A 132,633-nucleotide genomic window follows, 5' to 3' on the forward strand; every position below is an offset into this window, starting at 1 on the left:
CTCTCAGGTTTGAGCGATTCTCCTGCCTCAGTCTCCTGAGTCACTGGGATTATAGGCACGCGTGACTACGCCCAGCTTATTTTTATATTTTTAGTAGAGACTAGGTTTCATCATGTCTGCCAGGCAGACTCACTCACCTTGGTCCCACAGAGTGCTGCAATTACAGGTGTGAGCCCCCACACCGAGCCTGAATTTTTTTTTTTTTTTTTTTTTTTTGAGACGGAGTCTCGCTCTTTCGCCCAGGCTGGAGTGCAGTGGCGTGATCTCGGCTCACTGCAAGCTCCGCCTCCCGGGTTCACGCCATTCTCCTGCCTCAGCCTCCCGAGTAGCTGGGACTACAGGCGCCCACCACCACGCCCGGCTAATTTTTTGTATTTTTAGTAGAGACGGGGTTTGACTGTGTTAGCCAGGATGGTCTCGATCTCCTGACCTCGTGATCCGCCTGTCTCGGCCTCCCAAAGTGCTGGGATTACAGGCGTGAGCCACCGCGCCCAGCCCCGAAAGCTTTTTTAAAAACCGTAATTTATTTGGTCTTTTACTAAAACCATTTTTGGAGGCTGTGGATGAAGCTGAATAAATATTAGGATTTTTTGTTTGATACATTAATTGCATTTGGTCCAAACCTAGGCAGCAGATATACTTTGTGGCTCCAAAATATGGAATGAGTGAATCCCCATCTTGATCCTATGTGGCTCATATCTATCACTTTGTAATTGCTGGCAATTTTAGAGAATTTAGGTGCATTATGTGGCTTTGAAGCCATATACAGTCTTTTGCTATATTCACTAGGTGATGGTAGTTTATGAAATACTGTGTAAGATAATGTGCCGGGTTTCCATTTCTAAATGAAATACCGTTTATTTTTATTTAAATTAAAAAAGTTTTCACTTGAGTGAGGAATTTTTTAGTTTTATTGAGGTTAGCATACATATAATAAAGTCCAAAAAATCTTAAATGTGGAGCTCAATGACATTTAATACACACATGTACAAATACGTGTATATTATACACAACAGTGTACCACCAACCAAATCAAGATATGGAATATTTCCAGGACCCCTGAAGATTCTCTCATGCTTCTTCCCAGGCAACACCCCCACCCTACCAGAGGCAGCCCCCAGCTGCCTCCAGAGGTAATCACTATTCTGTTGTCTATTTTTGAACTTCATATAAAATGGAAACATATAGTTATGCTCTTTTGGATGTAGCACCATTTATTGAAGACACATTACTTTAGCCTTTGTGAAATACACACACACAAAGATACACACCGGATGACTATACGTGTGAACCTGTTTCTGGACTTTGTTTAGTTCCACTGGTCAGCTTGCCTTTCCTTGCATCGATACCACATATCTTTATAAGAGATCTTGATATCTGGAGGGATAATGTCTTCCAGATCTGTTCTTCTTGGCTACTTTTGGCCCTTGAGTTCCTCTTTAGACTCTATTCTGTTCCATTCTTCTATTTGTCTATCTTCACACTAAGAACACGCTGTTTTAATTATCGTAGCTTTAGAGTAAATCTTATTATCTGGTGAGGTAAAACTTTCATTTTCTTCTTCCTTAAGATTATTTTGGCTATTCTTGGCCCCTTGCATTTTTATTTGTAAATGGTAGCATCAGCTTGTCAATTTCCACTACAAAAATATGGTGAGATTTTGATTGAGATTGCACTGAATTCATACATGACTTTGAGAAGCATTGGCGACTTTACAATACTAAAGTTTCCAAGACATTACATCGTATATCCTTCCATTTATTTAGCTCTTCTTTCATTCCTCTGAGTGATATGTTGTGGTTTTCAGACTAGAGGTTTTGCTAATCTTTTGTTAAGAATTTTTCGGAGTAGTTTATATTCCAATGTTTAAAAATTTTCTAGTTGCTGTTGCTATGTAGAAATACAACTGCTTTTTCTGCCGGGCGCAGTGGCTCACACCTGTAATCCCAGCACTTTGGGAGGCCAAGGTGGGCGGATCACGAGGTCAGGAGATCAAGACTATACTGGCTAACACGGTGAAACTCCGTCTCTACTAAAAAATTAGCCAGGCGTGGTGGCGGGCACCTGTATTCCCAGCTACTTGGGAGGCTGAGGCGGGAGAATGGCGTGAACCCAGGAGGCGGAGGTTGCAATGAGCTGAGATTGCACCGCTGCACTCCAGCCTGGGTGACAGAGTGACTCCATCAAAAAAAACAAAAAAACAAAAAAACAACTGCTTTTTCTTATATTGACTTTGTTTTCAAAGACATTGCTAAATTCAATTTTTTTTTTCTAATTTTTTTATTTTTAGAGATGGAGTCTCACTATGTTACCCAGGCTGGTCTCCAACTACTGGCCTCAAGTGATCCTCCCACTTTGACTTCCCAAAGTGCTCGGATTACAGGTGTAAGCCACTGCACCTAGCCTAAATTCACTTATTAATCTAATAGTTGACCTGTAGATTACTTTGGATTTTCTATGTGTACAATATATTGGCTATAATATCAACTTTGTTCATCCTTTCCAATCATTATACCACTTCTTAATTTTCCTCACTTGTTGCTATAACTATACAGTATAGAACAGAAGTGATGATAGTGGCCATCCTTATCCTGTGTCCAAGCTCAAGTGCGGGTGCAATCACTCAGAAAACTGTTCAGCAGTGTATGATGAACATATAGATACACTGCAATCCAGCAATCCCACTCCTAGACATATGCCCACAAGAAATGAGTGTATGTCTACCAAAAGACAAGAACAAACATGTCCTTAATGGTTCTCTTCATGATAAGGCCATACTGGAAACAACCAAATTCAGAACAAATAAATGGTAGTAGACTCAAACAATCATATGCTATTTAGCAGCAAGAATGAACAAACTATTCCTACAACGTGGATGACTCTTACTAACTTGAGCAAAAGCAGTCAGACATTAAAAAGCACATACTATATAATTAAACAAAGTTCAAAAAAGGCAAAACTAATCTACGGTGTTAGAGGGCATGGGGCTGGTTACTCAAGGGGGAGGATTTAGGATGGTGCTCCAGGGGCTTTCTGGAGGACAGATAAAGTACCTGTTCTTGGCCTGAGTATTGATAGACAGCTATACTCACTCTGTAAAAACTCCCTGAGCTATGCACTTGTGATTTGTGTGCATTTTTGTGTATATTTCAATTAAAAGTTTATTAAAAACTACACATATTTAACTGAAGTTCATTCTCACTGTAATCTATACAATCTGAATTTGTATAACAAATGTCTGCCCAGCTCTATAAATGTACAGCTCTTGTAGACACTAGGCTTTTAGGCTGTATTTTGATATGCTTGTGCCTCTGAAGTTCTAGCTATAAGGGTAGTCTGTTTGTGCTGCTATAATGAAATAGCTGCAACTGCGTCATTTGCAAATAACAGAAATTTATTTCTCACAGTTCTGAAGGCTGAGAAGTCCAAGGTCAAGGCACCAGCAGGTTTGGTGTCTGCTGAAGGCCCATTCCTCATGGTGCCACCTAGGGGCCTTCACATGGCAGGACAGAAGGGCAAAAACGGCCCAAGCTAATTCCCTCCAGTCCTTTTATGAGGCACTAATCAAATTCATGACAGCAGAACCCTCATAACTTAATCACTTCCCAAAATGCCAACCTCTTAATACTGCCACCATGAGGATAAAGTTTCAACCTGAATTTTGGAGGGGACACCATTATTCAAACCACAGGAGGGGCTATGGGTAGTAAGTAGAGTTTTCTCTGAAAGGGGTATAAATTATACATTGAGGGGAGAGAGCCTCTTAAACAGTATACTAAAGTGCAGAAGGCAGGCCTTGTTCCAGTGAAAGAAGGGACTCCAAACTCTCGCTATGCTTCATTTCCTTTGGTCTAGAGCAGTGGTTCCCAAACAGGGATTGAAGGGGCCAAGGAGTAAGTTGAAGACATTGCTATGAATCCAAATATGTAATCCACCAAGCATTATCTGTAAAATGAGTATCTCATACATATATGTACTATTATTTAAAAATACACATGGCTACTTAATTTCATAATTCTTTTAAATGAATTTGTAATTTTTTAAATTAATAGACTTTGTTCATTATGTATTTCCTCAAATATATAAACAGTATGCACATAAAAGTATGCCTACTATCAAAGGAATTTGAACAATTTGGGGGCAATAGGGAAGCTTGACATTTTAAAATCCTGAGAACTTCTGATCTTGACTTTAAAAGGGGCAAAAGTGTACATTTGGGGTCCTTCAGAAACAGCAAGCTAGGAACCAGTTGGGTTGGGAGTCACATATGTCGGAGAGACCAAGTCATATCTTGTCTGCAGGATATCTCGAAGCAAGTTAACCTCTGTTTTCTTTTTACCCCCGGGCTTCAGTGCAGCCCTGTATAGGTATTCTTCTGGAGCAATCGTTCTCAAACTCTGGGGGGGGGGGGGGGGGGCACAGGCATCCCCAGGAGAGCTTGCTTAAGTAGTCTCCCGGGGCCCCAACACCAGAGATTCTGATTCAGTAGTTTGGGGTGAGGCCTTCAAATTTGCATTTCAAAGAAGCTCACACTGGATGCAAATGATGCTGGTGTGAGAACCACTGTTCTAGATTCTTCGCTGCACTCAGCAAACTAAGATAGGCAAATACAGCTCCCGGAACCAGAGAGGCTGACAAATGAATTCCAAAGAGATGCTGAATACTTGGCGATAAGAACTGCTGCTTTGAGATAAAGATGCCCCTCCTTTGTAGAACACAGTATTTTTTGGTTGGAAAGCAATCTGATGAGCAGACTAATGCGAACATTCACAGGATATTCTGGGAGATACCATGCCTTTAATCAAAATAATCAGATTCAATGACAGAATTTCAGAACCAAGGACCATTAGACATTGTGGGGTCTTTCGGGGGAAGCTTTCCTGTATCTCTAAATCACACTATGTAAGTAGAAAGCTTGCTGACTGCTTTTTTGTTAATACGATTTCTTCTAGCTTCCGTAGCCAACTTTTTTTTTTTTTTCTGGCTAGGGTTTTCATTATTTTATATGATTAAGGACATTTTTCTGCCCCAAGTATTGTAATCCTCTCGGCCGGCTCTGTCCAAAAGAACTGTCTTCGATGATAGAAACGTTCTACATATGTACTTTGCCACATAGCAGCCACTAGCCATACATGGTTATGGCACACCTGAAATGTGGCTGGTGCCACTGAGGAATTAAGTTAATATTTAAAATTTAAATCCCAATACTGGACAGCACGGCTAAACCTTTCCTAACCCTTCACGTTTCTTATGAAGATTATACAGCAGGATATTACAAGCACTAAAAAAGAACTATCTTAAATCTGAAGCAAGATGATTTCCCTAACTAGTACGTTTGTTTGGTAAAAGAGGACGTGCTATTTTTTACAGTTAAATCTAATTCGTAAGTTGTAGAACGTTTTCTTAACAAGGTATCCCTCTCCCAAATTCCGGGAGAGGCTGGCTGCCTTTCCTTTTGCTCCAGCGGTTTATTTGGCATAAAATCTGCAGGCTTACACGAGCTGACACCAGGGCAGAAAAGAATGAGGAATTTGTTTCCAAGTTGGTCACAGGCCGCTAAACTGACCTAGATGATGTTTAAAGTAATATTCAAATACAGCACTTTAAAAAACTATGAAGGCTGAGAACAAAACGAGAAATGGGAAGCAAGAAGGAAGGCGGAGCGTGCCGGCGACTTCTCAGGGGACTTCCTCAGGGAGTCCCATTCCAGTAACCCCGCGCTACCCACACCACCGCCTCTCTCTTGTCGGAAGACGCAAGCCCAAGGGGCGGCTCACCTCGTGCCGCGCGCCGGGACCACGGCCGCCGGGTGGTCCCCTGGCCCCGCCCCCTCCCACCTGGGCGCCCCGCCCCGCCCCGCCCCGCCCCGCCCCGCCGCCGACTCCGCGCCGCGCTCGGGCGCCGAGTCTGCGCGCTGACGTCCGACGCTCCAGGTACTTTCCCCACGGCCGACCAGGCTTGGCGTGGGGGCGGGGCGCGGCGCGCAGCGCGCATGCGCCGCAGCGCCAGCGCTCTCCCCGGATCGTGCGGGGCCTGAGCCTCTCCGCCGGCGCAGGCTCTGCTCGCGCCAGCTCGCTCCCGCAGCCATGCCCACCACCATCGAGCGGGAGTTCGAAGAGTTGGATACTCAGCGTCGCTGGCAGCCGCTGTACTTGGTGAGTCGCGGACCCACGCGGCAGTCGCCGACCTCCTCCGAGACCCGGACTCGTGCCCTGTCCGCAGGGTCCCTCCCGCCTCCCCCGCCTCTCGCCTCTAGCCTCTCGCTCGGGGCGGAAGTGGCGGCGCGGGCCGCGTCAGGGGCGCGCCTGCGCTGACCGCTCTCTTGCTCCTTTTGGTTTTAAAAAAAAAAAAAAAAAGGCATACTTGAGCTGAGCAGCTCATGGTTAGCGCAAGCGCAGTTAGTTCTGGAGGGCGGTGCCACAGCGGCTTCTTGGGGAGCGCGTGGATGCGCCACCAGCGTTGCGCGGCCGGGTCTGGGGGTCCTTGGGAAAGCCGTGGGGGCGCTCGGGCGCGCGCCTCCGGGCCGCAGCTTCGCCGTAGCTCCGCCGTAGCTCCCACGCCGCTGTGCTTGGTTCTTGCTCGCGGACAGCTCTTTCTCTGGCCGGGTGGGCAGCTAGCGTCCCCGGGAGCGGTGAGGGCGGGGGCGGGCGAGCCGGGCCGCGGCGTCCGGGTCCAGCTGGCGCCCGCGCAGGACCTGTGGGAGCAGGCCGCTCTGGGCGCCGGGCCGGCCGCCGCAGCCCTCTGCGAGGCGAAGCTCGCTCTCCTGGCGGAGCCGCGGTGGTTGGGGGTGGCTCGTGGCCTCTGGCGAGGGCAGCGCTCTCGGGACCCTCCGTCTTCATTTTCCCCCGTGGCCCAGCAGCGCCCAGCGTGGGTTCGGCCCCCATAGAACCTTCCCGGAACGAAAGAGGCTTTGCTTGTGTTCGTCCAGTGATAGCGTGTCATTCTCTTTATAGTTTTCCTTACTGAGGTATACTTTCCCTACAGTGAAACGCAGCTTTCATGTGTGCTCCCAGACGGGTGTCACAAATGAATCCCCTCTTGCAAGCCCCCTCAAATCAAAATAGCCTTTCCTTGCCCTGAGAAAGTGCCCTCATCCCCTCCCCGGGGGCACGGTGTTCCGATGCCTATCGCCCTAATCGTGCCTGTTCAGCTCACACAGATGCAATATGTAGTATAAACACCTGTGATTCGCTTTTTTTATGTCAACTAGACTGCCTTTTAATTCAAACAAAACTTTATCTCTTTTAAAATGATGTAACTGCTTTCCCCTTCGTTTAATCCTTGTCGTATTATTCCCAAGATTGAATTTGGTGATGGTTAAGTTAATGCTGCTTCTGATGTTTGGTTCTCTCTGTGTAAAGTAAAAGAAAAGACGGGCTTTCCTGTAAATGTGGATGATCCTGGGTTTTTCCCCTTTCCATTTAATTAGATGACAGTGAAAAATGTGTTCAGAAAGTAACGTTTTCTTCTTGAACACAGTGGGAAGTATAAATATTCTGATTCCCATGATACAGAGTATGTTAGAATAGGGCTCTAAGTTTTAAAGAATGCTGGTAAGGACTCTTCCAATTATAGACAATCTGAAACGCAAATTCTGGTAGGAATCTTCATGTGAGAGAGCCTGCCAGCTGCATCTTCTCCAGTTACATTTGTTTTAGCAGAGGCTGCTGTCTCTCTAAGGGATAGGTTATATATCGAAATAGATTTGAAAAGAGAAAAGTGAATATAACTTAATTCAGCTTAACATTTTGGTTTAAGAAATTTAATTTTCTTTGGTATCATTAATATCCTTGAAAATTCAATGAGAATTGTGATTCCTCTTTCCAGAAAAATGAACTTAACTCGCATCCACTGGAGATTTCACATCCATTTTCAAAAAGATAAGGAAATCCTTCTATGGATTCTTACCGAGGAATCCTGTAGTTTCCTTGGTTGGTCAATGCTCTTATTATTTTTTCCTAGTTGAAAACAAGACCATTAGTTTGGTCAGTAGAAACCATGGCATGCACACTGGTGTTACAGTAAAAGTAGGTCACAAACCAAGCAAGTTAGTAATGGAAAGCAAGTCAGGAAGTTTGGGCTATGTGTTTTCCTGTGGCCTTAGAACGTCCATTCAGCCATTCCACAAATATGCCCGGACCCCCAGTGGAGTTGCAGCTTTTGCTCCTGGCCTTGGGGATTCAGCAGAGAATGCTCCTGGCAAGGTTCCTGCCCTCGAGGTGCTCACTCTAGGGCTTATTCTTTTGGGGCCTCATTGTAGTTCCATATTTTCATTCATTCGTTCATAACATGCTTGTTATGTGCTAGTGTTAGACACTGAGGATTCTTGTTAAAAGACAGGAGTCCCAGTTTTTAAGGATGCAGCCCTGTAAATAGGTAAGCTGATGAAAACGTTAAAGTGATACATGTAAAGCTAGCTTGAAGCACAGGGTCTTGTGGAGTTGGGTACCTAGGAGTCCTGTATTTCCCAAAAAGGGGTGCACATGGGAGTTCTGATGAAGCTTCTCGGGGGAGGGAGGACCTCACCTAAGTCTTGAAAGACATTGGCCAGGGGAAGAGGACGAGGGAGGTGAAGAGAATTACTGTTCCAGCAAGGAGGGAGTGCACAAAGGCACTGAGGGAATGCTGAGAGAACCACCCACAGTTTAGCCTGGAGACTGGTGTGAAGTTGAGATGCTGGAGAGTAAGGCAGAGCCTAGATCAGACTAAGGAATTTGAGCTGTTTAATAGGAACTCACTGTGGAATTGTAAGTCTGCAAATACCATGATCATATTTGCTTCTTTTTTTTTTTTTGACAGAGTCCCGCTCTGTCACCCAGGCTGGAGTGCAGTGGTGCGATGTCAGCTCACTGCAACCTCTGCCTCCCGGGTTCAAGTGATTCACTTACCTCAGCCTCCTGCGTAGTTGAAATTACAGGCACACACCACCATGCCCGGTTGATTTTTTTGTACTTTTAGTAGAGACAGGGTTTCACCATGTTGGCCAGGCTGGTCTCGAACTCCTGACCTCAGGTGATCCGCCTGCCTCGGCCTCTCAAAGTGCTGGGATTACAGGCATGAGCCACTGCTCGGGGCTGATCATATTTACTTGTTAGCAAGATCGTTCTGACTGCTAGCAGACTGGATGAGGAAAGTGTAGGCACGCAGCACAGGGCAGTAGTCGGTTGGAGTAAACCTGAAGAGACCTGATGAACTTCTGTTAGGCAGTGGCAGGAGGGATGGAGGGGAGATACAGATTTGAAATGAAATGGTAAAGGGGTATACGTTATGTACAAGTTTGGTTTTGAAACTTTAATTCTGTTTGAGGTACCTGCGAGACACTGAAATGAAGCTAGTTGAATGTATAAATTTGGAGTTTGGGAGAGAGGGTCTGAGTAAATGTGATTTTGGAAATCATGAACACATGGGTGATATTTGAGGTCTTAGACATTGATGGGATCATCTAGGGAAGATACAGAGCGTTTGGAAATATCAAAGGCCAAGGACAGAATCTTGACAGACATCATTTAAAGGATGGGTGGAGAAAGAGGAACTTGCAAAAAAGACTGGTGAGGAACAACCACAGAAGTGGGGAGGAAAGCAGTGGAGGGAGTTGAGGGTGAGCAGGGCCACCTGACAGGTAAGGGCCAGCCTGAGAGGGCCATGACATTGAGCAGCTAGATTAACAGATACCTTAAAGGGAGTCGTGTCAGCGGACTACACAAGACAGATACCCGGAGTTCAGGAGAGAAGGTAGGAGGAAATGCAAACTACCAAGTGTACACTGCTCTTTTTAGAAGCCCAACTTGAAGAAGTGGGGAGAGGTAGCTAAAATGAAGCAAGATTGTGTGACTTCTCACTTAAACCCTTGAACGGCTTCCCGTTGCTCACAGTGTAAATTCAGCCCCTCCTCCGGCTCACAAGACCTCATGGCCTGTGTCTCTTGCTTGATTTCCCCTATCACTTTCCTCCCTCTTTTCCACTGTGTTGTATTCTTGGAAGTGTGTGTGTCCATTCTCCCCTTAGGGCGTTTGTAAATGTCGTTCTCTTTGCCTTGGCACAACTTTCCCCCCTTCTCTTTCCTTTCTTGCTTAAACTGCCTCCTACTCATCCCTGAAGTCTCACTTCCTTGGCAGGCCTTCTTGACCTGCCCATGCTGGGTATGAGCCCCTGTTGCGTACTTCTTTAGCATCCCAAGACTTCCCCTTTCATAGCGGGAATTGGATGTCATACAGCAGCAAATGATTTCGGGAACACAATTTGCATTAAGCAAACCACTATCTTGAAAGTAACACAGCTTGAGTAGGAAAAGTGTTTAAGGTGGCTTTCTGCTTTGTGTAGCACAACAGTGGGTGATGTTTCTGATAATGTTTTTGAAGAGTTGTGCTTTTTTTGGTAATGCTCATGGAGCTGGGAAAAGAAAGGCTTTGCTCTTGAGCAAAAACTGAGTACAACTAAAAGCTGGACTTGCTTAGTGGTAGGAGAACTTGATACCTTGTTGAAATTCTTGCGGGAAAAATGAATTTAGTATTTTGAGTCTGGAACTCTGGTCCCTTATTCCTTTTTGCTCCTTTTGAAAAGTGTCTTTTATTTCATGAGTTTGATAATAGGAGGTTTCTTAGAAATGAATTATTGGGTTGGAGCAGAACAGACTCTGTTAATCTGAGTTTATATTTTTTATTACTTCTTCAGAGTTTCATGAAGGCACTGCCAGTGCTTTGCACAGTACCAGGTGCTTAGTAAGCACTTGAAAATATGTGCTGAATGAATGACTTTTTACGAGGAAAGGGCAACTTGATATATTTATGTGATTGCAGGGATGAACCTAAAGAGAGAGGTGGAGGTTGAAATAGAAGGGATGATTGTTGGAGCCAGAAATCTTAGAAAGCAAGAGTCAGTGGGACCAAGAGCACACAGGTGGAAGAATTGATCGTGAAAGAGTGCTGGCCAGGCGGTGGCTCATCCCTGTAATCCCAGCGCTTTGGGAGGCTGAGGTGGGAGGATCACTTGAGGTCAGGAGGTTAGGACTGCAGTGAGCCATAATTGTGCCACTGTACTATAGACTAGGTGACAGAGTGAGATCCTGTCTCTAAAACAAGAACAGCAAAACAAAGGGTGCAGTTGGAAGAGTTTAATTTGGTCTGATTGTGTGAGGTTAATTCTGACTTTTTGAGTAATGTTCATGATCCCTTTTTGGCTTTTCCTTTTGTCACTGCTGATTGCTGTTTTCATCAGGCTGAGCTTTGAGAAAGGCAGAGAGAAGGAATGGAGTCTGTGTGCCTACTGAGGAAAAGACTAAAACTGGGGAATCGCAAAAGCTATGTTATGGGTTGTTTCTAAGAAGTGATGGCTCAGAAGGAATTTGGCTTATTTATTTTTAAATTCCTTTCTTTTTTAAAGAGTTCTCACTCTGTTGCCCAGTCTGGAGTACAAGTGCAGTGGTGCGATCATAGCTCACTGCAACCTTAAACTCCTGGGCTCAGGTGAGCCTCTCACCTCAGCCTCTTGGAAATTGGTTGATTAATTAGGGTTTATAAACAATGGAACTCCTGACTGACTTCATTTTTCTTTTTTTGAAACCAAGTCTTGCTCTGTCCCCCAGGCTGGAGTGCAGTAGTGTGATCTCAGCTCACTGCAACCTCCGCTCCCCCCGGGTTCAAGCAGTTCTCCTGCCTCAGCCTCCCGAGTAGCTGGGATTACAGGTGCCCACCAGCATGCCCAGCTAATTTTTGTATTTTTAGTAGAAACGGGGTTTCACCATGTTTGTCAGGCTGGTCTTGAACTCCTGACCTCAGGTGATCCACCTGCCTCGGCCTCCCAAAGTGCTGCTGGGATTACAGGTGTGAGCCACCACGCCCAGCCACATTTTTCTTTTTCTTTCTTTTTTTCCTTTTTCTTTCTTTTCTTTTTGAGACTGGGTCTCACTTTGTCACCCAGTCTGGAGTGCAGTGGCGTGATCTCAGCTCACTGCAGTCTCGACCTCTTGGGCTTTAGACATCCTCCTGCCTCAGTCCCCCACGTAGCTGGGCCTGGCTAATTTTTTTGTATTTTTTGTAGAGACAGGGTTTAACTATCTTGCCCAGGCTGGTCTTCAACTCGTGAGTTCAAGTAATCCGTCCACCTCAGCCTTCCAAAGGCTTAGGATTACAAGCATGAGCCACTGTGCCTGGCCATTTTTCTTTTTTCTTTTTCTTTTTTTGAGACAGTCTTGCTCTGTTGCCCAGGCTGGAGTGCAGTGGCGTCATCTCGGCTCGCTGCAAGCTCTGCCTCCCGGGTTCACGCCATTCTCCTGCCTCAGCCTTCTGAGTAGCTGGGACTACAGGCGCCCGCCAGCACTACAGGCGCCCGCCACCACGCCAGGCTAATTTTTTATATTTTTAGTAGAGACGGGGTTTGACCGTGTTAGCCAGGATGGTCTTGATCTCCTGATTTTGTGATCCACCCGCCTTGGCCTCCCAAAGTGCTAGGATTATAGGCATGAGCCACTGTACCTGGCCGCCATTTTTCTTTATTAGAAATTTGTAGTTCAAATATTGTTAGAGAACAATTTTTAGCATTTGTGAGTCAGCTAATTTTTAGAAGTCAGATATCAAGTGCACACTGTTCTTCTCATACTTACAGTGGGGCAGCCAGTTAGGCAGGTGAATCAAAGCTGTCTTATTCTAAAACACTTACCTTGCCTACTAGTTACACATTCTCCTGCCTGCTGTCTAATCTCAGTGCTTTTACGTGGTTGCACAAACTCTGAATTCCCTTGAAGATTGGCTACTCTCTCTCACCTTGGAGTCTTCATGTGTTGGATATACTCCATGCCTGCGATATCTGTTTGGGAAACATCTTCAAGACTAGACTGTAGTCTCCTTGGGCAAAGTTAAATGCTCCCCCTTCTCTCATTTCTTAGTTCTCTATATTCTTGTATTAGAATATAAACCACATTGTTTTGTAACTGTCTACTTGTCTGTTCTGTGTAGCTCCTTGAGGGTGGTCTTTTTTTTTCTTCGTTTTCCCACCACCTACCTATGGGACCTGAAACATGTTAGATGCTCAGTAAATATTCAGTAAACACAGGAAAACTGTTCGCTTTTAAAATGTCAGCACCTTAGTTTATTCCAAACCCCTCATTTATGGCTGAGGAAACACTGGGCCAATACAGTGTTGTGACTTACCGGATGTTACAATATCTGCTAGTGTCATAACTGGGACTCAAATCCAGTCCTTCTGATTCTCGTTTCAGCACTGCCCTAATTTACCCATGTGACTACCTGTAGTGCTTTCTTCTTATGATCTATTTGAGATCAGTGGCACAGAGGGAATCGTCTTAATTTTGATGGCTAGGAGGGAGTGGATGTGTTATAATAGGTAGGGTCATTTTGGGACTTGAGGCCTTTAAAACAGTGTCTGGGATCCAGGGATCAGACTTGAAAGGTATTTGCAAATCTCCTGAAACTGCTAAATTTTATGTACGTGTGTTCCCAGGTATTTCGTTTCTAGGTGATTCTGTAGCTTTTGTCAGTTTCTTAGTGGATTTGTCTGTGATCCCTCAAAAGGTAAAGACCACTGCTTGAAGGGAAAGCAGCCTTGGGATGGGTGCCCCAATGGGGAATGTATACCTAGAAATCATATTGTTTTGCCTTTGACATGTGTTTATAGATTACTGATATCTATAATTACGGAAATCCAGATAGTTGCGTTTGTCTCCTAGCTTTTCTAGTTGCCTTTTTGATTTCTTGATTTTAACCAGAATCTTCTTTTTTTCTTGAGAAGGGGTCTCATTCTGTCACCCAGGCTGGAGTGCAGTGGCACGATCGTAGGTCACTGCAGACTCCAACTCCTGGCTCAAGTGATCCTTTGCCTCAGCCTCCCGAGAAGCTGGGACTACAGGCACACACCACCACGCCTGACACATTTCTTCTTCTTCTTCTTTTTTTTGTTGTTGTTGTTCTCGTTGGCCAGGCTGGTCTGGTCTTGAACTCCCGGCCTCAAGTGATCTGCTCACCTTGGCTTCCAGAAGTGGCGAGATTACAGGCATGAGCCACCATGCCCAGCCCTTAACCAGAATTTTGTTTTGTTTTGTTTTTTGAGACAGGTTCTCACTCTGTCACCTAGACTGGAGTGCAGTGATGAGATCACGGCTCACTGCACAGATGCACGCCACCATGCTTGGCTAATTTTTTATGTTTTGTAGAGACGGGTTCTCACCATGTTGTCCAGACTGGTCTCGAACTCCTGGGCTAAAGCGATCTTCCCGCCTCACCCTTCCATAATGCTGGGGAGCCACAGTGCTTGGCCAACCAGATTCTTAAAAGGCCTTTTTACTTTTTCCAGATTGTTACTCCACAGAGAATTTCTGATTCCCAGTTGGAGAACTGTTATAGCTCTCTCAGTCCCCTGCTGTTCTTTTAGCTGCCTTGTCTTTGTCCTCTTACCTGTCCACTCTCTACTCCCATTCTTCCCTTTGGTCCTCAAATAGTCCAGATAAACCAGAGAGATGGACAGATAAGGTCTGGGTATGCGAAATTAAAATTAGCATAGTGTGCTCTTCACTTTCTTGAATAAACGTTACGTATGATTTGTTTCCCTTGGAAATCCTCATCTAGATTCTCTACTCTCTATTCCTTAACTTAATGCCCCATTAAGGTAGTTTTTTCTTAATGGAAAGCTGTTGAGAGTCAGAGGATATTTAAACCAACTAATAAACTGGAACTTTTAATAATACCACTCTTACTTTGGATAAGAGTGATTAGCCATATACTAAATCCTCAATCAGTTTAGCATGTAAAATTTAAGACATAGCAGCTGATAACTGAGGAAGAGATACAGTTCCACAGGCTAACTTTAAAGAATATAAGCTCTCACTTTCCTGAGTAGAAGAAAACTAAACTTTTCTGTTATATACTTTTTTTTTTTTTTCTTGAGACGGAGTCTTACTCTGTCACTCAGGCTGGAGTGCAGTGGCACGATCTTGGCTCACTGCAACCTCCACCTCCCTGGTTCAAGTGATTCTCCTGCCTCAGCCTCCCAAGTAGCTGGGACTACAGGCATGCGCCACCACACCCGGCTAATTTTTGTATTTTTAGTAGAGATGGGGTTTCGCTGTGTTGGCTGGGCCAGTCTTGAACTCCTGACCTCAGGTGATCCACCCACCTTGGCCTCCCAAATTGCTGGGATTACAGGCGTGAGCCACCGCGTCCAGCCTGTTACATTCTTAATTGGAATAGCATTGCCCTGCAGTGCCATTATCTGAAATAGCTTTTAAAAATGAACGTAATGCCATTTTAAATGTATTTAAATGTAGTGCCGATTTAATGTTCTATGTATGGTACAGTACTACTAATGGTTCAAGAAGTTGTTTTGACTTAACAGTGAAATCCTTGCTTTTAAAGATCATGGATACCTTTAGACACCTTTAAGATGAAACATGTTTATGAGAGGAAATGTCCGCACAAATACAATCCCCCACAAACTTAGCATGTGGTTTTAGTAGGTTCATAGGCCAGCCTGGTGATCCCTAGGATAAGAAATTGTGGTCAAGAAACTGATTTCAGGGGCCGGGCTGGTGGCTTACACCTGTAATCCCAGCACTGTTTGTCTCAAAACAAAGAAACTGGCTCAAGGTTGGATACTTTTCAAACGAAAGGAATGGAGGAAGGGAATGCAATGAATAACTTTTCAAATCCAGTACGTCTGATTTAATATGCCGTTTGCTCTGTCAGTTTCATTTGGTTCGTGTCACTGATCATTTATAACCTTTTTTCAAACTGCTTTCATTCCCCTAAGGAAAATCTGATACTGAATTATTTTATTTCTTCTTTCACTATATTTGAACAGTTTTATAGTCTGAAAGCTATCAATTTCTCATTACAGTTTACTTTATAGTACTTCTAGGAATTCTTCCTGTGGTTTGAGGTAAGGCTACAGGATTCCTAGAGTTTGTACCCCTCTAGTCCCAGTAAAGGACCTGGTACATCAGGGTAGCCCTAGAAAGTTGGAGTAACTTCGTAACAGTGGGAACTGCTTCTGTTCTATGTTTTTTGTGGGTTTTTTATTTGTTTTTGTTTTTTTGTTTGTTTTGTTTTGTTTTGTTTTGTTTGAGACAGAGTCTTGCTCTGTGGCCCAGGCTGGAATGCTACGGCACGATCTCGGCTTACTGCAACCTCTGCATGCTGAGTTCAAGCGATTCTCCTGCCTCAGCCTCCTCAGTAGCTGGGATTACAGGTGTGCACCACCACGCCCAGCTAATTGTTGTATTTTTAGTAGAGACAGGGTTTCCCCATGTTGGCCAGGCTGGTCTTGAACTCCTGACTTCAAGTGATCAGCCCACCTCCCTCTCAGAGAGCTGGGATTATACATCTGAGCCAACATGCCTGGCCTGCCTCATTCTTTATACTACAGTAAAGTCCCGGTTGGGCAATAATCTAAACATAAAAGAAATGAAACCATAAAATTATATAAGAAAACAATGGAGCAAATTTTTTGTAATCAACAGAGTGAAAAAGGATTTTTTAATGCCATGTCACAGAAACCTAGAAAAAAAAGGTTTAAGTTTGATTTCATAAAAATTTAAATTTTTGACATAAAAAAATATCATAAAGGTCAAAAGATAAAAAATTTTAAATATTTTCAATATGTGACAAAAATTGAACTTTCTTAATATGTAAAGAACTCCTACATATCAAAAAGAGAATGGAAATACAAATGGCTTTTAAAAACAGGAAAAGCTGTTCACCTTCGCAATAATAACAATTTCAAATTATGACTATAATAATACCATTTTTCACCTATCAGACAAAGATGAAAAAGTTTGTTAATATAATTGTGTAGGTGAAGCTCAGGCAGTTTCTTATATTATTGGTGACAGTATACATTGATATAGCTTCTTTGAAAGGTTATTCATAGCAGCATTATTTATAATAGCTAAAACCTAGAAATAACCTATGTGTCCTATTATAGATGACTGGCTAAGTGATGAATACTATTAAATTGTTAAAAAGAACTCATCATCTATATGGAAGTACTTTTAAGATATACCAAGTGAAAAAGCAAAGTGCAAAACAGTATGCTAATATCTGTTTTGTGAGGGTGGGATGGATACTTGGATGGAGGAAGACAGACAGGCAGTCTGGCTTATATATGGATAGAATGTCTCTTGGAAAATATACAAGGCACTGGTTACAGTTATCACCTAAGGGAAAGGATTGAGGGAGAGGAGAATGTGACTTAACTTTTTCACTATATACCCTTTTGTACAGTTTAATTTTTGCCAAGTCCATGTAATCCATATATACATAGGGAGCATATGTATATAAATATATGTAAATATGAGTAAAACAATATGTATGTGCTGCCGGGTGCGATGGCTCACTCCTGTAATCTCAGCACTTTGGGAGGCTGAGGTGGGCGGATCATGAGGTCAGGAGATCGAGACCATCCTGGCTAACACGGTGAAACCCCATCTGTACTAAAAACACAAAAAATTAGCCGGGCGTGGTCACTGGCGCCTGTAGTCCCAGCTACTCGGGAGGCTGAGGCAGGAGAATGGCGTGAACCTGGGAGGCGGAGCTTGCAGTAAGCCAAGATCGCGCCACTGCACTCCAGCCTGGGCAACAGAGCGAAACTCTGTCTCAAAAAAAAAAAACAAACAACAAACAACACGCTTTTCTCTCTCTCTCTCTTTCTATATGTACATATATGCTAAAGTTAAGTACTGGATTCCTATCTGTATCTGCTACCTAACTGCAGTATAATCTTGGAAGTCGAGTCTGTTTTCTCATTTGTAACCACCTCTTAGATAACACACATAAAAGCACATAGCACATGCCTGACACACAGTAGGGTTCAGTGACAGTGAGCTGTTTTAGTCTCTCAACTCTCTTCCTCAAAGAGAGCTTCTCAAAGAAAAAAAAAATGTAATGAAGAAAAGAACTTACTCCACCAGGGATCTTCTCTCCCCAACCAGTGGCAGGCATATTAAGGGCTATAAGTAAGTGGTTATTTTACCATCCTAAAGTAATGGTGTTTCAAAGTATGCAAGATTCTTCATACTTCACTGTGTCCTTTTCTGAGCATCTTTGTAGAGAGTATATGCACAAACATCTGACTAACAAAGGGAACACTTTTCATCATATAATTTAGGATTCACTTAGAGACCTAAAGTATAAAGAAAGAAATGTAGGTATGTTAGCCCATAAGGAGAAACTCATTATCAATTTGGGATTATCTTAAGGTCCTGCCTTATAAAATTAAAATTTAACAGAAGATTATTCTTTTTCAATTTCTTAAGTTCTTATTTGCTACTACATCGTAGCAGTTCGAGGGAGAATATGGTCTAACGATGTAATGTTTTCTGTATGCCATACATAGAACAAAGCTATGTACGAAATACTAAAAATATTATTTGACATTATTTAATAAAATATTATAACTATTTCATCCCAATAATGATGGAAATTAAGTTGCAGTAATATAGATTTTTAAAATAAAAACTTCAAAACCAGGCGCCATGGCTCACGCCTGTAATACCAACGCTTTGGAAGGCCGAGGCAGGCAGATTGCTTGAGACCAGGAGTTTGAGACCAGTCTGAGCAACATAGCAAATAAAAATAAAAAATTAGCCAGGCATGGTGGTGTGCCTGCAGTCCCACCTACTTGGGAGGCTGAGGTGGGGGGATCACTTGAGCCTCTGAAGTCAAAGCTGCAGTGAGCTGTGATCACACCACTGCATTCCAGCCTGAGCGACAAGGCAAGACTTTGTCTCAAAAATATAAGTAAAATAAAATTAAAATTTTACTTATTTATTTTTTTGAGACGGCGTCTCTCTGTTGCCCAGGCTGGGGTGTAGTGGCGTGTTCTCGGCTCACCGTAACCTCCGCCTCCGGAGTTCAAGCGATTCTCCTGCCTCAGCCTCCCGAGTAGCTGGGATTACAGGTACGTGCCACTGTGCCCGGCTAGTTTTTGTACTTTTAGTAAAGACAGGGTTTTGCCGTGTTGGCAAGGCTGGTCTCAAACTCCTAATGTCAAGTGATTCGCCTGCCTGGGCCCCGCAAAGTGTTGGGATTACAGGCGTGAGCCACCACGCCCAGCCTTAAAACTTTAAAATTCAGAATATGAGCCTTTGTTTTATAGCTTCACTTGTTAAAACAAATCAGGAGCTGGGTGTGGTGGCTCACGCCTGTAATCCCAGCACTTGGGGAGGCTGAAGCGGGCAGATCACCTGGTCTCAATCTCCCTGACCTCGTGATCCGCCCACCTCAGCCTCCCAAAGTGCTGGAATTACAAACGTGAGCCACCACGCCCGGCCTGAAGTTTGAAGTTTTTAAAAAGAAAGAGTTGTTAGGCATAATTGTGTAAATAGAGGTAAAAATTGACAGCAAGAAAGGCAGAAAACTATGACAAATGAAAGTGATGGCTCACGTCTGTAATCCCAGCACTTTGGGAGGCCGAGGCGGGCGGATCACCTGAGGTCAGTAGTTCAAGACCAGCCTGGCTAACATGGTGAGACCCTGTCTCTACTAAAAATACAAAAATTAGCCAGGCATGGTGGTATGCACCTGTTATCCCAGCCACTTGGGAGGCTGAGGCAGGAGAATTCGCTTGAACCCGGGAGGCGGAGGTTACAGTGAGCTGAGATGGCGCCGCTTCACTCCAGTCTCTCCAGTCAGTCCAGACAGAGTGAGACTCAGTCTCAAAAAAAAAAAAAAAAAAAAAAAAAAAAAAACTATGACAAATAAGTATAATTTCCCAGGACTATTAAGGTCTTGTAATCCCATGCACTGGAAGCTTTTGTTTTTGTTTTCTGATTTATCATTGAAGTGACCAAAGTGCAGTGGTAAGAACAAGCCTTTGTGATTACTTCACACTAGAGAAGGGTCTTTCCCACATATTTGAGACTTAAGGAATTGATAGTGAACAGTGTAAGCAGCCACACAGGTGTGGGTTAAGAACTGATGTGTGTATTCACTTTCTGTAAAGATGACCAAACATATGTTGTTAGACAAACGAAAAATTCACCCCAAGATCATTGAGGGCATGCAAAATAGTATGAGGTAGAGGCAGCTGTAATTCAGGTGTCCAAATACAAGAGCAGGTGGAGAAAAGAAAAGAAACTGAGAACAGTAAAGAGTTTTTAAAGTTATAACACACAATTGTTAAAATAGAATGTTCAGTACCAACTAGCAGAGTAGATAATGCAGAACACTGAGGTGGCTTGAGAAAAATCTCTCAGAACTCAGGAAAGAGGTGTGCGAAATGAGCGTTAGGAGAGAGCACTTCCCCAAGTCTGTGATAGAAATTCCTGAAAGGGAACAGAGGAGACTGAAGCGAAACTCTATTAAGCGACAAGGAAGACTCAAATGGAGAAGCTAACCCAGTTCTGATGAAGACTTGGCACGTATCTATAATGTATTTTTTTTGAAGTCAGCCAAAAGAAAGTTTAAATTTGAGGTACATCTGAAAGAGTAAGCAATACAGAAAAATCTTGACAACATCTGAGGACCAAAAAAAAAGTACTGATAATGTTGAGTGTGAGGCAAAACCTCACTTTCAGTCTTTCTTGAGAAATATTGGCAAAATATGCCCTTGATACAGGAGTTCCATTTTTATTTCATTCATTTATTTATTTATTTATTTATTAAGACAGGGTCTCACTTTGTCACCCAGGCTGGAGTGCAGTGGTACAGTCACTGCTCACTGCAGCCTTGACCTCCTGGGCTCAAGTGATCCTCCCAGCTTTGCCTCCCAAGTAGCTGGGACTGCAGGCACACACCACTACGCTTGGCTTTATTTTTATTTATTATTTGTTTATTTTTATTTTTATTTTTTGTAGATACGTGGTTTCACCATGTTGCCCAGGCTGGTCTTGAACTCCTGGCCTCAAACGATCCTCCTGCCTTGGCCCAGAGTGTTTTTGTTTTTTTGTTTTGTTTTGTTTTTTGTTTTTTGGAGACAATCTTGCTCTGTCACCCAGCCTGGAATGCAGTGAGTGGCGCGATCTTGGCTCACTGCAACCACCGCCTCCTGGGTTCAAGCAATTCTCCTGCCTCAGTGTCCCGAGTAGCTGGGACTACAGGTGCCCACCACCATGGCCAGCTAATTTTTTGTATTTTTTAGTAGAGATGGAGTTTCACCATGTTAGCCAGGATGGTCTCGATCTCCTGACCTCGTGATCTGCCTCAGCCTCCCAAAGTGCTGGGATTACAGGCATGAGCCACCACGCCCGGCCGAGATATATTTCACATACCATAAAATTCACCTAAAAGGTACAGTTTAGTGGTTTTTAGTATATTCACAGCTGTGGAACTAAATCTTAATTTCAGAATATTTTCAACACCCCAAGGAGAGACTGGGTACATACAGTTATTCTCCATTCTCACCCACGTCCCAACCCCTGACAACCACTAATCTACTTTCTGTCTCCAGATTTCCCTGTCCTGGTCTCATACCATGTGTAGTCTTTTGTATCTGTTTTTTTGTTTTGTTTTGTTTTGTTTTTGAGACGAATCTGGCTCTGTCGCCTAGGCTGGAGTGCAGTGGTGCGATCTTGGCTCACTGCAAGCCCCGCCTCCTGGGTTCACGCCATTCTCCTGCCTCAGCCTCCCCAGTAGCTGGGACTACAGGCGCCCGCCACCACACCTGGCTAATTTTTTGTATTTTTAGTAGAGACGGGGTTTCACCGTGTTAGCCAGGATGGTCTCGATCTCCTGACCTCGTGATCCACCTGCGTCGGCCTCCCAAAGTGCTAGGGTTACAGGCGTGAGCCACCGTGCCCGGCTGGTTTCTTTAACTTAGCATAATGTTTTAAAGTTTCATCTGTGTTGTATGTATCATTACTTTGTTTCTTCTTCTAAGTTAGTAAGATTCCATTATATAGATATATACCATTTTGTTTATCCATTCACCAGTTGATGGACAAGTGATTGTTTTACTTTTAGCTATTATTAAAAGCGCTACCATGAACATATGTGTCCAAGTTTTTGTGTGAACGTATGTATTCGTTTCTCTTGGGTATGTGCCTTGGAGTAGAATAGCTAGTTCATATGTTAACTCTTTGTTCAGCATTTGTTTTTCTAAAGTGGCTACGTCATTTTAACCTTTAGTTTTTTGTTTTTTCTTTTTTTGGGGGGGGGGAGTGGGGTGGGGCTGGAGTGCAGTGGCGTGATCTCGGCTCACTGCAACCTCTGCCTCCTGCGTTCAAGCAATTCTCGTTCCTCAGCCTTCCGAGGAGCTGGGACTACAGGCACATGCCATGACGCCCAGCTCACTCTTTTTATTTTAGTAGAGACAGGGTTTCACCATGTTGCCCAGGCTGGTCTCAAACTCCTGAGCTCAGGCAATCTGCCCGCCTCAGCAGGGTTTCACCGTGTTGACCAGGCTGGTCTCAAACTCTTGACCTCGGGCGATCCACCCACCTCAGCTTTCCAAAGTGCTAGGATTACAGGCATGAGCCACTGTGCCCGGCCTCTTTTTTTTTTTTTTTTTGTAAAGACAGAGTCTTGCTCTGTTGTCCAGGCTGGCATGCAGTGGCGTGATCACAGCTTACTGCAGCTTTGACCTCCTGAGCTCAAGTGATCCTCCCACTTCTGCCTCCCAAGTAGCTGGGACCACAGATGTGTACCACCATGCCTTGCTAATTTTAAAATTTTTAAATAGAGATAGGGGTCTGTCTGTGTTGCCCAGACTGGTCTCAAGTGATTCTCCCGCCTCAGCCTCCCAAAGTATTGGGATTACAGGCATGACTCACAGCGCCTGGCCTCAGTTTCTCTCAAGACCATCCTATAACACCAAGTTAGTTTGAGGATTCTGTGAATGTCTGCTTAAAGATATCCTTCTGAATTCTGTGATTCTCTTGAAAGGCTTGTTGCAATGAAAAACAAAGTATAATGATGACTTTATGTGAAGTATACTTTTGGAATTTCTTAAGCAGAAGTCCTGAGACTTTTGAGAGTCCCTGTATTTAAACAGTACCATTTAGGCATAATTACTGCTTATGAAATGAAGAGTAGCTAGATGAATATAAAAAATCTTACTCTTACATTTCAACCCAGCATTATTTGAACCCAGCAAAATTATTTCTATAGTAGAATCAGTTTAGTTCCTTATTTTAAGCCATGCATATATATCTCAAAGCAAATTTCAAGAGGGATTAAATGTTATTATGTGAAAATATTAGGAGGTGAAATAATAGGAGAAAGTAAACACACTGAAAGTAGGTATGTTCAGGCCAGGCGTGGTGGCTCACGCCTGTAATCCCAGCACTTTGGGAGGCTGAGGCGGGCAGATCACGAGGTCAGGAGATCGAGACCATCCTGGCTAACACGGTGAAACCCCGTCTCTACTAAAAATACAAAAAAAAATTAGCCGGGCGTGGTGGCGGGCACTTGTGGTCCCAGCTACTTGGGAGGCTGAGGCAGGAGAATCGATTTAACCCAGGAGGCTGAGGTTGCAGTGAGCTGAGATTGCACCACTGCACCCTAGCCTGGCAACACAGCAAGACTCTGTCTCAAAAAAAAAAAAAGGAAAGTAGGTATGTTTACAATTTAAAATCTTTGGGCATGGAGATAAGCTATAAGGCCATTGATCAGAATGGACCATTTCATAATGTTCCAAAAATTAGACTACTTTGGAAAAAGGTGGTGTGTGGTCTTAATGTAGGCAATGCACATGTGTGTTTAAGTTTCAAATACAGCTAAGGAGCTAAGTGGAATTTTTTTTTTTTTTTTTTTTTTACCAAATAGCGTGTATTAATAATGGCTCAGTTCCATTTACTGATTTGTTTTTCCTTTGTTTATGTCATATATTATCTTTCCAAGAGATTGTGAGTTTATGCTACTGCCAATTTGGTATGAGGGCCTGTTTTTAAAAGAGCTGCGTGATACTCAGTTGGATGTACCATGATTTATTCAACCAGTCTTTTCTTTGTCATTAGACATTTAGTTTATTTAAAGCCTTTCAACATTATAAGTAACTGTGAAAGATATCTTTGTGCTATGAGTTGCCTACATTTTGGATCATTGCCACTAAGAAAGAAATTAACTAGTGACTCAATTATTCCTTGCTTTTTTTGAGCAAAAATCATATTAAAAATAATTAGATTTAAAATTTTTGGTTAAATTATACTTTAAAGCAAAGATCCTTGCCATTTAGATCTAGTTTTGATTAAAGGTGTGGTTTGGTATTAAATGAGAACGGTGGTTCTCTACTGTGTTGGTGGGGGATATGTTCATGATGGATTTTGCTGTCGAAGACATTTGGCAATGCCTGGAGAGAGTTTTGGTTGTTTCAGATGCAGGGAGGGGTGCCACTGACATCTAATGGGTACAGGCCAGGGATGCTGCTGCTAAACATCCTGCAATACACAAGACAGTCCCCACTTGCCCGCCCCCCCCCCAAAAAAAAATTAGCCAGCCTAAAATGTCAGTAGTGCTGAGGCTGAGAAACCTTGGATTAACAGGTTTCACTGCTGATGGGAAACTTTTTTTTTTTAACAGGGCCTTACTCTGTTGCCCAGGCTAGAGTGCAGTAGCAGGATCCTAGCTCACTGCAGTCTTGAACTCCTGGGTTCAAGCAATCCTCCTGCCTCTGCCTCCCAAGAAGCTGGAACTACACATGCACACCACCATCCCCAGCTAATTAGAACAATTTTTTTGGCAGAGCTGGTGTCTTACTGTGTTGCCCAGGCTGGTCTCAAACTCCTACCCTCAAGTGATCCTTCCAGCTGGGCCTCCCAGAGCACCAGGATTGCAGGTGTGAGCCACTGTGCCCAGAGGAAACATTCGGAATCTGTGATAGAAGGGGAAAGTTTTAGCTCCAGAACACAAGTAGAGCTGGCTTTGCCTTATGTGATAGACCTAGTGAATAGCTCAGCTGTCTGCTTTCCTAATGCCATTTAGACAGACACTGTATATTTTATTGCTTATGCAGTGTGCTTATAAAATTGTTTATTTTTGTGTCTTGGGTATTCCTGAAAATGCCTCATCAATGTCAGATCTAGTTGTTGTTGAGATTTGGTTTTGCTGCGTATATTAGTTACAGACCTGATTTAGCTACATGGGAAAGAAAATTAATCAATAGCTGATTTAACTACTAGGAGTTTATGTTTCTCATGTGATATGAATTCTGGAGAGAGACTTAAGGGCTGTTACTGTGGCTTCTTGATGTCACCCATGACTCAATGCTGGTATTTCTGCTTACCTTTCTTAGGAATGTGCATTTTACCTTGTTGTCACAGGATGGCTCCTGCCTGTTCCCACCCCTCACCCCCGACAGCAAAACCTATGTTCCAGGCAGGCAGCAATGAGGACAAAGGTACCTGGAGCCAGTCCTCTTTGTCAGCGTTTTCCTGCAGCCCAACCCAGTGGTTTCTGCTTATTCCCATTGGCCAGACTGTCGCAGGACCTTAGAGGCTGGGACAAATAGTTTTCAGCTGGGCTCCTTGTGGTCTGAAAACAAAAGCAGTTACCTTTAGTAAGAAAGAAAGGATATTGGGGCTGGGTGCAGTGGCTCACGCCTGTAATTCCAGCACTTTGGGAGGCTGAGGCGGGCGGATCACTTAAGGTCAGGAGTTCAAGACCAGCCTGGCCAACATAGTGAAACTCTGTCCCTACTAGAAATACAAAAATTAGCCAGGCATGGTGGCGCACGTCTGTAATCCCAGCTACTCAAGAGGCTGAGACAGGAGAATCTCTTGAACCCGGGAGGTGGAGGTTGCAGTGAGCTGAGATTGCACCACTGCACTCCAGCCTGGGCAACAGAGTAAGACTCTGCCTCAAAAAACAAAAACAAAAAAAAAGAAAAAGAGGATATTGGAATAAACAGCTAATATGCACCTTTGGGAGCTGCTTTTTGAAATATTGGTTCTTGTAAGTTCACTGAAATTTTTTTTATAAAGTAGAACAATATTGGAGATTTGAAAGAATGGACTCAATGCAAGAGATCTTATTAGCTGAGAAAATGTATTTATGTTATGAATGTATTTCTTAACCCCAAGAACTTGGCTGTTGTATTGTGTTTTGTAAATTTTAAATCTCCCTACTACTATACTGGGGGCCTTACCCTCTTTTGTATAGTGCACACAAAGAAGTGTGTTTCTCTGGGCTAAAAATAGAAATCTGCACCTGACAGATGGCCTTAAGTGTGGAAAATGGGTGTGTGTGTATCACAGAAGTGGAAGAAGTGGAGGGAGTCCTGCTCTGCCTGTTGTTTTAAGCCTCCCCTCCCTGCAAATCTATATCTTTCCTATACACTAGTAATGGTCAATAGGTTTTTGTTGTTGTTGTTGTTTTAATCCCATTTACAGTAGCGACAAAACCTATCAGGTATCTAAGAATAAACCTTTATTATACATTTATGCTAACCTTTAGCATACCTTTATGAAGAAAACTACAAAATTAATTAAAATATCATGAACTGCAATGCAAATGGGGAGAATAAATAGGGGACAACTTGCCTTCCAGATGCATTGATTACAAAGCTGTAGTAACTAAAATTTGATACTGTCTCAAGGGCAAGCAAATGCTTCTGTGAAGTAGAATGAGGATCTAGAAACAGACTCCTGTGTGTGCTGAAACTTGGTTTATGATAGAGCAGGTGTTACTGATAAATGCAGAAACCAATAAATGGTATTAAGTCAATTAACTTTCCATTTGGAAGGGATAAAATTAAATTTCTCTTCCACGTTGCAGGCTAATAACAGTGTCTTATATCTTGCAAAAGTACTCTTACCAGTCCATTCACTTCCAGAAAAATGGAGAAGTTTTGTATTAGAAATTTGTGCATCATGTTTCATAAATAAAAACTTCAGATACTCGGCTGATGGTGTTGGCTCAAACCTGTAATCGTAGCACTTTGGGAGGCTGAGGCAGGTAGATGACTTGAGCCCAGGTGTTCGAGAACAGCCTGGGCAAAAAGTGAGACCCTGTCTCTATAAAAACAAATAAACAAAATGGCACCTAACTTTTAAAATGCCTTTTCTTACATGTGATAATGTGAGCAAAAGCATAATTTAATTTTTGCTATTAAAATGCTTTTTTTTTTGGTTTCTATTACATTTCTGTATTTACTTGAATTCTTAGAACACTGTTTCCTGGGAGATCAAACCTGGCCATTCTGGATACATCAGTAGTGAGAGCTTAGTGTGGACATAGCCTTACAGAATGTCTTCTACGTTGAAATGCAGAGAACCCGAAGGCACCTAGGATGAGCCTCAGGCCTGCTGGTTGTTGCAGTGGCGCAATCTCAGCTCACTGCAGCCTCCGCCTCCTGGGTTTAAGCGCTTCTCATGCCTCAGCCTCCTGAGTAGCTGGGATTACAGGCGCTCGTCACCAGGCCTGGCTAATTTTTGTTCTGTTTTGCTTTTTCCGCCTCACTCTGTCACCCAGGCTAGAGTACAGTGGTACGACCTCGGCTCACTGCAACCTCAGCCACCCGGTTTCAAGCGATTCTCCTGCCTCAGCCTCCCGAGTAGCTGGGATTACAGGTGCCTGCCATCGCGCCTGGCTAATTTTTGTAGTTTCAGTAGAGATGAGGTTTCACCATCTTGGCCAGGCTGGTCTTGAACTCCTGACCTCATGATCCACCCACCTCGGCCTCCCAAAGTGCTGGGATTACAGGCATGAGCCACCGCGCACAGCCTAATTTTTGTATTTTTTGGGTTTTTTTTTGATAGAGTCTCGCTCTGTCGCCCAGACTGGAGTGCAATGGCACGATCTTGGCTCACTGCAACCTCCACCTCCTGGGTTCAAGCAATTCTTCTGCCTCAGCCTCCCGAATAGCTGGGATTACATGCACCCATCACCACGCCTAGCTGATTTTTTGTATATTTAGTAGAGACGGGGTTTCGCTTTGTTGGCCAGGTTGGTCTCAAACTCCTGACCTCAGGTGATTCCCCGCCTCGGCCTCCCAAAGCGCTGGTATTACAGGTGTGAGCCACCACACCGGGCCCAATTTTTGTATTTTTAATAGAGCTGGGGTTTCACAATGTTGGCCAGGCTGGTCTCAAACTCCTGACCTCAGGGAATCCGCCTGCCTCGGCCTCCCAGAGTGTTGGGATTACAGGCGTGAGCCACCGCACCAGGCTTGTTGCTGAACATTTATGGCTCTAGAAATAATTTTTTTTTTTAAGGAGAAGTAATGACAAACGTGATAGAAATAAAATTTGAGGATATTTCTGGGTTCAAAATAAAGTAACAGTTAAATAGCATGAACATGAAGAAATAAATATTTTCAGGTAGAAACTCCAAAATTTAGGTAGATGCTGTGAGTTTTAGTCAGAATTTGAATATGATGTGGCTGACCATAGATACCTCCCTTGCATTAATTCTGCTTCATAAAGTGTTTGATGCTTGCTTGTAGGTGTTGAATAGAGCCTAATTAGCAGTAAGTAAACAGATCTAGAGCACAGACTTTGGCATCTGAAGGACCTTGGTTCAATCCTGGGACTGCCACTTACTAGCTATGGGATCTTTGGTGGATTTTTAACCTTTGAAAGCCTTTCATCCCTCACAAATAAAATGGGGAAGAAAATCGTTTCCATTAGTATTGTGAGGATTAAATGATTAATTGATGTAAACAATGTGCTTTCCATAGTACTTGGCATATCATAAGTGCTTCATGTTATTTTACACTGGCTGGGAAGATAAGTTTTGCTGTGGAGAATTTAAGAGGGATATTAAAACATATTTTTGTTATTTTAAGGAAATTCGAAATGAGTCCCATGACTATCCTCATAGAGTGGCCAAGTTTCCAGAAAACAGAAATCGAAACAGATACAGAGATGTAAGCCCATGTAAGTACTTATGGGTTTGTGTGCATGTGTATTTTTTGGTTTGTTTTAGGAGGCAGGATGTAGTGAAAAGGAGGGCTTGGGGGTCAGTGTTGATAAATACAGTAATTTTTTTCCTATTTACGTAAGACACATTCTTTAAGAATTTAAAGGTGTAGAATAGTAGAAGGAAAAATAATTACCCATAATTATTTCATCCTTCAAACATAGGCACCATTATTTTGGTGTATTTCCCACAACGTGTTTTTCTTATGCACAGTTTTTCTTTCTTTAAAATAATTGTAATTATAGATGTCTATATAATATCCATATGTATTTCCTTTTCATATCATTCCATGGCCTTTGTAAGTTTTGCATAAAATAGTTATTGGTGTAGTTTGGTTTTTTTCCTTCCCCAAGTTATAAGAGTAGTATGTACTCGCTGTAGAAAACTTAGAAAACAGAGAAAAGTATAAGGAACAAACTTATTTAAAAATAAATAATAACTTGGGTTTATATTCTTTGGAGTTTTTAAAAATAAACATATATTTTAAACGGAAAATTAGAATCTTGCCACATACTCATTTGTAGCTCTTTTCTTAGCAGTACATTGTAAACTTTTTTTTTAATTATAAACACAATTTTTAATTGCTTTGACAGTGGCTTTGGATATACCACTCTTTTGCATAAGTTCCCCGTTGTTGGACATTTAGATTATGATGTATACACACACACATGCACACAATTGTGTGAACAATTATAATACTAGAGTTCTTTGGTGTATTCATCATGCAGTGATTTTATTTTTTGTTCTGATTCATGCAGCTTATTCAGATATTAAATTGGGCCTCCTTCCTGCTTCAGCATGTTTCCCTATGTTTGACTTTAGTGGGCTAAACATAGGTTTTCTCTTTAGGGCTCCTTGTTGGTAGGGACTTGAAAAACAGTATCAGATTGATCACGTTCTGGTTTTTGCTTGTTACTGGTTGTTCGCCTGTTAACTAGGGTATGGTGCTGCCTGCTAAGATCTCCTGTGTAGGTTGAACCATTTCACTCTGTTCAAGGACACAGACTGTATACCTTTATATACATTGTAGTCATTGGTTATACATAAGATATTTAGGGTCTGGATGTACCACTGAAAAATCCATCAGTTACTGGAAAAAAATCCTTATTTTTATTCTTACATGAATAGAATGTTTTTCTTATGTTGACCAAATACATTTCCAAGAAGGGTGTATTGGCTGATTTTGGGCAAATCAAATGAGAAGCAGTCTCTGAAAATCTTTCATGTTTGTTATAAATTACTATTAAATACTATGTTTCTCTTACATGCTTTTTTCTTTACTACCAGTTAGAAGTTTTCTTAAAGACAAGTAGCTAGAAGAGTGGTTTTCCATTTTCTTCAGTTGCAGCACACTTGAAGATTTGACCCACTTCCTCCGAAACAGGTGGCTCATCACGGTGGCAGTTCCAGTGTGGGTGTGCGTTCAGGGAATAGCGGGTGTGGGCAGTAATTCTGATACTTAGGTGCCCTTCCCCTGCCTCCAAATCTCTGATTGAGAATCACTGAGCTACAGAGAATAATTCTCTAATGTTACCATGAGTTTTGAAGACAGTATTTTCCAGTTGTACACCTTGCTTTGATGCGTTTAATTTTTTAAAAACTTCTGATTTTGAAAATTGTAGATTTGGATGCAGTTGTGAGAAATAATACAGAAAGATCGAGTATACCCCTCACCTAGTTTCCCCCAGTGGTAACATCTTGCATAACTACAGTCCAATATCACATCTGGGAACCTGAAACAATACAGTCCATCCAGGTTTCACCAGTTTTACATGCACTTGTTTGTGTGTGTGTGTAAGTTCTGTGCAGTTTTATCACGTGTAGATTCCTGGGATCACCACCACAGTCTAGATGCAAACCAGTGGAGCATTCCCATCACAGGGTCACTTGCACTGCCTTTCTGGGGCCACAGTCTCCTTGCTTGCATCCTCCTTCCCTAACCTGGTGTTGCCTTTAATTTTTATATATTTGTTGTAATTGCAATTATTGGATGCACTACACTACATTTGAGTCCCCTAATTAGTTTTATCGAATTGATCTAAATGGGATTTTTTTTTTTTTTTTTTTTTTGAGAGGGTGTCTCACTCTGTTACACAGGCTGGAGTGCAGTGGCATGATCTTGGCTCACTGCAAACCCCTGCCTCCTGGATTCAAGCGATTCTCCTGCCTCAGCCTCCCGAGTAGCTGGGATTACAGGTGTGCACCACCACGCCCAGCTTATTTTTGTATTTTTAGTAGAGATGGAGTTTCACCATGTTGGCCAGGCTGGTCTTGAACTCCTTACCTCAAGTGATCCGCCTGCTTCAGTCTCCCAAAGTGCTGGGATTACAGTCATGAGCCACCATGCCCAGCTGATAATTTTATTTTAACTGGAATTGAGATATTTTATTTTAAAGTAAAAACATTTGCAACTTAAGTTATCCTCAAGTATATACATCAATAAAACTCTTATGATTTGTCTCCTCAACTTTTAGACTTACGTTGTATACCTGCAGTTGAAGGCTGCAGGGAGACTCTTTAAAATGTGCGTTATCAGGCCTCCCTCCGTCATCATTGGGACCAGGCTCTTCCTGTATGCCTTCTCATTGAAAAGCACTTAGCCTTGAGAGAACCAAGCTTCCCTCCTGCGGACCATGCAGTTGTTGTCCTCTGGAGCTGTGCTCTGCTGGGAGCAGCCCCCAGTGCATGTTCTCCTTACTCTTCTTCTTCTTTGCCCCCTCCCTCCCCACACATGCCTCCCTAGTAAGCCATGTTCTCCTGATCTCTCAGAAAGAGACTGCTCATTCTTGCTTCTCACGTAGCCACAGGATTTTCTAGTCTGAGCCAATACGCTTCAGCCTGCAAATGGAAATGATCTCTTCCAAGGCTTGTGCTGGCCAGCACATCCCCACACCGCCTTGGCACCTCTCCTCTCCTGACTTCAGTCATTGACTGTCTTTCTCCTTACCCTCTCCTTCCCACCTTCCTCATCCTGGGTGACTTCATGTCTCTGGGAAAGAACTACGGCTCATTGCGCTAGAGTTCCTAGACCTGTTCAGCTCCGCTGACATTGACCTTTAGTCATCTTCACCTCTGAAATCTGAAACTCTGCTGCCTTGAGGGCTACTTTCTGTCATTCCAGCTTTCACTTGCTTACTCCCACTGTACCTGCTCTTTGACTTCAGCAGGATCTTTAGTTGACTTTTTCATGTATTGTGAAGTTGGAAATGTATTGAATTGAAATTTCGATTAAAAAATGTAGTGAAGCATATTACTTTGTCCTCTAACCTAACTATTAATAACTTTCTTGTTGTTTTTATATTTAAAAAATAACTCTGGATTTTTTAATTCCACCATTTTGTGAAGCTCCAACTTAGGAAAAATCAGTCATTCGTCCTCTCTGCCCTTTGGGCAAATGAGTGTGTGCCTTGGGTGGACTCCAGTGTTAGGTGGGCTTGGGGTTGCCTTGCTGTCCTCATGCCCTCGTCTGCCCCACTGCCACCCTGCTCCAGCTCTGCACCGAGTAAATCATCTCTCAGAGCTCCTCACCATGCTCAGGATATTGTCCTGCTTTCAATTCTACAGATAAAAATTGTAAAAATCAGGAAACACCACCTTAGCTTCATGTTCTATCACCTGGAAACTCACTTTCTTTTGCACCTATCCTTCCCTAAAGTCCCAGGAGAGAAGCCTCCCCTCCCACTGTCCTAGCCGAATCCTTCGTCCCCATCCTCCTCATGGACCCTGCTCTTCGTCATCACTGCTTTTTGTGTGTTTTCAGCCTCTTTCTATCTCATAACTTCTTCTCTTTAGTATAAATGTGGTTCGCTGTCTTTTGTCTCAACCCTTATATCCTACCCCAGCCCCTACTTCCTTTCTTACCTACATGGATGGACATTTCTTACCTGTAAACAGGCTTAAAAGAATCAATGTGCCATTTGTCTCTCCACCCTCCCCACCATGCACACTTCAGCCTATGCTTCTTCTCCAGCCTCCCCACTGAAACTTATTCTAAAAGCAGTGTAGCTGTAGTTGTCAAATGCAATGAGAGACTTTCCACTGGTTTCCTTCTCTGTGACTTTTGACATTATTCTCCTGCTTCAGCCTCCCGAGTAGCTGGGAGCCACGACGCCTGGCTAATTTTTGTAATTTTAGTAGAAACAGGGTTTCACCATGTTGGCCGGGCTGGTCTCGAACTCCTGATCTCAAGTGATTGGCCCACCTCGGCCTCTCAAAGTACTAGGATTACAAGTGTGAGCCACTGTGCCCAGCCGACCGTGCCTTTTTTCCTAACCCCGTAATTTTTCTGATTTTCCTCTTTGGCCCCTCCCCTATTTTCAGGGTGTCTCCTCCTCACTTTGCCTTTATTTCTTCAGGAGTCTGTTTCTCTCTCCTTCTCACTGTAACACTTGGATGAATGATCTCATCTGCTGTGGGCCTAGTTTCCATCTCTGCTTATAACCCCGAATCTCATCTGCAGTCTTGGAGTTTTCTGTCTACAGGTCTGTGTATCCAAGTCATCATCTCTGTCTGGGTGTCCTGTAGCCACCTCAGACTCAGTATACAGTGAGTGAGTGTTCCTCCCTGACACACTTCACTGGCCTTAGTCCCACACCTGCCTTTTCTCCTTTTCCCCATGTTTATAAGTGGTGCCATTATTTACACATTTTCTGAAGCCAGAAACAGATTCTTCCCTCATTGATTTCCCACGTCACTGAGTAATACTAATTTCCATTTCCATGATGTATTTCTGTTTCTTTTTCTTTTTTCTTTTTTTTTTTTTTTTTTTCAAGACAGGGTCTGGCTCTGTCACTCAGGCTGGAGTGCAGTGGCACCGTCTCGGCTCACTGCAACCTCCACCTCCCAGGCTCAGGTGATCCTCCCACCTCAGCCTCCTGAGTAGCTGGGACTACAGGTGCATGCCACCATGCTGAGCTAGTTTTTTAGATTTTTTGTAGAGATGGGGTTTCGTCATGTTGCCCAGGCTAGTCTCAAACTCCTGGACTCATGTAGTCCACCTGCCCCGACCTCCTGATGTGTTGGGATTACAGGTGTGAGGCACCGTTCTCAGCCTCCATAATGTATTTCAAATCTGTTTTCTTCTCTGTTCACATTGGCTTGGTTCAGGCCCTACTACGCTTTTCCTCGTCGTTACAGTAGCCTCCAAACCCATCTCCTTGTTTCCCTTCTGTTCCCACTTCAGTCCATTTTCATGGTATCTGGAGTAATCTTTGTATAATGCAAGTGTGTTTTCCACTCTCCTCTCTAATAGTGCTGCACAATTTTTATGAAAATGTTAAACTTCTTTAGCATTATCATACTGGGCTTTTTGGAGATTGACCCTTTTACACACCTCTCTAAATCTTTTCTACCCATTTTCCTAGAAATTATTCATTTCAGTAAAACTGAATCACTTGGAGTTCTTCTAGTGTGACTGGTTTTTAATACCTCAGTGGCTTCAAATATGTCATTCCCTTTTTGAAATATTCTTCCCCTCCTCTCTCTGACCCATCTCAATCAAAGTTCTCCTTCTGCAAATACCAGCTCAACAACCTCTTTCCCGTGAGTGGTATTCTCATCCAGTGGAGGTGGTGGTTCTCGTTCACTAAGTCCAGAGGGGCTCAGGAATGTGTATTTTTTAAAAGCTGGGATGGTGTTGATGTACCTTTTCCAACTGATAGTCATTATGTCATTTAAAAATGTGTTTCTGGCTGGGTGCTGTGGCTCATGCTTATAATCCCAACACTTTGGAAAGCTGAGGTAGGAGGATTGCTTAAGGCCAGGAGTTTGAGACCAGCCTGGGCAACATAGTGAGACCCCATCTCTACACAGAACTTTTTTAAAATTAGCTGGGACGTGGTGATGCATGCCTGTAGTCCCAGCTATTTGGGAGGCTGGGGCAGGAGGATCACTTGAGACCACTAATTCGAAGCTGCAGTGAGTTGCAATGGCACCAGTGCACTCCAGCTTGGGTGACAGAGTAAGACTGTCTCTAAAAATTTTTTTAAATGCATTTCTATACATAGTACTTGACAGTTGTTGATTTGGTTCAGAAAACATTTGTTGAAAACCAGCTACATGTTTGATACTATGCTACATATCGAGTAATTTATGGTATACTTGAGGAGATTAACACATAAGCATGTTACAGATATTGTAAGATACGACAGTGCGTTGATGGAGCTGAGAAGAGGCTCTGCCCAAGGAGGCAGGGATGGCTTTTAAGAAAAAGAATGGTAGCCTGAACGAGGTAAATAAAGGGGAATGGAAAAAGAATTTTTTAAAAATTCAGAGTCCCAGATCTTTCTTTTCTAGATTTGGATTCAGCCAGTCTGGAAATGTTTATTTTTAAACAATCTTAACATGATTCTTTTACACTCACTATGGCACCACTCCTCAGACTGACATATGGAAACTACATTTGGAGTTCTGAATCCGAGAAACATAAAGGAAAAAGGATATTTTAAATTAGAAAGAATTTGGGCTGGGTGCAGCAGCTCATGCTTGTAGTCCCAACGCTTTGGGAGGCCGAGGAGGGAGGATCGCTTGAGCCCAGGAATTCGAGGCTACAGTGAGCTGTGATTGTGCCACTGCACTCCAGCCTGAGCAATGTGAGACCTTGTCTCAAAAAAGGAAGAAAATTGAAAGGATTTGAAGAGGTCCATAATCTTCGTTTAATCGCTACAACCTAGAGATGCCTCAGTTGTCTCAGTTAACTGTGAGACATTGTAGAAGAGATGGACAAGAACTTGGTTGTTTGAAAAGAGAGTAGCTTGTAATGGTTACTTTGGGAAATGTCTTTATACTATTAGAGACTACCACCAAATTTTGAGATCTTCCTATTTGCAGTACAGGTAGAAATCCCAGTTTACTATTTGGTCTAAAAGGGAGTGCCAGCAATTGAGTCAACTGTCATGTCTTTTCACTGGCCATGAAACAATCTGTGTGTGTGTGTGTGTGTGTGTGTGTGTGTGTGTGTGTGTGTGTGTGTGTGTTAAAAACCCATACCATAAATTTCTTGTAGGTGTATATTAACAGTATTGTTAACTGTATGCACATTGTTGTACAATAGATTTCTGGAACTTTTCCATCTTGTATAACTGAAACTCTAAATCCATTGAAAAACTCCCTATCTTCCTCTTCCCCCAGCCCCTGGCAGCCAGCATTCTGCTTTCTATGAGTTTGATTACTTTAGACACTGAATATATGTGTAATCATGCAGTATTTGTCTTTCTGCGACTGGTTTATTTCATTTGACATACTGTCCTCAAGGTTCATCCATGTGAAACAGTCAGATTTTAAAGGAAATTAACACAGAGACTCATGATTCTGGTAGTGTCAGGTTACATAGTCCATGGTTTGTTGCTCTACAAAACAAAAAGATTCTCAAATAAACATACTTTTTAAATGAGTTACTAGAGGGGGAAGAAGGAAGGGAAAACTTCTATGCTTTCGGCATGCTCCCTGCATGATCTTAGCAAATGGCATAACTACTTTGAATGCAGATGTCAGTATCAGCTCTGAGATTTGTATGCAGCTAATAAAGTAGCCCCAAGATGTATTAAGCAAAAATGAATAGAATTTTGGGGAGAAATTGACAAATCCATCTTCATGGGCTTCTTAATAAGACAAGATATTTGTAAAGAAATAGATTTATATAATATTATTAACCTTAATATAAGAAGAAAAATACATAGAACCCTATATCCAGCAATTAGAAAATGCACATTTTTCTAGGACTGACATGGTCTGTTTGTAAAAAATGGACCATTGACTAGGCTGTCAAGTAAATCTTAAAATTTAAGAATGCCTGGCTGGGTGCTGTGGCTCACGCCTATAATCCCAGCACTTTGGGAGGCCTAGGCAGGTGGATCACCTGAGGTTGGGAGTTTGAGACCAGCCTGACCAACATGGAGAAACCTCGTCTCTACTAAAAATACAAAGATTAGCCAGGCATAGTGGTGCATGCCTGTAATCTCAGCTACTCAGGAGGCTGAGGCAGGAGAATTGCTTGAATCCGGGAGGCAGAGGTTGCGGTGAGCCAAGATTGTGCCACTGCACTCCAGCCTGGGCAACGAGAGCGAAACTCTGTCTCAAAAAAAAAAAATTCCTACCTTATAGCTGATAATTTTTTATCTTAATGCAATTAAAGTATAGGTTATTAATAAAAAGATAAACATTTCCATAAATTTGGAAGTTTTAACATTTCTAAATCATGGGTCAAGACAAAATTATAATGGAAACTTAAAAATAAACAATATATAAAATACTGCTTATCAAAACTTGCGTAAAGCAGCTAAAATAGTACTGCAATGAAAATATATTGTCTTAAATATTTATATTTTATTTATTATTTTTTAGATGGAGTCTTGCTCTGTTGCCTAGGCTGGAGTGCAGGGGTGTGATCTCAGCTCACTGCAGCCTCTGCCTCTCGAGTTCAAGCAATTCTCCTGCCTCAGCCCCTCGAGTAGCTGGGAGTACAGGCACGTGCCACCAGGCCTGGCTAATTTGGTGTTTTTTAGTAGAGACAGGGTTTCGCTATGTTGGCCAGGCTGGTCTCAAACTCCTGACCTTAAGTGATCTGCCTGCCTCGGCCTTCCAAAGTGCTAGGATTACAGGCATGAGCCACTGTGCCTGGCCCAGTATTTTAAGATGAAAGTTAAAATTAATGTGCTGTCTAACCTAATTTAGAGTAAAAATAAGAGAATGAGAAAAAAAAAGCAGAAAGAAGTAACAACAACAAAGGAGCAGAAATAGAAATCACAGTTACAGCACAAGGGACCAACCAAACTAAATGTTAGCCTCGGTAAGACTGATCAACTCTGTCAAGATCGAGCACGATCAATCAAACAAGAAAGAAAGAAGGTGCATATAAACAATATCAGGAGAAAGAGTGGGCACATAAATACAGGTATACAAAGAAAGCGTGAATTGAATACTGCCAACAATTTTATGGCAGTAAATATGATTATTTAGAAAAAATGGAACAGATTCCTAGAAAAACATAATTTACCAAAACTGACTCAAGCAGAAGTAGAGTCTGAAGAGTCCACTTACAGTTAAAGACATTAATAAACAAAATCCACAAAGAAAACACTGGGCCAGCTGGTTTTACAGGTATGTTTCATAATAATGCAAGTGAATATAGATGTAGAAATCCTAACAAAGGATTAGCAAACTGAATATAGCAATGTATTAAAAAGATAATACATCATGTTCACATTAAATTTATTTCAGGAATGTAAGAGTAGCTAACATTAGAATATCTTTTTTATTTATTTATTTTTTGAGACAGGGTTTCGCTCTTGTTGCCTAGGCTGGAGTGTGGTGGCATGATCTCGGCTCACTGCAACCTCCACCTCCCGGGTTCAAGCAATTCTCCTGCCTCAGCCTCCCAAGTAGTTTGTATTACAGGCGTTAGCCGCCATGCCCGGCTAATTTTTGTATTTTCAGTAGAGATGGGATTTCACCATGTTTGTCAGGCTCGTCTCGAGCTCCTGACCTCAGGTGATCCATCTGCCTCGGCCTCCCAAAGTGCTGGGATTACAGGCGTGAGCTTCTGCACCCGGCCTAGATTATCTTATAATTCACCACAGTAACAAAGGAGAAAGAGCCATATGATTATCTCAATAAGTGTGGAAAGATTATTTAAAGTCCTTGCTGAGGATTAAAAATGACACATAGCAAGCTAGAAATAGAAGGGAACTTCTAAGATTTCTAAGAGATAACTGCAACAACATCACTCATGATGACATGATGAAAGCATTGTTTTAAAAAAATATCGGGAACAAGATAAGTGTGTTCATTCTTACCACTTCTACTTAACATTATACTTCTGTCTCCCTGACCTTATACTCTAGGTCCTAGTTAGTACAGTAAGCAAGAATGAGAAATAAAAGGCATAAGGATTGGAAAGAAATAAATTAACTGTCTTTTAATCTGTTTATGAGGCCACTATAGAACTTTCATAGCCAAACCAGGAAGGTTCAGTAAGAGGAATAAAAGTTTTATCTGTTGCTATATAACAAACCACCCGAAAACAGTGGCTTAAAACAATAGGAGACATTTATTATGTTCACAAATCTAGGGGTTGACTAACCCCAAATAGGTGATTCTTGCTCAAGGTCTTTTGTGTAATTGCATTTCAAATGGGGGCTGGGGCTGGAGTCACCTTGAAGAAGCAACTTCTTTACTCTTGTTGACTGTGACCTCAACTGGGCTGTCACCAGGAACACCTACACAAGGCATCTCTATGAGACCTGGACTTTATCACAAGGCAGCTGAGTTTCAAGAGTGAGCATTCTTAGAGAGCAAGGCAGAAGCTTCATTGCCTTTTGTGACCTAGCCTTAGAAGTCACATACAACTTGCACAACATTCCGTTTGAGAAGTAACTCACTAAGGCCATGCATGTTCAAGGAGAGGGTACTTAATACTCTTTATTAGTTTGATGGAGGAAGTATCAGTGAATTGTGGACGTATTTTAACACCATCACCACTATAGATGATACGAATTGCTTCGTAGATAACCCCTCTAGAAATGTGCAGACAAGTCAAAGAATTATTAAGAAACATTTTGATAGTCTTAGAATTATAAGATGATAGACCTTCAAATCATTAAAAAGAAACCTTTAAACTTACCAGAAAGTGCTTGTCATCTTTCTTAGTAATAGCAGATTTAGATAAATACTCAGTTCTATAATAATAATCCGAATAAGTATAGATTTAAGTTAAATTTTATGGTAACTATTATGTAAATATTTGCTAACATTTTTTCTTATCCCATTAAAGTTTGAAAATAAAGACCAGATGTCAGTGTAGTGCTTTACCTTCTCAAAATCCGTTGTTGACAGCTTTTTTACTTAAAGATTTTCTCACTCACTGTTAGGGTCTTTAGTTCTATCTTCAATTTTTTTTTTTTTTTTTTTTTAATACTCAGTTTTGGCCTAGTGCAGTGGCTTATGCCTGTAATCCCAGCACTTTGGGAGGCCGAGGTGGGTGGATCACCTGAGGTCAACATGGTGAAACCCCATCTCTACTAAAAATACAAACTTAGTTGGGCGTGGTGGCTGGCATCTGTAATCCCAGCTACTTGGGAGGCTGAGGCAGGAGAATTGTTTGAACCTGGGAGGTGGAGGTGACAGTGAGCCGAGATTGCGCCATTGCATTCCAGCCTGGGCAACAAGAGCGAAAAAAAACTTCCTCTCAAAAAAAAAAAAAACTTTAATTTTAATCAAAGCCAAATCAAAGCTATTTATGATGTTAATAATTTATTCCTGCAGGCTATTGTTGCACTGGAGTGGTTCCAAGGAAGAAGAACTAGAACTCTTAGAGAAGAAGCTAGCATTGATTAGACAGGGAAAGAGAAAACCTAAACAGAGCAGCATGATAGCTGACTTTAGATACCTGAACTTTTACATGGAAAAAAGAGTTCTTTATCCTGTGTTAAGCCCAAAATATAGAACTAGGTTTCATCAGCAAATAATAGCACTGGTGAATATCAGGTTAGCATTAGCTCTTAAGAGCTGTTTTAAACCTACAAATGAACCCTCTGAACTAGTACACTTGTTATTGGAGGTATTCACGCAGAGGGTGGATCTTCTCACTGTCAGATCTTCTAGAGAATATTTGTGAATGAATTATAGAGGGTTGCATTAGATTACTTTGATCTATTTCTTGTATGCTTCATTTCTTGCCCCATTCATCGCTTTCTCACCAATTTCCCGCATTCACCTTTCTGTCCTATTACGTTGTGAATTCCTTAACAGATGCAACTCTTTTTTTTTTTTGGACTGACAAAAATTTTGTACATAGTTTTGTCATAGGGTAGTAAAGGGAGTATTAAAGATATCATTAAGTTTCTCTTTCTCTGTCCCTGAATAATTAAATCTATAAAGCACTTGGGGTTGGGCCCACATGTGGAAGGCATGTGAGCAAAGATGGTAATGTCCTTGAAAAAGAAGCCTGTAATATTGGGTTAGCATTGGTGTATCCAGGTATGAATGCATGGTTTTCAGTGAGTATAGATACACAGATAAATATGAACATAGGTATGTGTATATACATATATTTCTTATCCCTGTCCACTGGGAAATCTTGAGAGCAGCAATAGCTGATTAGCCATTGGGCATGCTTAGCTTTTGATACCAAATTTTATTCTCCACTAGGAGGAGAATAGAGCTTTGGAGAAATGGCTGGTTCCACGTCTGGGACAGGGAAAGTGTAAGAATAGCCTGGAATGTCTTGTAGTGACAGAACATAAAGACATGCTCAAAAAATGATGAAGACATATCAGAAGGATGTAGAAGCCAAGTTGAGTCCACTGGCCAAACCTGGGATAATCTGAGCATGAAAATAAATAATGATTACAACCTATTGAATAAAATAGGAATTAATGTGTCTATACTGATGTAAAGAAACAAATGAATACATAAATGAGGGATAGGGAAAGTTCTACCTTTGTATAGGTTGCCAACTAATAAATATTGAAATCGATACTAAAGTTGGTGGGTGAAAATTTGGTGAAGAACAAGGTATTTACATAATCTTGAAGTATCCCTTTACAAAATACTTATTAAATATAAGAAGAGGAATAGTACCTCTACACTGGAGAAGTCTGGCCAACACCAGCCTTAAATATGTGGTCATGACCAGTCATGAGATATACCGTGTCAGAATCCTGAACCACCCGATAAGATGCAGTGAATACGTAGCATCTTTCTGAGATGAACATGCCAAAAATATACAAACTGAACTCATCTATAGGGAAATAGATATCTGACAACTCAAATGGAGGAACACTATAAAACAACTGACTTACAGTTTCAAAAGGTTAAAAAATACCATGAAAGAACAGATTGTATCCTTTTGTTTAAAGGACATTATTGGGACAGTTGGTAGAACTCGAATGGTGTCTGGGTTAGTAAAGTGTCACTGTTAATTTTATAATTTTGATGGCTATACTATGAGTAAGTAGGATTATGTCATTGTAGAAGATAAAAAATGGAATAACCAGGTATGTTTGCAACTTGCTGTCATGACTTGGGAAGAAAATTCTTTGTACTTGGAATTTTTCTGTAAGTTTGAAAATTATTTAAACATACAAATTAAAAATATATATAAACTTGAGGTACTGAATCCTAGCCAGTACATGAAGTCAAGAAAAGGAAATAAAAGGCATACAGATTGGAAGGGAAGAAATAAAAATGACCTTATTAGCAGATGACATGTAGAAGATCGCAAAGAATCTACCCAACAATGTCCTAGAACTAATAAGTGAGTTAAACGAGGTTGTGGGATACAAGGTCAGCATACAGAAGCCAATTGTATTCCTGTATATTAGCAACAAACACGTGGAAACCAAGATTAAAAACACATTGTTGTTTACAGTTGCTCTAAGAAAATGGAATATGTTGAAATAAATCTAACAAAATATGTATAGGACCTGTATGTTGAAAGCACCAAACACACGGATAAAAGAAATGAAAAGATGACCTAAATAAATGAAAAAGGCCTACCATGTTCATGGATTGGAAGACTTAGCATAGTGAGTCAGTCCTCCCCAAATTGTTCTATAGATCTATAGTGACTCATAGTGTCAAATTGTTCCCAAAGATCTAACACAATTTCTGTCAGAATTTCAGGAAGATTTTTTTGTAGATAAAAACAAGCTTATTATTTTATGTGGAAAGGCAAAGGAACTAAAATAAAATGGCTAAAATGATCTTGGAAAATAAAAACTAGAAGAATCACTCTACCTAGTTTTAAAACTTAATGCATAACCACAGTAATCAAAACAATGTGGTAGTGGCAGAGGGATAAATACATAAGTCAGTGGAGCATAATCTAGAAATAGACTTGTAAAAATATGGTGAACTGATTTTTTGACAAAGGTGCAAAGCAATTTAAAATGAAATCTCACACCTTACACAAAAGTTAACTGAAGATAGATCATAGATGGATCATAATGTAAAAGCTTTCATAAGAAAATGGGGGAAAATTCAGGATGTAAGGCTAGATGAAGAGTTCTTAGCTATGACACCTAGAGCACAATTCATTTAAAATATCAATAATTTATACTAAATCAAAATAAAAAACTTTTGCTCCTCAAAACACCCTGTTAAGAGGACAAAAAGATGAGTACAGACTTGGAGAAAATGTAAACCACATATCTGACAAAGAACTTAGATCTGGACTATATATAGAACTCTCAAAATGTAACAGTAAAAAGAAACAAAAACCCCAGTTAGGAAATGGGCAAAAGATACGACACAGATGGCAGATAAGCCTATGAACATATAAAAAACTTCATTAGCCATTAGGAAAATGCAAATTAAAATCATGGTGGTGGGATGTCACTAGACACCTACTAAAACAGCTAAAGTAAAGAGATCACAATACCCTAAAAATGCAGAGAAGCTGGATCTCATATATGGGTGGTGGGAATGTAAACTGGTATAGCCACTCTGGAAAATAGTTTGACAGTTTCTTAAAAAGCTGAACGTATACTTAGCTTATATGACCCAGCACTTGCACTCCTGGGCATTTATCCCAGAGAAATGCAGTCATAATGTCCACACAAAAGTGTGTGCATGAATATTCACAGCAGCTTTATTTGTAGTAGCCCCAGATTCGAAACAACCCACATGTCCTTCAGTGGGTAAGTGGTTAACTATGGTATATTCATAACACAGAATACTACTCAGCAATAAAAAGGAAGAAACTTGACGTAACAACATGGGTAGCTCTCAGAGGACTTACGCTGGGTGAAAACAATCCAGTTTCCAATGATGACATAGTACATGATTCCATTTATATAACATTCTTGAAATGATGAGAATTCTCGAGAGGGAGAGCAGATCGCTGGTTAGGGGTGGAATGGGGAAGAGTGTGCCGCCAAGGGGCACACACAACCTTTGTGCTGATGGAATAGGTATGTGTTGTGGTGGTCATGTGAATTTGTTTGTGGTAAAATGGCATAGAACTGAGCACACACAAATGAGTGCCTGTAGAACTGGAGAAATCAAAATAAGGTCTGTGGATTGTAGCAGTGTCTTTTCATGCTTCTGAGTTTGATGGCCTTCTGGAACTAGGCCCTGGACAGCGCATTGCTAGGAGTGGGGCTGGGGCTCTGTGGTGAGCCTGACAGTGTCCCTGGCTGCAAAGAGCTTAACTGTGGCAAGAAGGCTGCTACTGGGTGCCTGGGTGCTCCTGCTGCCCTCCGCCAGCAGGAGCTGATCAGAATCTTGCCCTAAGAGGCCCCTCTTAAAAGCCACAGCACCTTGGGTGGGCTGGTCTGCCCTAGAGCACTTACACTGGGTGGAGGGAGCTGTGGAAACGTGCAGTGGGGGAGTGCTTGGAGTCCAGGACAGTCAGCTGTACTCGGGATTGGGGTGAGGGTGTGGTTGTTTCTAAATTAAAATACAGATACATGATCAAATAGAATTTTGAAATTCCTTTAAATGTTTAAGGTAAAATAGGAATTACCAAGGAATTTTGTACTTTAATACCCTCTTAGGGTATTAAGGAGGGTTTGTCAGTGAAAATAATCGAGAAGGACTGGTCCATTCGAGCCACTGATTTTGACAGACAAGAAAACAGACCCCAGAGTGCCCCTTATCATAGGACTGTCGGCGACTGGGATGCTGATAGTGTTTCTCAAGTAGTAGTCACCCTTTTCTGGGAAATCATGACTACGTCTGAAATCATGTAGGTTGGTAGAGCCAAAAGAGAGATCAGAATCCACATCTTTAGATCCCTCAAACTCCCCTCACCCATGTTTTTCATCTGCGTCGCAAAATTCCAGGTACCTGTACTAAGAAGTCCTGAAGGTTTCTGTGCTTTTCCTTTCTGCCGAATTAGTTTACGCTTAAGAAAGTCAGTTAATGTCATTTCATTTCCTGCTTATGGTTCAGAATGGGTTGATAGTGATTTGTTATTCTAACAGAATTCTAGCAGGTGTAGGAATTTGAATATGTGAAAATCTTCTGGAATTCATCATATAAACAATGTTTGAATACTTGCTGACTTAAATTGTTATCACACTCTACTAGGTAGGCCCGCTGAGAAAATGGAAGTAGCAGTCCTTTTTCCCTGACAGTCAAATTTAGGAGAAATGAATCAGTACAGGATTTCTTGACTCTCCAAACCTAAACTGCAGACTGCTTCTCTCCCCTTTGTCCCCGTGGCTCCAGCCACATTCTTCATGTCCCTCAGACATGTTAGGTATGTACCACCTTAAGTCATTTGCCGTTCTCTGTGCTTGGAACACTGTTAACTAAAATATCCGTGAGACTGACCCCTTCCACATCTGTGCTTACATGTGACCCACCTGGGTGGTCAGCCACAAGGCCCATCCTGACCACCCTGTTTAGAATTGCAACCTGCCCCTCTCCCCAGCGCTGTGAGTCCCGTTACTCTATCTTTTTTCTTAGCATTTATTACTCATATACTTTACTTAGTTATGCTTATTGCTATATCACCAATATAGATATTTGGTCCGCATTGTTTGCATGGTGTCTCATGGGCCTTTGGATGTGATGAAAGTTAAATCTTTTCCCCTAAGTCCCTCCAGCTTCCATTTGTTTAGGCTCTAACTCTCCTAGAAGCGGAGAGTCTGAGTTTCAAAGAAAATGGTGCAATACTGCTGAGCGCCGTGGCTCACTCCTGTAATCCCAACACTTTGGGAGGCCGAGTCAGGTGGATCACCTGAGGTCGAGAGTTCAAGACCAGCCTGACCAACATGGAGAAACCCCGTCTCTGCTAAAAATACAAAATTAGCTGGGCGTGGTGGCACATGCCTGTAATCCCAGCTACTCAGGAGGCTGAGGCAGGAGAATTGCTTGAACCCAGGAGGTGGAGGTTGTGGTGAACTGAGATCGCACCATTGCACTCCAGCCTGGGCAACAAGAGTGAAACTCCGTCTCAAAAAAAAAAAAAAAATGGTGAGATACTTACTGATTATTTTAAAGTGAAGATTAGTATGTCTTATTTTATACAGGTTACCAAAGAGGAAGAATGTCTGTTTTCCAAACTAATGAATTTTACCTATTTTGTAAAGACATTTCTCAGGTATTCTTTTCATTGCAGACTCTTGGGGACAGATTAAAGAGGACTTTTTCAATTAGGAGATTTGTGGAATCAGAATTTAATTAGTGACATTGTCCTGTCAAGTTTAGGATGTTGAAATCATGATGGGTTGAAAGACACTGATGATTTCAAGGACAGTAAACTATTGTTTGGAAAAGGTTGAACTTACCAAATGTTTCCTAAACAATGTATACTCTATTAGCAAAGTTGTGATGGTGCTACCTTGGAAATACTCTTTTCATTCCCACCGCCACTACTTGATTCAGGCCTCATCACCTCTTGATTAAGCTTTCAGTGTATTGGTGTATGAAGTTGCCTTCTTCTTTGTTCAGTCCATCTTATATGCTGCTGAGAGTTATTTTCATGAAAATCAAATGTGTTTATACCAGTCCTTTAAAGAACTTCATTGGGGCCCTGTCCAGAGCCTGTGCCTATAGCACAGCCCACATGCCCTTCAGGGTCTGCCCTTAATGTGTTTGGGGAGCCCTCTCTAGCTAGCTCGTCAGCCTTTCTGAATTTGCCAGTCCTGCACGCTACACCATTCCCTTTCATTCCTCTTTATGATGTGCCCTCTGCTGGAATTTCCCCTTCCTGCTGAACTCACTAGGCCTATTCAGGTAGCAACTACTCAAGCTCCTTCCCACAATATTTTATGCAATAAAGTATCAGTACTCAGAGTCACAGTTTAATATAATTTCTTTTTTCCTTTTTAAAAGCTTCAAACAAATAATGTCTTACCTTTAGATCCCTATAGGTTAAAATGTTTGTTGACTAAAAATTGTGTATGATTGCTGAAAGTATTCAGTGCAGGGAACAGACCAGTTCATCATGGAGGCATTCCATCAAAGCGTCTAGTTAGAGAAGATATGTCATGGACTGCATCGTCACAGAAGTGGGGTTTATGTGAGAGAGGAGTTGGAAATCACACCCGAGTGGAGAGCAACGTGAAAGGTGATGTCAGCAAGAATTTAGGATGTATGGAAAGGATGGTAAAGGCACCAACTGGATGGATCAGGGAGACATGGAATGCAGAATGCAGGAAATAGGTAATCTCTTAAATTGCACAAGTCTAGGTTTCATTTTTGTGCTCTAGTGTGTTACACTTGTGATGACTTGACTTCCCTGAGTGACAGTGCGATGGGTGTGATCCATATTCATATGCACTTCATAGGGCTGTGAGGACTGAGAGAGGTGACCCAATGATGAGTGTCACACAAACCTGACATGTCGTAGGCACCAAATGGTTCTAGACAGTGGTTCTGGTTGGTTTTGTGGTCAATTGGAAACCTTTCATCAAGTAGAATTTTCTTTGCAGAGCAAACAATTGAAATGTTAATATTCTATGTGTACTAAAGTTTGTATTCTCCATTAATATGGGGGAGTATATGGTGACCTGGTGTTCAGTGCCAGCTTTGTTTTTGGTTCATTCCTCGATTTATGAGAGAGAATGCATAATATTTGTTGTTCGACTATTTTACTTGCAGGATTGAAGAGAGTTGACAAATCTAGAAAATGCTTTGAGTTCTTGGACATCACTGTTTGAAAACGTACTGATTACCCTTAGTTGAGAATGGGAAAATCTAAAGGGGAAAAGTCGCTGGTTCACGCTGTACTATTAGAATTGGTCATCTTCTTGCCTGACTTGTAAGTTAAGGATGCTTGATCTTTGCTGTGATTTAACCTGTTCAGGATGAATTGTAACCAGTTACAATGAATACGAATTCTCCTTTCTGTTTGACCTGGAAAACTTTCCAAAAGGAGATGTCTTTACAATAATGATATATTTGGTGAAACCTGTGGGTTGTTTTTTTTTTTTTTTAAGGCTTATGATGACAGTATTGAAAGAGGAAACTAATCTGTATTGTCAGCACAGCCACAGCTAGCACTAGTCATTTCTTGAGAGGTGGAGCTGTTTCTCAGAAAACATGCTGTTTGAGGGTAGGAGGTGAAGGGACTCCTTGTCAGAAATTGGCTTAATTTTAATCCAAGTTATAAACCACAGTTCTGTTTGGGTATTACATTTCTTCATTTACTCAGTGACAAGAATTAAGGCAGATGATGCCTGTAGAAAAAAAAGTGTATGTTCTTGATAGTTCTGCTACTAGTGCTAGTAGAGGTTGAGAAATAAGATTTCCTGTGAAGTGTGGTTTGGTTGCTTTTGTGGTATCCCATGCAAAAGAGTTTGAACTATCTTCATTTTTCTCCCTTTACTGGATCCTTTAAAAGAGGAAAGGGTGAGATAACCAGACTTATAAGGATGGTAAAGTATAGTGGGCTTTGGGACTTACTTATACAGCCCAAAGGTTATGGGATGCTGCTGTTATGATAATCTCATTTCAGAGGTTCCTATGGAAGAGGAGAAAGGATGTACCTTTCTGTGTGTTCTCATTCAGAAGTCAAAAGTTTGTTTCTTAATGATTAGTTTACAGATTTGGGGCTGACTGATAGTATCTGGGCCAGGAAAAGAGACCTGTGACTCAGGTTGTTAAGGGAACCTGTGTATGCTCTCACAAACTCGAGACCGTGTGTTGTGATCCTTAATTGGAGAAGAGGCAGTGCCCTTCTTTGTTATCATCACTAAAGAGTATAAATTATAAAGTCACAGTTTCTCATAAAGAGGCTTTGATAGTTTCACTTCCTGAAATGTGTATATTCACAATCTTTTGCAATAGTTATTTTAAGGTGATGTGTTTTAGTTATTTTTTTCTCTACTGCCTCTTCAAAATCAAAAAGTTATATATACTTTTTATTTTATATTAATCTTTTTCAATTTTTGTTTTTATAATTTTAATGTATTTTAAATTTATTTTAAAGTTTTATTTCTCCTTTTTGCTTTAATATTTCTTCCTTTTTAAATTGTTTTTCATTTTTCCTTCGTATGTGTTTTTCTTTTTTTTTTTTTATTATACTTTAAGTTTTAGGGTACATGTGCACATTGTGCAGGTTAGTTACATATGTATACATGTGCCATGCTGGTGCGCTGCACCCACTAACTCATCATCTAGCATTAGGTATATCTCCCAATGCTATCCCTCCCCCCTCCCCCCCGTATGTGTTTTTCTTAAAAGAACAGAAGAATTAAAATAATATCTAGTGATGTAGGTATTTGAGTTTTGTTTTTAATCAGCCTTGAGAAGAAAATACAGGCTCAAATAACATTTGTAGTCAGTTCTAAATAGCTATAGAGTTTTCCCAAGGATTACCTTTCTTTTTTAGTATTATCTGATAACAAAATAAAAAAAAAATTTCCTGAGAAAATTCACTGTTCCTTTGCTTTTGTTGACTCTGTATATTAATGTTAAACAGGAAGCGAGGCCACTGCCAGGGGCTGAGCCCTGCAGACGCAGTGCCCTGCAGGTAGTGCCCTCCTCCCTGCTGCCTCCCAGGACTGGATCTGGGTTTTTCTGGTGTGTGGTTACTGTGCTTATAGAGCATTGAGGTAACACCTGGTGCATATTTTACAGATAGAAGGAAAATAGCAGTGAATTTTAGTTCAGAGTCCTGAGGGTGAGGTATCAAATACTCTGGCTGAAGGTCTTTCTCTAGGTTTACTTCCTGCATAGCTGGGCAAGGGTGTGGGGTGGTGCCATGTGGGGTAACCAGATTCCCAGCACCCTGTGAGGTGGACCTTCCCGGGTTTTATGGATTCCTACCGCATGTTAGCTAAATGGCTGTTTTCAGTTGTGCAATAGATGTGAGTAGCCTTTGGTTAGTGTTCTTTCTGTGATTACAACATGAGGAAATACATTCCTTTGGTGTGATATTTTAGTGGAACTTTAATTTTAAAATCATGTAGTTTTCTAAAACCAGGCTTTCTTTTTTTGGTATGTTGTCTAGGAGATGTGTGGTCTTTATTTTAATTAGGTTGCTGACCTTTTTACTATTTTACATAATATAACAGTTAAAGGGTGATTAAACTGTTTTAAAAAAAGTGATTTTTAAAAAAAGTGCTTGTTGACATCATCTTTCCGAGAACACTAGTATATGTGATTTACTATAACAAGATCTTAGTTTTTCCTGTTGGCAAATGACATGTCATATTTACAGAGGTCTTGGGTTCAGTCCAGCAGAAACATCTCAGATAAATTGATGTGTGAAACTAAAGCCATTTTACATTTTCTTTCATATGGAGATAATATAAACAGTTTTTTCATTTAAAAGTAAGGAGAGACTGGCTATTTAGTATGGATTTCTTTGAGAGGGACAACTTGTAATAGTATGCATTCTCTAGAGTTAAACATCAAACACCATGTTTTTAGTTTTATAATTCAGTGATATGCATCTGGCAGTTGTGTGTTGAGGATTCTGAGTTAATTCTTGGGCTTTTTCTCCTGGTGTCATGCTTCTCTTGCTTTCCCATCTAAATGTATAAGGTCACATTTTGTATTTCACATATTTAAATTAGCATAAATTCTCAATCTATGAGATTTTTACTTTTAAAAACTAGAAATATCTCTAAACTGTTAACAGAGTCTAAGTAGTGAAGTATCTTCAGTGGTCTTTTAAAGAATACAGTTGGAATATTCCAACTGTCTTTAAATATTTTCAGCATTTAACCTAAACACAGTTCAGTGCTAAAATTTATTTAAATATAGTGGAATTCTTATCTGTTGAGAAATGAAGAGGTTGAAATATAGTAACCTTGGAAATCTAGTCTCATCTATTTGAGACCAGTTATCGTTTTGTAGGTAGACCAATCAATTCTTAGGTACCAAGAATCTGAATGATCCTTTTACTTTTAGGAAGGTAAGTACTTTATTCATTTAACTATGTTTACTTGTGGTTGATTTTTCAAGTCACAATGGCTAATGTGCTACAAACAGAAGTGCTTCCTTTCCAGCACTATAGTAATAAACAAGATTGCATTTTATACTCCTTACAAAAAAAGTAGAGAATAGTTTAGGATTTGTCTCAACTCTCTTATGATGCTAATTCATTTTTCTTATTTCTTCTGTCTTTTTATAAATACCTAGAATATTAATATGAAGATAAAAACAGTAATTTTGAAATGACAGTTGTGGTTTATCATTCTCTATTTTCAGATGATCACAGTCGTGTTAAACTGCAAAATGCTGAGAATGATTATATTAATGCCAGTTTAGTTGACATAGAAGAGGCACAAAGGAGTTACATCTTAACACAGGCAAGTAGTACGATACCATGCAAATGTCTGAAAATGATGTGTTTGTGCTTGTTCTGCTTTAAATCATAGGTAAAAGTATATCTTGACTTCTTTTGGAAATGAAATGGTATTTCAGTTTTTTTTTGACGATGTAATGAATTATGGACATTATAAGGTTTTGAAGCTTTGAGTATTTAAGATAAAAGGCAAGTTATTTTTGATATTACACGTTCTGTGAAGGAAAATTCTTATGAAATGGCTTAGGCCAGTTCTTTGGCAGATTGTGTTCCTTACATTATATCTGACACAGAGCGCTGCTTATGCTTCTTAGCGTCTTCTTTTCTCTTCCCATACCCTGTGGCAAAACCAGAGGCCCTGGACAGCTCTTCTGTGGCTCCCCCTGCCTCGCATATATCTTCAGAGAGTACACTAAGCCCTGGATGGTGTCTGGTCGTCTTCAAGGACCTGAGCGGGTGCTGAGACCAGGTGCTCTAGAGGCCCAGCCGCAAGGCCTTGTGCTCCCTGTGGCCTTCTGCCCAGGTGCCTCTGAGCGCATCAGCCACACCTGTGTGCAAGCATGATTCTTCCTTCCATTCTGAGATAGTAGGAGAGATTTTTGTGTATCCACAGCTACTCTTTATTCATCATTCATCAAGTAATAAAGACTTGATTATCAACAGGGCTGTCTTTCCCCCTAAAGATTTTTAAATATTCAAAAGATATACCATAATATTTGAGATTTTTGAAAACATAACTTAAATCAGAGTGACTTATTTGAAAGAGAAAAATATTTGATAAGTAAAAAGATATGCAGATTAATGTAACTATGAGCTATTATACTACATCAATTCACAGGAAACTAAAATGCATTTTTTACTTGAGGTAGTACAGCTCCTGCAAGTCAAAAAGAAAAAAAACAGCCCATGGAAAAAACTGGCAAAGGACATAAACTCCTAGTTCAAAGAATCAAAGGTGGACACTTTGCACATGAAGAAATGCTCCATTCATTCAGTAACCAGGGAATGGGCCTTTCACCTGTCAGAACAGGAGAGATTTCAAAGTGTATAATACTCAGTGTTCAAATACTCTGACCGACCAAGAAAGTCTACTTAGAGAAATACAGTCAGACATAAAGATATATGTGATCGGCCAGGCGCGGTGGCTCACACCTGTTGTAATCCCAGCACTTTGGGAGGCTGAGGCAGATGGATCACCTGAGATCAGGAGTTTGAGACCAGCCTGGCCAACACGGCGAAACCCCATCTCTACTAAAAATACAAAAATTAGCTGGGCATGGTGGCGGGTACCTATAATCCCAGCTACCCAGGAGTCTGAGGCAGGAGAATCACTTGAACCCGGGAGGTGGAGGTGGCAGTGAGGCAAGATAGTGCCACTGCACTCCAGCCTGAGCGAAAGAGCAAAACTGTCCAAAAAAAAAAAAAAATAAGTGATCATGTTCATTGCGGTCTTATTTTAACGCATCAGACTCAAGCAATCTGTAAGGGACTGGTTAAATAAGTTAATCATACATATACCATTAGTAATAATTTTTGGAGCTTGGGAATAGAGACTTTAATTTTCCATTTTCTTCCTTTCTGTAATATTGGAAGTTTTTTTTTATGTGCATTTGTATTTTAAACTACTATTTAGAGTTAAAATTTTTATTTTCTGTTTGAAATACCTACAGTTGACCCTTGAACCATACAGGGTTGAACTGTACTAGTCCACTTACAGGCAAATTTTTTTCAACCAAAAACGGGTTGGAAATACGGTATTCATGGGATGTGAAATCCATGCATACAGAGGGCTGACTCTTTGTATCTGCAGGTTCTACAGGGCCACCAGTGGGGCTTGGACATGTGTGGATTTTGGTATACTGCAGTGGGTGGGGGGCAGGTTGGGTCCTGGAGCCAGTCCCTTGTGTATATTGAGGGACAACTAATTACATTTAAAAACAGAAGAATTACCACCCTAGATCCCTTATCACAACCCTTTCTCCCTCTGTACTGTTCTTCTCCATTATCACTTACTGGTTTTTTGTTCTCTTCTTAGTTCTTAAAAACATAGGTCTTAAGATTCTAAATTAGCTTTTTTTTTTTTTCCTCCAGTCTGCACTACAGCCCTTTAAGACCATGGTTTTCAACCTTTGTAACCTGAGATAGGGTAGACTACTGTCATGGTACCCGTGCTGGAATCTTGGTGCCAGCATTTCACTGGGTATTCACTCACCCAGCAAAGACTTACTGAGACCTACTCTGTGGCAGGCATTGTTTAAATAAAACAGACTTTCATAAAAACCCTATTATGAATTTTATGAATTTTACATTATAGTAGGAAATAATAACAGTTAAAAATTTTGTAATGGTGTTTTTACATGCTTTGTATAATTTAAACCTTAGGACAACCCTCTGTGGTAAATAGTATTACCTTTATTTTGTACACGAGGAATCTAAGGAGATCCAGAGACATTAAATAACTTTCTTTTTTTTTTTTTTTTTTTTTTTTTGAGATGGAGTCTCACTCTGTTGCCCAGCCTGGAGTGCAGTGATGCGATCTCAGCTCACTACAACCTCCGCCTCCTGGGTTCAAGTGATTCTCGTGCTTCAGCCTCCCAAGTAGCTGGGATTACAGGTGCTCACCACCACTCCCAGCTAATTTCTGTATTTTTAGTAGAGACAAGGTTTCACCATGTTGCTCAGGCTGGTCTCAAACTCCTGGCCTCAGATGATCCACCTGTCTTGGCCTCCCAAAGTGCTGGGATTACAGGGGTGAGCCACCGTGCCCAGCCTCCTAGTAATTGTTTTTGAACTTCTTGTCGCTGTGCGTGTCCTGAAGGAGCCCTGCGCATTTAATGAGAGAACTCAGAAGCCTGTGTCTGGCTTTTTCTTCTCTCCTGAATTCCTCTCTATGTTTTTCAGGTCTCTATTGGATATTTTTACTGGATTTCAAAGCCTGCATGTTCTCTATCTTTTTTACCAAGGTAGCTGCCTCCCTATTTTTCTCATTGGGATTGAAACTGTCCTCATTGTCTGCCAAGTTCTTTCTGATCTTCTGTTGCCCCTCCCTTTTTTCAGAGCTCTCTTCAATTACACCTGTCCTGTTGCAGCAGCTTTTTAAGGTCTCCCCTTGGCACCATCCCTGTCACTCTAGTGGTGTAGTCACCAACTACATCCCTCCACTTCTACCTCACTGATCTATTTGTCTTTTCCCAAATATGCCCTAAACTTTCATGCACTTTGCCTTATGCTTGGGGGGCCTGGATGGACCCTAACTCCCTCCCATTCTTCTGCATTCCCTCTCTGTATTAGGACCTTTTTCGAGGCTCTTCTGTAGTTTCCTTCCCAGCCTTTCCTGCTCCCTAAGACCTGATGGTTTAATTTACCCATACTCTTGTGCTACTTAACTGTGTCCATTAGTCATACAAGTACTTCTCCTTGCCACCTTTGCAAGCTCTTAAAGAGCCAAGACTGCATCTCAGTCTAGCTCTTGGCCTTGCATCTAGCAGGTTGTTTGGAATGGAGGATACAGAAAACTAGAGATGCAATAACCCAGCTCTTCTGATTGTCCTTTGTAGATTATTACTTCAGTCATCTTTTTCTTCTGAGTTTTATGAATTAGTATTTTTTTAAAAGTCACCTCCTTGGTGTATTATGTCTGTTTTGCAGATGAAGAACATTGGTAGCATTGCTGGTAAATGGAAGAGCTGAGATGTGAATCTCTGTTCCTCTGATTTAAAAACCTATGGCTGGGCGTAGTGGCTCAACGCCTGTAATCCCAGCACTTGGGGAGGCTGAGGCAGGTGGATCACCTGAGGTCAGGAGTTTGAGACCAGCCTGGCCAACATGGTAAAACCCCGTCTCTACTAAAAATACAAAAATTAGCCGGGCATGGTGGTGCACGCCTGTAATCCCAACTACTCAGGAGGCCGAGGGAGGGAGAATTGCTTGAATCCAGGAGGCAGAGGTTGCAGTGAGCCAAGGTCGTGCCATTGCACTCCAGCCTGGGCAACAGAGCAAGACTCCAGCTGTGTTCCTGTTTATTATTTAGTCTTTAGAATCACCAGTGGAATGGCATGGGTTGTGATTGTGTATATACACTAAGGAGTAACCTCACTGGCAAGTTGCTACATCCATTTTTTTTTTTTCCCTAATTAAAGAAAAAGGTATTCATTTTACTGGGGATTTCCTCATTGCTGTTTTTACCTTTAGACTATGTTTTGTTTTGGAAGTAGATCAAGTAATAGAAAAATAAGTTGAGTGAGGAAAACGCTACTCTCAAATATTAGGTTGTAGTTTGTCAGGATCCTCAGTAGACTTCTAGCATTTTTACAACTTAACCTTGGTTTATTCATTTAAGTAATATTTATTGAGTATCTGCTACATACCAAGGAGTACACCAGGCCTAAAGATGCTTTTAGTCAGCTGGGCACCATGGCTGACACCTGTAATCCCAGCACTTTGGGAGGCTGAGGCAGGTGGATCACTTGAGGTCAGGAGTTCGAGACCAACCTGGCCAACATGGTGAAACCCTGTCTCTACTAAAAATCCAAAATTTAGCCAGGTGTGGTGGCAGGTGCCTATAATTCCAGCTCCGTGGGAGGCTTAGGCAGGAGAATCTCTTGAACCTGGGAAGTGGAGGTTGCAGTGAGCTGAGATCGTGACACTGCACTCTAGCCCGGGTGACAGAGACACCATCTCAAAAAATAAAAAATGCTTTTAGTCTAGAACCACTTTAACCCCTTTGTTGTATGTGGGTCTGAAGCTCTGGGCAGCCCTAGCCCCCACTCCTGACTCTGCCCCTAACTCATACCACTCTGCTACATTCCATGTGAGTTGAATGCATGTTCAGAGTTATTTTAGGTGTAGCAAAACTACATCTCATTTTAACCTTCTCATTTAAAACTCGTTAAAATTTGTACATAGGCTTTTCATCTCTTATTAGTTCTTCCTTTTACCCTATGCTATCATTAAAATGTGAAAGCAATTGGAAATACAGGAAATATTTTGCTTTTATCCCCATGGCATTGTTGTAACATGGACTGTTGCCCCTTTTTAACTCTGCCCAATACTCTTCCATTGAGGCCGTACATACTGTGCATTTGTAGATTAACAGTTTCATTGTGGTTCAGGTACTTTAATGATTCCTACTTTTTCTAGAAATCTTTTTGTAGTTGACTTGAGTTGGTTGGCTGGCCAGTGATGGTACAGACTTTTTTCTCATGGATTTTCTATGATGTGTGGGAGGCACATCCTCTTGGCTGCAGAAGATGAAGAGGACAGAAATTTCCTTGGTCTACCTTCTTTGCAGCTAGAACATGATCAGTCAGATACTCCTACTCGTGATTTTGTCTCTGATTTGCCTATAGATTGTACATGAATACTATAGCCACCTTCATATGGCAGTGCCAGCAAAAGCAAGGGGATAGTAGTGACGGTATCAAGAGCAGCATCCCAGGTTGACTTTCTTTGGGGCAGGACCTTGCTTGTGCCTTAACCCTTGGTTCCTACCCAAGTTTGGCTCTCTAGTCCTCAACTCTGAAAGCCACTTGATATCTTACACAATTCCTTTTTTGCCTGAGAAAATAAAAGTCAGTTTTGATCATTTACAACCAAAAATCCTAACTAACACAGACCTGTTTTTGAAATCAGGTAGATTGGAAGTCTTGGTTTACTTCTTATAAGCCCGTCCACTGTCTGTCTTGTAACATCCCAGGAGCAGACTTAACAAGGCCTTCCTGGAGCCTTGCTCTTTCTGTCTGCTTCCCTCATCTGCTCTCTCTCCTCTCTCTTCACAGGGTCCACTTCCTAACACATGCTGCCATTTCTGGCTTATGGTTTGGCAGCAGAAGACCAAAGCAGTTGTCATGCTGAACCGCATTGTGGAGAAAGAATCGGTGAGTAATATTTAATATTTACAACTTAGTATACTGTATGTGATCATTAGCATATAAAGATTTTCATTTTGGGGCCAATATTCATTCCTTAGTTTTGGCCTTTAATTGCTAAAGGCTAGTGGTCAAAGTGTTTCTGTCCGGAAAAACTCATGTATCCTTTTCCTTTCTTAAGTATTTTTATAACAATTACAGACCTTTCATCTCCAAGATAGAAATACAATGGAATAAATATGGACTAGCAGTGATATATAGATCTTTGGAATCCCTAGGAATCCTTATTGACCTATTGTCAATAAGTCCTCTTCCAGCTTTAAGATCTTGTACTGTTCTACTTCAGATTTCTTACTTTATTCTACATTTCATAATTGCTGGTTTTTAATGATGATGAAAATTTCCTAATCCACTTCTAATTAGATGTGGCAATGACATGCCAGAATTTCCAGCAGTATCAGCATAGTCATTTACCGTGGTTTTTCCTGATCTTCAATATCATTTAAAAATTAAGGATTAGGCCAGGCACGGTGCCTCAAACCTGTAATCCCAGCACTTTGGGAGGCCGAGGCAGGCAGATCACTTGAGGTCAGGAGTTTGAGACCAGCCTGGCCAACATGGTGAAACCCCGTCTCTACTAAAAATACAAAATTAGCCAGGTGTAATCCTAGCTACTTGGGAGGCTGAGGCAGGAGAACCGCTTGAACCTAGGAGGTGGAGGTTGCAGTGAGCCGAGATTGTGCCACTGCACCTCAACCTGGATGGTAGAATGAGACTCCATCTCAAAACCCACTGCACTGCAGCCTGGGCGGTAGAGTGAGACTCCATCTCAAAAAAAAAAAAAAAAAAAAATCAAGGATTATGACGTTGTCATTTTGAGCACCATTGCAGACTACATGATTTGCAAATTTTATTTCTCTCATTTTGGAGTATAATTACTGTATTAATAACACTGCCACCAGAATTTAGAAATCATGTTTATGGTGGTTGAACCTAGATGGTTAACAAGAGTCAGGTTTAATTATTTTGGGGAAGATTACTTCAGAGGTGGTGGGTAATGTGTTATTCATCAAGAGACCCATAATATCTGATTATTGTTCTTTTTATTTCATTAATAGCCATTATTGGTCAGTGTTCAGCTTCTTAATTCATTATGGGTTACAAATGATGATAATCCAATTCTGTCATTACTTCTCTTAAAAGCAGTTTTCCAAAAAAAAAGTTGATTCCCTATTGAGGTCATCTGTTCTCAACAGATGACCAATTAGGAGTTTTTCTGGTGGAGAGTGGCAGGAGAGGTTGAATTATTATGGGTTTGGACATACTGGATTAATTTTACTCCTTTGCAGTTATTTTCCTTATTTTTGATCAAATTACCCTGTCATTGGCTAGCAGCAATGTCTTTAGGTTGGGTCCTGAGTCCTCTTTTTTTTTTTTTTTTTTTTTTTTTGGAGACAGAGTCTCGCCTGTTGCCCAGGCTGGAGTGCAGTGGCATGATTTCAGCTCACTGCAGCCTCCACTTCCCAGGTTCAAGAGATTCTCCCGTCTCAGCCTCCCGAGCAACTGGGATTACAAGCACCCACCACCATGCCCAGCTAGTTTTTGTAGAGATGGTTTTACCATATTGGCCAGGCTGGTCTCAAGTTCCTGACCTCAAGTGATCCGCCCACCTCGGCCTCCCAGAGTGCTGGGATTACAGGCGTGAGCCACCTCACCCAGCCCTGAGTCCTTTTTAACAAACCTTTAATAGTTTCCTTGGCTGGGTGCAGTGGCTCACACCTGTAATCTCAGCACTTTGGGGAGCTGAGTTGGGTGGATCGCTTGAGCCCAGGAGTTTGAGACCAGCCTGGGCAACATGGTGAAACTCTGTCTCTACAAAAAATACAAAAATTAGCTGGGCGTGGTGGCGCATGCCTGTAGTCCCAGCTACCTGGGGGACTGAGGCAGGAGGATCGCTTGAGGCCAGGAAGTCAAGGCTACAGTTAGCTATGGTCGTGCCACTGCACTCCAGCCTGAGGACAGAGCGAGACCCTGTCTCAAAAAAAAAAAAAAAATTAAAAAAAATTTTTTTTTTTTTTGCTGTCTGTAATGACTGCATCTCAGGCTCATCTCAAACTCTTGCTGCCCAGACCTGGAACCAGCCATTTCTCTAAGGAGTTTTGGTTTCTTTTAATGGGCAGCAATATTTCAAGATCACAGCAAAAATAAGGATATATATTGCTACTGGACTGGTCATTGTTTTTAGGGCTTTTCAGTGGACAAAAGCTAAGGAACAATATGTGTATGTTAAGATAACATACTTCAAGAGTTCATAATGATATTCCCAATTCAAGTTTGGAACTGTAAGTGTTGCTTAGCCCCTTCCATCTTAGATCTGCTATTTCCTTTTTCATACCAAGAATCCTGGTTCTCAAAGATATGAAAGATGTAAACTATCTTGTAATGACTCATTTCCTTCTTCCCATATATATAATATATAACCATAATCATGATATCATCTGCTACCAAAATAATTCTGAAAATGGTTTACAATTTTTAATATTTTTTTCATTCTCTTCCTGGTGTTTCTGAGTTGTACTTTACAAACTGTAGTCTCTCCCTTACATCCCTTGTAGACTCTTAGTTCTACAAGCAAGCATTATTTAATATTCATCAACAGTCTTTGCTGATGTCTCTCCAGTCATTCTGACTAAAGCTCATTCTCTAGTGGCTCCTAAGGAGGGACTTGTGAGCATTATAGTCTGATTTTTTTACATGTCAGTGATGGTTCATCTGCTGTCTTAATATCTGAAAGTCAGTTTGGCGGGATATAAAATCCTTGGCTCATGTGCTATTCTTTGAACAACTTTTTTTTTCCATTTCCTTCTGGTATTCCACCAAAGTCTAATGGACATCTTATTTCCTTTATAAGTCTCTTGTTCTTTTTATCTGCACTACCCAAATAATTCTTTTTTTCTTCAGATATTATTAGTTTTACCAAAAATATGTCTTAGTAATTGGCCATTCTGGGTCAGTTTTTACAGGTACATGATGTGTTCTTGAGAGTTTGACTTCAAGTACTTTAAAAAAATTTTTTTAATACTTTTTGTTAAAGAAATATTTGTTGAATTACAATCCTTAGTATTTGTTCTGCTCCCTTGCTTGCTTTAATGTTCTTCTTTGGGTCTTCCTATTATACATATGTTGGATTTTCTTTGCCTATCTTTTTTATTTGTCACATTCTCTTTAATCCTGTTTATCTCTTTATTTCTATTTTACTTAAAAAAATTTTTTTTTTTTTCTGGCCAGGTTGGAGGGCTTACACCTATAATCCCAGCACTTTGGGAGGCTGAGGCAGGAGGGTCACTTGAGCCCAGGAATTCAAAACCAGCCTCGACAACAAAGTGAGACCCTGCCTCTACAAAAAATACAAAAAGTAGCCAGGTGTGGTGGCACGTACCTGGAGTCCCAGCTGGGGTTGGGGGATTGCTTGAGCCCAGAAGATTGAGGCTGAAGTGAGCCAAGTTCACCCCAGTGCACTCCAACCTGGGCTACTACAGAGCAAGACACTGTCTCTTAAAAAAATATATATATATATTTATTTTCCTCTTAAGGCATTGTTATTATTATTATTATTATTATTTTTTTTTTGAGACGGAGTCTCGCTCTGTCGCCCAGGCTGGAGTGCAGTGGTGCTATCTCGACTCACTGCAAGCTCCGCCTCCCAGGTTCACACCATTCTCCTGCCTCAGCCTCCCAAGTAGCTGAGACTACAGGCGTCCACCACCACACCCGGCTAATTTTTTGTATTTTTATTAGAGACGGGGTTTCACTGTGTTAGCCAGGATGGTCTCGATCTCCTGACCTTGTGATCCGCCTGCCTCAGCCTCCCAAAGTGCTGGGATCACAGGCGTGAGCCACCACACCCAGCCAAGGCATTATTACCTATTGTGTTTATGCCTCTTTTCCTTCTGGTTTAATCCTCATTTCTGAAATGATGTGTTCTATTATTTGAACTTTTCTGTCTTCTGTCATCTTGTTTCTGAGTTACTCTAATTCTTATTTATACTCTTTTACTTCTTCTATCTTTTTTTGTTTGTCTTTTAGCACCTTTTAAAGTATTAATTCATAATATTTATTGGTTTGGGAGGCATTTTTATTGTTAATAGCTGTTATTTGGAAAAGGAGAAATGATCATTTTTAAAAAAAATTTTTTCTGGTATTTTTTTCCTACTGAAATGATTATTTCACCTTGCTTCAGTCTGCTGGCTTCATACTTTGGCATTTGGGAAGATGTGTTTATTGTTACAGATTTGAATTTCATATCAGTAGTTCTGCCAAACTCTAGGTAAAAGGGGCTTATCTTCTCATTCTCTCCCCCAGTTTAATTTTAGTAAGCAAATATACAGTGTTATTTCTAAATGTCATTTGTTTGTTTGTTTTGAGACTGGGTCTCACTTTTGTCATCCAGGCTGGAGGGCAGTGGCGCAGCCTCACTGCAGCCTCAACTGCCCATGCTCAGGTCATCCTACCACTTCAGACTCCTGAGTAGCTGGGACTATAGGGGTGCACCACCGCACCCGGCTAATTTTTTGAATTTTTTGTATTTTTTGTAGAGACAGGACTTCGCCATGTTGTCCAGGATGAATTTCGTCCTGTTGCTCAGGCTGAACTCCTGGGCTCAAGTGATGCACCCACCTAAGCCTCCCAAAGTGCTAGGATTACAGGTGTGAGTCATATATGCCTGGCCCTAGATGAAATATTGAGTAGCAGATTCATAGGCGTTTGTGGAAAATACTTGTAAAATAAAGCCTCTTCAGCAACTTTTTTTTTTTTTTTTCTGAGACGGAGTCTTGCTGTGTTGCCAAGGCTGGAGTGCAGTGGCACAATCTCAGCTCACTGCAAGCTCCGCCTCTCAGGTTCACGCCATTCTCCTGCCTCAGCCTCCTGAGTAGCTGGGACTACAAGCGCCCGTCACCACACCCAGCTAATTTTTTGTATTTTTAGTAGAGATGGGGTTTCACCGTGTTAGCCAGGATGGTCTCGATCTCCTGACCTCATGATCCGCCTGCCTCGGCCTCCCAAAGTGCTGGGATTACAGGCGTGAGCCACCGCGCTTGGCCAGCAACGTTTATTTTGAAGATAAAATTATTACAAGAGTTTGATAATTTTAGAAACATAAAGTGAATGTCCTATGACGTTAAAATATAGGTAATCATGCTTTAAGAATGATAAATTTATTTTTATTTTATGAATATGATACCTATGGCTTTTTTAGTTTATAAGTTACAGGAACACTTAAAAAATACCTTATAAGACCGGACATGGTGGCTCACGCCTGTAATCCCAGCACTTTGGGAGGCTGAGGTTGGTGGCTCACTTGAGGTCAGGAGTTCAAGACCAGCCTGGCCAACATGGCAAAACCCTGTCTCTACTAAAAATACAAAAATTAGCTGGGTGTGGTGGCAGACGCCTGTAATCCCAGCTGCTCAGAAGGCTGAGGCAGGAGAATTGCTTGAACCCAGGAGGCAGAGGTTGCAGTGAGCCAACATCACGCCACTGCATTCCAGCCTGGGCGACAGAGCAAGACTCCAGCTCAAAAGAAAAGAAAAGCCTATGGAAACAGAAAATGGATCAGCGCTTGCCTGCGGCTTGGAGTGGGAATAGGACACAAGGGGATTTCTGAGTTTGAGAGAAATGTTCTAAAACTGGCTTACAGTGATGACTGCACACACATAAAAAAATGCTTTATAAAATTTCAATCTCTACCCGCCCCGCTCCCTGAGATGGAGTCTAGCTTTGTCACCCAGACTGGAGTGCAGTGGAATGATCTTGGCTCACTGCAACCTCCACCTCCTGGGTTCAAGCAATTCTCCTGCCTCACTCTCACAAGTAGCTGGGATTACAGGCGCCCACCACCACGCCTAGCTAGTTTTTGTATTTTTAGTAGAGACAGGGTTTCACCATATTAACCAGGTTGGTCTCGAACTCCTGATCTCAGGTGATCCTCCCGCCTCAGCCTCCCAAATTGTTGGGATTACAGGCGTGAGTCACCGCGCCCGGCTATAAAATTTCAATCTTACTAAAATACATTAAGCGTAGAATATAGTAGTGACTTCTTAGTTTTGGGTACTTGAAAAAATATAGCATGTACATATCTGGTTTGTTTTCATTTTTTAACTTTATGGTTTCATGATGTCTATAAACTAAAAAAAAATCATATACATATTTCTAAATTTAGGTTAAATGTGCACAGTACTGGCCAACAGATGACCAAGAGATGCTGTTTAAAGAAACAGGATTCAGTGTGAAGCTCTTGTCAGAAGATGTGAAGTCGTATTATACAGTACATCTACTACAATTAGAAAATATCAATGTAAGACCTTTCTTGCCCGAAAGTGTGGACTTTATATGATGGTTTAAAGAATTATTCTTTATTATTAGATTTGAAGTTTGATAAGCACATGCATTTGGGTAATACCTATAGTATCTAGTCATAATCACATGTTTTTAGATTGTGTGTCTGCATCTAGTAGCTTTCTGAGGACTCTGAAGAAACAGTAGAAACTAAGAATTTCAAAGTTCAGTTTGATATTTGGGGATTAAAAATTAATTAATAGAAATACATGAGGATTAATAGAGAGGGCTTTAGAATCAGGCAAACCTGGATTCAGATCCAGCTCTGCTGCTTAGTAGAGCTGTACTTTAGACTTGTTCCCCACCCTCACTGATCCCTTCCTCGTCTGTAAAATGGAGGTTACCACGCCTTCCCTCCGGGGCTGTCCTGAAGGTCAAATGAGGATGTGTATGCAGAGCACCTGACCTTAGTAAATGCCCAGGAAGCAATAGCTCCCAGGACCTGTGACTGCCAAGAATAGCAAAATAGTCAAGAAAATAACTTACAAAGCTATTGTTAAGTGATTCACAACACAAAAATTTGTCCCTATTGAGTTGGAAAAAAAATGGTGTTTTATATATATATGTAACACGCACACATACATACATACATACACACACATGTATAAATGTGGCATGTGGTCTCAAGAACATTTACTTGGGTGTTTGGTTGGTTGGTTGATTGGTTTTTTGAGACAGTCTTGCTTTGCCACCCAGGCTGGAATACAGTGGCATAATCACAGCTCTCAATGAGGCCTCCAACTCCTGGCCTCAAGAAATCCTCCCACTTCAGCCTCCTGAGTATCTGGGATTACAGGCATGAGCCACCATACCTAATTTTCTTATTTTTTTTAAATAGAGATGGGGTCTTGCCTTGTTATCCAGGCTGGTCTCAAACTCCTGAGCTCAAGTGATCCTCCCACCTTGGCCTCCCAAAGTGTTGAGATTACAGTCATGAGCCACCATGCCAGGCCTTACTTGCATTTTTCTTCCCCAGAAACATATGAACTGTTCCTTGGGCCTTGGTTGAGATACATACACATAGTGGGTTATGAACCTGCTGTTGCCAGGGTGATGATTGAGGCATTTCTCCCCCTTTTGCCATTTACCTCTTTTGCCCTCTTTGTGTTGTAATTAGAATAAACTAGAAAATAATGAAATGAGAGTAATTCTGAGATGCTAATAGAAACTGTGATAGCTTGAAAATAGGAGAATGTTTAGCCTCATATGACTTTAGGAATGTATGTAGTCTATAAGTGTAATACTGTTTTAGTTAACCATTAAGTAAATTAAGTGATCACTAACAATACAAAAAAACCTTAAAGAGAAGGGAGATATATACATGCTTTTTAGATGTGTGGCAGTCCCTTTTATGGTGGATCCCTTGAAACACTTGTGTTTTTTGCTGCATTGAGTAAGCACAGGTGCATGCTCTGTGCGTGAGGCCTAGGTTCTGGTTTTCCTTCTGTCCAGCTTCCCGTGACATCCATACTAAGCTTATTATACAGTCTCTTGAGTCACCTAAAAAAGCTCAAAATTACGAATGATAATGCTTAGATTTATTTATAAATTCCCATTACTGTATTTATTTTGTCCCAACTCTTTCCATTTACATGTGTCTTAAACTGCATTGAGATACATCAATAACTCTTTGATACTGGACTGAGCTGTACATTGTTCATTCCCAGAAACAGAACTGTATTTCCACAAGGTTCTGAAAGTTCTCTGAATCATCTTCTCTTGGTATTTATCCCAGGTAATTACTCATTTGCTTATGGCATTAAAATTGATTTAGATGAAGGGCATAGATGTGTTTCCCTGTTTCTGAAACAGTCCTTATTGAGAATTGATTATACCTTAAGTAACAATAAAATAGAATGATTTTTGTGTTTTGTTTATCAGATTCCAAAATGCTTTCACATATATATCATTTGACCAGTAGTCTTCAGTTAGTGTAGATAGTGTAAATATTCTTATTATCCCCGTATTTTATATTATAAAAAATAATAGTTATGTTAAAATCCATTAGGTTATAGGAATTTTTCCATCGATTACTTAGCTAATAAGTGACAGACTGATCTCATTAGTTCTCCTGGTCCCCTATTTTTTAAGACAAAGTCTCATTCTGTTGCCCAGGCTGGAGTGCAGTGGCATGATCTTGGCTCATTGCAGCCTCCACCTCCTGGATTCAAGTGATTCTCCTGTCCTAGCCTCCCGAGTAGCTGGGAATACAGGTGTGCACCACCACGCCTGGCTAATTTTTTGTATTTTTAGTAGAGATGGGGTTTCGCCATGTTGGCCAGACTGATCTTGAACTCCTGACTTCAGGTGATCTGCCCGCCTCAGCCTCCCAAAGTGCTGGGATTACAGGTGTGAGCCACCACGCCCGGCCATCTCCTAACTTTTGACATGGGGATAAGTCCTTTTGAAAAGATGCTAATTGTTGTAAAGAGAGATTATTGATTCTGAAGCATCTTTCTGGAGTTGAGGCCGTCATGTGAGTTGGCCAGCCACTCTGTTTTAGTTGCTAGCAACTGTGTGGTATAATGACATGATCACTGGATTTTTTTTTGGCCTGGGTTTAGAACATACCACAATATAATAGCAAGCATTTGTTTGTGTTCTACTTTATAATTTTTAATTAGAACTAGGGATTCTTTATTCTTCAGAAGGATAAAGTAGCATTTCAGTATGAGAGGCAGAATTACATTTGCCTAAGTAGATAAACTCTAGAATCAGATAGCCTAACTTTAAATCCTGACTCTGCCGTTCTTGCTGAGTGACTTGGGTCACATTACTTTACTATAGATGATAAACAGTACCTGTTTTATCATCTATAAAATGAGGGTGATAACGTACCTACTTCATAGGATTGCTCTAAAGATCAAGTGAGTAAATACCATGACGGTGTCTAAGACATAATGCGGGAGCCACGATTACCTTTTTAGTTGATCAGTTTCCTTTTTGTAATAGTAATGAATTGGAAGGGACAACAGGAACGGGGAGTAGTTGAAAAGGTTACTAGCGAGAAAGAAAGAACCAATGGGAGTGAGAAAAAGTGATGATGGAGTAGGGGGCTGGTAGCCAATCTCAACACACAGATCTCTGTCTTTATTGGGGCCGCTGGGGTGCAGAGATCCAGTTTGCATCTAAGGGAGTCTGACACGTATCTATTAACAAGTCCAAAGGTAAAGCTGTTGTCTAAGCAAGCCCTGCGCCTCCGCCAGTCTAATGGAACAGCAAAATGACATACCAGGAGCCCTTTAGTGACTTACTTAAAGCTAAAAGTTTGAGCTCTTGCCCCTGAAGAAGAGATTGCATCTCGGCTTTCAGTGTGGCCTGTGGCTTAAGCTATGGAGATAATTTTGAGGGATTTTAAAAATATGAGGTCATCTAGAGTACTTGTCTTTCAGTTTTTTCTTTTTAGTTGCCCTTCACTATTTCTGTAATGTTGGCCAGCTTTATGTTTAGTGAGTTCCGGGAATACTGTTATAATGCTGACTGTCTTCTATTTCCCTGTCCCTAAAGATTTAGCAAGATGAGAGTCTCTAATTATTATGATGCTTAGCTGGGATTTGGTTCAAAATAGTTTAAACAGTTTATTCTACCTAGAATGTCCTCTCTCTTCTCTGCCTGTTTATATTCTGCACGTCCTTAGTAACCCCTGTGGCCCACTTCTTACTTAGGTCTCTCCTAACATGTATCTATGACACATTGATCCCTAACAGCTATGATTCTTCTTATACTTTTTCAGTAATTTAAATTTTATCATTCTACTGCTTGTTCAATACTTCTCTCTATGTAAATCTTGACTCCATAATGAGGTTTTTAACTTCCAAGGGGTTGGAAGTTATCTGCTGCCTTGGTACCCCCCCGCCATTACACAGAGTACATTTTAAGCACATTACACCTGAGTGATTGTTGTAAAACACAGATGCAATCTTTCCACCATCCTCTAAGAATTCTTCTGTGGCTTCCATTGGTTACCAAAAAAAGTCTGTGTCCAGTGCACAAGACCATGACCCAGCTCAGCCTGGTCCTTGCCTCCTTGTCTAACTCCCTCTCCTTCGGGTATCCAGGATTTGTTCGTGCTAACAGACAGACTTCTCTAATAGGTGAATTCCTTGGTGGGGGTGGGTGGCATGCCTTTGCATATTGCTTTCTCTCTGCTGAGAATGCAAGCCTGTCCCTAGCCGTTTCTGCCACTCCTCCTGATCTGGTGAGTTTGATCTGCCTTTCACAGTGAATCCCAGTCAGTAAATATTTATCACTGACATGCTGACCCTGGCAAAAATTGATGAGAGACTCAACTAAGGCAGTGATAGTGAAGGTACAGATTTGACATCTGGTTAGGACATAGGGTTGACAAACTTTGTCACTCTTTAGGTGTAGAGGAAATACCCAATGAAGAGGTTGAAAATGTGTTGAGTTTTACAATTGACTGGAGCTTTCTAGGGGCCACAATAAAGGCAATTGGTGAGTATAGTTGTTTTAAAAATATCCAGTATCTGTTAAGCATTTACCATGTGCAGGGATATGGCAGGCACTTCACATTAATTGTTTTATTTATTCCTTACAACAGTTTTGTAAGGTAAGTAGTATTATTAACCCTATTTACAGAACTGGGGCTTAGTGAAAGTCTTTTAGAAACAAAATCTTGGTACCTTCCATATATACCTAAAGTGTGAAAGTAATTGGGCCTGGGGTCATAGAGCTGTATAGATTTTTTATGATAATTGGAAAATGTATAATCTTATTATATATTTATGATGATTATTAACTTGCATTTGAAGGCTGTGAACGGGGCATACACTTAAATTGCTGTGGCCTAACAATTCCTGTTGTTACACTTGCTCAACTCACAGGTTATTTTCCTGGCTTCATATATGCAAGTTTGACATTCCTATTCAAAGACTTTAAATTTAGAATTCTCTTTTAAAAATGTAAATGGGATTTTGCCTTAGAACAGCAAGCCACTGACATTTTGTGCAGAATGTAGTATACATAATGCAGAGTTTTACACAGAAAACTTGGCAGGCATGTGTGGAACGGCTGCAGACAGGGACAGCCTATAATTGTGGGTGCAACCGGGGTGTGTGTAGGGAGGGGGGTGAAGCAGCGAGAAGGGTGGAGGGCAGCAGCTGGGGACCAGAGGAGAAGTAGTGTGACTCGGTGACCAAGGAGAAGAAAAGGGTGCTTCCACAGTTTTGAAAATAAGGAGTTTGCCAAAAATTTTAAAGTCTAAATGCAGACCTTGTTTGGAATAAAGATGAATTTTGTTTTAGCTCTGTATCCTTTGGCAACCCTTTTTTTTTCCCCTCTCATTTTTTTTCCTGCGTGAAAAAGAGGGAAAGGGGTCCATCCAGTCATGCATATGAATGTTTCTATACCAGAGTAGTAAATATATGCATCTTATGCCTTCGTGTGGTCCTTTGTAACTGTGAATTATGATTTTGGAAAGCTGTGTTTTTTTAATCTTGTTTCTGTACGGATAAATTAATCAAAGTTAACCTCTCAAAAAAAGTCCTGGTTCTGTAGGGGGAAAAAAACAACAACTGATTTTCAAAAATCTATTAGTGGGGAAGACTATATTATACAAATAGTCATGAGCATTTCTGGGAACTGGCTTCCAATATCCCAGACAGCGTGACCTGAATTTGAAAAAAATTGAGACCACTAGTTTTGAGCCAAAATCATACAAGCAAAGAGAAAGCAAGCTGTTGCCCAAGATTGTGGGGTAACCATATGTTTGAGCCAGGACTTGATGAAGTAATTGTGCGCAGGACCCCGTAGGGGTACTGGGCCATAGCCCACAGAGCACTGCAGGCCCCTGCTCAAAGCAGACCACATGAAGGCCCACACAGACTGAGTCTGGTCCTGCTGGTGGCCGCAGCAAGTAAGAAACAAAGTGGGTTATTAACATCCACTGGAATCTTAACCTCATTTAAAGGAAAACTTGACTTTGAGTTAACTGTATCCCCCCCGCCCCGCGCCCCCCGCTGTCAAGAACCCGCCTCTCTAGCTCATTCCTGTGTCAGTGTTGCCGTATTAACTGCCCACCTGCTGCTTTGTAAAAGGAGACTAGAGTTTACCCTTCTTATTTTAGAATGTTTTGAATTCTCTTTTTTAATGCAATGAATATAATTTACCTTTTTTTTTAACCTACAATAAGAGTGACTCCTTTTGGTGTACAGTCGTGTTGTGACTTTTGACAGTGCATTCAGTCGTGTAACCACTGCCCATAACAGAAACATAGATCGGTTCTGTCACCTCTCCCCTGCCCCAGATGTTCTTGTGTTGCTTGTGTACAGTCAGTCCTGTCCTCTACCCCCAGCCAGAAACCAGTAATCTGGTTTCTGTTTCTGTTTTTCTGCCTTTTCCAGAATGTCATAAAAATGGAATAGTATAGTATATAGCCTTTAGTCTGGCTTTGTTCACTTACCATAATTAATTTAAAAATAAATGTCTTAAAGCGTAGAAACCATGATCATTTTAATTCGTAATGGAGAAATTTTTTATTGCTTTTAGTATATTGAGAACTTGTGGATCACACTGTATTTGAAATTATTAATGCTGGATGTTAAAAGGTCACTAAAAGTATGTACTTTTTAAAAAATTTATTTCACTGTATTTTATTAGTATTATACCTTATATACTGAGTCTGGGACATAGAAGTCTTAATTTCTACTGCAAAATGGATTTTTTTTTTTTTTTTTTTTTGAGATGGAGTTTCGCTCTCATTGCCCAGGCTGGAGTGCAATGGCGTGATCTCGGCTCACCACAACCTCCGCCTCCCGGGTTCAAGCGATTCTCCCACCTCAGCCTCCCAAGTAGCTGGGATTACAGGCATGCACCTCTATGCCCAGATAAGGTTTGTATTTTTAGTGGAGACGGGGTTTCTCTATGTTGGTCAGGTTGGTCTCGAACTCCTGACCTCAGGTGATCCACCCGCCTCGGCCTCCCAAAGTGCTGGGATTATAGGTGTGAGCCACTGCACCCGGCCGAAAATTTATATTTTTAAAGTGAAAGCTAACTTCTAATTTTGAAAATTTTTATTGGGAGCAGGATATTATAATAATAATCTTTAGTTGTTAAACCATTAAACGTCAAGGTTTTTTACATTGTTTCTATGCCTCCTCCCTCAAAAAAAAAAACCTCCTACAATAAAACTGAAAAATTGCACAAAGACATATTAGTGGAAGACCACTGCTTCGTTTACACAAATGAAGAGTATAAAGCAGAGAGGTGCTCCTTGGGGCAAAAGGCAATTGGCAAAAAGCTAAGGAACATTTTCGTAATGAGTTAGAATTACAGATCATCAGGAATATCCAGGAAGCGATAGTGAATACCAGGCAGGCTTAAGAGACAGGAAACATTTAGCATGTTGGTAAACCACTTTAGCACATCAGCAAAAGCATATAAACAGCTTTAGGATTGGAAATTATTGCCATAGGGAAAGGCAACAATTTAGAGGAGCAATTCCAATTAAAAATATAAAGATCGTTTCTTTAGATTAATTCTTGAGTTGCTCCCCTATATAGGCCTGTGTAGCAGAATCTAAAAGATAATCATGTGAACGGGAGATTATATTTAAAAAATAAACTTTGAAATTCATAAAAAGGAAAATGTTAAAGAATGTAAAATTATACTGGTAGAAAATTTTTTTTTTGAAGATGGAGTTTCACTCTTGTTGCCCAAGCTGGCGTGCAATGGCATGATCTCTGCTCACTGCAACCTCCACCTCCCAGGTTCAAGAGATTCTCCTGCCTCAGCCTCCCAAGTAGCTGAGATTACAGGCACGTGCCACCACGCCCGGCTAATTTTTTGTATTTTTAGTAGAAACGGGGTTTCACCATGTTGGCCAGGTTGGTCTCGAACTTCTGACCTCAAGTGATCTGCCCACCTCGGCCTCCCAAAGTGCTGGGATTACAGGCATGAGCCATTGCACCCGGCAGAAATTTTTTAAAATAGAAAAAAATAGCCCATTCATGATACATGAATTAAAGAAAATATTGGTAACATGTATGGTAACAGATTAGTAGCTGAGAACCCAAAGGCTGCCCCAGGTTGCTTCAAATCCTGGTTCTGCCATGTTCCAGCTGTGTGACCTTGGGCAAACTATCTTACCCTTTGTTTCAGTTTCCTCATCAGGAAAATGGGCTTTAATAGGATTATTGTGTGGATTGAGTTAATAAGTAAAGTGCTTAGAACAGGCCTCCAAAATAGTAAGTGTTGTATGTGTTAGCTATTATTAATACATCCCAAATTTCCACTAAAGAAAATCTTCCCTAGTTTGTATATGGGATTGTCAGAAAACAAATGGAAAAATCATAGTATAAACAGCCTATATGGCTTTAAAGAATTATATAAAACACATGATCTTTCTGAAGTAGTTTTTTAAAAGAAAAAAATTAGAACTAACTTCTCCCTTGATTTTCACTTTTTAGAGTGGTGAAACCAGAACAATATCTCACTTTCATTATACTACCTGGCCAGATTTTGGAGTCCCTGAATCACCAGCTTCATTTCTCAATTTCTTGTTTAAAGTGAGAGAATCTGGCTCCTTGAACCCTGACCATGGGCCTGCGGTGATCCACTGTAGCGCAGGCATTGGGCGCTCTGGCACCTTCTCTCTGGTAGACACTTGTCTTGTTTTGGTAAGTGCTTCTTACGATCTCATTTTAATCTCATTGATTTTTTTTTTTAAATTGCTTCCACTGGCAATGAATAAACTCTGATGCTGTATCCCAGAACTGAGGTTTTTCAACTTAAACTTCTACTTTTGGAAAAACCTAAAAATCTCATTTCCACCCTTGCAACTGCCTCTTATTCATGACTGGTAGGAATGTATGTATCCATGATGATTTTAGAGATCCCTAAGAAGGTGTTTTTCTTCCTGGTAGCTTTATATTACAGAAATAATAGGTCTCTCCCCCACATTTTTTCAAATATAAATTCATATGTAATATTGAATTCCTTCCTCCTCAGACAGATACTTTATCTCACTTTTTAAATTTAAAAACTAGGGATAATGATAGACATACTTCACAGGGTTGCTGTGAGAATTCAATGAATTAATACATTAAGGACACTTAGAAGAGTCCCTGATGTTTTCTGAGCATTCCATAAATGTCAGTATTACTGTTACTCCCCTGAGGTTCCTGTCTGTGCCCCCAACGGCTAATTCTTTCTCCACCAGTCATTCCCAGTCCCAGCCTGTATACAGCCTAGATCTTTTCTTCTCTTTTTAGGACCTTTATTTTTTCGTTACTTGGGATACATGGAACTTCTGTTTGCCCTTATACTTCTCCTAACTTCTGTCTTTACTTCTTCCTCTTATTATAGGATCAAACCCATCAATAATACTGTCTGCTTTGATTTCCATGCCATCTACTCCTTCAGTAGTCCCTGCAGCTTAGTTTCTGCTTTCTGAGCGTGTTCTAAGATTATCAATCACCTAAGCAGTTTAGCTTGTCCTGGTATTCAGTCTGGTGGGGATTTTGTTTTTGTCTTTGTTTAGACAGAGTCTTGCCCTGTCACCCAGGCTGGAGTACAATGGTGCAATCACTGCTCACTGCAGCCTCAACCTCCTGGACTCAAGTGATCCTCCCACCTCAGCCTCCCAAGTAGCTGCCTGCACCACCACACCCAACTAGTTTTTGCTTTTTTATTTTTAGTAGAGACAAGGCCTCACTATGTTGGCCAGGCTAGTCTCAAATTCCTGGGCTCAGGTGATCCTCTTGCCTCAGCCTGCCAAAATGCTGGGATTACGGGTTTGAGCCACCACGCTTGACACAAGACTGGTGTTCTTAACCTTGACTTTAAGGCCCTGTATTAGTCTCTTCGATGTTTCTGTAAAACGTAGCTATGCTTCATTGCAGTTATGTCAGCATTCTTATGCTTTCCACCATGACTGCCAGCACAAAGTAGATTCCCAGGTGAATTAATATGATGATGCTTTTCATTGTAAACACAAACACAAGGAGCTTGATCAATGGAGTGATACTCTTGGAAGAACATTTCAGATGTTGCATCTCTAATGAAAGCTAGGAATTGGGAACGATTGAGTCTTAACTAAACATCTGTATTACTTTACCACTCTGCGTATATATAGTATACTTCAATCAAAATTAGATTGTTACATTAAAGTTTTAAAACTCTGGTGATTATTTTGTTAATGACACCTGTTCCCTGCCAACTATAAGTTCAACAATTTTTTTTCTTTTATTTTTGGTGAGCCTGGGTGTGGGGATTCTAACACTAGGTCAGTAGTCCAGAGCAGTGCTGTAGCTCAGCAGTGTTATCGTGGATCTGGGCTTTTGCTGTCTTTTCCACCGTCTTTCTTCATTTTATTTTATTATTCTATTTATTTATTTATTTATTTATTTATTTGAGACGAAGTTTCGCTCTGTTGCCAGGGTGGAGTGCAGTGGCGCAATCTCAGCTCACTGCAACCTCCGCCTCCCGGGTTCAAGAGATTCTCCTGCCTCAGCCTCCCGAGTAGCTGGGACTACAAGTGCGTACCACCATGCCCAGCTAATTTTTGTATTTTTAGTAGAGACGGGGTTTTACCATGTTGTCCAGGAAGGTCTCAATCTCTTGACCTCATAATCTGCCCGCCTTGGCCTCCCAAAGTGCTGGGATTACAGGTGTGACCCACCACATTATTTATTTATTTATTTATTTATTTATTTATTTATTTATTTTTGAGATGGAGTCTCGCTCTGCCGCCCAGGCTGGAGTGCAGTGGCGCTATCTGACCTCACTGCAACTTCCTCCTCCTGGGTTCAGGCGATTCTCCAGCCTCAGCCTCCAATGTAGCTGGGATTACAGACATGCGCCGCCACACCCAGCTAATTTTTGTATTTTTAGTAGAGATGGCATTTCGCGATGTTGGCCAGGCTGGTCTCTAGCTCCTGGCCTCAAGTGATTTGGCCTCCCAAAGTGTTGGGATTACAGGCATGAGCCATCATGCCTGGCCTCTTTTCCACCATCTTTAGATGGGTGCTGTATATCCAGACATCGTGTCTGTAGTGCAGACATGAAGGAGGCGGAAGGGGAATGAGCAGAAAAGTTGACTCCTGCCATGACCTTAAAAAAAAAATAGTCCTTATACTAGCCAGAACTGATTATAAATCCTTCCTTTAACCAATGACTGGCCAGAAGGAATGAGATTACTATGATTGGTTTGGAATCAGTTGTGAATCAGCTAAAGAATCAAAGTCCTCCAACTACTTGAGGGGTTGAGATGTGGGGAGGGATGAGTAGGCTGGGATAGTTGTTGTGTACGTAACAGTTATAGCTGGAGGGTTAAATTATCGTTGTTCTTTCAGAGGAGAAAATGCATAGCAAAAATCTTAGCAATGATCTTGCATTGATTCTGTTTCCTGGGTTCCAATAACAAAAGACTTGTCTCATTTTTTGCCTTTCTTGCAGATGGAAAAAGGAGATGATATTAACATTAAACAAGTGTTACTGAACATGAGAAAATACCGAATGGGTCTTATTCAGACCCCAGATCAACTGAGATTCTCATACATGGCTATAATAGAAGGAGCAAAATGTATAAAGGGAGATTCTAGTATACAGGTAAACTTCATACAGGTTTTAAATCATATCTATTTGTTAAATACACATAGCATCAAATAACTGCACTCCACTTGAGCCCTTGTCTTTGTTTCAAAGAGTGTATTTGAATTTTTGTGGTAAATCCAGCTGGCTGTCTTAAAATTGTAAAATTTTAACTAGCTTCCTCATATATACTCAGCCTCAGGTTAAATCCTGTGTGTTACTTAAAAGCCCTTGTAGAAACAAGATTTCATTAAAGAAACTGAATTTTTCATTTTGGGGGTGGTTAATCTTTTAATTATTAAAGTAACTGGAAACTTGAGATACTTTTGCCCTCATTAAACACTGATACTTGGTTTATGTAATATTTGACTTTATAACAACAAGCAACTTGAATATTTATGGCAGATATAATGAAATTCCAGCAAAATGTTATATTCTTCTGTTTGGTGGCTTTATTCTCATGAAGCTATTTTTACTGCATATTTGTAGAACCTAAGTTCAAAGACTGATCAGAAACTTGTGTTATGTACTAAGTTAAAATGTAAAATAGAAACAACCACAGACTCCATTTTTTGTCTGATTTAATCACATAGTATTGGACATAAGCAGATACTGTAAGTTGATGCATAATATAAGAAGATCGACTGTCTTTTCATTATGTTTCTCATGTGTGAACATATTTACTAGCACTTTCATTTCTGTGATTACTAGCCAATACAAGAATGTAAGTTAGATCGGACCATTGGTGTCAGAATAAAGGTTTATTTAAAAAGATTTTTTCCAAATCTTTAAATAGCATTAAAATATTCTTAATGCACAGAAACATTAGGGCACTCAGAGCCAAAATACGCAATGTGTGGGAAACTCAGCCCATTAGAACATGTCCTGCTTCAGACGCCAGACTTTGGGAACACTGGATTTGCCAGGGTCACTTTGGCAGTGATCAGTGATTTAGGTGAAGTAAAAGTTATTTCAGATGTTTAAGATGAGGAAAATTTCCCTTTCTAATCACAGTGAGCTTTCACCAACTTAAATCTGGAGTTCAAAAAGAAAAGTAGTTCAATCAGATTTCCCCATGCCTTCACAGCCTGCATGCTGCCTTCCCTGCCTGCTTCTTGGCTGTGATGAGACGGGTAACTGGGAGGGAAATGTATTGTCCTTTGGATTGTGTCTTTCCTACCACTGCTTTTTTTTTTTTTTTAAGTTTTGTGTTTTTAGTTTTAGAATACATACTTTATCTGAGGATGGATCTTTTTTTTATCACAGAGATGAGTTTTTCTGGACACACTTTTTTGTGGAGTCTTTGACAGTGCAGTTTGTGGCTAGGAAGGATTTTTTTTCTGTTAATTTATCTGGTGTGGTATAGTCCTCAGACTCTCAATTCTAAGGCATTTTCTGCCCCTATTCCAGATAGGATATTGGAAACATCTTTATCCTTCAGGTACTCAGGATCAGAAAAGCATGCTGCCCATTCCAAGGGGTTAATTTCTGCAGAAATGGTCTTGGCATTCTGAGAATCTCTCTTTTAATTGGTGCATTTAGACCATCGGCATATGAAGTGACTACTGATAAAGTTGGATTAATAAATACATACCACACATGCTACTGGTTTTTTTTTTCTTTTTTTGAGACGCAGTTTTGCTCTTTTTGCCCAGACTGGAGTGCAATGGCACAATCTCGGTTCACTGCAGCCTCTGCCTCCCAGGTTCAAGTGATTCTCCCCACTCAGCCTTCCGAGTAGCTGGGATTACAGGCGCCCGCCACCACTCCTGGCTAATTTTGCATTTTTAGTAGAGATGGGGTTTCACAGTGTTGGCCAGGCTGGTCTCGAACTCCTGACCTCAAGTGATCACCCACCTCGGCGTACCAAAGTGCTGAGATTACAGGCGTGAGCCACCGCACCCAGCCCAAAGTGATTGTATCTTAAGTCTGTAAATATGTGTAATTATAATCTTAAAGCATGTATTCATTTACAGAAAACTTCCAATGACTTTGACATTCCTATAGACATATAGGCTATTTGCAATTGCCTTTCAGCACAAGGTCAGGCATAAATACTTAAGCTGGTTGCTGGTATTACCACATATTTATTAGCATATTCCCAGTATTGATGATGACAGTTAACCCCCCAGAGTAAATATCTAGTTTGGCAATTCAGAACTAATGTTGTAAGATCTCTAGCTGGTAATTTGATATTACTAATAAAGTATTAAATGTAAATGATAAACTTTTAACAAATTACAGAGGATTTGAAGTTTAATTGCATTGCTTAAAACTTTCTTCAGTGAGAGAAATGGGTAGAGCTAGGGTTCTAGGCATTGTGTGGGGGGCATGGCTCCTAGTGGCAGTGACTCATGGGTTGGTGCAACGTGAGCACAGAATTAGAAAGAAAGATGAAACAGTACCAGGCCTCAAAATGAGAGCTCCTTTGAGGTTATAGTTTAGTGAAATGTAATTCCTTGGCTTTACCAGTCAGCATTGATGACCTGAGGCAGGTGACTCAGGAGTGCTGGCTCCCTTGTGTGTCACAAGGAGGACAGAGACGAGTGAGTTTGCTGAACCTATATAGGCATGAGTGAGTTTGCTGAACATAGGCACGAGTGAGTCTGCTGAACATAGCCATGAGTGAGTCTGCTGAACATAGCCATGAGTGAGTTTGCTGAACATAGCCATGGCAAAATGACATTGTTGGGTTTGTGGGTTTTTTTTAATTCACTAGCATTAAATATCTCTTTTATTTCTCTCTCTGCCGAGTGCTTTCCTTGTTGATGTATTCTGAATTTGTTGCATATTCTGGGAAGTGGTCCAGTGAGACTTGATTTTTGGTGTCATCTTATTTGTTGGCATTGTTGAGTGTTGTCCAGCTATAAGGCCAAGTTACATAACTAGGTCTCAGTCAAGAGTGGAAACTTCAAAAATTGACCAGTATAAATTCTGGACACAATTTAACATTTTTGTGGGGTACTTTCTTGAACACACATCTTTATGAGGGGTCACAGCATAGTCAACCCAGACTTGCCTAGGTTAAAATTCTGTCTCTACTATTTGTTAGGTGCATATCCTTGGGCAAGTTACCTAATTATTCTCCCCACATCTTCGGTAAAAAGGGTGTAATAATGGTAATATTAGTATTAGTGCTTATCTCCTAAGGTTATTGTGAGGATTAAGAGCTAGCACATTTGAAGTGTTAGAATATGGCATGGGTAGTAGCAAGTACTCCATGTCTTCACTATAAAAGATTTGGACTGAGTAACAAAACAAACAAGGGAACAAAGAAAATAGACATAGTCATCTAAGTGAAGACATCCTTAATTACTCTTATGTTCCATTATATTGTAGTTTCTTGATTGTTGGCACAATATTCTTTCGGGACATGGTTTGCGCCCTCTTAGGGCTCAGGATTTTCAGTTCTACCCCACTACTCATGAAGTCCAGAGACCTCTTTCCCGGAGGTCTATTTCCTTTCCAGCCTCATCTCTCCTACTCAAGCTTTGCGTGTTTTCCATCCTCTAGACAAATTGTACCAAACTGTACTACTCACTGTTCTCCAAACACAACAAACTGTAGAATTTCACATTTTCTAAATCTTCTGTAAATCAACTATTATAAAACAAAAAAGCCAGCCGTGGTAGTTCTCTCCTATAGTCCCAGCTACTCAGGAATCTGAGACAGGAGGACTGCTTGAGCCCAGGAGTTTGAGGCTACAGTGAGCTATGATCACACCATTGCATTCTGGCCTGGGCAACAGAGTAAGACCCCATCTCTAAAAAAATTAAAAACATAAAAAGAGGTACATTGATTATGCAGCTAAGTAAAGTAGCCATATCTGGGAACGGTGAAGTGTGGAAAATACTTTTTTTTTGAAACAGAGTTTCACTGTTGTTGCCCAGGCTGGATTGCAGTGGCGTGATCTCGGCTCACTGCAACCTCCGCCTCCCAGGTTCATGCAATTCTCCTGCCTCAGCCTCCCAAGTAGCTGGGATTACAGGCTTGCACCACCATGCCTGGCTAATTTTGTATTTTTAGTAGAGACAGGGTTTCTCCATGACACCGAGTCTCATCTTTCACCCAGGCTAGAGTACAGTGGCGCAATCTCAGCTCACTACAACCTCGGCCTCCCGGGTTCAAGCAATTCATCTACCTCAGCCTCCCAAGTAACTGGGATTACAGGCATGTGCCACCACGCCCAGCTAATTTTTGTATTTTTGGTAGAGATGGGGTTTCACCATGTTGCCCAGGCTGGTCTCAAACTCCTGACCTCAAGTGATCTGCCCGCCTCAGCCTCCCTAAGTGCTGAGATTACAGGCATGAGCCACTGTGCCAGGCGTGCCTTTTTCTTTTTAATACCTCTGGTACATGATGACAATGAGACAAATTAGAAACTAGTTTATCCATTGTATGAATGGATTTCCCAGAGATTTTTTAAAGATCTGAATACAAGCATTGCTTTTAACAGTACCATATTGCACAAGAGTAACTCCAGGGAATGAATATTCCATAAGTTCCAAAAAACTTTAAGTTGCAATGTTACATCTCTGTCCAAAATCATTAAACTCCTCGGGCAATAAGTAGAGTATTCCTTATTTATTAGATCCAAGACTTCTTGCGTCCTTGATAGGATCTTCAAAGAAGGCCATCCCTGTCCATACCAAGTCATTTGGGCCAGTGTCAGTCATAGGTAATCAAAACCATTGGCTCCCACTGCTTCTGCCTCTACCACTTGCCACTGGCAGATACATAGATGGGGATCATGTTTCATCCTTTCAAGGACCTGAGAGACTATAGTCCCAGTGCATAGGTTATATATGCGTTTTTCTTCTCTGGCATGTACAATTGTCACTGCTTTCATCTGCAGGGGCCCAGATACACTCTTCTTCCTCTACCTTTGTCCCTAGGAATGGTGACAAGTGAGAGCACAGGAAACATATTTTCTAGACATGATGCTGGGCTCTTCACATGCCATCTCATTAATCACAACTGTCTCCCAGGGTAGATGATGACATCCTCTTTCATAGAAGAAACTGAAATTTCTCTTCATCTTGGTCCGAATCCTGGTTTGTGTTGCCATCTACTCCTGAAGTCCATGCTAGAGGCATGCTGGAGGGTGTTTCTCTAGCCCAGTGGTGGGCTAGCCAGCTGCCTGGAGCTGCTAGTGTACCTGATAGACACAACCAAATTAAAGTCCTTTAGCATCATAAGGACCAGCTTGGAGATCTCACTGTTAGTTCTCCCCTAGACTGAACAGTGGTAAGGAGCAAGAAGGTTCCAGATCACATTCAAGCACCACTGTGGTGACTACTCCAGTGTTACATACCTCTGGATTAGAAGTGGATTAAGATTCAAGCAAAATCTACCTTGGCTGAAATCTTTTTAAAAATTTTTGTGTTTTTTGTGCAGTGCTACTTTATTTTTTATTTTGTTTTTTTGTCTGTTGGTTGGTTGGTTTTTTTTGAGACGGAGTCTCGCTCTGTCGCCCAGGAGTGCAGTGGTGTGATCTCGGCTCACTGCAACCTCTGCCTCCTGGGGTCAAGTGATTCTCCTACCTCAGCCTCCCGAGTAGCTGGGACTATAGGCGCGTGCCACCACACCCAGCTAATTATTTTGTATTTTTAGTAGAGATGGGGTTTCACCATGTTAGCTAGGATGGTCTCGATCTCCTGACCTCTTGATCCACCTGCCTCGGCCTCCCAAAGTGTTGGAATTACAGGCGTGAGCCACCGCATGCCCCGGCCTTTGTTTTTAATTGACACTTAGTAATTGTACATATTTATGGGGTTCAGTGTGATATTTTGATACATTTATGTAATGACCAAATTAGACTAGCACATCTATCACCTCATACATTTATCTTTTCTTTGTGGTGAAAACGTTCAAAATCCTCTCTTCCAGCTATTTTGAAATCTCTATTTAATTATATATTATTATGTGCTAATATATTTCATAGTACTTGAAATATATATAAGTATATATAAGTATTTTGAAATAGCCAGAAGAGAGGATTTTATGTGTATATAAAATGTGTATGTATATAAATTTTTTTTGAGATAGGGTCTCATTCTCTTGTTCATGCTGGTGTACAGTGGCACGATCATGGCTCGCTCACTGTAGCCTCCGCCTCCTGGGCTCATGTGATCCTCCTGCCCTAGTCTCTTAAGTAATTGGGACTGCAGGCGCGTGCCACCACATGTGGCTAATTTTTAAATTTTTGTAGAGACTGGGTCTCACCATGTTGCCCAGGCTGATCTCAAACTCCTGGGCTCAAGCGATCTGCCCGCCCTAGCCTCCCAAACTGCTAGAATTGCAGGCATGAGCCACCACACCCTGTCTGAAATATTAAATATTATTAACCATAGTCATTCTGTGCAGTAAAACACCAGAACTCATCCCCCTGTTGAACTGTTGTTCAGTTTCTCACTATGCCCCCTCTTCCCTACTCTCCAAAGCCTCCAGTAGGTACTATTCTACTCTCTGCTTCTATGAGATTAACATTTTTAGATTCCACATATGAGTGAGAACATACAAGTATTTGTCTTTGTGTACTTGGCTTAATGTCCTCCAGTTTCATCCATTTTGCCACAGAAGACAGGATTTTTTTTTTTTTTTAATGGCCAAGTAGTATTATATTTTATATATATATTATAATATATAATATATATTATATATTATAATATATATAATATATATTATATATAATATATAATATATATTATATATATTATAATATATATTATATATATTATAATATATATTATATATTATATATTATATATATAATATATATAATATATAATATATATTATATAATATATATATAATATATATTATATATAATATAATATATATAATATATATATAATATATATTATATATAATATAATATATATAATATATAATATATATATAAAATATATATTATATAATAATATATATAATATATAATATATAATAATATATATAATATATAATATATAATAATATATATAATATATAATATATAATAATATATATAATATATAATATATATTAATATATATAATATATAATATATATATTAATATATATAATATATAATATAATATATTATAATATATATTATATATTATATATATTATAATATATATTATATATTATATATATTATAATATATATTATATATTATATATATTATAATATATATTATATATTATATATATATTATAATATATATTATATATTATATATATATTATAATATATATTATATATTATATATATATTATAATATATATTATATATTATATATATATTATATATATATATTTTTTTTCCCACATTTTCTTTCTCCCTCCATTCATTGATAGTTGATTCCGTATCTTGACTACTGTGAATAGTGCTGCAGTAAGCACAGGAGTGCCGATATGCCTTTGAAATCCTAATTTCATTTCCTTTGGATAAATACCCAGTAGTGGGATTACTGGATCATATGATAGTTCTATTTTTAATCTTTTAAGGAACCTTTATGCTGTTTTCCAAGATGGCTGTACTAATTTACATTCCACCAGCCGTGTACAAGAGTTCCCGTTTCTCCACATTCATGCCAGCATTTATTTTTTGTCTTTTTGATAATAGTCATTCTAAGTGGGGTGTGGTAATATCTCAGTGTGGTATTGATTTGCATTATTCTGATGATTAGTGATATTGACCATTTTCTCATGTATCTGTTGGCTCTTTGTATGTCTTTTAAGAAATGGCTATTCAGGTCTTTTACCTATTTTTAATTGGATTACTTGTGTTTTCTGCTATTGAATTTTGTTTGTTTCTTATATATTCTGGATATTAATCCCTGTCAAATGTATAGTTTGCAGATATTTTCTTCCATTCTGTAGATTGTCTCTTCAGTCTATTGATTGCTTCCTTTGCTATACAGAAGCTTTTTAGTTTGATGTAATCCCATTTGTCTGTTTTTGCTTTTGAGGTCTTATACAAAAGACCCTTCCCTTGCCCAGACCAATGTCCTAAAGTGTTTCCCTATCTTTTCTTCTAGTATTTGTATTTGTTTGGGGTCTTATATTTAAGTCTTTAGTCCATTTTGAGTTGATTTTTTAATATGGTGAGATATAGGGGTCTAGTTTCATTCTTGGGCATCTAGATATCCAGTGTTCCCAACACCATTTATCAAAGAGACTGTCCTTCACCAGTGTATATTCTTGGCGTCTTTGTCAAAAATAAATTGGCTGTAAATACGTAGATTTATTTCCATGCTCTGTCTTCTGTTTTATTGGTCTTTATATCTCTTCTTATGATAGTAGCATGCTATTTTGGTTACTATAGCTTTGTAGTATATTTTGAGGTCGTGTAGTGTGATGCCCCCAGCTTTGTTCTTTTTGCTCAAAATTGCTTTGGCTTTTGGGGTCTTTTATGATTTCATACAAATTTTAGGATTATTTATTCTGTTTCTATGAAGAATATCATTGGTATTTTCATTGAATTGCATTGAATCTGTAGATCACTTTATGTAGTATGGACATTTTAACAGTATTAATTTTAATCCATGAACATAGGCTATCTTTCCATTTGTGTCCTCTTCAACTTTTTCCATTAATGTTTTGTAATTTTCATTATAGAGATCTTTCACCTCCTTGGTTAAATTTATTCCTAGGTAATTTTTTTGAAAATGGAATTGCTTTCTTGATTTCTTTTTTCAGATAGTTTGCTAGTGATGTATAAAATTCTACTGATTTTTATTTGTTGATTTTGTATCCTGCAACTTTACTGATTTTTTTTTAATTAGTTATAACAGTTTTTTGGTAGAGTCTATAGGGTTTTCTATACATAAGATTATGTCTTCTGCAAACAGAGACAATTTGACTTCCTCCTTTCCAATTTGAATACCCTTTCTCTTAGCTAATTGCTCTGGCTAGGACTTACAATATTATGCTGAATAAAAGTGTTGAAAGTGGGCATCCTAGCCCGGTGCGGTGGCTCATGCCTGTAATCCCAGCACTTTGGGAGGCTGAGATGGGCAGATCATGAGGTCAAGAGATTGAGACCACCCTGGCCAACATGGTGAAACTCTGCCTCTACTAAAAATACAAAAATTAGCTGGGTATGCTGGCACGCACCTGTAGTCCCAGCTACTCGGGAGGCTGAGGCAGGAGAATCGCTTGAACCTGGGAGGCGGAGGTTGCAGATCATGCCACTGCACTCCAGCCTGGTGACAGAGCGAGACTCCATCTCAAAAAAAAAAGAAAGAAAGTAGGCATCTTTGTCTTGTTCCAGATCTTAAGAGGAAAAGCTTTCAACTTTTTCATGTTCAGTATGATATTAACTATGGGTTTGTCATACGTGGCTTTGTGTTGAGGCACAGTTTCCTCCATACTTAATTTGTTGAGTGTTTTTATCATGAAGGTATGTTGAATTTTTTTTTTTTTTTTTTTTGAGACAGAGTCTTGCTCTGTTGCCCATGCTGGAGTGCAGTGGTGCAATCTCAGCTCACTGCTACCTCCGCCTTCTGGGTTCAAGCGATTCTCACGCCTCAGCCACCTGAGTGGCTGGGATTACAGGCGTGCACCACCACACCCAGCTATTTTTTGTATTTATAGTAGAGATGGGGTTTCACCATGTTGGCCAGACCAGTCCCAAACGCCTGACCTCAAGTGATTCACCCGCCTCAGCCTCCCAAAGTGCTGGGATTACAGGCATGAACCACCACACCCAGCCGCTATGTTGAATTTTATCAAATAGTTTTTCTGCATCTATTGAAATGATCATATGGTTCTTGTCCTTGATTCTGTTGATTTTTGATAGATCATGTTTATTGATTTGCATATGTTGAACCATCCTTTCACCCCTTGGATGAATCCCACTTGGTCATGGTAAATGATGTTTTTAATATACTGTTGAATTCAGTTTGCTATTATTTCATTCAGGATTTTTGCATCCATATTCATCAAGGATATTGGCCTGTAGTTTTCTTTTTTGTTGTGTCCTTGTCTGGTTTTGGTATCAGGGTAATGCTGGCCTTACAGAATGATTTTGGAAGATTTCCCTCTTCAGTTTTTTGAATAGTGTGAAAGGAATTAGTATTATTTAAATGTTTGTCAGAATTCAGCCATGAAGCCATTAAGTCCTGGGCTTTTCTTTGATGGGAGACTTTTTATTACTGATTTAATCTCACTCTTTATTGGTCAGTTCAGGTTTTCTATGTCTTCATGGTTCCGTTTTGATAGTTCGTGTGTGTCTAAGAATTTAGCCATTTCCTCTAGGCTTTTCAATTTGTTGGCATACAGTTGTTTATAATAGTCTCTTACAATACTTTGTTTATGGTATTAGTTGTAATATCTCCTTTTTCATCTCTGATTTGAGTCTTTTTTTTTTCTTAGTCTGCTATAGGTTTGTTGATTTTGTTTGCCTTTTCAAAAAAATGATCCTTGGTTTTGTTGATCTTTTGCTTCTTTTTTTTGGTCACTTTATTTCCATTTTCTGGTCTTTATTATTTTCTTTGTTCTGCTAATTTTGGGTTTAGTTTATTATTTTCTAGTTCCTTGAGGTACATCAGGTTGTTTATTTGAGAACTTTCTTTTTCTTTCTTTTTTTTTTTTTTTTTTTTTTGAGACAGTTTCACTCTGACCCCTAGACTGGAGTGCAGTGGCATGATTTTGGCTCAGTGCAACCTCCGCCTCCCGGGTTCAAGTGATTCTTATGCCTCAGCTTCCCAAATACCTGGAATTACAGGTGCCCACCACCACTCCTGGCTAATTTATGGTAGAGACGGGGTTTCACCATGTTGGCCAGGCTGGTCTCAAACTCCTCACCTCAGGTGATCCTCCAGCCTCTACCTCCCAGAGTTCTTGGGTGTGAGGCACCCGCCTGGCCTGATTGTGATTTTTTTCTTTTTTTAATTTGTTGAGACTTGTTTTGTGGCCTAACATATGGTCCATCATGGAGAATGTTCCATGTGCTGATGAGAAAAATGTGTATTCTGTGGCTGTTGGAGGGAATGTTCTGTAAATGTGTGTTAGGTCCATTTGGCCTAGAGTGCAGTTTAAATCCAATGTTTTTTTGTTGATTTTATGTCTGGATGATCTGTCCATTGCTGAAAGTGGGATGTAGCGTTCTCCTGCTATTATTGTATTGCAGTCTATGTCTCCCTTTAGATCTAATAATATTTGCTTTATATATTTGTGTGCACCAGTGTTGTGTGCATAGATATTTAAAATCATTACATCCTCCTGCTGAAATGACACCTTTGACCTTTGTTTCTTTTTACAATTTTTGACCTAAATTTTATCAAAATATAGCTACTCCTCTTCTCTTTTTGGTTTTAATTTGCATGGCGTATCATTTCTCATCCCTTCACTTTCAGTCTTAGTGTGTCCTTACAGGTGAAGTGAGTGTCTTGTAGGCAACATAGAGTTGGATTTTGTTTTTTGTTTTTTCATCCATTCAGCCACTGTATCTTTTCATTGAAGTATTTAATCTATTTACATTCAAGGGTATTATTGATAGATAAGGACTTACACCTGCCATTTTGTTAATTGTTTTCTGTTTGCTTTTCATATTCTTTATTCCTTTCTTTCTCTCTTATTGTTTACCTTTGTGGTTTGGTGATTTTCTATAGTGATAAGCTTTGATTTATTTCTCTTTCTCATTTGTGTGTCTGCTGTAGTTACTTTTTTTCTTTGTGGTTACTATGGGGCTTACATTAAACATCTTATAGTTACAGTGTTTTAAGCTGATAATAACTTAACCTTGGTCTCATAAAATATTTTTGGCTTTTACCCTCCCCCCACAACTTATAATTTTGTTGCTTAATTTACATCTTTTTATATTGTGTGGTCCTTAACAACTTGTAGCTGTAGTTACCATTAACCATTTTTTACTTTTAACCTTCATAATGGAGATTTGAAAGATTATATTCCACAGTTACAGCAATGGAGTTTTCTGAATTTGGTAATTAATTTACCTCTGTCAGTGAGATTATATTTTCATATATTTTCATGATAGTAATTATACTTTTGCTTCCAGTCGAAGCAGCTCCCTTAAGCATTTCTTATAAGGCTAGTCTAGTGGTAATAAATTCTTGCAGCTTTTGCTTGTCTGGGAAAGACTCCATTTTTCTTTCATTTCTGAAAGATAGCTTTGCTAGTAGTTGTTATCTTTCAGCACTTTGAATATATTATCCCATTCTCTACAGTCTGTTCTTTCTTGGCGTGTACAGGTTTTCTGAGAAATCTGTTGATAGCAACCTGCCAGGTTCCCTTACATGTGACTTGATCCTTTTCTCTTGCTGCTTTTAGAATTCTCTATGTCTGACTTTTGATGGCTTTATTATAATGTACCTTGGAGAGAGGACCTCTTTGCATTGATTGTGTTCAGTGTGCTGTCGAGTTTCATGGATCTGGATACCAATATTAAAATTATATTACTGTGACTAATAGTTGAGTGTGGTCCCAGTATAGTTTGTCTCAATAGGTAAAAGTCCACAAGATTTTATTAAGATTATTATATTCAACTATATACTGATGTACATAAATACTAAATGCTTTATTATAAAATTTTGAAATTAAAATAAGCATAGTTGTTACAAGCTACAGTATGGCAAAATGCCTTTTTCTTTTTCACTCATCTTTTAGCATCATTGGGTTTTCTTAACTTGAATATAGGATTTTAATTCATAAATTTTTTTATTTAAGGAAAATAAATTTTTAATGTTTGCGTTTGTTTTTCATTTCTCTTCCCTACCTAGAAACGATGGAAAGAACTTTCTAAGGAAGACTTATCTCCTGCCTTTGATCATTCACCAAACAAAATAATAACTGAAAAATACAATGGGAACAGAATAGGTCTAGAAGAAGAAAAACTGACAGGTGACCGATATACAGGACTTTCCTCTAAAATGCAAGATACAATGGAGGAGAACAGTGAGAGGTAAGCTTTCCATAACTACAGGCTGAAAGATGAGGCTTTTTTATTTTAAAAATAAATTTTATGGGACCAGGTGCCATAGGATTTCAGGTATGTAATTTTTATATTAGGAAAATACAATCACGCCTGTAATCCCAACACTTTGGGAGGCCAAGGAGGGAAGATCACTTGAGTCTAGGAGTTTGAAACCAGCCTGGGCAACATAGTGAGACCTTATCTCTACAGAAAATAAACAAAATTAGCCAGGTGTGGTGATGCGAGCCTGTGGTCCCAGCCACTCGGGAGACTGAAGTGGGAGGATCACTTGAGCCGGGGAGGTCGAGGTTGCAGTGAGCTGAGATACCACCACTGCATTCCCACCTGGGTGACAAAGCAAGACCCTGTCTCATAAATAATAATAATAAATAAATAATTATGTGGATATGATATATGAAATAATATAGGCCCTTTTTTTATTGAATTAATATAACCTTTTTTTTTCTCTGTCACCCAGGCTGGAGTGCAGTGGCACAACCTTAGCTGCTCCACCTCCTGGGTTCAAGCGATTCTCCTGCCTCAGCCCTCCCGTGTAGCTGGGATTACAGGCGCCCACTACCATGTCCAGCTAATTTTTGTATTTTTAGTAGAGAGAGGGTTTCACCATGTTAACAAGGCTGGTCTTGAACTCCTGACCTCAGGTCATCCACCCGCCTCAGCCTCCCAAAGTGCTGGGATTACAGGCGTGAGCCACCATGCCCAGCCAAATTAATATAACCTTTATTTCTTACCTGAGGGTATTTAGTATATGATGACAAAGGTGTTCTTAAGGAGCTTTCAGCCAATACTTAGAAACCAGTTCAAAAATCCTTTAAAACAATAATGATTGAGTGTAAAAGTTAATATAATTGGGTGCTAAAATATATGGTATGGTACAGAAAATAAGTAGTATGAATACCTGCCATTTGTACTATAATTATAATGTAACTGATAATATGCCTTTAATAAAACATTTAAACATGTAAGCTTAATTGCATTACTGGAGAAAGAAAAAGGCGTTTTTAAAAAATCCATATGAATGTGGCATCTATTCAGAATTTTAAATTACAACTACATTTCTAAGACTGTCTCTCACAGATTAGGAAGCTGATAACCTGGTATAAGTCACATAGCAAAGTGAATGAGGTTTTTCTTTCCTCTCTCCTGCATCTCTGAATAACTTTTCTTCTTCTCTTTTTGCCAAATATACTTCTTATCGTGGGGAATTTTATCTTGTGGTTATATTTGTTAGATTGGAATGAAAATAGTCAAAGTCTGCCATACATTATAGCTTTACTGCTGTATTTTCCTAATATAAAAATTAAACACCTGAAATTTTATAAATGCTAACATATTCCAATATATAATACATGTATTATTATATATTATAGTGGAAGAATTTATTATGATTTAGTAATGTTATTCCCAGTTTTTGACTTCAGTAGTTTTAGACTGCAAGAGAAAGCATAATTTTTTTGGTTCCTTTTTTCATCTTAAATAGAATATCTTTAAATCAGGAAATAATAGTTTTAAGTAACCTTAGCTTTTTCAATAATAAGGCTTTCAGATTCCTAGTGTTATTGCTTTTTTCCCCCTTTTATCTAGTACTATCTGCAGAATTAAATGAAAAACAGGCTTGATGACTGAAATGGCATTCTTAGTATTTCAGAAGTGTTGAGTTTTAATCCACAAAGATTGAGAACAACCATGTTAATCCTAGTGAGTTAAATCACTCATACAAGCTTGCAAATACAGAGGAGACTACTAAAACCACTCTAGAGTCTATAACTCTAAAGAGTTATAGAGTGATTGCAGAAGACTGTTTTATGGGGTCTGTGTGTGTGTTTTATGTGCCTGTACATGTTTTTGCATGTGGTGGCGGTGTTTTCTTCTTTCCCTTTTTTCCTTCCCTGTCTGATAAATGAGACTGGTGCATGTTTGAAAGCAGAGAGTCCCAACAGAAAAGTCAGAATTCTAAGCGGAGAAGTCCGATTACAAAAACAAGGTTACAGAAATAAAAAAGAGGAGGCCGGGTGTGGTGGCTCACGCTTGTAATCTCAGTGCTGTGGGAGGTCAAGGCAGGTGGATCACTTGAGGTCAGGAGTTTGAGACCAGCCTGGCCAACATGGTGAAACCCTGTCTCTGCTGAAAATACAAAAATTAACCAGGCACTGAGAGTGAGAAACAACTTGGACATACGAATTTTAAAATACAAAAATTAAACAGGCATTAACGCCTGTTGTCCCAGCTACTTGGAAGGCTGAGGTGGGAGAATTGCTTGAACCCAGGAGGTTGCAGTGAGCCGAGATCATACCACTACACTCCAGACTGGGCAACAGAGCAAGACTCTATCTCAAAAAAAAAAAAAAAAGAAATGTAAAAGAAGAGCATAGGAGCAGGGTGTGAAATAGAGGTTACTCTGAACAGTTTTATTTTTTAATCAGTCCCAGTAATTTTTAATACCTATAGATAGCTTTGCATTAAAGATCCTAATAAAAGTCTTATCGAAAGAATTTCAACTTTTTTTTTTTTTTTCCTGAGACGGAGTCTTGCTCTGTCACCCAGGCTGAAGTGCAGTGGCGCAGTCTTGGCTCACTGCAACCTCCACCTCCCGGGTTCAAGCAATTCTCCTGCCTTAGCCTCCCATGTAGCTGGGATTACAGGCCCCCGCCACTACACCCAGCTAATTTTTGTATTTTTAGTAGAGGCAGGATTTCACCATGTTGGCCAGGCTGGTCTCGAACTCCTGACCTTGTGATCCTCCCGCCTCAGCCTCCCAAATTCCTGGGATTACAGACATGAGACACCACGCCTGGCCAGAATTTCAACTTTCAAAAGAAATAGAACACAGTACTTTCTTGTATTCATTTTCATTGTTGAATATCCTCCAAAGCAGTGTTTTTCAAATTGAAGGTCAAATCACATAGTCGTGAAGTTTACTGGATTATAAACATTTTTTAAAGAAGAAAATAGAATAAAATAGAAATTATCAGCATATCACAAATAATAACATGAATTTAACAGATGCTGGCGAGGTTGTGGAGAAAAAGGAATGCTTAAACACTGTTGGTAGGAGTATAAATTAGTTCAACTATTGTGGAAGACAGTGTGGTGATTCCTCAAAGACCTAAAAACAGAAATACCATTCAACCCAGCAATCCCATTACTGGGTATACACCCAAAAGAATATAAATCATTGTACTGTAAAGATGTAAACGCACGCGTATGTTGATTGCAGCACTATTCACCATAGAAAAGACATGGAATCAATCTAAATGCCTATCAATGATAGACTGCATAAAGAAAATATACATATACAGCATGGAATACTATGCATCCATAATAAAGAACGAGATCATGTCCTTTGTAGGGGCTTGGATGGAGCTGGAGGCCATTATCCTTAGCAAAACTAATGCAGGAACAGAAAACCAAATACCCCATGTTCTTACTAACAATTGAGAGCTAAATGATGAGAACACATGGACACATAGAGGGGAACAACACTGGGGGCCTGTCGGAGGATGGAGGGTGGGAGGAGGGGGACAATCAGGAAAAATAACTAATGGGTACTAGGCTTAATACCTGGGTGATGAAATAATCTGTACAACAAACCTCCATGACACAAGTTTCAAGCTTATGTAACAAGCCTGCACATGTACATACCCCTGAACTTAAAAAAGAATTTTAACCTGTTTTTATATATGTATGTGTGATGTATAAATTCCATATATTTACATATACATTGTGTACCTATGTAAGTGTGTGTGTGAGGTTGCTCTGTTGTGATGCTATTTCTTACTGTAGGTTGCAGTCTGAATTTGAAAGCCAGTATTTTCAATTACAGTTCAACCCAGAAACCCAGATCACTGAGAATGAGAAACAACTTGGACATACGAAAAGTCTGGGGCAGGCAGAGTGGCTCATGCCTGTAATCCCAACACTCGGGGAGGCTGAGGCGGGTGGATCACTTGAGCCTAGCAGTTCAAGACCAGCCTGCGCAACATGGCAAACCCTGTCTCTACAAAAAATACAAAAATCAGCCAAATGTGGTGGGACCTGCCTGTAGTCTCAAGGGAGGCTGAGGTGGGAGGATTGCTTGAGCCCAAGAGGTTGAGGCTGCAGGGAGCTATGATCACGCCACATGATCTTCCATGGGCAAGGGTCCACAGGAGGCATTCCCATTGGTTAATATCCTAAATTGCATAAATATACAGGAAAACCTGGGCAGGTCCCACTTGGCAAGTCATTACACAGACATAATTTCTTTAGGCCCCACTAAGGAAGAAAAGATTTTATCACAAATCGAGAGTAGTCTTGTCATTCTCTGGAATTGTGTTCTTAAATTAGATACAGACATGCCTTGGTATTTGTCTCTAGTCCATTCCTGATTTATATAATGCACTTTTGGAAAGCAAAAACCTCTGTTTCATTCTTTTAAATGAGAAAAATAGTGTGTTGTCAGCCCAACCAGAAAGCATAACCAGTTCCCCCAAATATAGTACAAAACCTTTTAAACTCCTATGTAGCATTTAAAGCACTAATTATGTAATCATATAACACTTAAGGGACTCATTATTGGGCTTGTATGGTAAATGACAAAATACTAGATACAAATTATAATTGCCTTCTATACCGCAATGAAAATAAAAAATGAAATAATATGTTAAAGATTATATCTAAATTGGAACCTTGTTAACGATACCCCCAGGCTCCTGGCAAAAGCTAATAAAGGGCCCATGGGAGGCTAACCCCCTCTCTGTTTCTATACATATTTTGCCTACACTTGAAAACAAATGTTTTCACTAACAGGTACGTGCATATTTGTGATAGTGAATTTTCAATTCAGAGAGTGAATTCTGAGTAAGAATTTTTGCAAGTCATTATAGCAGATATTCAGATGGAGTTCAGACAGCCAGGGATACCTGTATATATGATAACAAAAAGTGAAAAAGACATGAGAAAGCACCATAAGATGAACAAAGATAGCAAAACCCAGTCTGTCCTCAAGTTGCAGAATATGTGATGAAGATAAAACAAGTACCCAAGTTAGCACATTATTAGTAAATTATAAATTACTTCAAATTAAATGCTGTAAGAATAGAAGGGCTAGAGGGGGTGGAGCAAGATAATTGAAGAGTAGAACTGAAATGAGAGGACAGGAGAGAAGGGAAGGTTTCTATTTTAGTGGGGAACAAATTTGGAGAACAGCAAAACGGCAAGAACAAAGTTCTGCATAGCAGGAGAATATTGGCAAGCGTTTGCATGGACATGTGTTCTCAGTTCTCTTGGGTACATATCTAGGAGTGGAATTGCTAGGTCATATGGTAACTCTATGTTTAACTTTTTGAGGAGCTGTCAAACTGTTTTCTGTGGCAGCTGAACCATTTTACATTCCCACTAACAATCTCTTGGGGAGAGAAGGTTCCAGTACACCAAAGAAGTGTAACATTGATTAAAATATTCTAATACATAGTTCAATTCAGATTTCTGTTGTCTGAAAGATTCACCATATAGCTTTTTTAATAAAGTTTTATGGAAATATAATTTATATACCATAAAGTTTACTCATTTAAAGTATACAATTCAGTGACTTAATATATTTACCAAATTGTGTAGCTGGCACCACGATCTAATTTTAGAACATTTTCCTGATCCCAACTTCTGTAGCTGTTTAAAAAATATTTCAAGATTAATCAAAGATTGATACTATATTTAGTTGATGTGATTCTTTGGTCTCCTTTAATCTGGAACTGTTCCCTGCCTTTTTCTTCCTTGCTTGACATTTGTATTTTTGAAGCTTCTAGGCCAGATATCTTTTAGAATGCCCCATACAATGCATTTCTTTAATCATTATTTATCATAGTTAAATTCAGGTTAAACGTCTTGGCCAGGAAAAAGGTAGTCTCAATGTAGGAGACATTGAAGAGGCATTTGAGATTTTTAAGCACCATCGTGCACTAGGCCCGGTAACAAACAAACAAAAAAAAAGATTTTAAATCAAGCTACGTGTCCAGGGGTATGCTCTAGAAAAATTACCATGGCAATAATATTTAATTTGAGGGCAGGGAAGCTGGTTAGGCCTTTGCTGTAATACAGAAAAGTGAAAAGAGGGAATGGAAGAAATAGTAACCTATATGTTGCCATTGGCCGTTTTTTTGTTTTTGTGGGTGTGCTTTTATAGAGAGGCAAGACTTGCTATATTGCACAAGCTGGACTTGAATTCCTGGGCTTAAGCCGTCCTCCTGAGTAGCTGGATGGCATTATTATTTATATAGAACCAGAACTAAGTATCTTGAGAGTCAGAGACCTTCCACTGAAACAAAATTTCTGAGACCGGACACAGTGGCTCATGCCTGTAATCCCAGCACTTTGGGAGGCTGAGGTGGGCGGATCACTTGAGATCAGGAGTTCAAGACCAGCCTGGCTAACATGGTGAAACATCATCTCACTAAAAATACAAAAAAATTAGCCAGGCGTGGTGGTGCATGTCTGTAATCCCAGCTACTTGGGAGGCTGAGGCAGAAGAATTGCTTGAACCCGGAAGGCGGAGGTTGCAGTGAGCCAAGATCGCGCCACTGCACTCCAGCCTGGGCAACAGAACAAGACTCCATCCACCCCGCCTCCCCCCCCAAAAAAAAATTTCTGTATTGACTATGAAAATGGGAGGTAGAAATGTGTATGGTCAAATAAAAGAATAAGTGCTCCCACAACAGAATATTCATGGAAATATTAAATAGCTAGCTTTTATAAGAGCCTTAACCATCAAACGTGACCAGGAAATGGGATCAGATGCAAGCGGTACCCCCTTGTCTTCCCACTCCTGCTCCTGCTGACTAGTTAACAAGGAAGGAAAGAAAACTAACAGTCATCAATTCACGTGTCAAGAAAGTACCTTGCTTATTTTCAGGTCCCACTAAAAGCAGTTATCAATATAAAACTGTACCAGGAATGGTTGTCAAGGTACATCTCTGAATCATTAAAGAATATTGAGGCTTTTCTTGGCCGGGCGCCGTGGCTCACACCTGTAATCTCAGGACTTTGGGAGGCCAAGGCGGGTGAATTGCCTGAGGTCAGGAGTTCAAGACCAGCCTGGCCAACATGGCAAAACCCTGTCTCTACTAAAAATACAAAAAATTAGCTGGGCATAGTGGTGCACGCCTGCAGTCTCAGTTACTTGGGAGGCTGAGGCACGAGAATCACTTGAGCGTGGGAGGCAGAGGTTGCAGTGAACCAAGATTGTACCACTGCACTCCAGGCTGGGTGACAGAGCAAGACGCTATCTCAAAAGAATATTGAGGCTTTCCCCCTCATTATTCCAGTGTACAAATAGGGTGAAAACTATGTGGATGGTTTTATTTGCGCCTAGGTCCTCTGTGTTAGAGTACTCAAGTCCTGCTCTGTGTGCACTTCCTTTTACTTGTTTTTATTTCCTCATAGTGCTCTACGGAAACGTATTCGAGAGGACAGAAAGGCCACCACAGCTCAGAAGGTGCAGCAGATGAAACAGAGGCTAAATGAGAATGAACGAAAAAGAAAAAGGTGGTTATATTGGCAACCTATTCTCACTAAGATGGGGTTTATGTCAGTCATTTTGGTTGGCGCTTTTGTTGGCTGGACACTGTTTTTTCAGCAAAATGCCCTATAAACAATTAATTTTGCCCAGCAAGCTTCTGCACTAGTAACTGACAGTGCTACATTAATCATAGGGGTTTGTCTGCAGCAAACGCCTCATATCCCAAAAACGGTGCAGTAGAATAGACATCAACCAGATAAGTGATATTTACAGTCACAAGCCCAACATCTCAGGACTCTTGACTGCAGGTTCCTCTGAACCCCAAACTGTAAATGGCTGTCTAAAATAAAGACATTCATGTTTGTTAAAAACTGGTAAATTTTGCAACTGTATTCATACATGTCAAACACAGTATTTCACCTGACCAACATTGAGAAATCCTTTATCACAGGATTTGTTTTTGGAGGCTATCTGGATTTTAACCTGCACTTGATATAAGCAATAAATATTGTGGTTTTATCTACGTTATTGGAAAGAAAATGACATTTAAATAATGTGTGTAATGTATAATGTACTATTGACATGGGCATCAACACTTTTATTCTTAAGCATTTCAGGGTAAATATATTTTATAAGTATCTATTTAATCTTTTGTAGCTAACTGTACTTTTTAAGAGCTCAATTTGAAAAATCTGTTACTAAAAAAATAAATTGTATGTCGATTGAATTGTACTGGATACATTTTCCATTTTTCTAAAGAGAAGTTTGATATGAGCAGTTAGAAGTTGGAATAAGCAATTTCTACTCTATATTGCGTTTCTTTTATGTTTTACAGTTTTCCCCATTTTAAAAAGAAAAGCAAACAAAGAAACAAAAGTTTTTCCTAAAAATATCTTTGAAGGAAAATTCTCCTTACTGGGATAGTCAGGTAAACAGTTGGTCAAGACTTTGTAAAGAAATTGGTTTCTGTAAATCCCATTATTGATGTGTTTATTTTTCATGAAAATTTCAATGTAGTTGGGGTAGATTATGATTTAGGAAGCAAAAGTAAGAAGCAGCATTTTATGATTCATAATTTCAGTTTACTAGACTGAAGTTTTGAAGTAAACACTTTTCAGTTTCTTTCTACTTCAATAAATAGTATGATTATATGCAAACCTTACATTGTCATTTTAACTTAATGAATATTTTTTAAAGCAAACTGTTTAATGAATTTAACTGCTCATTTGAATGCTAGCTTTCCTCAGATTTCAACATTCCATTCAGTGTTTAATTTGTCTTACTTAAACTTGAAATTGTTGTTATAAATTTAATTGCTAGGAGGCATGGATAGCATACATTATTATGGATAGCATACCTTATTTCAGTGGTTTTCAAACTATGCTCATTGGATGTCCAGGTGGGTCAAGAGGTTACTTTCAACCACAGCATCTCTGCCTTGTCTCTTTATATGCCACATAAGATTTCTGCATAAGGCGTAAGTATTTTAAAGGGGGCAGTTATCATTTAAAAACAGTTTGGTCGGGCGCGGTGGCTCACGCCTGTAATCCCAGCACTTTGGGAGGCTGAAGTGGGCAGATCACCTGAGGTCAGGAGTTCAAGACCAGCCTGGCCAACGTGGTGAAACGCCATCTCTACTAAAAATGCAAAAATTAGCTGGGCATGGTGGAGGGCACCTGTAATCTCAGCTACTCAGGAGGCTGAGGTAGGAGAATTGCTTGAACCCAGGAGACGGAGGTTGCAGTGAGCTGAGATCACATCACTGCACTCCAGCCAGGGCGACAGAGCGAGACTCCATCTCAAAAGAAACAAACAAAAAAAACAGTTTGGGCCGGGTGCGGTGGCTCACGCTTGTAATCCCAGCACTTCGGAAGGCCAAGGCGGGCGGATCACGAGGTCAAGAGATCGAGACTGTCCTGGCCAACATGGTGAAATCCCTTATTTACTAAAAATACAAAAATTAGCTGGGCGTGGTGGTGCATGTCTGTAGTCCCAGCTCCTTGGGAGGCTAAGGCAGGAGAATCACTTGAACCCGGGAGGCAGAGGTTGCAGTGAGCCGAGATTGCACCACTGTACTCCAGCCTGGCAACAGAGCAAGACTTCGTCTCAAAAAAAAAAAAAAAAGTTTGAAAACCATTGGTATAGATAGATATTTTGAATTGATTTGCATAGTCTCCTTGAATGTGTTAAATTATGTTGAAAGTATGAAAGCAGGATGTAGGTGGTACTACATATTAAATAAGATTTATATAACATGTGCCTGTGTCCTGATTCAGTATTACTGTGTCCTGTAACCTTGAAATGGAGAGGAGGTAAGAGGGACATTTTTTATGTCTGTCTGCATTAAACCTGTGTTGAGGCATCCAAGACCCTTACATTTCAGGTTGTTACTGGTTTAAAACCTCTTTCCAGTTTGCATTGGTTTGTCTTTGCTAAATACAGTATGTTTATGTTACTCTGCAAGTCACATACAGGTAGGCCTTATGACATTTCCAGTTGAAACTAGGCTTGCTTTCGGTACACAGGTGAAGACTTGAGGAAGCCAGTGCCAGAGAGGACATGCCTCACCCCTCAGCTGGCTGAATGCGATTCATTGGCTTACGCTTTGCTTTCTGTATGCTTTCTGTCCTTCTGGGTGGTGTCGCATATATTTTTAAAACCACATTCAGTGTGATGAACACTTGTTGGTACACTTCTAAGGTTAGTCATCTTTCCTTCTCTGAGCAGATCCTTGAGAAGGGCATTGACAGTGGATGCTTTAAATAGTGTTCAGTTTTTACCAGTAATAATATTTTTTGGTGGATGTCATGAAAACACATGACATCGTGTTGTGCCCATGATAAAAAGTCCTGACTTTTTATTGAATGAGGTGTGCTGGTCAAAGAGACAGACGTGGCTGCCTTCTCTGGTAACAGCCAGAGGAAAAAGTTAGCAATTCTAGATGGGTTCTACAGCTTTAAAAAACTTGTTGTATCCTTAGGTCCTCATAATATTAAATATTTTCTAATTTTAACAGATTTTAAGAGTCAGATATATACTTTGACTTGAATGAGGTAGTGTTGCTTCTTAAATAGGTTAAGGAAGAAAAAATTATTAAAAAAAAGGTTTCTTTTATTTTCAGGAGTTTTTAATTCATATCTAGTTCATTTCCACTCATATCTATTTCTGCTAATAGATTGACAGCAACCTTTGGTTTAATGCTATGTTCTCTAGCTACACCAACAAGTTATATATTCCTTTCCAATATTAACCAAGTATTTATTTTATGTTAGCCTATGACTGAGTTTTATCTATGCTTGCACATATATAGAATGTAAAAATATAATTCTCCATGTTTAATGTATCCATATAAAAATGAAAATACCCATTTTCTGCATTCTTAAAGGGTTAAGAAAAGTAACATGTAATAAGCACATGGAGGACTTTAGAGCAATATAAAGACCATTTCTTGTGTTAGAGGAGACTTTATACATTTGTGAGGTTTTCTGTCTTTTGGTCCTTTTATGTTCTTAGTCCATTTCATTATTGTTTTAATATTTCTACCAAGGAATGAACAAGAAAAGAGAAAGGAAGAAAAAAATGTGTTAATCATTTTCTTTTAATGGTATGTCAGCAGAAGGGGTTCTGACTGTAAGCTAATGTGCACTTGTGCCTGTCCTCTTTGTCTTAAACTAAAGTTGGTGGTATGAATCGAAAAATGTGTATTGGTTTAAAAAGCAGTTTATGATATGAAATGGTCTTCCAGTTTTTATATCAACTCCTTTGCTTTCAACAGTCAGTTCAAAGCACCATTTATTGATGGTTTACTGTATGCCAGACACTGTATTTTTTCTTTACGTATTACTCTACTTAATCCTCAACACAATTTTATGAAGTAGGTATTGTTAGCCTGAAACTGGCATTTCTCCATCCTTTTATGGTGCTGTCTTTGAAAAGTCTCAGATGTGTAACATGTCCTAGAAGTAGATAATTATCAAAGGAAGACTGCAACTGCAACTCATTTCCCTCTGAGAAAAAATATCCCTGACTAGATTACATATCTAGTTCCAGACCAGAACCTGGTGGTATTAAAAGTGTTTTGGTTGACTATTGTATACCATAATGAGTACCTACATTCCCAAATTGCCTGCCCGGTTGTTGTACAGACTTAAAAATCTAGCCTGCCTTGATTTTTACTTCTCAGATACACATGTTTAAAGAGATCTTTGCTGGTCACAGTAGCTCACACCTGTATTCCCAGAACTTTGGGAGGCCAAGGTGGGAGGATTGCTTGAGCCCAGGAGTTTGTTCAAGATCAGCCTGGGTCTCTACTTAAAAAAAAAAGAAAAATTTAGCTTGGTATGTTGGCACGTGCCTGTAGTCCCAGCTACTCAAGAGGCTGAGGCAGGAGGATCACATAAGCACAGAAGTTTGAGGCTGCAGTGAACTATGATGGAGCCATTGCACTCCAGCCTGGGCAATAGAGGAGACTTGTCTCTCTCTATATATTTGTCTCTCTCTCCCTCTCTCTCTCTGTCTCTCATAATACATATATGCATACATATATATATATATACACACACACACACATACAGAGAGATATATAAAATAGATATAAAAATATATTAAAGATATTTTAAAGATTATTTATAAATATATGTTTTTTTAAAATGTAGTCTATTATAAGCCAAATGTCATTAGGCATGTAGTCCATTTCTTTCTGTGTTCAGGCAGGAGTTCCAGTTCTATAAACATTGGTTTATCTTTTTTTCTAGCAGGTGCACACATGGGTTCTCAGTGATGTGTAGCCGGGGCATAGATTGCTCTCAGTCTGTTGCACCCTGCAGGGGAGATGTCTGAGGTCCTCCCTCGCCTGGCTGTGCTGGATGCACAGTGCATAGCAGAACTAACTGCACAGCAGAAATGCCTGTTCTGCGTTCCCACTGATACATCAACAGCTAATAAAGTCTCTTTTACTTTTAAGAAACCCTTATTTGGATTTGGCGTATTTACATGGTAGAGGCCTAGAATTTTATAAATAAAATTTTGAAGAATAGAAATGTATTTTTTCACGATTTAAAAGCCACCTGTATGGTTTACTCTGGAGTTGACCTGTTCCACTCATCCTTCTCCCCAGCTCATTTGTTTCATTTCAATTCCACTTTCCCTTATACCTATCTTCAAAGCAGTGTCTATGGGACAGCATTGCCAAGAGCCCTGACTGGGCCTGGCTTGGTAACTCACTCCTGTAATCCCACCTGCCCCTAGAAGTGCAGATATACTAGAAAATACAGCTGTCTTTGTTCCAGTGAATATGTATAAGGGGTAACATGCCTTGGTGAAAAGCAGCTCAGATTGTGTGGACTCCTCAATCCCTGCTCTACCAAGAGCTCTCCAGTTCCAAAACTGTACACTCAGTGGCTGTGTTCTGTGTGCCTGCTCCCAATACAGCCATTATGTTGTTCATCCAGATTTGAGAATTTAAGCTTTTCACTCCTCTTTGGGTAGTATTATTTAAGTAAGAACTTCTAGGAAAATAGTATGAGTTTGGTTATTTTTCCCTCGGCAGCAGGAATTTTCTGAATATTTAGCACATTCAGATTGCTCCAAGAACAGCATTGAGCAATGCTGTACATGTGCTTTCTCCTAAGGCTGTCTCCCCTGTCTCTTGGGTTCTGGAAAGACTCATTGTCCTTCAGGGAAGGGAGCATTTTTCCTCACTGCCATTGCTGAGCCTTTTCTTCTGCTGTATACTATTTAGCCCAGCATGAAGCCATCGCCGACTGTAAGGAGTGATGGATAGAAGTGTTTACTTGGTTTGTGAGGCCTTGTCTCTAAAGGATAACAGTCTGACAAGGAAAACATTTCAAAGAGCCCTGACCAGGCCTGGCTTGGTAACTCACTCCTGTAATCCCAGTACTTTGGGAGGCCGAGGCTGGAGAATCATTTGAGCCCAGGGGTTCGAGACCAGCCTGGGCAACACGGAGAAACCCCACTCTATTAAAAAAAAAAAAAAAAAGAAAAAAAAAGAAAAGCCCTGACCCCCCTCTCTGGGCGATCCATTGGGAGAATTTGAAAAGTTCAAACTTTTGAACTCTTTCTACTTTATTTTTTTAAATTTAGAATGGAAGGTGGGAATTATGCAATTTGGTGAAGATGTTACAGAAACTGCTTCACGACTTTCTGGTTTTACGTTATATAGTATGTTTTGAGGAGCTCCAAGAATTGCACAGGAATTTTTTTCTTTATACAGACCATTTTTTAAAGACGCATCAAGTTATTCTTTATTGTGGCTCTAATTTGGCATATTTTTCAGACACAGGTTGCTCTTGATACATCAAATTTCTGCTGTTAAAAACTTCAGTTATTTTGAGTTTAGTTAATTCAGGAGAGGGAACCTAGGTAAGTCATCTGTAGAGCATCTTTGCACCTTAAGAGAAGTTTCTGATTAGCCTCAATTCAGTTTAGTAGAATATTAGTGTGGATATCTGGTGGCAAAACCTATTCTTGGTGCAATTTGGCTTTTCGTGGCCTCAGGCATAGAGCTGACTTGGGAGTGGCCCCTCTGTCCACACCCACCCGGCCCTTGCACCTTTCTAGCATAAAGTGGTGTGTCAGAGCCACTGTCTCCACAGAAAGCACCACGTTTGTTTCATTTGACTTATTTGAACCCGTTTCTCCTGCCTTTGCCTTTTTAAATAAAAATAGCAAAAATTGATTCAAGTGAATCTATTAGAATTTTCTAAAATGGAGCCCATTTGTCTTTTCAGTCTTGCAAGTAAAGTCTTTAAAACAAGCCTCCCAATGATTTAACCGTATTTTCTTACCCCCCCCCACCCTGAATAATATTTACAAAGAAATAATAACGTGAATTTTTAAAAACCCCGTCCTTCAGTTGTTATAAATGATAGTTCATTCTTGGTAAGTATATTTGTAACAAAATACTGGGGAAGGACATGAGGAGGTATGGTGAACACTTAAAATTCTGCCAACCAGCTTAAATACATAATCTAAATTTAACCCACGTAACACCTCTTCTAGGTAGACAGCATTCTCCCTATATTCAGATGAGAAAACTGAGTCAAAGAATAAGTAACTTGCCCAAGATTGCACAGCTAGTACATGACAGAACTGAGATTCACTCTGCAATCTGTAGACTTCCAGTAACTCCAAACCTCATACTTTTTCTTTTATGTTACACGGACTCTGTTTTTAATGGAATATTTAAATGAGATATTTAAGTGGGAAAGTAATAGACAACCACTCTTACCTGTTAAAATCCAGAGTAATTATCTAGTTTTTAAATGGAGCACATTTAAAAAACTTTGTGCACCAGTTTGAACTACCACTGCAACAGAGAAATACTAGAACATCAGAGTATTCTCTAAACCAGATCATTATTTCATTCACTTTGATTGAATTGAGTTGCTTATTTTAAAAAGACTTCTGGATGCATGGAAAACATATATATTTTGCAGCACTCAGAATCAATACAAAGTACCTTCAGCCACTTTGGTTCACATTCTGAAGATTCATGTAATAAACACCCATAGTAGTTTTGGGCTCACATTATCTAATGAGAATGTTTTCTTGATGACTTGACATTTCTCCGTCACTGTTGGATAATCAGAGAAAAAAAGGACGTTCAGAACACCAAGGTGCTTGGTACAATTATGCCAAGTGCCCTGTCTTTAAAGGGAGTAGCCTAATTCTCAGCATTTGGGAGTTTTTGACTAAATGTGTGGATATGATTTGTATTTCCTATTTCTTAATATATATGTGAAGATACAATACTGACAAGTACTTAGATTTGGAGGTTTTGCGGTACTGAGGGGAGTTGGGGGAAGAATGGAAATACCATTGACCTCCTAAAAAGTTCAGTTACTTGCAAAGTTTGGGAGGTGACATCAAAAACTCAACTGCCCTTACAACAGTCATTCCATCCGTCTGTTGCTTATTTGAATTCTCATTTATTTTTACTTTATGGCATTAAAATACAATAAATCTGTCAATTATGTATTTTATATTAGTAGTAGCTTAAGATTGGGTCACTTCATTTCGGTAGATATAATTGTTAGTATTATCCTTCAGGACAAAAAGCATCTGCTAACAACCTGTGATTTAAAAATATAGGCCAACTTTATGTTCAAACATTATGTTGATAATATTTTTAGCAGTATTACACAGTGGAGGTCCAAATTGGATTAGACTTTTGCATTGAATTCCAAAGTATTGGTAAGTCTAGCACATACTATAAAGTCTTGCTAAATTCTTGTGGGTACATTATTTTTAAAACCTGTCTGTCTGTCGGTATCACACAGAGGTCACTTCTTGAGTAAAATAAGATGACCTTAAGAATTCACATAATTCTTGAAGAAGAATATAAGTCACGACGCTTCCACATGAGGCCGCGTCACACCACCATCGTTTGGAAATCCAGCACCCCAGCCGTTTTACCCTAAGATAACAGTGCAGCACTTAGTGTGGTTGAATGTGTCATGTGGGAATGATTTTTGGTCGCCTTTTCAGTTCATTGTTAGTCCTTTTATGTTTGTGTGCATCTATGTTCGTCTGTGTGTTTGGTAAATATGAATTGAATAGATGACTTCTTATTTTATGTTTTAGGCCAAGATTGACAGACACCTAATATTCATGACTTGAGAATATTCTGCAGCTATAAATTTTGAACCATTGATGTGCAAAGCAAGACCTGAAGCCCACTCCGGAAACCAAAGTGAGGCTCGCTAACCCTCTAGATTGCCTCACAGTTGTTTGTTTACAAAGTAAACTTTACATCCAGGGGATGAAGAGCACCCACCAGCAGAAGACTTTGCAGAACCTTTAATTGGATGTGTTAAGTGTTTTTAATGAGTGTATGAAATGTAGAAAGATGTACAAGAAATAAATTAGGAGAGATTACTTTGTATTGTACTGCCATTCCTACTGTATTTTTATACTTTTTGGCAGCATTAAATATTTTTGTTAAATAGTCTTTTGTTGGTTTGTGTGCATTATCTTAGGACAGCTCTGCTTCGAATAATGAATATTTTCCTGTGGGTTTATAATTTCTGTAACAAGCAATTGACATGCTGCCGAGGCGGGTGGATCACTTGAGATGAGGAGTTCGAGACCAGCCTGGCCAACATGGTGAAACTCCATCTCTACTAAAAATACAAAAAAATTAGCCAGGCCTGGTAGCAGGCACCTGTAATCCCAGCTACTTGGGAGGCTGAGGCAGGAGAATCACTTGAACCCAGGAGGCAGAGGTTGCAGTGAGCCAAAATCGCACCACTACATTCCAGCCTGGGCAATGAGTGAAAACTCCGTCTCAAAAAAAAAAAAAAAAAAAAAGTTTTTATAGTTGCCCTTCAATAGTCTTTCTATCCTTAATAGTACAGGTTAGGTGAAAGCAATAATAGAAGAGTTATGATATTCCTTTATTACTTGGGAGAATATTAATATGGATAATGGTATTGCCTTAAGGTCGACATTAATTTCAAGCAAGCACAGCAGTTCAGGGCAGTTTTTAAAATCACAGCGTCATTCCTGTGTTGGATGTTGTGGTTTCCCCAAACAATTCCCATTACAAGAAAGCCAGGGCCAGGCGCGGTGGCTCACGCCTGTAATCCCAGCACTTTGGGTGGCCGAGGCGGGTGGATCACAAGGTCAGGAGATCGAGACCATCCTGGCCAACATGGGGAAACCGCGTCTCTACCAAAATACAAAAAATTGGCCAGGCATAGTGGTGGGAGCCTGTAGTCCCAGCTACTCGGGAGGTTGAGGCAGGGGAATCGCTTGAACCCGGGAGGTGGAGATTGCAGTGAGCCGAGATTGTGCCACTGCATTCCAGTCTGGCAACGGAGCCAGATTCCGTCTCAAAAAATATATATAACAATTTGTTTTGCCAACTTTGAAATTTATATAATATTCATAAAAACATCTATTTCATATCTTTAAATTTAAATGACTTAGGTTCCTTTTTGCCTTATATGCCAGGTTTTCTGGGTCTGTTTTAGGAGTATGTAAACTATTCCTGCTAAATCTTTCCTGAAGGATGCATGAAAAGTTTATTATACTACAAAGTAGTACGGGAAGATGATCTTTCCATGGTGTCCGCAAAGCTGCTGGAAAGAATCATCTACACTCGGCTACCTCTGTCTGCTCTCTTCCTGCATACCCTACCCCCACTCCCAAAATGACCCAGAAACGTCATCTTAGCTTGTACTGTAGCTTAATAAAGCTACTGCTCTTTAGTTTTCCCTTCTATGGCTTCTTGGCAGCATCATTAAGAACTCTGTCTTTGAAACTTTCTCCTTAGACTCCGAAAGACTTGTCTCTGGGTTTTCTTCATCTCAGTTCTTCTGTCTGACTGGAATATTGGGGTTTCCAAGGACTCCATCTTTGGGCCTTTGATTTTAACACACTTAACCTTGGATGATCTGATTTTTCCACAAGTCTTTAATACCTGTAAGCTGATTACATACAACTTCTTCAACTCCAGGCCAGATGTCACTTCAGAGCTATAAACCATATATCCAGTTCCCTAAGTGGTCATTGCATGAATTCCTTACCCTCTAAAATATAACATGATTTCCCTCTTTTCATCTCCTCTTCCTCCTGTATTCCATTTATTTTGTGGCACCCCCTGGAAACTTGAAATTCATCTTTAGTTCCTCCACTTAGACTTCACGTCCAGTTTGGTTACAAAGTCCTGTCAATTCTGCACAGTGACTCTCGCTCCCACTGCCCCTGCCTTGGTTTAAAGTTCCATGCTTGTCCAACCCATGGCCCAGGGGCTGCACGCCGCCCAGGATTGCTTTAATGCGACCCAACACTAATTTGTAAACTTCCTTAAAAGATGAGTTTTTTCTGCAATTTTTTGTTTTTTGTTTTGTTTTGTTTTAGCTCACCAGCTATTGTTAGTGCATTTTATATGTGGCCCAAGACAATTCTTCCAGCGTGGCCCAGGGAAGTCAAAAGATTGGACACCCCTGATTTAAACCTTCCTTGTCTGTGCAGCTCACAGCAGCAGGTTCCTGCCTAGACATGCCTGTTTGTGCCTACCCACTCAGCACAGCTCCCAACTAATTTAAGATCTGACTGTTACCCTCCTTAAAATTCGCTTATGGCGCCTTAGACAATTTCGTCTTCATTTTAAGTCAAAAAGTCTCAGCACCCGCCTGCCATGATAAGGCACCCTAAGCTGCAGCCATCCCAAATGATTTGGAATGAGTGGAATATTGCTCATTTGCTCGATGAATATTTATTGAACACACCTATGTGCTTGGCACTATAGTAGATAGCGGATGTTCAGTGATGGGGGAAAACGACTGCAGTCCACTTCCTGTAGTCTTATGGGAGAGTTAAAACAACAAGCCTGTAAATAAGCAAATATGTAATTAAACCAGTCATAAGTGCTGTGGCAGAAATGAATTGATAGCTACTTAGATGTGATACCTACTTAGATGTGGAGAAATGAGCTTACAAAATCTGAAGCAGAGGTACTAGGAGTAGTTGGCACTGAATTTTTTGGGGGATGGCCACGTAAGTCCCCAGTTTGGAAAGGGCAGTGGCAAGGAAGACTCGAGCTTTCCAGATAAGATGTGACTCTACCCTGTGGTCTGCAGGACACGCAGGCATGTATGCCAAGACAGCTCTGGAAACCACGAGAAGCATCTCTGAAGTAAGCCGTGTCTGCCACTGCCCTATGCGGTCATTTATTTTTGATGAAAAACCAGTATCTTAACCAATAGAATCAGAAACTTAACCCTTTGTGTGTTTGGGTGGATTCTTCCCAACAGTCCCTGGCCCACGTGAAATGCTGCAGCTGTCAAAATGGGATTGGTGTGAAAACCCACCACCATGTTTGGACTGGAAGGAGTGTCGGGAAACTGAAGGAGTGATCCCTGAGCTGACCCTTGCCAGACAGATACCAGACAGCATGTGGCATGTGACATCTGGGTGGCTGGGCCCTTTAAAAGCAATCCTGAACAGCAGAATTCACCCACTGTTCCCACATTTCTAATTGGCCCAGTGGACAATGTAAGGAGGCTGAGGCGAAGGCAAGGTAGCCCAGCACACAATTCCCTGGTGTTTCACTTAGGGTTCTCCAGAGAGACAGCCAACACGATAGAGAGGAAGGTGAGGAGGGGATGGGGAATTGGCCACCTCTATCATGGAGGCTGAGAAGTTCTGTAACCCACCTCCGGCAAGATGAGAACAGGGAAGCTGGCAGCGTGTTTCAGTCCAAGTCCGAAACTAATAGTACAACTCTGGAGGTCCACTGGTGAGAGTCCCAGAGTCCAAAAGCCAGAGAACCAAGTGTCGTCCAAGGGCAGAAAAGCACGTCAGCCCCAGAAGGGAGTGAGAATGCACCCTTCTCTGCCTTTCTCCGCCTTTCGCTCCATCCAGGCTCCTGCTGATTGGATGGGTGCCTGCCCATGTTGAGGGTGGGTCTTCCCTACTCAGTCCACCGACTCACATGCCAGTCTCCAGAAAGACCTTCATGGGCACACCTGAGGCAGCCCAATCTAACCAAATGCCAGACCACATGGGTTTCCCTTTAGGCAAAAGAGGACAGGTGCAGAGCCTCCTGAAGCCTTGAGAGTAATGAGTGCTTCACCAGATATGGGGGTACCCCTTCCTCCCGTCAAGTTGACACTCCAAATCAACCATCACACCCAGCTTCTCCTAATCAAGGCAGTAGAGACACTTAACATTCCCCAAACAAGTTCATCAGTGGCACAGGGGAGTCCCCAAGGACAGACACCCTCTCCTGTTGGCATACAGTGGCATTCCAAGCAGAAGTTGAATAACTGCTGTTAGGTGTGGAAGGGAGAGAGTGGAGACAAGAAATGCTATAACCTCCCATGTTGGGGGCAGAAAATTAGACTGCAAGGGGGAAAAGCAGAATCAGTTTTAATAGTTGTTATATTAGCATGTGTGAAACAACCTTGCTGCCCTTACAGATAAGGTTGGAAAGAGCTGTGTCTGGGGCTCTGTAAACTGTGAGTGCTAAATGAGCAAGAAAAATACAAATGAAGACATTGGTATTAAGACAGATAATAAAAACTAATATTCTGCTTGAAAAATGATGGCTTCTAAGTAGAAAACTAAAAATTCTTAATTCAGGCCGGACACAGTGGCTCATGCCTGTAATCCCAGTACTTTGGGAGGCCGAGGTGGGCAGATTACCTGAGGTCAGGAGTTCAAGACCAGCCTGGCCAACATGATGAAACCCCATCCCTACTAAAAAATACAAAAATTAGTTGGGCATAGTGGTGCATGCCTGTAATCCCAGATACTCAGGAGGCTGAGGCAGGAGAATCACTTGAACCTGGGAGCCAGAGGTTGCAGTGAGCTGAGATTGCGCCATTGCACTCCAGCCTGGGCGAAAAGAGTGAGACTCCATCTAAAAAAAATAAAATAAAATTCTTAATTCAAATGCCCCCAGGATGACGATTTTAATGCTAACAAATCTGCTTCAGTCTAGCTTTGTGTGGAGCAAGTGGCAGAGACATTTACTCCTTTCCAAATACAGGCGGTCCTCCATGTTGGTGGGTTCCCCATTTGACATTTGTGGGTTCAACCCACCACAGATCAAAACAAAACAAATAATACCACAATAAAAAGTAATACAAATAAAAAACACAATATAGGCCAGGCATGGTGGCTCACGCCTATAATCCCAGCACTTTGGGAGGCCGAGGTGGGCAGATCACTTGCCGTCAGGAGTTCGAGACCAGCCTGGCCTGACCAACATGGTGAAACCCTGTCTCTACTAAAAATACAAAAGTTAACCAGGTGTGGTGTGTGGGGAGGGTGGGGAGCGCCTGTAATCTCAGCTACTCTGGAGGCTGAGGCAGGAGAATCACTTGAACCTGGGAGGCAGAGGTTGCAGTGAGCCGAGATCTCGCCACTGCACTCCAGCTTGGGCAAAAGAGCGAGACTCGAGACTCTGTCTCCAAAAAAAAAAAAAAAAAAAAAAAACAGAGGTTGGCTGGGCGGGGTGGCTTACGCCTGTAATCCCAGGACTTTGGGAGGCTGAGGCGGGCGGATCACTTGAGGTCAGGAGTTCAACACCAGTCTGGCCAACATGGTGAAACCCCATCTCTACTAAAAATATAAAAATTAGTTGGGAAAATTAGCTGGGTGTGGCTGCTGATGCCTGTAATTCCAGCTACTCAGAAGGCTGAGGCAGGAGAATCGCTTAAAGCTTGGAGACAGAGGTTGCAGTGAGCCGAGATCCGGCCACTGCACTCCAGCCTGGGCGATAGGGTGAGACTCCTTCTCAAAAAAGCAAAAACAAAACAAACCCACAGAGGTGGACTTTCTTCTATAGGGAGATAGAAAAATCTGAAGACATGTTAAGTGTGGAGCTACACGGTGGAAGACCATTACCAATATTGGAAAAAATGCTGATGAACACCATTGAGCGAAGTCCCTATCGCAGAGGAAAAATAATCAGTATTAATTAGCAAGAAGGTGTGAAGTTAGTGAAATTAGGAAAATGAGAGTCTCAGGAAGAGCCCGAACCAAGGCATTGGCGAAGTGGGGCTACAGCGCCCACGTGGCATCTAGAGTTTGGGAGACAGGAGCAGGGGCGAGGAGACTCTTCCTGCGGAGGAGGCGCGGGGAACACAGCCCCGAGCTCCTACCTGCTTAGGCCGGGACTGAAGGAGACGATTAGACAAGACAGCAGGAACTCACGCAGCACAGCATGGAAGGAAGGGGACCCCACACGCCCCGCTCCCAAGTGAGGAGCAATGCAGGCAGGTGTGGACGTTTGGCTCCTCAGAATAGGGAGTCCCCAGACAGCGATGCCGGCTCAGCCTCCTCATCCTGGAAACTGGCGGCCCTTGGGAAGGCGGCGACAGTGGAATGCGTTGAGGACTGCCCTGCTAATGAGATTAGTTCGTCTGAAACGTGGAAATGGTGCAGATCACATCATATATCGTTTAGGAACCGTTCTGATTACTACTAACAGGTTGGAGAAAAGAATGGCCTACACAAGATAGAAATTGAGCTGCGTGTAGCTCAGGTCGGACAGCGCAACTCCCGGGCTGAACCGTGATCTGTTTTTCTATTCCACCATGACACAGTTCTTAGTCTCACTGTCGCCTCAGGACGCACGATGGCTGCGGGATCCCAGTCATCATGTTCACATTCCAAGAGTGCAGAATGAGCTTCCTAAATCAGGCTTCCCTGAAGGTGGCATTCCACTTCCATTCTCACCTCACTGGCTGGAATGTGGCCACATGCACTTAGGGGCAAGGAAGTCCAGAAAATTGAGTATTTCAGTGGGCATATTGCTGTGCTGTTCAGATGGAGTTGAGCCAGCCACACACAACCCAGTGCAGACCGTAAAAATGAGCCCACAGCGCCCTCCTGCTAAGATGCACGCAGGAAGTTGGACGCCTCGTCAATGTGTTTAAATACGGCGTGGGGAGGCCTGGCGTGGTGGCTCACGCCTGTAATCCCAGCACTTTGGGAGGCCGAGGAGGGTGGATCACTTGAGGTCAGGAGTTCGAGGCCAGCCTGGCCAACATAGCGAAACTACTAATGTAGTTAGTGCGTCTCTACTAAAAGTACAAAAATTAGCCTGGCATGGTGGAGCGCGCCTGTAATCCCAGCTATTTGAGAGGTTGAGGCAGGAGAATCGCTTGAACCTGGGAGGCGGAGGTTGTAGTGAACCGAGATCGCACCAGTGCACTCCAGCCTGAGCGACAGAGCAAGACTCTGTCTCAAAATACATACATACAAACATACATACATACATACAGGGTTGGGGGAGTCAGTATCGTTTTCGGTTCAGTGTACCAAGAAGCACAAGGAAAAGCGTCTTTTACATCTCACCCTGTGGAACTCGAGCAATGATCACAGACTGCAAAACCGGAAAAATGGAGGGAGCACAGTTTGTCCATCTAAGGATTCAGATTTCTGCGCTGAGCGTTCCATGACTGTCCTGCCCTTTCTCGAACAGTGAAAAGAATGGCACTTTTCTAGCCAGGATTGGAGGTGGATGCTGGTGAGCAAGCGCAAGGTGGGCATTATATTGCAGCCTAGGGGCGTTACCGTCTCAACGTGCAGTGTCTCATGAACGGATGCTTGTGGAAGCCAGGCAATACGAAGAAAATTATATGAATCCAAAGAAACCATGCCGCTGGAATGTCTTTGGATGAAGTGACTAAAGCACCTGAATAATTAATATTAATTTACCTGTGATTCTGATATTCTTAACTGGCTTTGAGGAAGTTTGAATAAAAATGCCAGGTAATGAATATCTGTGTTTGTGCAACAATCTGCTAAGCTGGAGTTCAGCATGAATAACTTTAAGCCATACATGAGTGAGGGAAGCTCAGCGGTCTCGAGCTCTGCGAGTCCCCAGCATCGCCCTCTGCGTGGAGCGGGGTCTGCAGAGCCGGCCCGAGCCCGGCCGCCCCCACGGCCTGCACCTGCGGTCCCCTAAGTATTCCCTGGGGCTGGGCCGGGGCTTGGCCCGTGGCTAACGCTGAGCAGTGATTTCATGCGAGGAGAGCATCTGCGCAAGGCGATCTGGAAAGTTCTCCCGCTGGCTGTGGAGTCGTCCTGCCTGAGAGGCGCCAGCACCAGCGTGCCTGGGCCCGCAGCCGTGTTGAGTGGGTCTCCGGGGTTTTATGGGAAGCTCCGAGAGCCCAGTCCGTGGCCACGCACCTGCCCACGGCTCCCCGGGAGGCACAGGCCCCGGCTCACTTCCCCACTCAAAACGCCGCAGGGGCTTGTGCCGTTCGCAGCCTCCGATCAGGAATGGTGCAGGGAAGCCGGTTCCAGGAAGGGCCCCGCCTCGGAGCGGGGTGGTGCAGCCCCAGGGGAGGGCTCTCAGCCCGCTCCGGGGCCCGGACGGCGCCAGCACAGCGCCTACACCACGCCGCGCCACGGCCCCCGCTTTAGAGAAGTCTCAGGAAACGGCGAGGAAGAAGATACGTTGGAAGCAGCACCGTGAACTATTCCTCACCTGAAGAAAGAAGCTCGTTCCCTTTTGGCTCCAGGACTATTCGGGGTGGGCCTGCTGCCCTGAAACTGAGAGGTGACAGCCTGCTGGCAGCCCTCGCAGCCCTCGCTCCCTCTCGGCGCCTCCTCTGTCTGAGCACCCACTCTGGCGGCGCTCGAGGAGCACTTCAGCCCGCTGCTGCACTGTGGGAGCCCCTTCCTGGGACGGCCGAGGCCGGAGCCGGCTCCCTCAGCTTGCGAGGAAGTGTGGAGAGAGAGGCATGGGCGGGAACCTGGCGCTTGCGGGCCAGCTACAGTTCCGGGTGGGCATGGGCTTGGCGGGCCCCACACTCAGAGCGGCCGGCCGGCCCGCCGGCCCCGGGCAGTGAGGGGCTTAGCACTCAGGCCAGCAGCTGCAGAGGGTGCGCTGGGTCCCCCAGCAGTGCCTGCCCACCGGCGCTGCGCTCGATTTCTCTCCAGGCCTTAGCTGCCTCCCCGCCGGGCAGAGCTCAGGACCTAGAACCTGCTATGCCTGAGCCTCCCCCCACCCCCCTGCCGCCATGGGCTCCTGCGCAGCCCGAGCCTCCCGGACGAGCGCCGCCCCCTGCTCCACGGCGCCCGATCCCATCCACCGCCCAAAGGCTGAGGAGTGCGGACGCAGGGCGCGGGACTGGCAGGCAGCTCCATCTGCGGCCCTGATGCGGGATCCACTGGGTAAAGCCAGGTGGGCTCCTGAGTCTAGTGGGGACTTGGAGAACATTTATGTCTAGCTAAGGGATTGTAAATACACCAATCGGCACTCTGTATCTAGCTCAAGGTTTGTAAACTCACCAATCAGCACCCTGTGTCTAGTTCAGAGTTTATGGATGCACCAATCAGCGCTCTGTGTCTAGCTAATCTGGTGGGGACTTGGAGAATCTGTCTAGCTAAGGGATTGCGAATACACCAGTTGGCACTCTGTATCTAGCTCAAGGTTTGTGGATGCACCAATCAGCACTCTGTGTCTAGATCAAGGTTTGTAAGTGCACCAATCAGCGCTCTGTGTCTAGCTGATCTGGTGGGGACTTGGAGAACCTTTATGTCTAGCGAAGGGATTGCGAATACACCAATCGCCACCCTGTATCTAGCTCAAGGTTTGTAAATGCACCAATCAGCACTCTGTATCTAGCTAATCCAGTGGGGATGTGGAGAACTTTTGTGTCTAGCTCAGGGATTGTAAACACACCAATCAGCACCCTGCCAAAACGGACCAATCAGTTCTCTGTAAAACAGACCAATCGGCTCTCTGTAAAATGGACCAATCAGCAGGATGTGGGTGGGGCCAGATAAGTGAATAAAAGCAGGCTGCCCAAGCTCGCAGTGGCAACCTACTCGGATTTCCTTCCATAGTGTGGAGGTTTTGTTCTTTCTCTCTGCAGTAAATCTTACTGCTGCTCAGTCTTTGGGTCTGCGCTACCTTTATAAGCTGTAACACTCACGGTGAAGGTCTGCAGTCTCACTCCTGAGGCCAGGGAGACCACGAACCCACCAGGAGGAATGAACAATTCCGGAGGCGCAGACTTAAGAGCTGTAACACTCACCGCGAAGGTCTGTAGCTTCACTCCTGAACCAGCGAGACAACGAACCCGCTGGAAAGAAAAAACTGCAAACACAGCCGGACATCATCAGAAGGAACAAACTCGGGACACGCTGCATTTAAGAAATGTAATAGGCACCGTGAGGGTCCACGGCTTCATTCTTGAAGTTAGACCAAGAACACACCTAATCCCGGGCACAAACCCACCTCAATCTCCCAAAGACCGAAAGCCCTGGTGTTGCTGGGACCAGAGGTGAGACCTGGAGCACGTGGGGAAGATGAGAAGGCGCTGGAGAAGGAGGGTGGTGGTCGCAGATGGGAATGTAGTGAAGCCAATGAGCTGTGCAGGTAAAAATGGTTGATAGAAATTGATGTATATTTTACCACAATTGTGTGTGTGTGTGTGTGTGTGTGTGTGTGAAAGTTCTGTTTATCTGCACAATAGGAATAATAATTGTACTCATAGTTTGCAGTGTTGAGAGAAAGAAATAGGATCTAAAGTGCTTATGACAGCATCTAGCGCCTTTTAAATACTGAAGAATAGTAATGCGATTAGCAGCCGAAGAATGTGCTATTTATATTAAAATAAAAAATACATCAGGCCGTCCCTCAGCGAGGCAGCCAAAGTTAGCACCTACGCAATGAGCCATGCTGGTGGTGTGTGCTTTCGCATGGGTGTGAAAAGCTATGCTCTCACCAGACCCAAAACCCCATCTAATCATGAGAAAAACAGCAGACACATGCCAGCTGAGAGGATAGCGGGCCAGGCCTCCTCAAAACTGACGGGCTCATCAGCAACAAGGAAAGTGTGAGGAACTCTCAGCTGGGGAGGAGCCTGCGGAGAGTAACTACAACCACCACCTGCAACGCGGCATCCTGGGCGGGCTCCCAGACCAGAAAATGACATCAGGTAAAAACTAAAGGAAGCTGAATAAATGGGCTTTAGCTGTAACAATGGATCAGCATTAGTTCATTAATTGTGACAAATTTGCCATTCTAATGTAAGATGTTAAGAGGAGAAACCGGGTGTGGGGCATATAGGAACTCTGTTAGCTTTGCAATTGTTCTATAAATCTACAACGAATCTAAAACTTGACAATTATTAGAAAGGAAGACTGAAAAGATTCAAGAGAAAGTGATAATATTGAAGACGGGGAAGAAACTGACATACAGATAATAGGAGTCCCTGAAGAAGAAATCCAAAGTGAATAGAACACTGAAATTTGTAAATCAAGAAAAGTTTCCTGAAATAAAATTTGAAACTACATACTGAGAAACTATATATACATTTATATTTTTTTAAGAGAGGGGGGGTCTCACTCTCTTGCCCAGGCTGGAGTGCAGTGGCGCCTTCCAAGCTGCTCCCTGAGCCTGGCTCCCAGGCATTGCACAGGCACTTGGTGCTGGCAAAAGTAGTCTTTTTTTTTTTTTCACTTATTTATTTTTTTGAGATGGAGTCTCGCGCTGTCTCCTAGGCTGGAGTGAAGTGGTGGGATCTCGGCTCACGGCAACCTTTGCCTCCCGGGTTCAAGTGATTCTCCTACCTCAGCCTCCCAAGTAGCTGGGGCTATAGGTGCCTGGCACCATACCCAGCTAATTTCTGTATTTTTAGTAGAGATGGGGTTTTGCCATGTTGGCCAGGCTGGTCTTGAACTCCTGATTTCAGGTGATCTGCCTACCTTGGCCTCCAAAAGTGCTGGGATTGCAGGTGTTAGCCACTGCGCCTGGCCTCAAATGTAATTTAATTTGTTAAACTTACCGCGGAATGTTTCCAATATACACAACAGTATGGAGAATCGTGTTATGAACCCCGTGGGTTACCCCAGCCTCAACAGTTTTCAACACTGCTCTTCTTGCAAACTTAGCCCCAGGCGTCATGTAATGTCCTACGCATCCGTCCGATAAGGGCTCTTTACTACTTTGGCCTGATGGCAATATCATTATCCCATTCAGCAAGATCCATATTTATGCATTCACATCTATTAACGCCGGGTCTGTCTTCAGTTTTCCCCGGTTATCTCAAAAATGTATCTCTGCTGTTGATTTGCTTGGATCAGGATCCAAGTTCAGACCACCCAGTGCATTTTCTGGAAATGGCAGCTGAGTGTCTGATCCTCTGTAGCAATGCCCTTTCCCTTTTGGCCCCTATGCTATTTATTCCTGAGGAAAAACATGGGTCATTTGTCCTATAAAATCTCCCACAATTTGGATGTGGTGACGATATCTTTGTAGTGACATTTGTCGGTCCTTCTCTCATTTATTTCCTGTAAACTGATCACTATGTCCAGGTGCCTATTAGATTTCAGTGTGACGTTTGTGGCAGGAACCCTCCATGATTGGTGTGTGCACTTTGGTATCACATCCGGAGGCACTTCCTGTCTAGTTGTTCCACTTCTAGTAAAACTAAGATTGATTGGTGGATGCAGTTGGTGTCTGACCCAGCCTCATGAAGCGTCACTTCACGCTCTCACCTGATGGACTTTAGTAGCTATTGGTGACCATTGCCTAAATATTTCATTAGAGAAAGCAACATAGGAACTTTCCAATTCCATTTCCTCATGCATTTACTAGCCATGATTTTTCTTCCTATAAACAATTTGTCTTGAGCCAGGCATGGTAGCTCACATCTGTAATCCCAACACTTTGGGAGGCCAAAGGTGAGAGAATCACTTGAGGCCAGGAGTTTGAGACCAGCCTGGGCAACACAGAGAGACTGTGTCTCTACAAAAAATTAAAAATTACCCAGGCATGGTGGGGGTGGGCACTGTAGTCCCAGCTACTTGGGAGGCTAAGGCAGGAGGATTGCTTGAGCCTGAGAAGTTGAGACTGCAGTGAACTATGATCAAGCCACTGCAGTCCAGCCTGGGCAACAGAGTGAGACCCTATCTCTAAAAATCAAAACGTACTTTTCCTTCATCAACTACTAAGGTGTTCTGAAATATGGTTTATACTGTCGAAACAGGATAGATGATGATGCTTGATTTTTTCCCTTTATCAATTTTCAGACTAGTTAATGCCCTAGAAAGCACCAATGGCAACCAATTATTTATTTATTTTTGTTTTTGTTTTTTTTTTTTTTGAGATGGAGTCTCGCTCTGTCGCCAGGCTGGAGTGCAATGGTGCTATCTCAGCTCACCGCAACCTCCACCTCCCGGATTCAAGCAATTCTCCTGCCTCAGCCTCCTGAGTAGCTGGGATTACAGGCATGTGCCACGACACTCGGCTAATTTTGTATTTTTAGTAGAGACGGGGTTTCACCATGTTGGTCAGGCTGGTCTTAAACTCCCGACCTCAAGTGATCCGCCTGCCTCGGCCTCCCAAAGTGCTGGGATTACAGGCGTGAGCCACTGTACCTGGCCAACTTTTTATTTTTTAAGATATTATTTGGAGTTAATATATTTTTGTGTACTTAAAATGCATGTAACAATTGTTATTTTTGATTCTTTCAAATGATACGTTTTTGGTACGTGACAGGTGTACCAATCCTTTTGTGACAGGCAAAAGCAAATACTAGAAAGGTGAGGAGAGAGACTCGGGGGGTGGTGCTGGCCAGGTTCAGCCCAGGTCTTGTCAATAACGTATGGCAGTGACAGGAGGCCCCTTCCAGGAGCTTGGGGAAAACACCAAACACTGCTCCTCTCTGAAAATTGATAAAGTCACATAAGGATGAGGTCAGACCTATTGAATGTCGCTTAAAGAGACAAAATGGCTCCCAAACCAAACGAAACACTAGTAAAATCTAGTTGTCTATAGTAACATGCTAAAGAAATAATGTGTCCGTCAGAAGGAGTTCAGTAATGAAGGGAGCATGGAGGCCAAGCACGAAGGAAGTCTCTATTTTACATGGTAGAATATTCCTATCTTGGACATCCATCCATCCATCCATCCAGTACAAGGACCCAATGCAATGAAACATTTGAGTCTGACGACAGCCACTCTTGCTTTGATTCCATGCTCACTAGCCAACTTCCAGATAAGCTTTCTGCCTCCTGGCATAAAACATTCACAGGCCAGGTTAAGAAGAATGCACAGTCATTTTTTTCAACAAGCAAATTGGCCCAGTTGACCACATGGCTTGGCATTTTGTGAGTTTAGTTATCACGTCAGTAACCCCGAGTTACATCAATCCCAAGCCACAGACAAAGGGACATTTCTGGGATGGCAAAGTCATGGACAGACCTAGAGCCAAGGGACTCCCTGAAGTGACATGCTGTGGGGCCCTCAGCAGTCTGTGCCCAGCCTTCCCCTGCAGAAACCCTACCTCAGTGTGCTTCTTAGAAGCTTCTAGGCCGGGCAGGTGGCTCACGCCTGTAATCCCAGCACTTTGGGAGGCCAAGGTGGGCAGATCACAAGGTCAGGAGTTCGAGACCAGCCTGACTAACATGGTGAAACCCCATCTCTACTAAAAATACAAAAAGCCGGGCATGGTGGCGGGCACCTGTAGTCTCAGCTACTCAGGAGGCTGAGGCAGGAGAATCGCTTGAACCCAGGAGGCAGAGGTTGCAGTGAGCCAGATCGCACCACTGCACTCCAGCCCGGGCGACAGAGCGAGACTCCCTCTCAAAAAATAAAAAGAATCTTCTAGCCCAGTTTTAGTGAGGCAAACCCTAGCACCCAGTCTCTAAATGCTACTTAGTTTATAGTCAGAGTTTGCCTAACTAATGTCTAATGTCTGTATTATTTGAATCAGAGCCGGACTTGCTGTTGATATTTGTGACATGGCCAACTGGAATTTAATTTCCTTATTGCTCCTATTATGCCTAAAATTCTCGCCATTGTTGTAGGTTAAGTGGATTAGTATCTAGGAGTCCCCGTGTGAAATCCAAATCCAAGTGGAAGCACAGTTAAGTCAGGACCATGTTGCTAGGTGTTTTAGAGGAACTCATTGCTAGCCTGAGGGGCGTGATGGAGGCTGCAGATGGAGACAGATACGCTCCTGGAGCTCCTCGCGGGAGTGCAGTAGAGTCACCTGAGAGTGCCCCAGATGAGAGATCTACAGATCCTGTGGGACACACTAATGTCAGGGCAGGCGTCAACAGATCCCTACTTTAGAAAACAAGACTGAAAATTAATTACTATTACATTAGGTGACCACCAGCCAAAGTGAGTTTAAAATATGAGTGAAATTCAAGGTCATAGGGAATCCCCACAGGGCTACAGGCATAGGAGGAGAGCAAGATGGCCACGTGGTAGGAGTAAGGGCCCAAGCATCTGGGCTACTTCCTCATGCAACTTGTTCCTTCTTGACCTGCTCGAGCCCAATCCTGTGTATTCCACTGAAGATGGAGTGCGGCTGTGCACATCAGCGGATAGCTCGTGAGTCAGACAGCACCCATTCATGATGGGCAGCTCAGGCCACAGGAGAACGTGGTGGCCCGTGGTCATTCAATCTCTAATAGAGCCCGGTAGCAAGCCAAAAACTGTTTCTCGAAAGGAGAGTATTCACTGAGGATAGCATATTCTAACAATCTGAGGGTTTTCACTGTCTTCACCCGTGGAGGCCTGCCAAAGGCTCCATGCTGCTTCCTTACCCATCACTGACAGTTTAAGCCCCATCAGTTCTGCAGGGTCACACAGGCCAGATGCAAAGCAGCTGGTACAGCTGACCTGTTGCAGAGCCATCTCTTACTCTGAGCCCTACTCAAAACTGGCGGTTGGAACGGCCACTGGGTCGGTGGGCTGGAGTAGCATGCCTAGATGAGTCACATATTGCCTCCAAGATCCAGTGAGGCCCACTCAGTGTTGTTATTCTTCCTTAGCAGTAGGAGGGACCAGTTGCAGAAACTTGTCCTTCACTTGGAAGAGATATCTTGACATGCCCCAGACAACTGGACCCTTTAACATTTTTGGAGGGCTGATTTCTCAACCTCTGGCATAAGTAGCTGCTACTCCATGTATCATGTAGTTATGTCCTGCTCAAATGTCCCAACTGCATGTTTTCCTTGATACAATGTACTAGTGAAAGGGAAAGGTGGTCAAGGTTCCTGGTGACTAAATTATGGCACAGGGTAGAAAGCTGATATAACCAGACTTGGGGCAGTGAAGGTGTATTATTGGCCTTGCCAGGTGAAAGCAAACTGCTTCTGATGATATTTATTAAAGGTATAGATTAAAGAGGTATCTGTCAAATCAATAGCTCCATATAGATGCCAAGGAATAGGTTAATTGCTCCAGTAACGAAACTACATCTGGAATAGCAGCTGCAAGTAGAGTCACCACCTGACTGAGGGACAATCCATTGTCATCCCCAAAGATACATCAGTCTATGTGCAGGCCAAAATAAGTGACTTGGATGGGGATATGGTAGGAATCACCATGCTTGCATCTTTGACTACTTTGATGGTGGCACTAATTTCTGCAGTCCTTCCAGAAGTGTGATACTGCTTTCGGGTTTAAGGTTTTTTTTAGGTAGAGGCAGTCAGTGGCTTCCTCTGGGCCTCTCCTGCCATAATTGCCCTTGTACCACAGGTCAGGGAACTAATGTATGGATTCTCCAAGTTCCTGAACATATCTCTTCCAGATATTATGCATTCCAAAACTGGGGACAACACTGTGAGAAGAACATGAGCCAAAATGCCATTGGTCACCTGTCCTCCACAAGCTCCTACTCTGACTGGGGGACCTCAGTGGTGTTTTGCATCTCCAGGAACTGGTGTCAATTCTGAGCCAGCTTCTAGTCCTGTAACATCTGATTCTTTCACCTTCTCCAGCGCACAGTCACACTAGAAAATGGGTGCAGTCCCCTTTAGGGAAGGCTGAGATGAAGACCAACAATAGAAATGTTTGGCAGTGTAGTGAGGTCTTTCCAGCAGGAGACCTGGCTCCTTACATAAAGAGCTCTGGGTGTGTGGGATGGATCAAGTCAGGGATGTGACCAAGGACTCTTAACTCTGTTGTGGGCAATTCAGGTCAGATTTCTGTTGACTAGATGGAAAGCTTTTCTGATTATGCAGCTCAGATAGGACATCAGTGGGCCTCCCCACTGTTTCAGTTCTGTGGACATCCTGACCAACTGCAGGTCCCTGTGAGTCAGACTGCTTTGTTTCTATGTCTGTTACAGTAACCACGCCCAGTTTGTCTTTGGTGATTAAATAATACCCCTTAATCTCTGCAACCCTGGAACACATCATCCACGTGGAATTAGTGGTACCCATCAAATGGATCTGCTTCTGCTGTAATTCCTGTCCACCACAGAGCTCCTCAGGGATGCTGGGGCTCCCCTCACAAATCTGTTTCTCAGAGCCCTGGTGGTGAGCATGTTTTCTGGGCCCACTTAGGGGACACTGGGAGGGGTGAGTGAGCAGGTCTCACACGATAAATGCCCTCTGATATTGCCATCTCCCAAAGCCCCTGCAGAGCTGTCTTCCTCAGGAGCACCCCAGCACTTCCATTTCATTTGCTGTGGGCCCCTTGGGTCCATGTTTCATAAAATGTCTCGGGCAAACTGAGACGTCCCCAGCCTCAAACTAACACGTTGGATCTGGAGGCAGCTTGATGATCTCCTAACGATAACTTTGACCTAATATCATTTTACATTCATTCAAACTCCATCTCGCACCCTTAAGATCCATCTCCACACTTATTTCCCAGGTTTCTGTCAATACAAATTGGCAAAATCAGGCAGTTCTTTTGTTTTTCGCCTCAGGGACTTGCTGGAACTTGAGTCTGGTTCTGGGTCTAGAACAAGGGGTGGTGGTCAGGCTGGTTCTGAGGACAGTAAGTGGCGTCTTCCCAGGCAGGGGGATAGGAATGTACTTCGGCAGGGAATGAAGGGCTGCTTCTATGGACAAAGAAGTCTTGGCGGACTTGGCAGGGTTTAAGGTCCCCTGCAACACTGGAGCCTGCCCCTATGTCCTTATTCCAGCCCTGGGTCCCATTCCCTCCTGATCAGTGTCCTAATGTTAGCAAAAGAGACCTGAGAGGATAGAGGGTCCATTTGTGATGTAATTCAGCCACACACAGGGTTGGACTTTGGATGTGGCTTTCAGAAATTTTGTCTCTCTTGCTACAGGAGATAAGGGGTGTTGTTTTGTTTTGTTTTGTTGAGACAGGGTCTCTCTCTGTTACCCAAGCTGGAGTGCAGTGGCACAATCATGGCCCACTGCAGCCTTGGTCTCCCAGGCTAAGGTGATCCTCCCACCTCAGCTTCCAGAGTAGCTAGGACTATAGGCGCCCACCAGCTAATTTTTAAACTTTTTGTGTAGACGGGGTTTTGCCATGTTGCCCAGGCTGGTCTTGAACTCCTGAGCTCAGTCGATCCGCTTCGCTCAGCTTCCCCAAGTGCTAAGATTACAGGCATGAGCCACGGCAGCCAGCCAGAATCATTAAATTTTAAGCCTAATCAGATCAGGCAACCAATTCCTGAAAACCCAGAATCAATTCAGAGAATTCATCTTTAAGATTCTCTAGGACCAGCCTGCTTCCAGTACCAAATTCTGCTATCAGTCAGGAATGAATCAGAGAAGCTGAGCCCCTTGGAGGTAGGGGCATGTATTGGTGCATGTGACATTATTTGTCACGGGGACTTGGCCTTCTGCAACTGTGGGAGCTGGGTAAGCCACCTCTCCAAGGCTGTCTCCAAGGGCAGGCAGAGGTGAGGGGGATGTAAGGTGAGGGGGCAGGGCCGCAGGAATAGACCAAGGCGGCAGCTCTTGCGGCACCACTGGGCCGAGTGTCCTGCAGGAGGAGCTGGCGCTGTTTGTCACTGAGCTGACCTTTACACGTGACCCAGGGCTTGGCTCAGGGAAGGTGGAGCCCTGCGGCCGCTGCCTTCCCATACTCCCAAGGCGAGCCCACTGGCAGGTGACGATGTGTACGACACACATGACACCTCCTGCTTCACTTCTGCCCTCAGATCTCCCACAAGTTTGCCCTTATGACCACCCTAACAGAAACATACAAGAAAGCAAAGCCAGGAAATGTCGTTCAGCCTTGCCTAGACCACGTACTCCAAAGCCACCACAACGCCTTTATTTACATACTAGGATTAGATATCACAAAGGACTGTTGGGAGCCAGATCCACAAAACCCTAAGAAAATAGACCAGTGTCTGGAGAGAGTGGAAAGGACTTATTTCCTCGGAGTCCCTCCTTGCAGGGGTGTCCCTGTAAGCGAGCATATCTGTAGCTGGTCAGGCCCCTTCACACGCGGTGCAGACTGGCGCTGTGAGACTCCAGGACTGCCCTTCTGCTGAAACCCATCAGACTCGGGAAGGGGCAGGACTGCGGGTGCTGCGTGGTGTGTCGGGGTGGCCTCCTGCTAAAACATCCTTGTTCTGATGGTCCTGTGATCTACAGGGGAAGGGAAGGACTTCAGCTTTGATGGTCTGCTCACTGGCCCCTTTCAGAGGAAAATAATCTATCTTGGGTTTTCCAGAATCCAAATCTAAACGGTTTGTAAACTAGAAAAACTGCAGATAGTGGGGGAGATATGTACAGGTGTGGGTACACACACGTGCGCACACACAGAGCCCCATCCGTGGTTTTATTGTTACTGCAGATTTCACAGATCACAGCTTGGGCATAGAAAAGTGTTACATGGGCCAGGCGCGGTGGCTCACGCCTGTAATCCCAGCACTTTGAGAGGCCAAGGCGGGTGGATCACCTGAGCTTGGGAGTTCAATACCAGCCCGACCAACATAGAGAAACCCCATCTCTACTAAAAATACAAAAAATTAGCCAGGTGTGGTGGCGCATGCCTGTAATCCCAGCTGCTCAGGAGGCTGAGGCAGGAGAATCGCTTGAACCCGGAAGGCGGAGGTTGTGGTGAGCCAAGATCATGTCATTGCACTCCAGCCTGGGCAACAAGAGTGAAACTCCGTCTACAATAAATAAATACATAAAAAACTGTTACATGTCTTCCAATATTGTGGTGAGATTTTGCCTTGAGCATTCAGCCTGCCTGACAAGTGGGAAATACCAGATAGCCTTTTTCAGGGAAATGTGGCTCGTCGGGGGCATTTGAGGCTGGGAAGTGAAGGCTCTGCAGTGCAGGAGGATGTGGGCCACCTCCTCTCCAAAGCGGCCTCTGCATTTGCACCTGTGTCTCGGCACAGGAGGTGCTGTGGGGCGGCTCCAGCTCCAGGCGGCCCTCTTCTGCTGCGTCTCCCATGGGAGTCCGTGGTCCTGCCTGGTGCCCAGTTTGTCTGGCCTGAGGTCCATAGAATCAAACCCCACCTCTGAGGCCCTGCAGCTCTCCCTCAGCCTCTAGGAGCCTGGGAAATGTCAGCGTGGGGTGGGAACCTCGGGGGCTCCTTGCACCGCCCTCCTCCTGCCTGCTCTGTGGTGCCGGGGCATCTCTGGGAGGCTTAAACTCTCCCCCTCCATAGTCTAGAAAGAAGGCACGGGCCTCTTGCCCTCAGACCCTGGTTTTAGTCTGTTCAGGCTGCTATAATAAAATGCCACAGATGGGTTGGCTTATAACAGAAGTTTACTTCTCACAGTTCTGGAGGCTGGATGTCCAAGATGAAGGCACTGCTAAACTCCACATCTGGAGAGGGTGGTTTCCTGATTCGCAGACAACGTCTCCTCCCTGTGTCCTCACATGGCCTCTACTCTGTGCGCACCTGGAGAGAGAGCGCCCCTGTCCCTCCCTCTTCTGATGAGGTCACCAGCCCTATCAGGTGAGGGCCCTGGCCTTAGGCTTTCATTTCACCTTAATCACCTCTCTAGAGGCTCCGCCTCCGCACACTGGCACCTGGGGCCAGGGGGCCAACACCCTCCACAGTGCCTACCCGTCCCCTTCTTGGAAGCGGGTGCAGGGTGCAGCGTGTCTTCTGAGATACAACTTTTTTTCTCCCAGAAAAAAATTTTGTCTCTTTGAGAAACATTTTAATGTATAAATGTTATGCTTTAATCCTTTTGGAATCTTAGCCTGTTGGAACTCAAAACCTTGTTTCTTTCTCAAAAGCTTACCTTCTTTCCAGATGCCTGGAAATGTTTCATACTTTAATCTGGGTAGGGGTTATATGAATGTTCACATATGTAAACATTAATCAAACTACAAATTGAAGATTTTTGCATTTCACTATCCCTATATGTTACTATTCCATAATGTATAGTTTTTTGTTTGTTTTTTTGTTTGTTTGAGACCCAGTTTCGCTTTTGTTGCTCAGGCTGGAGTGTAATGGCACGATCGAGGCTCACCGCAACCTCCACCTCCTGGGTTCAAGCAATTCTCCTGCCTCAGCCTCCATGTAGCTGGAATCATAGGCATGTGCCACCATGCCCGGCTAATATTTTATCTTTAGTAGAGATGGGGTTTCTCCATGTTGGTCAGGCTGGTCTCGAACTCCCGGCCTCAGGTGATCCACCCACCTCAGCCTCCCAAAGTCTTGGGATTATAGGCATGAGCCACCGTGCCTGGCCTGTATAGTTATTTTTTTAAAAAACCCTTATGTATTCATCTGTTCTCTCATTGCTGTAAAGAACTATCTGATACTGGGTAACTTATAAAGAGAAGAGGTTTAATTGACTCAGTTCCACATCTGTACAGGAAGCATGGCTAGGATGCCTCAGGAAATTTACAATCATGGTGGAAGGTGAAGGAGAAACCGACACGTCCTACATGGCTGGAGCTGGAGGAAGAGACAGTGAAGTGGGAGGGGCTGCACACTTTCAAAACAACCAGATCTCATGAGAACCCAGTCACTATCCTGAGAACAGCAAGGGAGACATCTGCCCCCATGATCCAGTCACCTTCCACCAGGCTCCTCCTCCAATTTGACATGAGATTTGGGTGGGGACACAAATCCAAGCCATGTCACCTTACTAGCAAAAAATCTTTGCTTTTATGACAATGCTATGGGTTAAAGAAACCTAGATTATAAATCCAGTGCTAGACATGGGCTCTTTTGTGTCCTGTTCCTATCAGGACAATCCCAGTTCTGAAGCACTGCATGTGTCTGGCCAAAGAGGTAGATGGTCATCATGTAACCTGCAGAGGGATTTGGGGGAGTTTCGATTAATATTGAAATAGTAGAACATATCTTTGGATAAATTCACCAGAAAGAAAAAACCCAAATAGCACGGCTGCTTCTGGCCAGGGGAACTGGCAGCCTGGGAAGTGGGGTTGGAGTACAGCTGTTTGTGCTGGTCACAATTTTTTTTTTTTTTTTTTTTTTTACCATGAACATGTATTAATTTGAAAATAAAATCTGCAGAATTAAATAATTCTTCAAAAGATGTATTTAAAGCTACATGAGCCGGGGCGGTGCCTCAAGTCTGTAATCCCAGCACTTCGGGAAGCCAAAGCATGAGGATTACTTGAGTCCAGGAGTTCAAGGTTGCAGTGAGCTATGACCATACCATTGTCCTCCAGCCTGGGTGACAGAGCAAGATCTTCTTTCAAAAAATACATAAATAAATAAATTACATGAAAGATGTGTTTGATATATTGTTAATTAAAACGACAGTTTACTGGGCCAAGCATAGTGGCTCACACCTATAATCTCAGCACTTTGGGAGGCCGAGGCGGGCAGAACTCTTGACATCAGGAGTTTGAGACCAGCCCGGCCAACATGGAGAAACTGTGTCTCTACTAAAAATACAAAAATTAGCTGGGCGTGGTGGCACACACCTGTAGTCCCAGCTACTTGGGAGGCTGAGGCAAGAGAATCGCATGAACCCAGGAGGTGGAGGTGGCAGTGAGTCGAGATCACGCCGCTGCACTCCAGCCTGGGTGACAGAGCGAGACTCCATCTCAAAAAAAAAAAAAGAGTTTAGTAACAGTGAGTGTAGTATGATTAACAAATTACATACACACACATGCACACATGCAAATAACTGGAAAGAATCACTCCAAAACATTACCCTGGGGACTGGGATGAAAATTAGTAGGGGTTTTCAGGGCCTTATCCTTTTTGTTTTTACACGTTTTCTGTTTGAAATTTTTGCAACTAGCATGTGTTACTTTTGTGAACCCCAAATATCTAGGACAGATCTCAGTTAATTTAGGAAGTTTATTTTGCTGCAGTCAAGGACGTGTGCGGGTGACACAGCCTCAGGAGTCCTGATGACATGTGCCCAAGGCAGTTGGGGCACAGCTTGGTTTTATACATGTTAGGGAGACAAGAGACATCAATCAATATATGTAAGAAGCACATTGGTTGGGAGACTGAGGCGGGTGGATCATGAGGTCAGGAGATCGAGACCATCCTGGCCAACATGGTGAAACCCCATCTCTACTAAAAATACAAAAATTAACTGGGCATGGTGTCACGTGCCTGTAATCCCAGCTACTCGGGAGGCTGAGGCAGGAGAATTGCTTGAACCCGGGAGGCGGAGGTTGCAGTGAACCAAGATCACCACTGCACTCCAGCCTGCAGTCCCAGCTAGTTGGCAAGCTGAGGCAGGAGAATGGCGTGAACCCGGGAGGCGGAGCTTACAGTGAGCCAAATCACCACTGCACTCCAGCCTGGCAACAGAGTACATTGATTTGGTCCAGAAAGGTGGGACAACCTGAAACTGGGAGGGGGCTTCCAGGTAGATAAGAGACAAACAGTTGCATTCTTTTGAATTTCTGATTAGCCCTTTCCAAAGGAGACAATCAGATATGCATTTATCTCAGTGAGCAGAGGGGTGACTTCGAGTTCTGTCTGTCCTTTGTCCACAAAGAAATTCCTTGTGAGGGAGGTATGCAGCTTTTTTTATCTTAGTAGCTATCTTGGTGTAGGAATAGAATGGGAGATAGGTTTGCCCTAAGCAGTTCCTGGCTTGACTTTACCCTTTGGCTTAGTGACTGGGGTCCCAAGATTTATTTTCGTTTTACACTTTTATAATTAAAAACTCTACCTAGCAAAAATATTTTGCCAGCATAGTGATTCTGGGTTCCGAACTTTTTCTGCCACGCTAAATTTCACTCATAATTTTAAGCTCAATTTCATAGGTCATCCAAGATTCAAGGAAATTGCAACAGTGAAGCCATACATGGGGGTGTATTAAAGAATCCTGAACATGGGCAAAAAAGAGAACACATCTTGTGTCACTGAGGTCAAGATGTGGAACAAAGCTGCGGAGGGACACTTCCTGGAGCTACAGTTCGAATTTGCTCCTTTAAGAAAATTTATGGGGTTCTTTTTCACTTTCAAGAAAATTAAGCCGTAGATGTTTAGAGCAGATTATTTAATGAGACTCAGCTAGGGCGTCTTATTAATGGGAGAAAGGGAGAATGGCAGTAACTCTTAGAATGATAAAATATCATTTCACAGAAACTCATCATTTCAGAGAAATCACTTTATGCCAGATACTGGCTGTGGAGACAGACCTAGGCATTTTAAAGGAAAACTAATGAAATGTTTAAAGAATGTCCAGCAGGTTTGAAAGGAAAAGACATTCTGTATTCTGATGCCTTGCCTTGTAATTGACACTGAGGCTGTTTCTTGACATCGGTGGTATTTCATTTTTTTCATTATTCTTCAGCATCTCTATCTGTATTTGTGCATTCTGAAGCTCAGCTTGAGTATATTACACTAATATTCTATTATTTGGGTGATGTGACCTTGGGGCTGTGACCAAGGCGTTGTTCCTCTGCATCTGCTTAGGGAGGTGACGTTAGATCACAGAGAAGCAGCCACACACCACAGCCAGTCCCATCCTCACAGGGTGCGCCGGGAGATGTGCGGGTCACACCCATGCACGTACGTGCTCAGTGCACTGTGTTACTGGAAAGAAAAATGCGTGGCTGATCTGGTGTCTTCTGTTCTTTCTTCATACAATTTTTTGTAGCTTCTGTCTTTTTTTTTTTTTTTTTTTCCCGAGACGGAGTCTGGCTCTGTCGCCCAGGCTGGAGTGCAGTGGCGCAATCTCGGCTCACTGCAAGCTCTGCCTCCCAGGTTCACGCCATTCTCCTGCCTCAGCCTCCCGAGTAGCTGGGACTACAGGCACCCGCCAGTACACCGGGCTAATTTTTTGTATTTTCAGTAGAGACGGGGTTTCACCGTGTTAGCCAGGATGGTCTTGATCTCCTGACCTCGTGATCCACCCACCTCGGCCTCCCAAAGTGCTGGGATTACAGGCGTGAGCCACCGCGCCCGGCCTGTAGCTTCTCTTTTTTTAAAAAAAAATGGTTTTAACTAGTCAAGTGAAGCAGTGGGAATGGAGAAGGAACAAAAAAATCTGCAACTGATTGTCATCAATTAATTGTAAACACCACTGCACTCGGACAAGCCTGTGGCTTTTTATGTATATATGTATTTATTTACTTTCATTTATTCATTTTGAGACAGGGTCTTACTCCATCACCCAGGCGAGAGTGCAGTGGCGCGATCCTGGTTCACTGCAGCCTCAACCTACTGGGCTTAAACAATCCTCTCACCTCAGCCTCCCAAGTAGCTGGGACCACAGGTGTGCACCACCATCCCTGGCTAATTTTTTTTAAAAATTTATTGCAAAGACAAGGTTTCACTATGTTTCCTAGGCTGGTCTGGAACTCCCAACCTCAGGTGTTCCACTCACCTCAGCCTCCAAAAGTGCTGGGATTACAGCCATGAGCCACCATGCTTGGCTCAGCTTGTAGCTTTTGAAAAAGGCCATGACTTTACATCTCTAGGCCCACCTAAAACATGGAGGAAACCTGCATGCCAAGGAAGAAAGGAGAGAGTTAACTATCTGTCAGCTTTGAGGAAGGTGAAAAGCACAAAAATATTTTCCCTGACGCAAACTGGTCAATCCAAAACCATCTACGGAAAATAAGAGCATTATCAGTTCTCTTGATTTCAAATTTCTGTTAAATGAAGAGCACATAATTTTTTTCTAACAAGTTTATGTAGAAAAGGGACAAAAATAATTTTAGGTAATTTGTAGTTTTATAGATTAAAATTAACATCTTTATTTCACTAGAATTAAAAATTGTCATATAAACAATAATAATCTAGGAATATATATATGTTTACCGATGTGTATGAATTAATTTAATATTTATAAGAATGTGCACAAATCATTAGAAATGATTACAACTCACCTTTCACTGCATTTGTAGAAAGAGAGAAGGGAAGGGAAACCCATTATACCCTTTGGGTTTTGTTTTACCTTCACCTGTTATCTCTGTAACGCTCTTCCATTGTTCATGTAGATCTGAGTTTCAAACCTATATCATTTTCCTTCTCTCTTAAGAACTTCTTTTTATTTATTTACTTATTTTTTTGGAGACAGAGTCACTCTGTCACCCAGGCTAGAGTGCAGTGGTGCAATCTTGGCTCACTGCAGCCTCTGTCTCCCGGGTTCAAGCGATTCTCATGCCTCAGCCTCCCAAGTAGCTGGGACTACAGGTATGTGCCATCATGCCTGATCACGCCCAGCTAATATATTTAATACCCTTGATATATGCCTTGCAAAATAGGTTTGTGAAGCCAGCACCTGCATCTTTGAAGAGCCCTGTAATTGCTCTTCTCTGTATGTCAGATCTAGCGGTGGGAACTGCGGTCACTCAACTACAAAATTGAAATGCAATGGGAATAATTGAATCCTGAGGTGGCAGGGGCCAAGTGGCAGCACTTAGCCATCAAAGGCAAGGTGGGCATAGCTACCATAATGGACAGCAAAGGCAAAGTGGCAATCAGAATAGTCTGGCTTGTACAGAGCTCTGGCATTGGCTAATCACGGTGTTCCTAGAAGTGAAATTGATTGGAAGCCTACTGCATTCCTACTTAATTTATACAAACAGAAACCTTCTAGGTCGAATGGACAAAGGACTAATTTGAATTATAAAAACAGAGAATCACGGCCTCTCAATTTCCAGACTTGAGCCAATTTAAAGACCTAAAACCCCTTGAATGAAGGGGAGGCCAGGTCCCCTTGAGGAAGGACCCCAGTATATTACCTACAGTTTATACAGTGAATCTTTCTCCCATCCTTCCCCAAGGAGACCTCCAGCCTTCACCAGGGTAACTGTGTATTGGGGAAAGGGAAATGATCAGACATTTCGGGGACTATTGGACACTGGCTCTGAGCTGACATTGATTCCAGGGGACCCAAAACGTCATTGTGGTCCTCCAGTTAAAATAGGGGCTTATGGAGGTCAGATAATTAATGGAGTTTTAGCTCAGGTCCAACTTACAGTGGATGCAGTGGGTCCCTGGACTCATCCTGTGGTTTTTCCCAGTGCCAGAATGCATAATTGGAATAGACATACTCAGCAGCTGGCAGAATCCCACATTGGCTCCCTGACTGGTAGGGTGAGGGCTACTATGGTGGGAAAGGCCAAATGGAAGCCATTAGAGCTCCCTCTACCTAGAAAAATAGTAAATCAAAAACAATATCACATCCCTGGAGGGATTGCGGAGATTGGTGCCACCATCAAGGACTTGAAGGACACGGGTGGTGATTCCCACATCCCCATTCAACTCTCCCATTTGACCTATGCAGAAGACAGATGGATCTTGGAGAATGACAGTGGATTATCTTAAGCTTAACCAAGTGGTGACTCCACTTGGCAGCTGCTGTACCAGATGTGGTTTAACTGATTGAGCAAATTAACACACCTCCTGGTACCTGGTATACAGCCCTTCACTTGGCAAATACCTTTGTCTCCATTCCTGTCCATAAGGCCCACCAGAAGCAATTTGCTTTCAGCTGGCAAGGCCAGCAATATACCTTTACTGTCCTACCTCAGGGGTATATCAACTCTCTGGCTTTGTGTCATAATCTTATTTGGAGAGAACTTGATCGCTTTTCGCTTCTGCAAGATATCACACTGGTCCATTACATTGATGACATTATGCTGATTGGATCCAGTGAGCAAGAAGTAGCAAACACATTGGGCTTATTGGTGAGACATTTGCATGCCAGAGGATGGGGAATAAATCTGACTAAAATTCAGAGACCTTCTGCCTCAGTAAAATTTCTAGGGGTCTAGTGGTGTGGGGCTTGTCAAGATAGTTCTTCTTTTTTTTTTTTTTTTTTTTATTGAGACGGAGTCTCGCTTTGTCTCCCAGGCTGGAGTATAGTGGCGTGATCTCAGCTCACTGCAAGCTCCGCCTCCCAGATTCACACCATTCTTCCGCCTCAGTCTCCAGAGTAGCTGGGACTACAGGTGCCCGCCACCACGCCCGGCTAATTTTTTGTATTTTTAGTAGAGATGGGGTTTCACTGTGTTAGCCAGGATGGTCTTGATCTCCTGACCTTGTGATCTGCCCGCCCCGGCTTCCCAAAGTGCTGGGATTACAGGCGTGAGGTACCGCGCCCGGCCAAGATAATTCCTTCTAAGGTGAAGGATAAGTTGCTGCATTTGGCCCCTCCTACAGCCAAGAAAGTCTATTTGGATTTTGGAGTCCATGCATTCCTCATTTGGGTGTGTTACTACAGTCCATTTATCTAGTGACCCAAAAGGCTGCCATTCTGAGTGGGGTCCAGAACAGGAGAAGGCTCTGCAAGAGGTCCAGGCTGCTGTGCAAGCTGCTCTGATACTTGAGCCATATGACCCAGCAGGTCCAATGGTGCTTGAGGTGTCAGTGGCAGATAGGGATGCTGTTTGGAGCCTTTGGCAGGCCCCCATAGGTGAATCACAGCAAAGGCCTCTAGGATTTTGGAGCAAGGCCCTGCCATCTTTTGCAGGTAACTACTCTCCTTTTGAGAGACAGCTCTTGGCCTGTTACTAGGCTTTGGTGGAAACTTAATGTTTGACTATGGGTCATCAAGTCACCATGTGACCTGAGCTGCCTATCATGAACTGGGTGCTTTCTGACCCATCTAGCCATAATGCATGTCATGCACAGCAGCATTCCATCATCAAATGGAAGTGGTATATACATGATCAGGCTCGAGCAGGTCCGGAAGGCACAAGTAAGTTACATGAGGAAGTGGCTCAAATGCCACCCTGTCTTCTCTCCTACAGCCTGCACTGATGGCCTCATGGGGAGTTCCCTAT

At 41.8% G+C, this 132,633-nt stretch overlaps 1 protein-coding gene across 11 annotated transcripts; it reads left to right on the forward strand.

The window, feature by feature from the left end:
* Positions 1 to 895: 895 nt before the first annotated feature.
* PTPN2 (protein tyrosine phosphatase non-receptor type 2) lies at positions 896 to 104,220 on the forward strand. Of its 11 annotated transcripts, XM_034943980.3 has the most exons (12): positions 896 to 6,155; positions 28,666 to 28,756; positions 50,907 to 51,007; positions 56,781 to 56,879; positions 63,091 to 63,225; positions 69,774 to 69,842; positions 71,693 to 71,902; positions 74,682 to 74,834; positions 87,543 to 87,724; positions 95,174 to 95,275; positions 96,085 to 96,177; positions 103,854 to 104,220. In XM_034943980.3, the coding sequence occupies exons 1-11, from the start codon at positions 6,087 to 6,089 to the stop codon at positions 96,134 to 96,136; spliced, it is 1,263 nt and encodes a 420-aa protein (XP_034799871.1). In that variant the 5' UTR covers positions 896 to 6,086; the 3' UTR covers positions 96,137 to 96,177; positions 103,854 to 104,220. The 11 variants fall into 11 exon arrangements, with proteins under 11 accessions (XP_034799871.1, XP_003817927.1, XP_054958516.1 ...); XM_003817879.6 differs by lacking the exon at positions 96,085 to 96,177; XM_055102541.2 differs by lacking the exon at positions 69,774 to 69,842.
* Positions 104,221 to 132,633: the final 28,413 nt, after the last annotated feature.

The sequence above is a fragment of the Pan paniscus genome, chromosome 17 (assembly GCF_029289425.2).
Source record: "Pan paniscus chromosome 17, NHGRI_mPanPan1-v2.0_pri, whole genome shotgun sequence".
Lineage (NCBI taxonomy): Eukaryota > Metazoa > Chordata > Mammalia > Primates > Hominidae > Pan > Pan paniscus.

Coding starts and splice junctions, on each gene's coding strand:
- PTPN2 (XM_008971141.4), top strand. CDS start 6,087: ATGCCCACCACCATCGAGCGGGAGTTCGAAGAGTTGGATACTCAGCGT. Junction 63,226..69,773: donor TACAATTAGAAAATATCAAT/GTAAGACCTTTC, acceptor TATTGCTTTTAG/TATATTGAGAACTTGTGGAT. Junction 71,903..74,681: donor TAGACACTTGTCTTGTTTTG/GTAAGTGCTTCT, acceptor CCTTTCTTGCAG/ATGGAAAAAGGAGATGATAT.